General features: G+C 48.9%; 4 protein-coding genes and 1 non-coding gene across 7 annotated transcripts; 4 read left to right on the forward strand and 1 right to left on the reverse strand.

Moving 5' to 3' along the window:
* Nucleotides 1-31,551: 31,551 nt before the first annotated feature.
* On the forward strand, nt 31,552-35,796 carry SPINK4 (serine peptidase inhibitor Kazal type 4). Its single transcript, XM_075559489.1, has 4 exons — nt 31,552-31,988; nt 33,288-33,328; nt 34,491-34,603; nt 35,751-35,796. Exons 1-4 carry the CDS (start codon nt 31,928-31,930, stop codon nt 35,794-35,796), a joined length of 261 nt encoding a protein of 86 aa, XP_075415604.1. The 5' UTR covers nt 31,552-31,927.
* A 2,810-nt stretch (nt 35,797-38,606) lies between these two features.
* Nucleotides 38,607-48,943, reverse strand: BAG1 (BAG cochaperone 1). Of its 2 annotated transcripts, XM_075560025.1 has the most exons (7): nt 48,644-48,943; nt 46,956-47,084; nt 44,715-44,797; nt 42,225-42,338; nt 40,165-40,272; nt 39,322-39,384; nt 38,607-38,868 (listed from the first exon to the last, which is right to left on the reverse strand). In XM_075560025.1, exons 1-7 carry the CDS (start codon nt 48,801-48,803, stop codon nt 38,779-38,781), a joined length of 747 nt encoding a protein of 248 aa, XP_075416140.1. In that variant the 5' UTR covers nt 48,804-48,943; the 3' UTR covers nt 38,607-38,778. The 2 variants fall into 2 exon arrangements, with proteins under 2 accessions (XP_075416140.1, XP_075416141.1); XM_075560026.1 differs by lacking the exon at nt 42,225-42,338.
* Nucleotides 45,434-45,536, forward strand: LOC142460448 (U6 spliceosomal RNA). Its single transcript, XR_012786649.1, has one exon. It is a non-coding gene; the product is annotated as a U6 spliceosomal RNA (small nuclear RNA).
* Nucleotides 48,944-49,395: 452 nt separating the features above from the next.
* On the forward strand, nt 49,396-63,151 carry CHMP5 (charged multivesicular body protein 5). Its single transcript, XM_075560027.1, has 8 exons — nt 49,396-49,551; nt 50,282-50,386; nt 52,241-52,287; nt 53,679-53,772; nt 53,901-53,972; nt 58,140-58,248; nt 60,609-60,721; nt 62,484-63,151. Exons 1-8 carry the CDS (start codon nt 49,483-49,485, stop codon nt 62,532-62,534), a joined length of 660 nt encoding a protein of 219 aa, XP_075416142.1. The 5' UTR covers nt 49,396-49,482; the 3' UTR covers nt 62,535-63,151.
* A 3,820-nt stretch (nt 63,152-66,971) lies between these two features.
* Nucleotides 66,972-111,830, forward strand: NFX1 (nuclear transcription factor, X-box binding 1). Of its 2 annotated transcripts, none has more exons than XM_075560028.1 (24): nt 66,972-67,094; nt 71,264-72,268; nt 74,296-74,454; nt 77,479-77,556; nt 81,071-81,176; nt 84,531-84,602; nt 86,252-86,391; nt 88,143-88,242; nt 88,333-88,550; nt 91,349-91,446; nt 94,048-94,078; nt 97,084-97,166; nt 98,056-98,164; nt 99,879-99,998; nt 100,566-100,645; nt 101,275-101,505; nt 102,152-102,225; nt 103,849-103,950; nt 104,752-104,793; nt 107,247-107,345; nt 107,865-107,931; nt 108,822-108,967; nt 109,517-109,621; nt 110,658-111,830. In XM_075560028.1, the coding sequence occupies exons 1-24, from the start codon at nt 67,070-67,072 to the stop codon at nt 110,728-110,730; spliced, it is 3,363 nt and encodes a 1,120-aa protein (XP_075416143.1). In that variant the 5' UTR covers nt 66,972-67,069; the 3' UTR covers nt 110,731-111,830. The 2 variants fall into 2 exon arrangements, with proteins under 2 accessions (XP_075416143.1, XP_075416144.1); XM_075560029.1 differs by having other exon boundaries at nt 97,087-97,166; nt 110,658-111,828.
* The last annotated feature ends 6,766 nt before the right edge of the window (nt 111,831-118,596 follow it).

The following is a 118,596-nucleotide window of genomic DNA, read 5'->3' on the forward strand; positions in this document are numbered from 1 at the left end:
AGAAAGACGGGGCTTTCTACTCCCGTGAAGGGTTATGGTCTCAGAAACTCACCCCAGCAGTTCTACCCTGGCCTCTAGGGTCGCTCTGAATCGGCATCGACTCGTTGGCCGTGAGTTGCAGTCAATCTGCTCGAGATGCTGGGGGATTCAGAGTAGAAGGAAATAGCAAAGGTGGTGAGGAAGGCAGAATTATAAAAACACATTATAGGAGTAGAAAGCCACTTTAGAAAGTGTCTTAAGTGTTACGAGAGAGAAAAGCATACCAATAGGGGCCTACTAGATAGAGCGCGGGAAAGCAGCCCGTCACTCAGGCTACCAAGGAGATGGGAGTAAGAACACTGTCCCTGCCCTGCCTGCCAAGAATGAGCAATGATTCGTGTCAGATGAGGGAAAGGGAGGTGGGAGAAGGAGTGGCAGGTGAGGCGCAAGGGGAAAAGGAGGGGGAGCCAAGAATGGCACTCGGGTGGCTTGGGGGTGGGCCAGTGGGGCAGGCACTAACTTAGGGAAGAGCAGAAAGAGGAACAGGCTTAAGGGAAACAAGAGTGGTTCGATCTTGGACCTGCTGAGTCTGAGGTGCCTGAAGGCATTCTGGGAAAGTTGGCCGTGACAGCACTTCCAAAGTGTGTTCTCTAACGCTCAGTTCCAGGAGATAGCAACATTCCAAGAATCAAAAGGAGGTCTCTTGAAGGTTGTTCTAGACCAAATTCCCTCAAAAATAGAGCCTGGGGTCAAGATTATGTGCCAGTAGTTTGTTTTATTCTTTAATTATTATTAATCATTTTATTGGGGGGGTTCTTATAAATCCGATAACAATTCATCATTCAATTGTATTAAGCACACTTGTATATATTTTGTCATCGACATTTCCGAGACATTTTCTTTCTACTTGAGCCCTTGGTATCAGCCCCCCCCTCTTTTTTTTAAATCTTTTTATTGGGGGCTCATACAGCTCTTATCACAATACATACATGCATCCATTGTGCCAAGCACATTTGTACATTTGTTGCCATCATCATTCTCAAAATATTTTCAGTGCCTGTTTATTTCCCCTCCCTCCCCACTCTCCCACTCTTGTGAATCCTTGATCAATCATATATTATTGTTCTTATTTCATGTCTTACACTGTCATCTCCCTTCACTCACATTTCTTTTATTTGTCCCCACCCCCAAATGGGTTCCCCCTTTCTCTCCCTATCCCTCACCACCCCTGCCTCCCTGAATCCTCATGATATTGCTATTCCCACTACTGTTCCTAAGGATTTTATATGTCCTGAATTCCATGTGTCAAGAGCGCTTATCTGTACTAATGTGTGTACTCCAGTCTAACTGGATTTATAAGGTAGACTTGGGTCATGGTAGTGGGAGGGAGGGCAAGCATTTAGGAACTAGAGGAATGCTGTGTGTTTCATTGGTGCTATACTGCACCCTGGTTGAATCGTCCCTTCTTTGTAACCCTTTTGTTGGGTTGGGGGATGTCCAATTATCAACAGATGGGCTTTGGGTCTCCATTCCCACCCACCATCTTTCACATCCATGTAATTTTTTGTTTGGGATCTTTGGATATCTGATACCTGAGCCCATCGATACCTCATGATCACACAGACTGGTGTGCTTCTTCCAAGTGGGCTTATTTGCTTCCCTGCTAGATGGCTGCTTGTTTATCTTTAAACCTTTAAGACCCCAAACACTGTATCTTTTGATAGCCGCCACTATCAGCTTTCTTCACCACATTTGCTTATGCACGCGCTTTGTCTCCAGTGATCCTGTCGAGAAGGTGAGCATCATGGAATGACAGGTTATTATACCACAGTGCTCTTGCCTTGAGGGAGTACTTGATTAGAGGCCCAAAGTCCATCTGCTATCTTAATATTTAATATTTAACATATAAATATATGCACATTGGCCTCTATCCCTTTCATTACAAATGTTCATATCTACACGTCTACAGCCATACCTCTATAAGTAGCTTTTGCCTCCTCGTTCTCTCCTCTCTTTCTTTTCACCTTCCTCCTGTCCTGCTTTCATGCTCACCCTCCATTCACTCTCAGTAATTCTAGCAGACACATTGCACATGATCAAAACCCAGGCATTATACGTCCTGCTTTCATGCTCACCCTCCATTCACTCTCAGTAATTCTAGCAGACACATTGCACATGATCAAAACCCAGGCATTATACATCCTCCTCGCCATCAATTTATATCTCTTTTTTTTCCCTTATCCCTGAGTTTGTTGACTCACCACACTCCTCACTGTCCCCTCCTCTCCCATATCTCCACTCAAGACCATTGTTTTCCCTTCAGGATTGTTTGTCCTGCCTATCTTATATAGATAGACAAAAGGTGAAAGAAAAGGAAAAACCCTGATAGTTCCAGGTCTGTCTGTTGACCCTTATATGCCAGTAGTTTTAGTGTGCATACAACCCAGAGGCGCCCTCCTGAAAAATGATACAAACAGGAAGTAAGGCAAGAAGGGAATTGCGGCAAAATGCCTGGAAGAGCCAGCGGGTCCTGGCAGCAGCGAGTGGTCAGCCTAGATGACACAACTGGCTGTAGTGACAACAGCCAAGGCGAGGCAAATGCAGGGGCCGAGACGCAGGTAGAACGGTTAGAATCTAAAAATACACATGTTGTGGCTGCTGTTAGGTGCCGTTGAGTTGGTCTCACCCAGAGCGACCCTCTACGCCCCAGAGCGAAACGCTGCCTGGTCCCGTGCCACCCGCACAATTATTCCTGTGCCTGAGCCCACTGTTCCAGCAGCTGAAGCAATCCACCTTGTGGACAGCCTTTCTCTTTTTTGGTGTAACTGTTGTTAGTTACCATCTAATCAACTCCAGTTCCTGGTGACCTCACGTGGTGGCATTGCTGGAGTTGGGGGTCAACAATTCATAGACACTCATATGTGGATAAAAAAGAGCTTTTTCTCCCCCCAACTACCATGATCCGAATTCTACCTTGCAGGACTGGATAGGGCAGAGGTTGTACACTGGTACATATGGGGGCTGGAGGCACAGGGAATCCAGGGTGGATGATACCTTCAGGACCAGGGGTGTGAGGGGCGATGCTGGGAGAGTGGAGGGTGAGTGGGTTGGAAAGAGGAAACTGATTACAAGGATCCACATGTGACCTTCTCCCTGGGAGACTCCGGATAGGGCAAGATATGACAAAATAACAATGTATAAATTACCAAGGGCACATGAGGGAGCGGGGAACGGGGAGGGAGGGGGAAAAAAGAGGACCTGATGCAAAGGGCTTAAGTGGAGAGCAAATGCTTTGAGAATGATTGGGGCAGGGAATGTACAGATGTGCTTTATACAATTGATGTATGTATATGTATGGATTGTGATAAGAGTTGTATGAGCCCCTAATAAAATGTTTTTTAAAAATTTAAAAAGAGTTGTACAAGGCCCCAATAAAATGAAATTTAAAAAAGAAAAAAAAGAGCTTTGTATATAGAGTAATTGAGTATTGAGAAACATCCCAGCCCAGTTCAGATCAAGTCCATAAGTCCAATATTACCCCATATGTCTGATACCAATCTATAAGGCCCTCTTCAGACTCACGAAACACATGCAATGACACTGAATGCAGGAAGATCATAGGCCAGTGGGTGGAAAGTCAGGTGGATCCAGTGGCAGCAGAACCATCTCAGTACTGGCAAGGTGGCTCCTTCAGCTCCAGGGCTCTAGTGTAGCTCCATGTGTCTTGTCTACAGGAATGTCTCACAGGGAGTGTATGTGTGTGTGTGTGTCCTGCCTCCAGAGAGCTATTTATCTCCTTAGCGCCTCCAAATGAGGTCATCAAACTACAACCTGATTGACAGGCTAAACTCCACCCCTTCTGTCTTAAGTCTCAAATTGACAATGGATTATTTAACTCCCATGGTTACCGTCTAATCAATTCCAATTCCTGGCAACCTCACATGGTGAAATTGCTGGCGTTAACAACTCATGGTGTCACCAGCACCCCCATCCCCAGACTCCCTCTCTTTCCAGATCATACAAATCCTTCATAACATCTGTCCTACTAGCTAGACAATCAGAGGTATCTCACCAGAGTGTTTGAAAATTACTGTACAGCAAAGAAGCAGTTGTGACCAATAATGTAAGATCGTCACATGTTCTGTGCCACATCTGGGTTATGACATTTGTCTTAGTTCTTATCTGAAAACTTTATATAAGCCAGCTGGTGTGTGGTATTAGGAAACACTGATCGGCTAACGGTGGCCAAAAGACATTTTGGTGCCTCAAACGTTAGACATGTCCCTGGGTATTTTTAACGTGCTGGTTCCAAAAGTCGCCCTAGTTTCCCCCATCAGCTCTAGTTTTTGAGACACAGAACGTACACCACCAGTCTTCAATCTGCTCACCCATAAAACATGAGGACCCTTTCATGTAGTGTTAGCTAGCCTGAGATAGAGAAAGTGCATGCTGGTTTTAGTCTGTGTTGTACTAAAATTAGGTCAAGCTACAACTTCACATGGTGTCCTTTGATCCAAAGGTATATCTGAACAGTGGGAACTACGTGAACTTGGAATTTCCCCCAAGTATCCCTTCACCTTTATTAGGGACCGAAGAGCAGACCATTTCAGGTTGTTGGCTTAACTGGGGACCAGAACTATAAGCTGCTGTACAGTAAACAAGGAGCCCTGCTGGTGTGGGGGGGTCACGTGTTAGACTACTCAGCACAGGTCAGCTCTGAGCCCACCAGCTGCTCGGAGAGATGCCTGCTCTCACCGAGCGCTGCAGCTGGGAAACCCGCCCACAGGAGAAAGTGCACTCCGACCTTTAGGGTCGCAATGAGTTGTTGTCAACCGACTGATAGGGTGTTTGGAACAATAAACAGAGATTAAAATGTTCTGAAACCCAAAATGGGTCTGTCAGCGTTCAGACGCCTTTGTTAAAATTTAAATGTCTTGTCATAAAATGACATAACTCCTCCACCTGTGCACAGAAACTCTTAAGAGTGAGAATTTTTCTTATAAAGAAGCTTGGAGTCAACCTCCCCTCTGAAACATTTAACATGAATTATCCATTAACTTCTATGGTTTAAAATGTGTTCTGAAATGTTTACTGCATAATGTGAAGAGAATTGAGATCTTCAAAATCTTTGCGGAAATCGCTATGAGGCTTACATTTTAGACGTTCTTAAACCGCCCTCACACCTTCCATCTAGGGGCCTTTTCAAGTTTATTTCCCACTCTTCTCAAGCTGTGACATATCCAATTTGTCGTCTCTGCTTATCTTGCAGCTTCCCACCCCAAAAAGCAAAACCTGCTGCCATCCAGTTGAGTCTCGCTCATAGTGACCCTGAAGGACAGAGAAGACCTGCCCCTTTGGGTTTCCAAACCTTCACATCTTTGACCTCAAAGCATAACCAACTAGCCACCACTGGTCCATATCGTTTCTCTTGGAAGTTCCTTAATACTGAGTTCTTTTTCAAATATTGCTTACCTCTTTTGTCGTATCCTATAATTTGTGGGTTGGAATTCTTCTCATATTTAAAACTGGGATGATAAATTAATAAATTAATATAACTTAATAGCCCAAAATATCGTGAAACACCAAATCTAAGAACCTAGAGTTGATGTGGTCTCCCTAAGGTAACTTTCTGGGTCAGTGCCCCAAGTTACCCCAGGGACAGGCCTACAAAGCAAGACATCAAGAAAAAAAATGTCCCCCATTTAGTTAGCCTGTGTCCTTGGTAACTGAACCTTTACATTTTTTTCTTTTCCTTTCACTGTTACTTCATTCTCAGAAAGTTTTAATGTAGGTTTATAATACTAATCACCATAATATTGTAGCCAAAACACCATAAAATTTGACAAAATCAGTGGCTGAAAAACAAACAGCAATGAAAACAGCAGCAGGCACAGCGATAGCCACGCAGTTGGAAGAGTTGTTATAACTGAGTAAGAATGACAGTATTGACCACAGCGTTATTAGGAGATTCAAAATGCAAGTTAGCTTAGACCTTTAGCCTTGGGAGCATATCGATACATTGAAGCTGGACTCATGAAAATACGATTTGTTGTTATTACTAACAAGGATCTTTTAGGTTAAAAATAAAACCATAATGAAGTGCAGAAACCCTGCACAAAAGTTAGAAACAAACATCTTGGTGACACCCATCTTCAGCAGCGTCGCCTGGTGCAGCCCGGATGCCCGCTCCTACTGACATCACTGGCCTCACAAGCGTAGCACAGAACTGCTCCCGGGGCTGCTTCACGCCTGTGATCTTTCCAAGGAAGATGGCCAAACTCGTCTTCTGAATTGTCTCTGGATGGATTCAAACTGTCAACCTTTCAACTGTGACAAAGCACAATAGATGTGCCCCCAGACAATGTCAAATTAGTTTCAGCATGGGAGGGTGGGAACGGCACCTTAAGCTTAGCAGAACAGGGTGCTCGGAAGAACTTGAGTTCCTAAGGACTCTGTACAGCCAGCTGCTCCCTGGGAGACAGACTTGGCTTTCTACTCCAGTAAAGAGTGACAGTCTTGGAAACACACAGGAGCAGTTCTGCCCTGTCCTAAAGGGACACTCTGATGTGGAATTGACTCAAGGACAGCGAGTTAGGTTTTTGTAGTACAGTGGTGTATTCTTGCCCTAAGACTTACCAGATTATCTATCTGAACTTCATATACATGAAGAACAAACCAACCCACCCCCGCAAATTCATTGCCATGAAGTCAATTCCAACGTACAGTATTCCTATGGGCTGGAGTCGAACTCCCCCATAGGGTTTCCAAGTTCTCCATCTTTATGGAAGCGCTGCCACGTCCTTCTCCTGCAGAATGACTGCTGGGTCCACCAACCTTTCACTTAGTAGCCGAGTGTTTTCACCATGTGCCACGGGGCTCCTTACCAAAGACACATCACCCACTGCTACCTTGGCTTTCGCTTTGTTTAGACTTGGTTTTTTGTTTTGGGGTTTCTCCCACATGAATCTAGTCTTAGCCCATTCCGCTTTCAAAGGCACTGATTCTCGGCACTTTCCTAAGGGACAGCTCCGGGCCATTCTCTCTGGGAAAGCTCACGTCTGTGCAATGCCTTGACTCTCATTTGGGGACTGCATGGCTTTTTCCTTCCCGTCGGCCCTCAAGGAACTCAGGGGTCCCTGGTTAAGGACACCTCTCAAGTAGGGTATCAAGATTCTTTCAAGATAAACAGCAACAGGCATAGGGCTTATAGGAAAGGTAAGAGCTGAGAAGCGCCTCCTGGTTGTTGCCCCAGAATGCTGTTGACCTTGACAGGGCTGGTTCAGCCCGGTGGGCTGCCTGCGGAAGCTAGATGGCCCCGTGCTGAGAGACGGAGCCTCCAGACGGAGGAAACAGTGTGTGCTGTCCAGCCTGTTCAGCGATGTGGCCAAGAAGAGTATGAGGGCTGGGAGCCAAGGGGACGCTGGCTCCAGGGAGGAGTTTCCTGTTTCTGGGACCGGTGCCGCCAGGGAGAACCTGGTCCATGATGGCCAACATCATTCAGTACTGCAGACTTTGGGGGATTTTGTTCTTCCCTGGCCTGGGACCGCTGATGCTGTCGTGAAAGTGAGAGGAGAGGGGAGCCTGGGGATAGGAAAACTCTCTGGAGAAATGGGTGCCGGAGTATGATTTTCACTCCGCCAGTGTAAATGTTTCAAGTTCTTGTTCAGGTGCTTCTGCTGGGGTAGCCTTTAGGCGTCCTTCAGTGAGGAGGCTGCCCCCACTGCCCACCTACCTCCCCATCCGTTGGTGCTTCTGTAGCTGAAACCCAAAGCACCCAAGAGCTCCAGCTCCCCTGTGGAACGCAGAGCAGCAATGCAGACCACCCGGTGTCCTTTAGTGAGGGGACCACAACATGTGTCCTGATTTTGCTTCTAGCCTGGAAGCTCCTCCACCCTTTTGTGTGCCCCACCCACAGGCTGGCTTTCCGCTTGTGCTTCGATGATGTCCCTCACCCGGGCTCTGTGAGGCCAGGCTGGTCCGTCCCGACCACCTTGTGTTCCGCTAGACGACTGTCCTGGGTCTCATTTCTCTGGCTACACCCTCTGAACGCCTGAGTCACTTTCATGCCCGCCTCCCTTTCTTTACCACCGCCGTTTCCCGTGAGATAACCACTCTGCTAAGCAAAGATTTCTCATCCAGGAAGTCCCTTCCAGCTCCCTTTGATGATGAAATTAAACAATGGCTGTCACATGTGGCCGGAGAAAGATGGACTTTCTGCTCCCGGAAACTCATAGGAGCAGCTCTACGTGGTCCCATAACATTGCTGTGAGTCAGATTCGCCACGAGGGCAGTGAATCTGGTTTCCCAGTTTCGAGTCACATGTGGGAAATGATTCCCACCGGTGTTGCAGGAAGCAGGACCGGCCAGGGGAAGCTATCGCAGAGGACCTACCTGGAGACACAGGGGGCCACACTGAAGCCGGACCCTTGCCAGTTGGTCCTTTAGTGGGGGGAAGGGAAGTCAGGTTTGAGTCCTCCCAGGTCCTCCCAGGTCTCAGGCACTCAGGGAGAAATCAAGAGTCTCAGGTCGGAGTCTGAGCAGGGCTCCTTCTCACCCCCAAATCTCCCCCCTCCCAGGATGCATTTTTTAAAATCATTTTACTGGGGGCTCGTACAACTCTTATCACAATCCATCCATCCATCCATTGTATCAAGCACATGCGTACATTTGTTGCCATCATTCTCAAAACATTTGCTTTCTACTTGAGCCCTTGATATTAGCTCCTCATTTCCCCCCTCCTTCCCTGCCCCCCTCCCTCATGAACCGTGATAATTTATAAATTATTATTATTATTTTGTCATGTCTTACACTGTTTGATATCTCCCTTCACCCACACTTCTGTTATCAATCCCCCAAGGAGGGGGGTTATATGTAGATCCTTGTGATTGGTTCCCCTTTTCTACCCCACCTTCCCTCCACCCTCCCAGAATCACCACTCTCACCACTGGTCCTAAAGGGATCATCTGTCCTGAATTCCCTGTGTTTCCAGTTCCTATGTGTACCAATGTACATCCTCTGGTCTAGCGGATTTGTAAGGTAGAATTGGGATCATGATAGTGGGGGGAAGAAAACATTAAAGAACTAGGGGAAAGTTGTATTTTTATCATTGCTACCCTGGACCCTGACTGGCTCATCTCCCCACAACCCTTCAGTAAGGGGATGTCCAGTTGCGTACAGATAGGCTTTGGGTCCCCACTCTGCACTTCCCCCTCATTCACAGTGATATAATTTTTTGTTCTTTGATGCCTGATACCTGATCCCCTCGACATCTCGTGATCACATAGACTGGTGTGCTTCTTCCATGTGGGCTTTGTTGCTTCTGAGCTAGATGGCTGCTTGTTTACCTTCAAGCCTTTTAGACCCCAGATGCTATATCTTTTGATAGCCGGGCACCATTAGCTTTCTTCCACACATTTGCTTATGTACCCATTTCTCTTCAGCGATCATGTCAGAAAGGTGAGCCTCACAGAATGCCAGGTTATTAGAACAAAGTGTTCTTGCGTTGAGGGAGTACTTGAGTGGAGGCCCAATGTCCATCTGATACTTTAATACTAAATCTATAAATATATACACATAGATATATTTCCCCATAATCATCTATAAACACATTTATATATGTACATGCCTTTATTTAGACCTCTATAAATGTGCCCTTTGCCTCATAGTTCTTTCCTCTGTTTCCTTTTACTTTCCTCTTGTCCCACTATCATGCTCAGCCTTCATTGGGGTTTCAGTAATTCCTCTCGGTTACATTGCCCTTGATCAAGCCCTACTAGGCCTCCTACACTCTCCTCACCACCAATTTGGATCGCTTGTTGTTCCCTTGTCTCTGAGTTTGTTAGCACCCACTTCCTTTCCCCCACCTCCCCCTCTCGCATGTCCCCCAGGAATTGTCCGTCCCCCCCCCCCTTGTTTCCGTCTCCAGATTGTTCTTCCAGCCTATCTTATCTAGATAGACCTGCAGAGATAATAATATGCACAAAACAAGGCAGAGCAAAACAAAGAAACAAAAGTAAATAAAACAACAACAACAAAAACCAATGATAAAAAAATAAAAGCCTGTAAATAGTCCAAGGTCTGTTTATTCACCATTTAGGGGTATTTTCCGGTCGAGTCTGATGGGGTGCCATGCCCTGGTACCAAAGTCTATTTTTGGTATTCCCTTGGGACTTCCTTGCTCTGCTCCCCTTGCTGTTCTGTTGCACGCCCTTAGTGTTTTGCCTCAGTGGGGTGGGATCAGATTGAGCGTGATTCCCACACTGTGTTTCCAGTATTGTCCCTGTAGGGCTGTAAGTCATTGAGGGATGCTGTGTCTCACAGTGGGGCCAGTCATATGGTCTTCTCTGTAGATTGGCTGCTCTGAGCAGGGATATCATCCTCAAGGCTTGGTGGGCCAGGATGTGCTCCACTCTCTCTTCCTCCCCCTTCAGTTGCTCCTGTGCACTCTGATCAGACGTGTCCCTCTCCCTGAGCTGCAGCTTCAGTGCTGTCCTCTGAAGTGACTTCTTCTGGGGGAGGGGCAGGTGTCTGTGTAGTTGGGATGGGGCGGGATGCGTCCTCAAAAGAACTCTTACTGCCATCCAGTTGATTCTGATCCTAGTGACCTTAGAGGACAGGGAAGAACTGGCTCTTTGATTTCCAAAACTTTACATCTTGATGGGCGTATAAAGCCTCATCTTTTATCCTGAAAAGGAGCTGTTGGTTTTGAACTGGTGACTTTGCAGTGAGCGGCACAACTTGTAACCCACTATGTCACTTTACAGTTTTGGAGTCCAGCAGCCTCCAGCCTCCAGAAAGGAGGCAAGAGCACTTAAAAAGTAGAAAGTGTCTAACAAAATTAGTAAATGTCCTTGTCACCCCCTTTCCCTGTGCCTCCTCCCACCTCCAAGGTCCTAGCAAACAGTGGGTCTGGGTCGGAGTGGTCACCATCAAAGCCCTGAAGATCCCGGAGGAGCCCACCCACGTGCCCATGGGCTGTTTCCCCAGTGCAGCCTCTTCCTGTTCTCCTCGCTCACCTTTCTCGGTGAAGAGGAATGTAGCCGCAGGAGTGACTCCGCACATGTCAGCAAGGAGCCTGGGAAGAAATTCAGGCTCTCACTCACACACACACTTATTGCCATCAAGTCGATCCAACTCACAGTGACCCTACAGGAAGGACAGAGTTGAACTGTGCAGTTTGGGTGTCTGAGGCTGTAAATCTTTGCAGAAGCAGAAAACCTCACTGAAAAATCCAAATCCTAGCTGTGTGACTTTTGAGTACATCCTGCGACTTCTCTGAGCTGTCACTTACTTCCTGGACTTTAAAATATGTACTGTAGTTCCTCCTACAGAAGGTTGTACGAATTCGTTAAAATATTATATACACAGTTCCTAGCATCTATTGATTAAATTACTAACTTGTTTGGAGACACATGCACAATAACCCAACCCAACCCACTGCCAACTAGTCAATGCTGACTCACAGGGGCCCTCTCAGTAGGACAAGGTCGAACTGCTCCTATGAGATTCTGAGTTCTGAGCCTGTAACTCTTTACAAGCCTTCTCTTTCTTCGGAGGAGTGGCTGGTGGTTTTGAACTGCTGCCTTGGCAGTTAGAAACCCAACCCAAAACAACCACTTTATAGGCTTAACTACGCTTTTGGTGAAAGTTGAGGCATGGGAGTGAGTTCCGTTCTAGGCCTAAAGAGTGACCAGGGGCCATCCACAGTCTTGGGAGTTCCACTGGTTTCCAGGAGACCAGTAAGCCTGGTCTTTGTGTTATTCTGAGTCCTCTGTCAGTGGAGAGTCCTGGTAGCGGAATAGATTGTGGTAGTTACATAATTCCATGCCAACTTGATAAATAAGAATGGGGCTGGAGTCTAGCCTGTCAATCAGGTCACAGCCTGATGATGCCTCCTTGTGAGCACGGCCTTCTCATGAGGATTCTGGGAACTTCCTCTCTTTCTCCCTGGAGGGGGCTCACACTGTCTCTCTGCCTCACCTTCCTGTTGACAACCCACATAGAGCCACGCTAATGGCAGCCAGAGCCCTGACATTGGATCCACAAGACTTTGTACCCCCCAGCCTGTAGTCTTCCTGCATGAATCTGGAGTGATTTATAGGCTAGTATCAGATTTAGGGGCTAATATCGGACTTATGGACTTGATCTGGACTGTACTGGGATGTTTTCTTAACCACACTCTTTGATATAGAGCTCTCTTACACACATGCGTGTCTTCGGATTTGTTTCTCTAGTCAACAAGGACTAACACGTTGGACTGATAACTGAAAGAAAGGTCAACAGTTTGAAACCACCAGTAGCTCTGTGAGAGAATGATGAGGCTGTCTACTCCCCTAAAGAGAAACACTCAGGTGAAGCTCTACTCTGCCTTCTGGGGTCGCTCTGAGTCAGAACCAACTCAATGGCAGTGAGTTTGGTTTGATTTGATCCAAAAGTTTGTGGGAAAACGAAGAGATCATGAAAATTGTCCATGAACTTTTTGAAGCCTCCTCAGAGTGGTCAACAGTGATAGGTGGGCAACTTCTCATTCTTCTGGTCCCAGGGAATTGGGGCCTAGCACGGACTTAAAATAATTCACACCACAAACTGATTTCCTTTTGCAAACTGCATGATCCATAAGAAAAACTGGTGGGGAACTGATGACAAGAATCTACGTATAGCCTCCTCCCTGGGGGAGGGACAGCAGAGAAGAAGGCAGGGGGAGATGTCAGACAGTGTAATATATGACAAAATAATAATAGTATATGAATTGTGAAGGGTTCATGAGGTAGGGGGGAATGGGAAGGGAGGGGGAAAATGAGCAGCAGATATTAAAGGTTCAAGTAGAAGGCAAATGTTTTGAGAATGATGATGGCAACAAATGTACATATGTTCTTGACACAATGTATGTATGTATGGATTGTGATAAGAATTACATGAGCCCCCAATAAAATGATTTTTTTAAATAATAAGAAAAACTGGTAATAACCAATCATTATACTAATCAAACACAACCCAATGTGTGTTTAATTCTTTGGTGTTGGCAAGATCCTTTCGTGCCTACGCAATCCATGGGACAGCCCCTTCAGAAGGGAGTCTGGCGGTTTCTTACAAAGCTAGAGGCAATCTTAATATACGAATCCAGGACTCATGTTCCCAGGTCTTTACCCAAGTAAACCGCAAACTTACGTCCACCCACAAAATGCATCTATGTGTGAGTGTTCATAGCAGCTTTATTCATATTTGCTCACAGTGGGAGCTGCCATTGACCCTAACTCACTGTGACCTCACACATGACAGGAGTCATTGCTGTCCCCATGGCCTGGGAGGGCCACTGAAACCTGAACTTGTATTGTGTTGTGTTGTCCTGAGGTGTCATCGAGCTCGTGCTGACTCATGGTGACCCTTCATAGGCCAGGATGAGACACTGCTGGTGTAGTCCCGTGCCATCTTCCCCGCCTTTGTGATGCTTGAGCCCATTGCTGCAGCCACTAGGTCCGTGGACTTCACAGAGGAGCTTCTTTCTCTCTTCACTGCTCTTCCCCAGGGGCTGGTCCTTCCTGGAAGTGTTTCCAAAATACACACACGAAGTCTCATCCTCGCTTCTCAGGAGCATCCTGGCAGGATTTCCGAGACGGATTTGTCTGCTCTTCTCACAGTCCTTGGTATGTTTAATATCCTTAGGCAATGCAATAATTCAAAGACAACCCTTCTTTTTTCCATCTTCCTTACTCATTGTCCGCCTTTGTGGGCATATGAGGTGACTTGTCATTTGATTTCTTGACTGTGGCTTCCAGGAGCTTTGATTGTGGATCCAAGCAAAACTGAAATTCTTTAATAGTCTCTCTCTAAATTCATCATGACATTGCTTGTTGGTTCAGTTGGGAGGATTTCGGTTTTCTGCTGAACATGTAATCTTTCTTGGATTTTCGTCACAAAGTGATCCAAGTCCTCTTCCCTTTCGGCAAGCAAGCTCGTCTCATTATTCATGAGCCCCCAGGCCTGGCACCGAGTTCTTCTTCATAGAGCCCAGCCTCTCAGACTGTTTGCTCAGAGTTCAGATCCAATAAGGGTGGTGTGAGCCTGCAACCCTGGCCCTGCCTCTCCTGTGATAGCTTCCTTTCTTTGTTCCTTTTACATTATTTGGGGCATTTTATGGCTTAATTATGTCAAAGTATGTTGTAGATGCTATCTATGAAAGCTAAGGGTGATTTCTAAGACATTTCTAAGAAAGGGCTCTTGGGTTGTATAAGATTGAGATAAGGTTCAGGTGACTCAGTCTGGAACCACCCAGCTGCGAGGATTTCCTTTTCTTTAGAGTTGCCATCCACACCGAAGGCTAACACTCTTTGAAGTCAACAGCAAAGCTGCCACTTGGAGCACCAAGGTGTGCATGCCCCAAGTCAAGGCAGTTTCAACCCCCTCAGACACATGTGACAATTGGACCACGAGTAAGGGATTCTGGGAGAAGAATGGGTGTGTTTCGATTGCAATGTTGGCAAGGAATATTGACTACACCACATGCGGCCAGAACAGTGGTTCTCAACCTTCCTAATGCCGCAACCCTTTCACACAGTTGTGGTGACTCCGTGTAGGTGGGCCTATCTGCATGTGGGTGACCCACCTGGAGACGGATGGAGGAGCAGGTCTTGATTCTCAAGACCATCGGAAATATGGTCATATGACCCCCCTGAAAGGGTCGCTTGACCCACAGATTGAGAACCACTGGGCCAGTAGGAAGTACTGTCAGAAGACTCCTTAGAAGTGAGGTTCGGGAGACTTCCCCTCTCATACTTTGCACATGTTATCAGGGAAGACCAGTCCCTGGAAAGGACATCATGCTTGGTAGTCATTGCAAAAGAGGAAGTTCTTGAACGAGATGCACTGACTCTGGGGCTGCAACAATAGGAGACTGTGACACACACGCCCCACCCCTAACACCAACGCCCTCTTCCTTGAAGCAGGAAGGCCCGGGGACACATCTCCTTAGCAGGTGAGGCTGGGCTAGGGCAGGGCCCTCCGCAGCCTCCCTCACAGCAGGGTGGGGTCGTCCATCCATCTGGAGGGCCCAGCTGACCAGGGTGGGGAGGAGTGCATCTGCCCTGGGGGGAAAGCCCTGCCCCAGTGGTGGAAGGAGGAGCAAGGAGAAAGGGGAGGGCGCCCTGGGGGAGTGTGCACCCCAGTTCCCCAGCTGCAGGGAGGAGGGAGAGGACATAATGTTACTTCCCTACTTGGGACCTTTGGGCTGCTCTCCAGAAGCCTGCTTCAGCACACACCCCGGTCCCCTGCAAGTGCCTGCGACACACGCCACATACCCACAGAGCCACTTACAATTGCCAAGCCTTAGTGAGCCCACTACTCACCGTAACAGAACAGCTTCCAGCTCAGAGGGACCCTGTAGAGCTAACCAGTGGTGGGTGTGAACCTGTAACATCACAGGTAGCAGCCTGGTGCTTAACCTCCTGTGAGATTTCTCAAGTGAGTCCTACCTCGGTTCTTAGCTCCACCCAGTGAAAGAATTCACAGGAAGCCCGTTTTGTAATCCGAGTGGGTTTTTATGAAGGACAAGACAGTTGCAGGTTTTACAGTCTCAAAGGGGTTCACAACTAGACACATGCAACCTAGTGGAAAAGAGCACCCACACATTTGGAGCTGGGCCGTGGGAGCGGGGGAGTCCCAGGGATGGGGGCAGCAAGGGGCAGGAGGGCTCAGAGGCCAGAGAGTGAAGGGGCTGGTGCAGGGGGGGTGTCAAGAGAGCTGTTCAGGGGTGCTCCCTGCCTTTCTTCTTCCCACCCCCTAGCTGGGGGAAGGCATGGTTGAAGGTATCTGTTGACCCCATTGACTGGGTTAAGCTCACCTGCGTGATGCCATGAGCTTGGGCCTAGTTTGGTATACCTCCCACCTGGCTAACGGGATTGAGTATGAGCATGCTCAGTTGGGGTCTTCATAGGCATCTAATGGTTGCCTGATTTCTTCACAACCTCCTTTATAGGGTCCTCTGCAGGCACAGGAGGGACAACCCCCTGTCCCTAAATCTAGCAACCTAACAATCCCTGGATCTAGTTATGGTTGGTCGCCAGTGTCAGTGGCACCCTAGTGGCCCCATGTGTGCCGAGGAGAAGCATCCCAGGCTTTCAGAAGCCCACCAGCAGGCCTGACTTTTGAGTCTCCTTTGGGTGGACTTAAACCCCCCACATTGTGGGTTAGCACCCAAGCCAGAACCTCCAGAGGAGGGGCAGGTGCTGAGCTCTCAGAGGGGAAGGAGCAGGAGAGGAGAAAGCAGGCGTGTCTCCCGCCTGGGGCTACAGCAGGCCAGAGTTGGGTAAGTGGTGTACTCTGTTCTGCAGATTCATCATGTGACTCCTAAAAGCAGTTAATGGCATGATTCCCCAAATGCACATCTCTGCTCTGAAGAGAAACAGTTTATTTAGAAACTCAATCTGAATCACAATAAAGAGGTGGGTGGGGGGGGGGGAGTCCTGAGTCCCTGCGGGAGTATTTTTAAAAGGTGAGAGAAAACTACATCCAGACAGACCACCTTCTCCCATCCCTCCTCTCCTCTAAAAGACAATCTAGGGCCCAGGTTCCAAATGTATTTGATCTATCACCCCCTTTTCAGAGAAGAGTTACTCACCATGTCTCCCTCTACCCCCCTCATTCCTCTGGCAATGAAAAATGTTTGTACTGTAGCCCATAACCAGGAGAACATGTAATTATCTGTTTCTGCAAGCCCCCCTTGATCATTCCAGTACACCCTCCCACCCCCTGATTTCGGGTAAGCCTCAGTAGCCTTCCAACCTTCAGCTCCCTGAGGCTTATTTTCAGTCTCCTGGAACCCCTTTGCCACTCAAGCCTAGTCTTGTTGTGAGCTTTCTCAGGTGGGTAATACCTCGGGTCTTGGCTTCCCACAAGGAAGAATTCACTCCCAAGCCTGGTTTGTCATCCAAGTGAGTTTTTTTTTATGAAGGACGGGTGAAGTTTCAGGTTTCACAGGCTCAAAAGAGTACATGCTATGTCAGGGAGCAGGCCACACTGTGTGTGGACCGTAGGCCCATACGTGGTGACCTGAGGTCAGTGTCCTGCCACCAGGGTATTTTAAACCTCTGGCTGGCGAGGCGTGGTGAAGGTATTGATTGACCCCATTGCTGAATCAAGCCCACCTGGGCTTAGTTTGGGCCCCTCAGGTGTAACACCCACCTGGTTTGGGGGCTTGGATTATGTCCAGTGAAGGTCTTTCTGGGTGGCTAATGGTTGCCTGATTTTCCTTCCCAACCTCCTGTCAGGGGCCTGTGCAGGAATGGGAGGGACAACCCCGCTGCTTCTGTCTGGCGACCTAACACTCTCATGACAAAGGAACTTGATGTCAGAAGGAACCTTCCAACGGATTTGGTGATGGGAACAGCTCACCTACCCTATGAAAAAAAGAAAAAAAGGCAGAATGAAAAATCTGGGACACGGGATTCCCCAGAGATTGAAACAAAATGCTACGCAATTGTGAAGGACCTGAATAGACAATTCCCAAGAGAAGACGAGTGATGGGAAAAGACGGAGTAGTAACAAGAGAGATGCAAATAAAACAAACGTGTGTGTTTTAAAACCATAATCCTAAAAATAAATATATAAATAAATAAATAAAGCCATAATCCTCCATGTGAATCAGGCAGTGAAGTGATCTCTGGTGAGACTGTACTTGGTACAACATTTCTGAAAATCACTGGCAATAGGAATCCCATGTCTATAAAATATTCATGTTCTTTCCCTCCAAAGGGGTTTGGCAGGCCCTCCGAATCCCTTAGGTCCCACATGGGTAGTTCTTGAAAGAGCACAGTGCTCAAGACAGGGGATCTCTCTTCTTTTATGATTGAGACCATGTAAAGGTTTCCAGAGCTCATCCCACTGTTGCATTCAGCCAGGCTTGCACAGTTCACTTCATCTCCTTCCCTGTTCCACATGGAAGGTCGCTTATCCTGCTCCTCTCTGGCTTTCCTTCTTCCACCCCGCTTTCCTTCCCAACTCTTAGGAACTTTGTCCTTGGGTAAGTACCGCATTTTTGTTTTTATATTAAGTGGTTGGTTTTTCCAAGTGCATGTGGCCTGAGCACCTTGCTCCCTGAGGACACGCCTGCAAGCCCAACCTGGAGAGTCCCAGCCATTTCGAGGGCAGGTCAAGCAGAAGATTGAAGACCTCCATCAATCACAGCTGTGTCTTGCCTTCCCTTCCTAGGTTTAGTTCAGAGGCTCCTGGGAAGAACGGCTTCACACTCTACTACAGCAACGATTTGTTGTGGTAAAGGTGACCACGGATTTTGTTGTTTTTTAAGGACTCTAACAAGTATTGTCCCGGAACTACTGGGACCCTCAACCATGGCTCGTAGGAAGGTGAAGTGGTCCAATCTTAGTCAGCAGCACTGCGCTGGAAATGTAAACTACAGACCCCAAACAGCAGCTGCTTCACAAGGAGATGTGGAGATCAAAGAAATGGCAGCAAATATTTCCTGTGGGTAATTAAGCTGTTGTTTGGCTGTTTTAGCACCAAGAATTCAGGGACAATGGATGAAGTAGGAAGAGGTAAGAGGGCATAAAAAACATGATAGGCACCTATAATATAGGGATCCCTCTTGCGGCTCTGGAGCACTGGTGGTATAGGGTCTATGCGGTGAGCTGTTAACCGCAGGTCAGCAGTTTAAAGTCACACTGCTCTGTGGGAGAAAGATGAAGCATTCTGCTCCTACCAAGAAACGCACAGGGGCAGTTCTACCCTGTCCTGCAGGGTCGCCGTGAGTGGGAACGGATTCATTAGCAATGAGCTGAGGCCTTCAGCTCTATCATTTAGAGAAATTCTCCGACAGATGCATAAGAAGACCTGTCTGAGGATATGTCATCACCAAATTACTCGTGATTATTGGAGAAGTGGACACGGTGAGGGGAATGTTCATCAGAGAAAATGTCATGATGCGCACTCTGGAATATTCTACCAGATGAATACGCAATGAACGGAATAGATGTGCCACAGAGACATGAGTAGATCTTAAAAACAGTGCTGATTTGGGGAAAGGATAATAAGAAACAGAAGGAGACCTTCAGCACAGTAATACTGCTTAAAATTAAAAACACATGGCCACCAAACAATACAGTTTGTTTTCCCAAACACTCACATGACTCAGGAATCTTCGTCCTCGGACAGCTCGGCAGTTGAGCTCTTGACCATGAGGCACCACTGCCATCTGGTGGTTGTCAGTGTGAGATGCCTTCGGGTTGCTTCCAATTCAGGGAGTGAACGCCATCCTCAGGAGGGTTACCTCGGAGCCAGTTGTCGCTGCCACCTTGTCAGTCCATCTCATTGAGGGGCTTCCTCGTTTACCAAGCACTGGGCTCCTTTCCTGGTACCGTATCCGAAAAACACGGGACAGACCCTTCCAGCTCACTCCTAAGGCGCATCCTCTCTGGGTTTCCTCCAGGGCAGGCTCATTTGTCCTTCGGGAAGTCCAGGGCACCTTCAACGTCGGCAAAGAGAGCAATTTTCCCGAGGCCATCTTTATTCTTTGTCCAGCTCCCCTCTGCATGTGAGGCGGTTCACAACACTGTGGCTGCGTTCTCAAAGGGACATCTTTGCTCCTCGCTACTTGGAAGATGTCTCAGGCAGATTTGCCCAGTGCAATCATTGCTTGGTTTCTTGACTGCTGCGGCCATGAATCTTGATTGTGGACCCAAGTAAAATGAAATCCTGAGCAATTCCAATCTTCTCTCCATTTGTCATGATGTTATCTGTTGGTCCAATTGTGAGGATAGGGTTTGTTTGTTTGTTTGTTTGTTTTAAATACTTTTTTTTTATTGGGGACAGCTCTTATCACCATCCATACATTCATCCAGTGTGTCAAGCACATTTGCACATATGCCGCCATCATAATTTTCAAAGCATTCTCTCCCCACTTGAGCTTCTGATATCAGCTCCCCATTTCTCCCCCCTCCCTCCCTCATGAACCCTTGATAAGTTATAGATTTTTGTTTTCATGTGGGTTTTGGTTTTTAATGTTGAGTTGCCATCCATACCGAAGACTGTGGTCTTTGATTTTCACCAGAAAGAGCCTCAACTCCTCCTGAGGCATAATTTGTTTTTTAAAAGATATTCATTAAAAAATAATAGTAAAGTATATGAGGGGAAAAAGAAGCTAATTAAAAAGATATCATGAATATATTTTAAATGTGTAGACTTCAAAGGTTTTGCTTTATGAACTTGGACAATTGTATCTTTCCCTTGCCCCAGAAAGTTCCCTCCGTTTTCCCACTCTTGCTCTGATTCTGTTGCTCTGTAAATTAGCTTTGTCTTTTATAGAACGTCCAATGCCTGGAGCCACACACTGCGCACTCTCTTAGCTTGATCTTTTTTCAGGTTTTGAGATTTTTCTTGTTTGGTTGTTATTTTGTTATTCCTTAACTCTGCAGACTTAGTCATGGAGGGGATAGGAATTCAAAGCATCAGGGGGAACACACAGAGTTAGAGACCATTGCAACTGGAAGTGGAAGAGTGATTTCCTGAGCTACCCAAGGAATGCCCTAGAGCAGTGGGTCTCCACCTGCCTGATGCCACGACCCTTTCATACAGTTCCTTATGAGGTGGTGACCATCATTTTATTGGGAGTTCTTTTTTAAATCATTTTATTAGGGGCTCATAGAACTCTTATCACAATCTATACATACATCAATTGTGTAAAGCAATGGCTAATACAATAAGTTTGAAAACATTTGCTTTCTGGGGTGGAAAGGGGGAACCAATTACAAGGATTTACATATAACCTCCTCCCTGGGGGACAGACACCAGAAAAGTGGGTGAAGAGAGATGTCAGACAGTGTAAGACATGACAAAATAATAATTTATAAATTATAAAGGATTCATGAGGGAGGCGGGGCAGGGAGGGAGAGGAAAAAATGAGAAGCTGATACCAAGGGCTCAAGTAGAAAGCAAATGTTTTGAGAATGATGATGGCAACAAATGTTCAAATGTGCTTGACACAATGGATGGATGTGTGGATTGTGATAAGAGTTGTATGAGCCCCCAAGAAAATGATTTTTGTTTAAAAAGATTTAAAGCTTTATTTCTCTACAAGGGCATTGCTTGTCTGTCCTATAGGGTCTTTATGAGTCAAAATCGACTCAATGGCAGTGAGTTAGGATGGTTAACAATAAAATGTTAAAGATATGAAAACTGGCGGCATTTGGATCTCTCCCTCTTTCTCTCTCTCTCTCTCTCTCTCTCTCACGCACACACACACACACACACACACACAACACACCAACTTTCTGAAGTCACCAGCTTGATTTCTTTACAAAAGGACTCTGAGCAGGAGCTGCATACTGCGCTTGGTCAAGCCTAGGAAACCGAAAGCTGGAAGAGGAATGGGATGTTTCCATAGGTGGAGTGGGACACGGGGCGGACACAAAGGCATGGACAGGCTCAGGTCTCTGTACCTCCGGTTCTCGCTCCAGGAGCAAAGCTTTCAGATGGGATCTTAGAAGAGCATCTCCTGGTTGTTTTATGGAGAACAACAGTATCTTGAGGCCCACGTGAATTCAAGCCAAATGAAGAGTCCAGGGTCAACCTGGGCACCGAGGACCTCCGTGCCGCCCTGACTGCCCAGAAAACAGACCAGCTACAACCCTCCTTCCTCCGCTCGTCGTCCTGGTCTCCCTTTCCTGCCTCCCATACGTAATAGCACCATTTCTTAAGTTCTGTCCCACACTGGGCTTTTAATGTATGCTCTTTCTAAGGCAGCAAAGTCCCGACTAGCACTGTAAGCATAGGCATAGAAGTTAGGTTTACAGCACGTATTTTGGGGGGTGGGGAGGAGCCATTTCATGGCCAGACTGGAGAACTTCAGTGTGGTGATGGGGTCAGGGGTGGAGGCAATGCTAAGCCTCAGGTGTTAGCACACCAGAGCCTGGAGCCGTTGGCTGCAGAAGCTCCCTGACCTGACCTGTGGATGCAAGACCCCTCAGCTGCCTCGCCTGTACGTGTGTGTGTGTTAACTGTACTGACCACATAGGGTTTTCAAGACCCCTCAGCTGCCTCGCCTGTACAAGGGTGTGTGTGTGTGTGTGTGTGTGTGTGTGTGTGCGAGAGAGAGAGAGAGAGAGAGAGAGAGAGAGAGAGAGAGATAACTGTACTGACCGCATAGGGTTTTCATGAGTGTTCAAGAGGTTACTATTTTGAAAAGGCTTAGAAAGCACCTCACACCGGTATGAGGGGGAGAAGCCAAGCTGGGGTCACATTGTCAGGCTGAACCTATCAGCGCTGCTCTATAGGTGGCAGCTCCCGTGGCCTGCTGCCTGGACATCTGGGTTCATGGCCGTTAGGAGCAGGCCTGCTGGTGGGCACACAGGACCTTCTCCAGGGCTTGGCCAACAGGTGGAGTGGCAGCAGGGGATAGGAGTTGCATTTGTGGGGGGTGGGTGAGGGAACCTGGAAGGGAAGATTGCTTAAAATTAACCCTCCGGGAGGTAGGAGCATCCACAAAGGGCCCTTCACCAACAGTGCCATCCTGGGGCAAATGCTCTCTGGGTGCCCGGAGCTCGGTTCTAGCCCTTGACAAAAAGGGAGGCCTATTGATCCCATGCAGGAGTTGGTATCCCCACCTTCATAGGCCAGAAAACTAGGACTCTGAAAGATGCGGCAATTGGCCCCTGGTCACCTGGCTGGTCAGCGGCAGGGCCAGGGTCACACCCAGGGACGCCTACTTCAGAGCTTCGCTCTTTGCACCCCACATGGCGTCTTCACCCCATGGAGACCTTCCAGCAGTACTCACAAGGGCCAGGTGGGAGGGGACAGTCAAGACTGGACAGCATGAGCGGAAGGGCTCCGAGGGAGAGTTCCTTGGGGAGGGAAGGGTGGGCAGGAGAACCGTGCCAGACCACACCCTCCAGGGGACCATCATCAGGGAGGGGCAGGGAAGCGCTGAGGCCTCCCCGGTCAAGCGGAGGCACGGCAAATATGGCCCGAGTGAGAATGGAGACTCCTCTCCCGGCTGCTAACAGCTGCTAGCCTCTCAGTCCACCGGATGTGCGTGCCCTGCCTCAAGAGGGCGTGCGCCTCCACCAGGGGCGAACCTGAAACCCAAGAGGAAGGACGGGGCTCCCTACTCCCGTAAAGAGTTAAGGGAAACCCATAGGGCAGCCCAGCCTCTGCTCTAGGGACCCTATGACTCAATGGCAGGGAGTTTTGAAGTGTTTTTTGGTCTGGGTCGCTGCAATAAGGACTTCAGCCTTCTGAACTTTTAGGTCAACTTTGGGGCTTGGTCTGATAGTCTCTAATTGCTTTGTCCTGCTCCTTTCGCCAACCACAGGGGCACGTAACCCCAGCCTGGCCAATATGTAGTTCAGCGCCACCGGTCACGGTGATTGGTTCAAGAACTGAGCACTTGGTTTATCTGGTCCAACCAGACTCTCGTGTTTTTTATATACCAAGGAGGCTGAAGGGAGAGGCAAGAAAGCTCTTCTTTTTTTAATTTTAATCATTTTATTGGAGGCTCCTACAGTTCTTATCACAATCCACCCATCCATTGTGTCAAGCACATTTGTATATCTGTTGCCATCATCCTTTTCAAAACATCTTCTCTCTACTTGAGCCTTTGGTATCAGCTCCTCTTTTTTCCCTCCCTCCCTCCCTAAGCCGCTCCTCCACCCTCCCACCCACACTCCTTTTCATATCTTACACTGTCTGCTCTCTCCCTTCACCCACGTTTCTGTTGTCCAGCCCCTCTAGGTGGGACAGCTCTTTGGGTTTTACGTGACACCACGTTGAGGTGCTATACGCTTACTGTAGTCTACAGCACCCCTGCCCGCGGCCCTGGCAGGGTGGAGTAAGTCTGTCTACAGCAGGAGGGCGTGGCTACAGTCTGAGTATCAGGGGAGTAGGAGATGGAGAACAAAATGGATGCCTCCCCCCCCCCCCCAGCAATTCCCAGCATCCTTTGGACATGTTGCATGTTACTCCTAAGCATACCGGATACCTTACTTGCCGTCACTCTTGATTCAGTACATAGTATAGATCTGTGATACGGACAGCGCCCCTGGAGATGAACAGAGCACTTACCACACAACCATGCGTAGCGGGTACAGTTATAAACGAGGAAATGAGGCTCAGCAGTGGAATGACTTGTTCAAGGTCAAACGGCAAAGGGCTCCAGGCTCCAACATGCAGGCTCTGCAGCCACTGCTGCCTCCTGATTGCCCCCTGGGGTGCTGCACGCCCAGGAAGAGGCAGATGCCCCCGCTTCCTCACCCCACAGTCAAGATAACCGAAGTGTGGGCTGTTCCATGTAGGCTCCCAGCAGTCCTTGGTAAGACTGACAGCCAGTTTTCCCAAAGGCCACTTCCCGGTAATGCATGCTTGACTGGCTCCTTCCACTTCTCCGCTGCACTTCCCTGGCTTCCTGACCAGTGCTTCCTGGAATCACCTCCCCCCAAAATGACTTAGAATCTATTATCATTTTATCTGGGTCTACACGCTTCCAGAAGTTTTGTCTTCTGCTTTGGCCCGCAGCAGTCTTGCTGTTGCTGTTGCTTGCAGCCCCAGGCCCCTATCAGAACAAATCGTGATCTAGAGGTGTGCCTGGTCACAACTTCCAGTCTTCTTCACAACCCCATCAGAGCCATGGAAGCGTAGGAAAAGGGTCTCGTGACACTTGGCTCTGAGCCCTTTCTTGTCTGTGCTTGGAGGACTTGTACCTGGGCCTGCTTTGATGCTAGCAAAGAATCCTGAAAGTACCATGGGCTGCCAAAAGAACAAACAGCTCTGTCTTGGAGGAAGGAGATCCAGAATGTACTTAAACGTGATGAAGGCAAGACTTTTACTGTGGGCGTATTATCAGGAGAGATCAGTTCCTGGAAAAGCATCACGCTTGGTCAAGTAGAAGGGCAGCAAAATGGGCTCTCCATGCGATGGACGGGTCCCGTGGCTGCAGGAAGGGGCTCCCACACACATGTGAAGAGGGTGCAGGGCTGGGGGGTGTTTCAATCTGCTGTCGAGAGGTCGCTAGGAGCTGGAACTGACTCGAGGGCACCAAGCAACCACAATAATGTGCAGATAGTGAAGGACCAGGGAAGCAGCAAGAGAAGCTAGAAGGAATAAACAAAAGTCAACCTTTAACCATTTACGGAGAGAGCAGAGGGTCAAGAACCTGTGATACTAAAAGAAGAACAGCCTATGACACTGAGAAGTCGAAGCCTCATTGAAGGCAACGTTGGGAAAAATAAGACACCTGGAAGTGACGCAAAGCAACGGGGATGTTTCAACAAACTGTTACAATGCTGCCAGCGTTCACTCATCTATGCCAAGAAATCTAGAGGTCTGCTCCGCCAGCTGCGAGAGAGTCATATGTGTGCACATTCATAAGGAAAAATGATCCAACAGAGTGCAGGAAGCATCAAACCATCTCATTCCTATCACACGCCAGTAAAATTCTCCTGAAGACAATTCCAAAGCAGCACGTCAACAGGGAGCTACCAACAATTCACATCCAATTCAGAGGAGGATGTGGGACAAGGGATATCGTCGCTGATGTCCAGATGGATCTTGGGGAAAGCAGAGAGTACCAGAAAGATGCTTATCTGTGTTTTGTTGACCGTGCCACGGCACTTGGCCATGTGGCTCATAACAATTTCTGGATGAGAATTCCAGGACTTAACTGTGCTCATGTGGAACCTATACACAGACCAAGGGCTGATCATTTGACCGGAACAAAGAGATAGGGCACAGTTTTAAACAGAAAAGGGTGTATTGGGGGTGTATCCCTTCACCATATTTATTCAATGGAGGCTGAGCACACCGTCCGAGAAGCTGAGTCAAACAGAGAAGAACATGGCATCTGGATGAGAGCAAGAGTTATTAACTAACCTTCGGTGGTGTGACAAGGATGCAGCCTTGCTTTGTGAAAGCAAAGAGGATTGAAGAGCCCTTTACTGACGAAGATGAGAGACGGCAGCCTTCAGTATGGATCGCACCTCGATGTAAAGAAAACAAAGCTCCTCACCGCTGACCAACAAGCAACGTCGTGCTAAACAGGACACACTGAACTTACCAAGGTTCTCCTTTTGCTTGGATCCACAATCAACATCCACGGGAGCAGCCGCCAAGACATCAAATGATGGACCCAACTGGGAAATTCTGCTGCGCAAGACCTCCCCACAGCGGGAGCAGGCAAATAATTGACTTTGAGGACCATGTCCTAAGTCCTTCCTGCTATGATGAGCAGTGACTGGGATCCTGAAAGCTTCAGAGTGGTTGTCTAAGACATGACCACCGGTGTCTCCCTAGCTTGAGCAAAAGAAAGGGGCGGGGGAAATGTAGAAAGAAAAAATCTTAAGAAAAAAAATGGAAAGAAAAAGAAGTCCAAAGGGCAAATGGACCACACAAACAACTAGCTGAGACCAGAACCAGAAGATGCCCTATGACCACCGCCCACTGCCTGGATCAGGGTCACAGTAGAAGGTCCGAAAGAGAGTGGAAGGAATATGTAGACCAGTATTCAAAGTCATGGGAAAGACCAGACTCACTTTCTACTAGACTGGTGGGACCCCGAGACTGCTGCCCTCAGACACGCTTCAAACCTGGAACTAAACCCACCCCCGGGTACCACCTGGCAGCCAAACAATACCCAGGCCCAGAAAGTGAATTATAACACCTGTGAGGAATGTGCTTCTCAGAACTAGTGAGCACATGAGCCTAAAAGGACATTAGGTGCCAAAAAACAAGAAGGCAAGAAGGGATAGGAGCGAGAGATGCAAGAGGCAGGGGAGCCAGAGAGGACACGCAGCGTGAGTGTTGTTACATCGAGGAAATGGTCACTCACTTAAGCCAAGAAACAACCTGAGTATGAGTTGGTGGATTTGTTCCAGAAACTTTCACCCAAGTCACAATAAACTATTAATGAAAGAGGGGTGGGATGTAGAAGGGGTGCCCTTTCCTCTAAATACCCCCCCCCCCCATGTAGCTCAGGTCTAGTTAAAGTGGGAAATGACCGACAGACATTCTGTGGAGGTAACTATGTCCACAGCAGGCCTCCTGGAGTAGGGGCCAAGCTGGGTGTTACCGCAGGTAGACGGGCAGATGGGGCCCCAGAGCTATAGGAAGGGTGGAGCAGGATGTGGGCTGGGAGCCAGGGAAGATGGTCCAGGGCAAGTGTCAACCCAGCACACCATCTGGTAGACCCAAGGCCTGCTTGAGCTCAGCTCAGCTACCTTAAGCCAAACAAGGGGCTGTCCCTCCACCCATCAGCAGGACTTGTGACTCAAACCCAATGAATCCAGCATTGTCGTCAAGGAGTGGTTGAATTTCTGGCTCCAGTTCAAGTCTCAAGGGGTGGTCTGAAGTCTTCTGGGTGTGGTAGCCAGTGGGGCCCAGTCGGGGATCATGTCCCTTTCCCAGGCCTTCTCTCTGACTTGGGGCAGGAGAGGGAGAGGGGGGAATTGCCTCGCTCCCTGCCTAGGTCTCTAATTGTCTTGACCCAGCACTGGCCCAGGTGCCTGGGCTCTACATGTGTTCCCACATCAGCAGCTCCCGGGACAGGTGCAGGCCCCAAATGGGGAAGAGACATGTGCGAGGCTCCCAGAACCTGAGCAGGGCGTGGACCTCACCTCCTGCCTCTCACTGCCTTGCTCGCTCCATGTGAGCCATGCTCGATGCCTTGCTGTGAGTCTCTTGAGCACACTCAGCTGGCAGCCACCTGAGGTCTCTTCACTGACCCTCCCTCTGCCTGGCAGCCTCTCCCCTAGCTCTCTGCCCACGTGCCATTAGCTAAAGGAATAGCCAGCACCCCCCCCCCCCACCGGTTACTCTCTCCCTTTATGCTGCTTGATTCCTCTTCTGTGGAGCATGTTTCATATGTGTCTTTGTAGTCAGTCACCCGGCTAGAAGAGAAACTGTACCAGGGCAGGAATAGCTCCATCTTATTCACAGCTGACTCTCTGCTGATGGGAAAAGTGCAGAGAAGAGCAGGTGGCTAGTAACTAGAGATATCTCCTCACTCCTGGTCTAGCCTCCCACAGCCCCCCTCTACCTTCCAGGGAGGGAAGAGGAGGGCAGAGTGGAGGAGGAGGTGGCTCAGACTGGATAGAGGCAGCCGTCCCTTGTGTCAGGGACACTCTGACCTCTGACATGCCATCTGAGGTCGGCTGTGTTATGGGAGTGCCGCACCAGGGGCATACAAGGGTCAGCTGCCTCCCATTCACAGCCCTTTCCCCAACGCTGTCAGCAATTCTGTCCTTGGACCCACTGTTCTCTGCCCCTTCGGCATCTGTCCTTCAGCACTGACTGAGCACTTGCTGTAGGCCAGGCTCAGGGCTGGGCCCTGGGGAGACAGAGATAAACGAAGCCTTGTCCCCATCCGCATGGAGCCTCCAGCATAGTCACCACAGCAGACAAGCAAATGCCACCCAGTAAGCGTCCTAGTAGGTAGCAGACTCTGCCCGGGAAGCAGATGTGCAGCAGGAGCGGGGCCCGGGGGCAGTGGGCACTGGTGAGGGCGGTGAGGGAAGGTTCCGAAAAGCGGGAGGTTTGACTTGTTCTTCCAGGAGAGCGGGATGGAGATGGAGAAGGGAGACCAGCATTGCAAGCAGAGCAAATGAACTGGGCACACTGTGGGTTCGGCAGGGCAAAGGGGAAGTGGTGAAGAGAAGTGGGGATCAGGTGCGGAAGGGTCTTGGGCCCTTCTCGGTTGTCACTGGGCACTACTTCAGCCTTTGGTGCAGGGGTGACGGCCCATTTTGCATGTTAGGATGCTCACCTGGCCACTGGGTGCAGAGTGGTTTGGAATGCCACACTGGGGGCAGAAGGCAGGAGACTCTTGGCGTTGTCAGGCCAGAAGGAATGGCGTCAGGTCCAGGGGCAGGTGGAGATACAGTGATGGATTCATAAGCAGACTCCCTCCACTCTGTGGAGAGGCAGCCAGACCCAGTACTCAGCTCCCAGGAGCCCACTGCTGGAAGGTGCAGGGACATGGAGCCAAGGAGCAGAGCTCAAGGGCTGGCTCCCGCTGACCGTGACAGCCCCAGCTCACGGTCACTGACTTCACCAGAGCCCAAGCTGTCCTGTTTCTCCAGTACGCTAAGCTCTTCCGGCTTCAGGACCCTCACACGCCGTTACTCACTCTACAATGCTGTTCCACTCTGTTACGACCCCCTCCCACACCCTCATCCCTTGGTCTTCTCAGATCTTCCATACTGATAAGTCAGAGGTCAGGCTGGGGTCTTCTCCTAGCACTGTGTGGGTTTCGTTTGTGGGACTTAGCCCAATAGTAAGGATCCAGTTCTGCCACTTGTTTAGGCCCATTCACCCCACTTAGGCACAAGCTCCTTGAAGGCAGACCACTCACTGCCTGGCTCACTTCCTGCCTGGCTCACTTCCTGCCTGGCTCACTTCCTGCCTGGCTCACTTCCTGCCTGGCTCACTTCCTGCCATGGCCAAGCACTTGGCCTTTCGCTCCTCCTCAGACACTTGTACAATGGCTGACTTGGGTGCATTTTGACATTCACAGTGTGGTGTCTACGAGTAGTTGAGTGGAGTCAGGCTCACCCTTCGGTGGGACAACTGTTAGGAAGCAGAGCAGGACAGCAGGTCTCAGCAGCGCAGCTGACCCGGTGACCTCACTCTGGACTGCAACGGACCCAGAGTTCCGCTTTCCTGTAGCAGCCACTCCTGCCACATTGACAGAGATCTAAGAGGTCCCACATATGGGAGGTGACAAGTCCCTTTTCTCCCATTTGCCCTCTCTCATTATAGCCCAGGATTCTGATGGGCAGTCCTGGCATGTCACCATCTACAAGACAGGTACAGGGCCCCAACTATCATGATCCGAATTCTACCTTGCAAGTCTGGATAGAGCAGAGGATGTACACTGGTGCAGATAGGAGCTGGAGGCACAGAGAATCCAGGGCAGATGATTCCTTCAGGACCAGGGGTGTGAGGGGCAATACTGGGAGGGTAGAGGGAGAGTGGGTTGGAAAGAGGGAACCGATTACAAGGGTATACATGTGACCTCCTCCCGGGGGACGGACAACAGAAAAGGGGGTAAAAGGAGACGTTGGATAGAGCAAGATATGACAAAATAATTTATAAATTATCAAGGGCTCATGAGGGAGGGGGGAACGGGGAGGGAAGGGAAAAAAGATGACCTGATGCAAAGGGCTTAAGTGGAGAGCAAATGCTTTGAAAATGATGAGGGCAAAGAATGTACAGATGTACTTTACACAATGGATGGATGTATGGATTGTGATAAGAGTTGTATAAGTCCCTAATAAAATGTTAAAAAAAAAAAAAAAAAGACAGGGACAGGGTCTGCTCATCCTGAAGGAGCCCACCAGGGGCTCGTGTGGGTGTAAGAGGCCAGCGACAGATATGGCACCCCCCGGAGGCGCCTCAGGAAAGCAAGCCACTTGTGTACGGGTCTCTGTGTTCAATGACCCCCCAGCAATGAAGTTAGTTTAAGTGGTGAGCTTCGTCACTGAGGAGTGGCTTCAGAAGGGTGGGGAGAGGGACTGGCACCCAGATGTCCTAGAAGTTCCCTCCCTTCTTAAAGTGACCATCTTCCGGGAGGATAGGTCACCATTGTCAAATATTTGCTCTGCCTGGTAAAGCAACAAAAGGTCAGATGCCATCTTCCTGAGAATCACCCACGGGCAGTACAGGATCCTGGGGAGATTAGGGCCCTCGGGCCAGGTTAGGTTGTAGATTTGGCCCATGGAGATGACCATGTCTACCTGCCTGGTGTGCCTCAAGAGGCTCTTCTTGAAGCAGAAGTCCCTCTCTTCAACTCCTTGTACTAGTCTAGCAATTTTTCCATGGGATTGAACTCGCCCACAATTAAAAGTGAAGCAGCACTGAGATCTTGATGCAAATGTGTGGTAATGAGGCCAAAACTGAGTAAAACTGGTAATGAGAGTCCTTTTCCGACTCTCTTCAGGGATATTAAATCTGCAGAGTGCGCTGAACTTGCCCATCGAAAGGACAAGAGGTGTACAGATAGGGGAGCCCTGGTGGCGGAGGTGAGGGTTGTGGACCCAAAGGTTAATGGTTCAAACCATCCAGCAACTGGGTGGCCACTCCTGTAGAGTACAGCCTAGAGAGCCCAAGGGGCAGTTCTGCTCTGACACACAGGGTCCCTCTGCGCTGGATGCAAACTCAATAGCACCGAAAAGCAGCCAGCCCCGATCAACTCATCTCTTTTCTTTTCTTGGTAATAATGCACATAAGAAATTATTTGAAAGTAGATAACTGAAAAAAAAAAAGTAGGTAACTGAATCACTCATTGATATATTCCGATTGTCTAAGGGACACGGCTGCAGGAATTGAGGGGACACAAGTTGAGATGTTTCAACAGATTGATGCGGGGCTGACAGCGCTGTCTCATCTACGCCAAGAAACCTAGGAGACAGCTCCCTGGCCGGCCGACTGGAAGACATTCATAGCATGCCCCTTTCAAAGTCCGCAGAAATGATTGGACGCAATCATAACATCACACACCGGAACAGTTCTGCCCACGATCATTCACAAATGGCTGGAGCTGCACATCAGGAGGGAGCGGCCCCAACCGTAAGCCTGATTCAGAAGAGGAAGCAGGAAGAGGGCTATTCTTGCCCACCACCATCAGCTGGATCTTTTGAGAGGTCACAGTTGGCCAGCCTCTTTTCTCCGCCCGTGTTTCAGTTGCTGCCTTTTTTCTTTCTGCTCTGCCTCTGTGATCTCTTCCTATTTCAACTTCCCTCTCCCTGTCCCAGTCCTTCCCCTGGAGCCAGCTTTGACTCACAGGCAGCCAGCAGGCCCCTCCCCCACCTCACCCCGCACAAGCCCTTTCCAGCTGCTGGGGTGATGCTCCCCGCCTTTCCATCTGGCCCCAGATAAGATAAGGTGGGGAATCGCACTATAAACAGGGCCTTCTCCTGCTCTCCGCCCAGTCTCCGGCTAGCACAGGCCCAGAGACAGCATGGCAGTCCGCCTGTGGCTCCTCACCCTGGCTGTGATTGCCCTCCTCGCAGTGGACAAAGGTGAGTGGGTGGCTGGGAAAAGGGTGCACACCAGGTGGGAAAGTTTTGGGCTGGGACTTTGGGGTCAGCTCCTGCATGCCAGTGGTTCTCAACCTAAGGGTTGCAACCCCTTTGGGGAGGGGGGGGGGGCGTCAAACGGCCCTTTCACAGGGGTCACCTAAGACCTTATTTCCAATGGTCTTAGGAACTGAGACACCACTCCTCTGTCTCCAGGTGGGTCTGCCCACCTACGGGGTCACCACATAAGGAACTGAATGAAAGGGTATTAGAAAGGTTGAGGACCATTGTCCTGAGTTACATGTTATGATGCACAAAGACTGAGTGGGTCCTTTGGTGAATTTTGGAAAATGCACACACACATACACGTAACCCAAACCCTATCCAGATACAGAACATTCCCACCACCCGGAAAGTCCCTCACCACCACATGCCCACCCAGAGGCCAACCCCCACCGCTGCTCCGTTTCCATCAGCTTGGCAGAAACAGACCCAACTGGTCTGTAGTCTGGCTTTTGCTGTCGTCGGAGGTATCCGCTGTTTGCGCTTTGTATTGCCGAGTCAGCGGCATGGAGCCATCCGTTTACAAGTCCCCTTTCCTGTTGAATGATGTCTGGACTATTTCCATTAACCAGATCATGCCAACTGCCTACTCAATGCCCATCACCCTCTCGGCAGTGCACCTGGGGCTGCAGGATGCCAGCTGCCTATTCAATGCCCGTCACTCTCTTGGCAGTGCACTTGGGGCTGCAGGACAGCCGGGCGACCCCTCGGCACTGTTCGGAATGAAGCCAAGGGGGCGGGGAGGCTTCATAACAGTCATTGGATGTGGACTGTCAGTGAGGCAGCTGGTCTGAGGGCAATGCCTAGGCGGACTCGGCTGTGAGGCACTAACACGCCCAGACGCGGGGAAACGCCTGCAGGCGGCACGTGGACAGCATCCACTACAGCCACCCTTCCACTCTGTTGCCCAGTGGGGAGAGGGTGGGACTAGCAGCCAGGATGGTACATCCTCACTGCCTGGCGCCTCGTTGTCACGGAGTCAATTGGCATTTTAAATGGATCTGGAAGGCAACGCTGTCATCGGGATCTGATCCATGAGGAAAAGGCTGGATTGGAGTGACCTCCCTCATGCTAGACCTTCTGTCCCTGTTCTCCCAGAGGCCATCATCTGGTGCCCCAGTCTGGTCTCCTGACCTGGAAGTGGCTGAGGCAGGTCCCCGGACAGGGAGCAGTAGGCCCCAGGCCCCGGCCCTGGGACCCAGGGCTAACATAGCCCGTGCTTGCTTCTTTATCTTTCAGATGTGCCAGTGTCGGCAGAAAAGCTTGTTTTCTCGAGGATGGTAAGGCGGGTCCAGCTCTGCCCTCTGCTGCAAAGGTGCTCCCATCAATGCTGGGGAGCGAGCGTTCTCTCTCCACACCTGCCATGCTGCACCGAATGACCTGTGGAACGCCCCAACTGCCCCGCATAGCCCACTTCACCCCCTCACTCTGCACACAAACACCAAGCCGATTCCTCCTGGATCCTGGGTCTGATGGCCCCAGTGATCCCAAGACAGTGGAGCTAGCCTATGTGAGCCTCTCGGCCCCCCAGCAGCCATCTTCCCACCCAGCAGCTTACTCTGTTCCACACGGGTCAAACTCTTCATATGTGCTAGTTCAATTACTAACCCCACATGAGACGAACTCTGTGAACAGCTCTAATTTTCACAGAAGAGGAAACTGAGGCCTACAAAGCAGAAAGAGCTCATCCAAAGTTACACAGCTAGTCAGTGGCACAATGCAGGTGTCTCGCGCACTGCCTCCCCACCCACACCCGTCCCGGCCGAAGCTCCAATCCCAGGCCTGACCTAGCCTGAGACCCATCCAGACTCACTCAGTTCATTCCCAAGCCCCACCCTGTGTCTCCAGCCCTCCCCACACAGAGCAAACAGTCTGCCAGGTCAAGCAGGTCAAAATGAGGCCGGGACCCCTGGGGACCGAGGAGGTGGGTCCTGTCACCCTCGATGGCCCTAGCATACCGGTTCCAGTTAGTCCTAAGGAGTGTGGGAATCTGTTCCCAGGAGCTTGAGGTCACAGACTCGTCACAGGCCCACTTAGACATCTGCACATTCAGGTTCAGCAGACAGGCACACGCTCATATGCTCACCCAGAGACACAGGCACCCGCATGGCCACACACACACAAGCAAACACACCAAGGGGCTGAGTGATCGGGAGCCCTGGTGGAGCAGTGGTTAAATGTTGTCCAGTAGCCACAGATCAGAGGGTCGAACCCCCCAGCTACTCCAAGGGAGTAAGAGGAGGCCATCTGCTGCTGTACAGATTTCGTCTCAGGCACCCTAAGGAGCAGTTCTACTCTGTCCTGTGGGTCCTTAGGAACAGGAAGTGACTTGCTGGCAATGGGTGGGTAAGGCCTGCTTGAATATCCAAGCAGAGTCCCTGGGCTCCTGTCTGGCCTCTCTAAAACCCGGCTGCTCCTGCCTCCCCGCCTTCTCCCCCACAGCCCATCTGTGAGCACATGGCAGAGTCTCCAGCCTGTTCCAAGACATTCAACCCAGTCTGTGGCACCAACGGGGTCACGTATGACAGTGAATGCCAGCTCTGCTTGGCCCGGATGTAAGTCGCCCTCCTCTTCCTCCCCAGCCTGCTTGGGCGGGCCCCACAGGTCTAGAGGGAGTGAGATTCCAGCTGCTTCTCCCCTGAGGAGAGCTCACCAACATTCTGCCCCTGACAAAATGAGCCCAAATGTAATTCCAAGAAGGCCATGGTTCCAAGCAGAGAGCCATGCTGGAGGGCAGCTTGGGGTCAGGGCAGAAACCCCAGGTTCTGTTCCTGGTTCTTGCACCTCTCCAGGCAGCAAGGTTGAGAACTTACTATGTGCTAGGCAGTGAGGGTAACTGAGCCACACAGCATCACTGGCCTCCCGGAGTTGAGTCAGTCAACAGGAAAGCCAGGATGATGGTCAGGCCATGGCAGCAAAGAGAAGTCCGTGCTCAGAAGCAGGTGAGCCGCCTGCTATATAGGAGCAGGGAAGACAAGATTCCCGGAGGAAGAGACACCCGAGTTCAATCTGGAGGAATGAAAAGGAATTAGTCAGGAAAAAAGAAGGCATGAGGAAAGACAATCCAAGTAGAGGCAAGAAGGGTTTGGAAAGGCCTGGAAGAGAAAGTTTGCATTTGAGGATCCATCCCGTGACTCCACTGGAGTAGTTTGGGGGAGATTAGGGAGAGGTGGGAAATGAGTGTAAAAAGGTGAGCAGGGCCAAGACATGATGCCGGTCCATCTAATCATGTTTGGTCTCAGTTTCTTCACCAATAAAACCCTTGCTCACAAAAGAGAAAGAAACCCTTGGAAACTGCACAGTTCTAGCCAGACGGGCAGGAGAACAGAGGGATGCGGTCTTTGGAAAAAGACCATCCTCTTCGTAGTTAGGAGACAGAGTCCCGGGAGAACTGACCGGCTTGTGTGGGGCTGGCTGTGAGCAGGGAGGAGGGAAGGGCAACAGGCTGGTTTCTAGCTGGGCGGCCTGGACAGCTGGTGGTGCCACATGCGGAGCTGGGGGGAAGTAAGGGGTGGAGCCAGTGTGCGGGGTGAAGATGAGTTTGTGAACTGCTGAGCCTCGGGGACAGCCCGGTAGAGATGTGCAATGGCCAACAGCAGGAACAGGCCAGGAGTCCGGGACCAAGGTCCAGGCTAGAGACGGAGAACGAGGGAGTCACAGGTCCCGCGGTGAGTTCTCACCACCGTCTCCCTGTGATCCCAGGAAAACCAAGCAGGACATTCAGATCACGAAGGACGGCAAATGCTGACGTCCACAAAGCCCCGCCCAGCATGAAGAGGCAGGCTGGAGAGACGACATAAAATAAACAAATAAAATATAAAGATGTAAAGCCCAAACCAGCTAAGTGGGCAGTGTCTTTGGAAATTTGGGGAGACATGTGGGGGAGGGATTCCTGCACTACATTCAGTTCCCTGTTCCCCGAGTGCTCCTCAAACTGGTCACATGCCCACACTTAGAGATCCCAAGGGGGTTCTGTCTGTTGGAGAAGCCAGGATTCTAAGAGGTCAGCTTTTGACTTCAAAATGCTGCGCAGTGCCCGTCACCCCACACCTGACCCGTCACCCTGCCAATAGTCTAGGTTTCCTGGTCTGGCTGCAGGCCGAGGGAATGATGGCAACATGCCGAGTTATGGAGGGGTGAGTGCCTGAGGCCCAGCTGCCCGACATTCCCCAAAGTATGTGGGACAACCAGTACCCTGTCAATAAAGGTGCGTCTTCGGCCCATCTCTTTGTTCTGCCACTTTCAACCGGATGTCCCGAGCACATTTAAAGCTGTGACCAGAAAGCCACCTAGAAAGCATTGCCTTAGCAGACAATGTGGGAGACCAGTGTCTCCAGCTCTGTGAAGCTGAAGGAAGTTTGTGGAATTCAGACTCCCTCATTCTCTAGTGGAAGAACTGACCGTGCCCCCGGAAAACGAGTGGCTGAGAAGGTGTTCTCTCCCTGCTCCCCAGCAGAGGCCTGGGATGAACCATTCTGTGCGGTAGGTCCTTGAGCCAGGCCCCAGCACTAGCCTGCCCATCTGCCCAGCAGCCCCGGCCCCAGGCTCTCTTCTTCCCACCCTTACATAAGACAATAGCTGTCACGCTGTACATTCCAGCACTGACCAGGTGCATCCACGGCAAGTCCACTACCGATCTGTGGTCAACCCGCGTTCACTCTCCAAATATCTACAGAGCCCCCCTCCCAGAATCTGCCTACCTCCGAGGTTATAATCTGATTAAAGAACTGATACAGATAAAGAATTTACAATGGTTGTCCGGCACACAGCAGCTTCTCCTTAAATGTGGCCCAAGGCGACACAGCTACCACAGTGGAACCTGTAAAAGCTGGAACTCGTGTCAGGTGGAAACTGGTCCGAAAAGGAAAACTCCACTGTTTCCCTTGGGAGACCCGGAAGAACAAGGCCATTCCGTTGAATTCCAGCTCTCTCAGATTTCACAGGATATAAGAACAGAGGGGTTCTGAGCCACTGATTAAAGTTGGGCTGGGCTGCACCCTGAGCCTTACCTACCTGCCCATCCCTGCCACACGCATTAGTCCCTCTGGGCTAGAGTCCTGGGGCATCGTGGAAGCCTCATTGCAGCACAAGGGGGGGCCTCAGGGGCCTGTAAGGGGCCCTCCTGGCCCCAGGCTGCAGGACGGCTGGCACTCCAGGCTTTATTAAACACCACCTAGGTTCCAACTAGGGCCACAGGCAGCTTTTCTCTTATACCTCATCAAAAGAGGAGAAGAGAGTTTATACACTCTTCTCCTGGTGGATGGATATGCCAGTGAGTTATGTTGTTTTTAAATAACACCAGGGACAAAGGCCACCAAGTGGACAGGAACAGCCTTGAAGGAAATCCTCAGGGCCTCCTCTTCTCAGAAGGGCACAAAGGTCAACAGAAATGTCTTTGAAGACCAAAAAAAAAAATCATAGCATTGTGAATGAGGGGGAGTGCAGAGTGGGGACCCAGGGCCCATCTGGGGCAAATTGGGGGGAGGTGATGAATCAGTCAGGGTGCAGTGTAGCAACGATGAAATACACCATTTTCCTCTAGTTCTTAAATGCTTCCTCCCCCCACTATCATGATCCCAATTCTACCTTACATATCCGGCTGGATCAGAGGATGTTCACTGGCACACATAGGAACTGAAAATATAGGGAATCCAGGACAGATGAACCCCTCAGGACCAGTGGTGAGAGTGGTGATATTGGGAGGATAGAGGGAAGGTGAGGGAGAAAGGGGGAACAGATGACAAGGTCTACATATAACCTCCTCCCTGGAGGATGGACAGCGGAGAAGTGGGTGAGGGAGATGTCGGACAGTGTAAGATATGACAAAATAATAAAATATGAAGGGTTCAGGGGGGAGGGAGGAGGGATGGGAAAATGAGGAGCTGATACCAAGGGCTCAAGTAGAAAGCAGGTGTTTTGAGAATGATGATGGCAACATGTATGAATGTGCTGGATACAAATGATGTATGTACAGAATGTGAAAAGAATTATAAGCCCCTAATAAAATGATTTATAAATAAATATCCAGAAAAGGGGGTGGGGGGAATGTCTTTGAAGGAAGTACATTCACCCGAGTTTACAGAGAGCTTCCCCTTCTAATTGCCTCCCCTCTCTACACTTCCTCTCCCACAGTTCTGGCCTGACTTGAAGCAGAGACTAAATCAACACGGGGTTCTAAGGTTCTGGAGCTGTGCTAGGGGACCAGAAGTCCACGCATCACGCAGGGTCACTGAGGGACGAGGGCATGGGGTGGGAACTAACCACTCAGCCAGTGTCTGGGAAGCAGGTCATAATGAGGGATATTTGATCTACACCTGTTCCGGGCCATTCCCGACGACACAATCTCCTGGGATGTGCCTCTCTGTGCCGAGAGGGTCACAGGGGCAAAGCACCCAGATGTCTCTGAAGACCAGGTGGCCTTCAAGCATGAGCTATCTCAGGTAGGACAAATGAGAGAGGCTCAGCCCGAAGTAAGCACCCAGAGGTGGAAAGCTGGGCAGGAGACCTTGCTTCCAGAGAGCCCATGGGAACAGAATGGGCAGAGACAGGGACTCTACATGAGTTTGCAAAGACAAGACTTCTTCATTGAGAACAGGTCTAGGAGTAAGAAAACTGGCAGTTGGTCAATTATTCCCAGCAGCCCAGGAGGAAGCCAGTGACTTCCATTCTGGAGATGGCAGAGCAGGTGGCATGCTGTTTTTCGGGGCAGCGCAGCCCCCGCCGCCCCACCTCACTCCGCCAGGGCCAAGTTTGTGGACTGCAGCTGCTCCATCTCTTGGCCGATGTTCTGTTCCACCGTGTCACACTCGGCCAGGAACTCCTAAAACAGGAAATGCTGGGCAGTGAGGGCCAGCCAACCTCTGCCCCCGTGAAGCCATTCTGGGAAGCCCAAGGGTGACTGACTTCACAGGCAGTGAGTGCAGAGACAGAGATGGGCGCCTGGCCTGAGCTTCAGAAGCAGAGGGTGATGGAGGGGAACTTGGGCCCAGGGCTCTGACTACAACTGCCCAACCTCGGAGGGCACGCATACCTGGTAATCCACATGGGGGGCCTCCAGGAATGGGGTAGCGTGGCTGCCCTACCTACCCATCAGCCATCTTCCTCCCTACTTCGTTTAAGTGCCAATGTAACTATAGGGCCACAGGTGAGGCTCTTCTCTGATGTTTTGGGCTCGAGCTGAGAAATAAGCCACCGCCGACAGAAAAGCCCTGCCTTCATGCACTGCCACCCCCACTGCCCATCACACGTTGTCACACTCTGCCACACGACTCACCTGAACCTTTGTCACCAAGCCTTTCCTTTTCAGTCGACTCTCTTTGAAATTTTCTGGCAGAATCTACGGAGGAAGCAAGTCAACATGTAGACTCCACAGTGACAGGGGCGTGTGGGTGCTCAGGAAGCTTCGTCTGCTTCTGGACCCTGCAACCGCGCTGCTTCTGGCTCTCATCTCTATACAGGCTCCCTTTATTCCCAGTCTCTGGCACATACACACTGGCCTTGTGACCTGGGACTTAGCGGTTTCCCTGTTTTCTGAGTAGGAAGACCCTGCTCTGGCCAGACCATGAGCTCACCAGGGCAGGATAAGTGCCTTCTGCTGCTTCCTTAACCCACTCCATGCCGCCTGGAATCCTGAGCACAGAGTTCACCATCATGAATGGGGCATCAGGCTAGAGCTGTCACTGCCATAGCATGGGGCCGGGGTCACACAACATGCATACACGGTTGAGTCTGTCTGACTGCAGTCTGTGCAGGTGAGAAAAAACTGAGTCTGTCTGACTGCAGTCTGTGCAGGTGAGAAGCTTAGCTAGAAGACCAGTCACCTGGATATCAGGAAAAGGGAAGCCTAGGGTTTCTCTGATCCCAAGATCAGCCTGTACCCCGTGGGTCCCAGCTTCGTGATGGTTACCGATACTTTAACACATCAATGTAAACGGGCAAAGCCCCATGGTGGTAGAATTGTGAGTGTCCTGGTGTTACCACATATCCACCCAGGACCTAGCTCAGTGTCCAGCACACAAGTGGATGCTCAGGTTGATAATGTCTCTCAGGCCAGAGGAGTACGTGCCTGACAGAGCGAGACCAGCGGAGAGAGAACACTAGATTCTTCTTGACTTACCAACGTGTCAATCTCCTCTAAGATCTTCATAAAATGCTCGATGGTTGCCTTCACTCTCCTATCAAGTTTGCAAAGTGCTTCAGCCTGCAAATCCTTGGCCAGAAAACCCTAGGGAGGAAGAAGGCATCATCCAATGTGCTCCCTGGGGCTGATGGGAATCCGGCCCCCAAGGCAGGGAAGCTGACGAAGCTGCCACATCAGGGGACAAGGTCAGACTTCAGAACTTATCTCTTGGAAAAACGGGATGGACAGGCCTGGGCCGCACCGTGAGCTCACGGCCTCGCTGCACCCCCGTGGCCCACAGGACGACGCCCTCAGTCCCAGGTGGTGACCCACACCTAAGCAGCTGGGATGGGAGCACAGGTGTGGGAGTCTGCTCGGTCTGTCTGCAGCCGGGCTGTGCCTCATGGAGATTCTGAGGGTCACACCGCTGGGAGGTCACTGTGAGAACAAGAGGGCAGACGACCACAACGCCCGATGCAGTAGTTAGCAGGAGTCACACTAACCAAAGGCAGCCCTCATGACAGTGGCCATCCACAGCACAACTGGCGTCTCGCTGCCTGGAGCAACAGAGGGAGGGAATAGGGGACGGGAGGAGAAAGGGAAGGTGTGGCTAGTTGCCTCCTTTGCTCTGAGATGCTGCCTCGCTACGATTCCTGAACATTTTAACCAAAGAGTCTATGGAAGAATTCTGGTCAAAAGGGAGAGAAAATGCAGAACAGAGTTTCAAATTCTCACAGACTAGAGACTTTCTGGAGCCATGGACATTAGGTGATGAAGAACGATGAAATGATCAGGTAAAACATGGTACGGTCCTATCTGAGTAAATACTACTCTGCAAGCTTTTTTTTTGGGGGGGGGGAGGGGGGGCTTTTTTTTGGACCTAGGAAATTATCATCCAATGATATCCAATCCAAATCCAATTGCTATCCAATAAAAGAATGATTCACAATGTGTACACATGATCAATGTAATTTTCTTTCTTTTTAAAATTTTTTATTTATTTTTTCTTTCTTTTTTTAAAGATGGAAAATGTGCTCTAGGCTTTAACAGTAGCTCTTTGAGTTGAGGCCCTACAGGTCATTTTTATTTTCCACATTTGTGCCTATCTCTAAAACGTGTGTGTGATCAATACATACCACCTTTGTAATTAAAACACATCCACAGAATGAGAAAGAGAAAACACAGATGGTCTTAAACAGCTCCCAGTCCTCACAAGGCTTCAGCATTTTGTCTCTAATACAAGGGATTGGAAAAGGGTGATCAGCTCTCTGACTAAGCTCACCCTCACTTCGGACAGTCTACGAATTTACAAATGTGCCACACACACACACACACACACCACCAAACTCACTGTCATCCAGTCGACGCTGACTCACAGTGACCCTGTAGGACAAGGTAGAACTGCCCCTGTGACTTCCCAAGACGGGAACATTTTTTTAATTAATCATTTAATTGATGCTCTTACCGATAGCCTATCATTCCACAGTTCAATCATATCAAGCACTGTTGTACAATTGCTGCCACTGTCACTTTCAAAATGTTTTCTTTCTTCTTGAACCCCTGATATCAGCTCCCGTTTCTTCCCTTCCTCCCCTAAGACTGTGATCTCTATATGGACAGCAAGCCCTGCTGATGGTTTCAAAATGTGGACCTTATGGCTAGCAGTCCAAGGAGAACCACTAGGCCACCAGAACCAGGCCTTGCTAAATGCACTCAGTGGGACTGAGGGAAGTCATGCCCCAGCACAGCAGGCGCTCTCCTGTGAGCACCATGGGCACCACCTGGGCAGCAGCAACACATACAGACCAGGTTCGGGCTACATCAGTAAGTCTCACAAGCAAGCCTAAGAGCAAGAAGGTGCCACCTGTCTTTCTTTCACAAATGAGGAACTTGCCCAAAGCAATATTTGAGAGGGTGGCGCCAGGAACTGAGGCCACAAGGTCTGGGTGTACACCTTTGAACACAAAGCCTGCCTTCGTACATGTCACACGGCACAGACCCAAAGTCCTTAAGGTACTCAGAGCAGATGGAAGGTCAAAGGCCACGAGCAGAGTTACCTGCTGGATTCCAGCAAAATCTTTACTCAACTCTTCCAGGTGGCCAGCTATCTTCTCTACAGCTTTCTCCAAAGCTTTCAACTTCTTTAATTCAGCTTCTTCCTCTGGGCTGTTCTGAAATGTTTAAGTGTAAAATGAAGTCAGTAATCACCGAGACCAGCGGATGTTTTCAGGGGTTGGGGGGTAAAATCTGATCGCACTTGAGCCCACCCGCTCTCCGACAAAGAAGAGTCTCAAACCCGCTGCTCTTTGGAAAGGCAAGCCTGAGGCAACACAGCAAGGCGTTCCACCCAGAAAGCTCCAGACGAGAGAAGGTCCAGGTAAACACGCTGGTGAGCGCCTGAGAGTGCGCTCTAGCATGGAGCCAGCCCAAGGACCAGATTCGGCCTCCACCCGGGGCTGACCACCAATGGCCAGACTGACGCTTGGAGGGTGAACAAATTGCAGTGAACCCCTTTGAGGAGTCCAGTCGACTGAGATGGTAGAAGTCTACGCTGCCTTTAAATAGAATCCTGGCATGTCACCCTCCAACAGAGCTCTCCAATTTAACCTGCCAACAAGGACAGGCCCTCATATCAAGCTCTCCCTACAAGCCAGGCTGCTATTCACGCTCACCGTCCGTGGACCATGAGGCTGTTTGTTGCGCACACAGAATCAGGGCGCATTCCATGGTGTAAAATCAGGAACGGTGTGCAACAGGGTTGGGTCCTGTTACCACTTGTTCAATCTGCATGCTGAGCAAATAATCTGAAAAGCTGGGCTACGTGAAGACCAGCAGGGCACCAGGATGGGGGGAAGGCCTAGTAACAGCCTGCCGTATGCAAATGCGCAACCTGGCGCGCCCAAAGGGAGCCCTTGAAGCTCGTGCTGATGAAGATCGAGGATGGCAGCGTTCAGTACGGATCCCGACTCGATGTGAAGAAAACCAAAGTCCCGACAACTGCACCAACAGCCAGCACCATAATAAACAGAGACGAGATGGGTGTTCTCAAACGGTTTCATTTTACTTGGATCCACCATCAACATTCACGGGCGTAGCAGTCAAGAAATCAAACGTCTTGCAGAGGACAAATCTGCTGCACACAAGCTCTGTAAAGTGTTTGAAGACTAAAGCGCTGGTATTTTCAGTTACCTTAAATCCCTGTGTAAGCTGGATAATTAATAAGAATAGATGCACCTGAAGGAGGGTGCTCGCGAAGAAAACACTCTGCCAACAGAACAAGCCACGTGTCCTGGAAGAATACAGCCAAGTTGTTCCTTAGAACCAGACTTCATTCTGGGCACTCTGGGCATGTTGCCAGGCGAGACCAGTCCCTGGAGAGGCCAAGAAGCTCCTCAGTGAGATGGACTGACACAGTGGCTGCAAGAATGGGCTCGAACAGAACCACCGTGAGGACAGAGCAGGTCCGGCAGGGTTTTGTTCTGTGGTACACAGGCTCGGAACTGATTGACTGACTCAACAGCACCTAGCACGATGCCAGGCACTCTCCTAAACACTTTGCCTGTATTTTTAAAAGCCCGGCCACATGTTCTGAGGGACTATGTTATAGATAATGTAGTAAAGTTACATAAGGGACAGACTTTTGAGAGTTGAATTCAACTGGCATCCACATACCCAAAGAGGGCTCCAACTGAGAGACTTACAGCTTCCTCAAACTCAATCCTTGAGCTCTGCCCATTGTCCATTAGCATCCTGTGACCTTTAAGCAAAAATAGTTCCCCTTCTCGCCCCTAGATAGACCGCAGCCAGGGCCACGCGCTGCTGCTTTATCACACTATGTCACGCTGTTCACTCCTCGCCAGGGCCGAGGCCCGTCTCACTCCCCTGGTGATTCCAAACCTGAACTCAATTTTCTTTGCTCTCCCGCGGCTGATCTCGGCCCTTTCTCCACGGAGCACCAACCAGTGCCCTCAAAATAGGGCCCCCCTCATATGACCAACAATCTCGGCGTGTCACAATGCAGGGCTGACCCCCCACCCCCACCCTGCCCTTTCCACCACCTCAGGGGCCTTCAGCTGTCACCAAAGGCCCTCGTTCAATGTTGGCTTTGCTCATCTTCAATTCTTTAGTCTAACTCTTTCCTTCTAGCCACAGAGGGTCCCCCCCCTCACCAGATGAGGCAGAAAGGGGGAGCAAGGTTCTTGAAAGATACCCAGGGCACTTCTTTGGAACATCTCTAGGTTTGCTTTAATAAAAGCTCCTTCGCCAGTCCCACTGTAAATGAGCAAGCCCTGGCTCCAGCACCGGTTTTGCTTTTACCAGATTGAGTTTCCACCACCAAGCCAACAGACCCTTTAGAGCGCGCGCCTCCGCGCCTCCTCCTCAGGGCGATGGCCTCGCCAACAGGACTGGAAGCATGGGCCAGCAGGTAGAAGAAAAAGAAAACCAGGCTCGACACATGCATCTCACCAGAGCTTCATCGACGCAGAATGCGGATTCCCAGCTGGGTCTTTTGAAGAGAACCGTGTAGGAGACCATGGCCATTTTACCTTTTTTCCAATTAGCATGACCCGGCAACCATTGTGTATCCCAAGTGCTGACAAAGGTTGTTCCATTTCCTTCAGGGATTTTCCTGCAGGAAGAAGCAAGGTGCGCTGAGCTGGGACCGGTGTCCAGTCAACACTGAGATCAACCTCAGACAAATGCGTTCACTACTAACTAAGGGGATGATACATTGATAACGCTGTCTTGACCCTGGGATGTCACGTGTACGTATTTCTCCCAAACCAGTGGTTCTCAACGTTCCTAAGGCCGCGACCCTTTAATGCCGTTCCTCATGTGGTGGTGACCCCCCAACAATAAAATTATTTTCGTTGCTACTTCATCACTGTCATTTTGCTACTTTAATGCTTCAGGCAACCCCTGTGAAAGGGTCGTTTGACCCCCAAAGGGTCGCAACCCACAGGTTGAGAACCGCCGTTCTAAGCAGATCACCAGATGTGAGCCTACACAAGAACTATTTAAGCACATTTCAGGCAATCTTTCTTATTATTGTGAGAAATGGAATGTATTACTGGCTCAATAAACTGACTCACGGAAACAAGCCAATATTCAGGAGCAGGGGACTACCATTCACTAAGATGCAAGTACACAGCAAGGCACTTTGCACTCAGTAAAGCTCATTTCCCCCTGGCAACCGCAATGCCCTGGTTAACAGAGAAGCACCAGTTTTACTTTTAAAACGCTACAAAAACTCTATAATCCACGCTTGCTTTGACAGCACGTAAGCTAGTCTCAGAACAATATAGAGAAGTTTCAAACGGCTCATGAGCAAGGATGACACGGAAACTTGTGAAATACTCCAAATTTCTAAATTACACACAAGAAACATGTTAAGTGGGCAAACGGTTCATTACCTATGTTTACAATAAAAACATGACATATAAGACATGGAAAAATAATAATAATTTATAAATTATCAAGGGATCATGGGGGGCAGCGGCGAGGGAGAGGGAAAATGAGGAGCTGATACCAAGGACTTAAGTGGAGAGCAAATATTTTGAGAAAGATGAGGGCAACGAATGTACAAATGTGCTTGACCTAATTGATGTATGTATGGATTGTCATAAGAGTTGTATGAGCCCCCAATAAAATGACTAAAAACAACAACAACAACAACATATGACACAGATGTCACCACCCCCACCCCCAACAAAAACCTTTTAAGTACCCATGTGAACAAAATCCACCTTGCAGAGCTAAGTCACACACACCCCAGCGGAGAAATATGCTGACCTTGTGGAACACCCATTTTAAACGGAAGAGACAGAGAAAAGCAAAAATTTACTGGTCCCTCCAAAATAAGGGGGAACCAGTTTGGCCAATAATTTATGGGCATAAAATCTGAAAGTGGGCGGGGCAACAACACTCAGTGGCTAAGAAGATGAGTGACTCATTAAGGCATCGAAGAATAAAGTTCTACAAAGAACAGAAACTTCTATAGTCCACCTGGTCCCAATTCTGTCAAGAAAACAGACTAAAGAGAAGTATGAGTAGAGAGAGACACACCATATCTAAGAGATTTAATCTAGGGGAACTGTCTCTACTGTGTGCTTTCCTCTTTCGAAACAGGGCCTTATAATCAGGTAAGGATGATTCTCGCCAGCAGGTGGGCCCTAAAGCTTACTCTGAAGTATAAAGAACACTTCCTAACACCAATCCTTTCTAATGACTGGCACCAAACAGAACTAATCTGTCCCTTCCAAAGAGGGGAACCCCCAAAGGAGTGAGAAGGCAGCCAAGGTAGGACTCGGGGTCTGGCAGTGATTAGCACCTTGACTGGGCCTGCCACCTCCAGGCCTCTCTGGTGCACCGCCTTCTCTGGGCTGGGCACTGGGAAACATCCAGGTATCTTGGCCCATGAAGTTTATTATTCTAGCAGCTGTTAAGCACCTAAGACAAAAAAAATTATTTAATCGCTATCTCAATACATCTTATACAAATGTGGTTGAGGGTGTCATGCAACCATCTAATGGGAACAGGACAAAAGCCTAGTTAGGGAGGGCTGCCTGTGGACTTGACCAAAAATAGTGAGAGGTCGGCCAAAATCGTGTGGCTTCCGTGCTTACCAAGTCCCTGGTAAGTAGTCGTTGAAAGAATTAATAAATGAGTGAGTGTGAATAATGTGTCCCCACTGGAAAAGTGGTAGAGTTACCATTGAGTGAGGCTGAGAGGTTTTTAGAACTGCCCTTGAGCCACAAAGGCTCAAAGCTAGAAGAAGACATGCCTACCCTTGAATATGAGTTTCTGACAAGGCCGCAGGACCCCTGTAGCCTCTTCAACAACCTGGGCCAGATCTTGCACGATGGGCTCTTGGGCACCCTGCTGTGGGGTTACATGAATGTCGTACTTCTCATTGCCTGGGGAGAAAGAAAAGCATTGGGTGATGAGAGTGAGTTCACTTAAACCAATATAAAGAACAAACTCACTGCCCACAAGTCAATTTCAACTCAGTGATCCTCTGGGACAGGGTGGCACTGACCTGTGGGCTCCTGAGGCTGTCAATCTTGCCAGAAGTAGACAGCCTCGTCTTTCTCCCACTGAGAGGCTGGTGGTTTTAAACTGCTGACCTCAAGAACAGCACCCCAACTCGCACCCCACTGTGCCACCAGGGCTCCGAAACCAGCAAAGGCAGATCTGTTAGGCCTCTTAGGCCCCCTACTATGACGAGCCTGTTTCTATCTGCCCAGTGCTCCTTTGGGAGCCTGCACAAGGATTTTGGTTTCCTTGATAAAGTTCTGACGAGTCCAACTCATGGAGACCCCCCTGAGGTGTAGAGTAGAACTGTGTCCCGTAGAGTTTTCAATGGTTGATGTCCCGCCCCCACCCCCTACCCCAGTAATTGCCAGACCTTTTTTCTGAGGCACTTCTGGGTAGACTCAAACCTTCAACCTTTCAAATAGCGGAGTGCATTACCACCATCCACAGGCTTACTATTATTATTGCTGCAACTAACAATAACAATATTAATAACAAACATTGAGCACTTAACAAATACATCAAAAACAAAACTCAAAAATGCCTCGTAGGGTTTCCATGCCCATCAGCAAAGTGCCCTATCCCAAGAAGCTGCTGGTGGGTTTGACTGCCAACAGTCCAGTTAGCAGCCCAGCACTCGATCCCTGCGGTACTAGGGCTCCTTATGGAATGCAGAAAGGGTTTTAAGAAGATCATTTCAGGAATTGCCTTCTTTTATCTACTTTCGGGTCAGTTAAGGACTTGCCTGGGGAGAGAGACCTGCATAGCACCGGGAAGAGTCAGAACTGTGACTGCAGGGCCCATTCCACAGCCCAAGCGTTTGATCACGAGCCATCCTGCCAAAAGATTGCCCTGTCCCTGGGCTCAACTGCTCTCACCTTCTTCGAAGCACTGGCTCTCCCACTGGGCACACCTGGTGCACGGTTAGTGCTCAGAAAATACGTGCAGGAAGAACCCCCGACAGCATGCTCTTTGGAATGCAAGTATCATCACTTTCCCAGGCACTGGCCTGGGTCCGGTGCATTGCGCCGGCCTCGAGCCCAGGAGAGGATGGGTAGCATCCTAGTTCACAAGAAGACAGACACCGCTCAGTCACTGTGCTAGAACCCTGGCCTCGTGATTCGGACCCTGGGTGGCCCCGATGAAAAGGAACCGCCTGGGCTCAGAGCGAAGTGACACCTGGCAGTCATGCACAACATTATCAAATACAAGCCGGGCAAGGCACACATCAACACACAGCTAAGCCCCCAAGGGGCGGCAAAGCCACACTCCAACACGCGGCCGGAGGCAGGCTACAAACAGCCACATGCAGACCCAAGACATGGGCAAAAGCCAGCCACGCCGGCACGGCCAAGAGCCCACACTTCCGGAAGCCAGGGCAAACCAAGGGCACATGCTCCCACGGGCTCAGGGCCCGGCCCGGCGCCCACCCGGCACTTACTGTGGGTGACAGTCAGGCTGAGCCCGGTCGCCGCCATTTCCTCGCTGGGGGCCACGTCCTCGCTCTCGGTCACCTCGCTCCCGGCGGCCTCCTCTTTCTGGGCCGTCTCTTCGTTCTTGGCGATCTCCTCGCTCGGGGCCACCTCCTTGCTCTGGGCCATGTCCTCGCTCCTGGCCTTGCGGGGATGTGATTTCTTCTTCACCCGCGGCTTGCGAGCGCCGGCGGCGGAGCCCCTGGTGGACCGGTCATGTCCGCTGGTCTTGCTGCGCACGGATCGACGCTGAGACCGGGGAGACTTGCGACCGGCCGGAGTCTCGACCTGGCACGGCTCCCGGGCTGGCCGAAGGGCGCGCCGCCGGGGCCCCGGCCGCTCCCCGTGGCCTCGCGGTCTCCGCGCGCTGCCGCGCTCCGCCAGGCCCGCGTTTCTCCACCGCCGAGCGGCGGGAGCTGAGCGCCGCGACTTTGTGCGCTGCCGGGTGGCTTCCCGGCCCCGCCCCGGCCTGCTGGCCACGCCCCTCGGGGCCAGCCCCCTCCGGCCCCGCCCAATTCAGCTAAGGCAACACCCAGGCCCCACCCACTCAGACTGAAGCCCCTCCTCGCTCGTATGAAGCCCCGCCCCTTCCGGGCCCCGTGGCCCCGCCTCCCGCTGACTCCCTTGCTCCCTCCAGAACTCCATCCCCGGAAGGCGGAGCTGAAAACCCGGAAAAAAGGATCGGGAAACGCCAGTGTGCATATTGCGCTTGCGCATGGGAGGCCGGAAGTCAAGGCGGAGACAGGAATGACTTTATTTCCGTTTCTGGTTTTGCTACAGTGTTTGGGATTCTTCGCGGCCGCTCAAGATGAACCGATTCTTCGGAAAAGCCAAGCCGAAGGCTCCGCCTCCCAGCCTGACCGACTGCATTGGCACGGTGGGTTCTCGACCACTGTAACTGGGGTCTGGGCTTCTGACCCCTGACCCCGCCCACCCCTGCTCCCCGCTCCTACTTCTCCACCCCTACACCGGATCGCGGGTCCCGGGCCTCGGGCCCCTTACACCTTGGCTCTCTCCGCCCCACTATTAACTGTTATCCCTGTTACCCAGGTCACTGCCGAAGCCACAGACCAGGGGCCCCTTACTCGCTCATTACCTCGCTCTGCCCACACCCCACCCGTTCTGATGCCCACTGCCTTGACTACTCTCTGGGCCCATACACCCTTCCCACCTCGTCCAGCCTCACCTCTTCCACTCTTCACCTTGCCAACCTCCACCACCCCACCTCAGGACTTTCACCTTGGTAGTCTCTGCCCACGGCGGAACCCTGGCTGCTCGCTTTAAACTACTCACCGACCTAGGAAATGTCATTAGACCCACAACTCCAGGGCGGTCCACTGGGCATTAACTATTACAACTCAACTCAGCCTAGTGATTCTCGGATCATTTTGCTGCCCCGACGTGCCTTGTCTGGGAGTGACATTTAGTTTTTAAAAAGCCAGTGTTTCAGATTGGAAATGCCCCCCACCCCTTCCCTGACTCTTAAGAATCACTGTTTTCCACTTTTTTCACGTGCGTGTCTTTTTTCATCTTCCATATTCTTTCACTTCTCTCGTCTTATGTAGGTGCACTGCAATTGCTTACACTGCCTTTTTTACCCCCTCAAGGTGGATAGCCGCGCAGAATCTATTGACAAAAAGATTTCTCGACTGGATGCAGAACTAGTGAAATACAAGGATCAGATCAAGAAGATGCGGGAGGGTCCTGCAAAGGTAAGGCAGATGGCAGCTGCTTCCGTAGGTGCTGTGACAGCTCAACTTGTAGAAATAAGGCCTGGTGGTCAGAGCTGGTAAGGGTTGCAGAAGAGATGCCTACAATCTGGAAAGGAGCAAACATCTGTAAGGGATGCATCCTTAAGGAGCCAGTTCAAGCAAACAAACAAACAAACAAAAAACCCCAAGTTTAACTGCCATTGAGTCAGTGCTGACTCATGATGACCCTACAAGACAGGGTAGAACTGCCCTGTGAGTTTCTGAGACTGTAACTATTAACAAAGTAGAAAGCCCTGCCTTTCTCTGACCGAGTGGCTAATGGTTTTGAACTGCTAACCTTATAGTTAGCAAGCCAATGCATATCCACTACGCCACCAGGGTTCCTTAAGAAACTAGCTAGGGAAGGGAAACAAGTTTGGCCTGGTAGAGGAAAAGATTCTGATCACATATCCAAAAGCATGTACCGGGAATTAACTTCTACTTCTGAGGAGATGGCAATAAGAAAAACAGGGCCAGGTTCAGAGTAGTGAGTTGTCAGGCTGGTCAGGACAGGTAAGGTAAGTGTGCTGAACTTGTTAGAGAGGTCCAGTGACATGCTGAAAAAGATCAGTGTTGTAGTCCCTGTTACCTAGGTGCTGTGACCTTGATAAAACCACCCGCCTATTTTCTTCTTCCTCTGTTAGGGAGGGAATTAGAGCCCTGTAGTTAATAGTTAAATGTCTGGGCTGTACGCAGAGAACTACCTTTTATCCCCCTACCCCAATTGCTCAGGGACCGACCATGTGACCTGGGGCAAATTAACCTCCCTGAGCTTCAGTGTCTCATCTGGAAAAGGATACTATCTGCTTTGAAGAGTGAGGATTAAACAAGGAAATTCACGTGACCTGCCTCACATTTAAAGAAACAAAAGACCCCCAAACTGCCATCGAGTTGATTTTGACTCTTAGTGACCCCATTTAGGGTTTCCAAGGCTGTAAATCTTTACCAGAGAAAACAGCCTCATCTTTCCTCCTTGGAGTGGCTGATGGGTTTGAACTGCCAACCTTCTGGTTAGCAGACCAATGCTTATCCCCAAGTGCTACTAGGGTGCACCTATAATACTCATTAAATGTTAGATATTATCATCTGAAAAAACGAACTATCCTTCACTCCTCTTTGGAGGAGACAAAATGATGTATGGAACAATATTGAAAGGTGGGTGGCAAGGGGCTTTTCCAGCCATTTTAGTTGGGTGACATGAATTAAAGGGTGGGTGACCAGAGGCAGGAAAGCCCATGCAGACATGTGATGAAAGCCCAAACTGTGAGAATAAGGTGACAGGATTCATTTGTAAGTAAGTCTTTTTTTTTTTCATCGTTTTATTAGGGGCTCATACAATGTGAGTTCTAAAGATCGTTTATGATATGGGTGTGCATGGGAGATGACAGGTGATGTTATGTAAAGATACTCAGCTCGGTGGTGTGGAGATTTCAGGGAAAGTGTGGGGGGGCATTATTTGTAATATTCAAAGTGAGAAAATTGAGGACTTTGAGTTGATAACTGAATGTCCAAGTGGGGAATCTCCCTAAAGTAACTGGATAAACAGAATGGGCACTGCGGGGCAGGCTGGAGAGGATATTCTTTGGGAACCGGGAAAGCCGCTCAGGGTTCTGAAATATAGGATGCAAAGACAGAGACTCGAGACTACACCTGAGGATATCTACGCTTGGGAGGACGGGCCTGCACCCAGGAGCCACTGTGTCCATTGTTTTGAAGGAGACAGTCAGTAGGTATGGGAGTTTGAGGGTATGGGAGATTTTCTTTTACCGTGCGTGGATCTTCCACTTTTTATTAAAATCTGTTTCCCCCCTCTAGAATATGGTCAAGCAGAAAGCCTTGCGGGTCTTAAAGCAAAAGCGAATGTAAGTTATACGTATATTCTTTTTTCCCCTCCAGCAGGTTTATCCAAAAAGGAGATGATCTTCTCTTCCTTCATATCACTGTATAAGCATTCTCAATTTAATTTCCAGCGTGCCTTTGCAGATTCCATTAGCTGGAACAGTTTCGTTTTTCCCTTTGCCTGTGACAGCAGCCACTAATAGAAAGTTTGCTGCTATGATAGAGATAGTCAGATAGTCTATGCCCGTGCTGCCCAATGCAGGACTTACTAACCACAAGTGGCTATTGAGCACTTGAAATATGGCCACTGTCATTAAAGAAATGAATTTTGAATTTTATTCTATTTGTAACATTAAACTTGAGTTATATGTGTCATTAGTAACTCCCTGATTAGCTTGCTCAGATCTCTAGGTTTAATCTCCCATTAAACTTGTACTTTTTGTTCGTTTGGGGTTTTTTTTGTTTTAGAGTTAGTAATCCTGAATATTTGCTTCTACCCCCCATAACGAAAGAGAGGTCCTTTCCTTTAGGTTTCTGTGACCAAATGTTTGAATAGAAGCAACATAGTATCTTTGGTGCTTATCCTGTGGCTTACCCCTGTTGGCTGACCAGCTGAGCCTCCGCAGAGTTGTAGAGATGGAGTCTTCTCAGAGGATTGTGTACCTTGAGCAGGGTAGCTCAATGTATTAAGAGCCTTAAAAATCATCTTACTCACCTAGTGTGGACACTGTTACCAATTGGCAGTAGATAGTATATGTAGAAATTGTTAAACACAAACTTAATTTTTGTTAGCTATCCTCTTTTTGGTTCACTTTCACCAATTCTACATTAAAAGGATTTGTGTGTGTGTGTGTGTGTGTGTGTGTGTGTGTGTGTGAATAGTTTCACCGTCAGCTTCTCTAATTGTATGATAAGGAAAGCATGTCAGCATTATGAAGCCCTCTTTTTAGTAAGACTGTTGCAACATAAGAACAAGCAAGTGTTATAATGTTATGTGGAGGACAATGTTACAACCAAAATACACACATAGGAAAAAGATGAGAGAACACACAGTGATACTGGTGTTTAGAAAACAAACCAAAACTCACTGCCATTGAGTCAGTGCGACTCAGCAACCCCATTGGACAGACTAGAAATGCCTCTGGGCTTCCCAGGCTGCAGCCACTGCTGGAGGTAGAAAGCTCCCTTTTCTCCCACCACGGAGCAGCTGCTCTCCAACTGCTGACCTTGCGGTTAGCCCACCTCATAACCAGGACTCACCAGAGCTCCTCCATCCTTGTTTTAGAGTGGTTGAATTCTTTTTAGTCAAAGTTTTCATGTTTTTTCCTCTTTCTTTGTTTGCCTTATGCTCCCCTTTGGGGTTCAGGATTCTTTCTCTGGCTCCCCCTTACCCTCTTCAATTTTCTTCCCAAAGGTACGAGCAGCAGCGGGACAACCTTGCCCAACAGTCGTTTAACATGGAACAAGCCAATTACACCATCCAGTCCCTGAAGGACACCAAGACCACGGTACTCCCAACGCACCTTCCCTGACCCTTGAATGTTCCAGACCCTCACACTCTTGTGTGGTTTTCAAGAGACAGTTGACCAACGTGGCTTTTTATAACTGTGCTTTCATGTATCCTATTTTATTTTAGGTTGATGCTATGAAACTAGGAGTAAAAGAAATGAAGAAAGCATACAAGCAAGTAAAAATCGATCAGATTGAGGTAAGGTAGTTTCTGAAAGAATCTGACTGTGTGTGCCTGGGATGGGAAGAGCACAGCTAGAGGGTTGACTCTCTGGCCCGCCCTTGACTATAGAGTAGCTTTGGGAATGGGCGCCAGGGCCTGTTTCCCTGGGTACCAGGATCATCGCCCATTCGGCTGTGAGAATCAGCGCCCTCATCAGTGTCTATGAGTTCTCGTCTGTCTCCTCAGTTATCAAAAAGTGACATTACTGCTTTCATGACTGTCATGAATTGGTAAATGCCAGTGGGTTCTCACAGTACTCGATGTAGTTTCTGGAGTAGAGTTGGTTATTTTTAATGTCACTCAGACTCACTGTCACTGAGTCCATGCCAGCTCAAAGTGACCCTTTAGAACAGGGGTGGAATTGCTCCCCGCCCCCCGTGAATGTCCAAGACTGTAACTCTTTACAGGAGTAGAAAGCCCCATCTTTCTCCCAAGGATGTCACTAGGTCTTTAATATTAGCATTTCTCAAGGGGAACAGATTTTGGTTGAAGAACCCAAAACAAGGATCTTAGCTGGTCTCAACTCCATCCAGTGAGCATGCCAATGACAGTGATAACACGGGGAGCGAGTGGTGCCTAGCTGGGGGAGAGGTTTCCTTTCTGCACAGATGATATGAAAGGAATATGGGATACGGCTCTTTACGCCTACTCCCTTGAGTAGGACGTGTCCTTCCATGAGCGCAGGGAATCAGGGTGTTCACTGCAGTTTCCCTGGTGCCTCGCTCAGAAAGGACTGGATTTTTATGCAAAGAACCGTACCAATTCTATGCTTTTTGACAAACAGCACCGCCTCGCACATTAGTTTCCTACGTTATGTGCACAGGCACACTTTAAACCAGAATACAATTGTTGCTTGGTGATGAATGAAAGGATGAGAGGCTGTTTAAGGAAATCAATCAGTACAGCTCGATTCAAGTTGTGTTGTCGGGTGAGCGCTTACTATGGACTGGGCCTTGTTCTGTCCCCGCAGAGGTCCCTCTGGCCAGGCTGGCCTGGGCCTTGTTCTGTCCCCGCAGAGGTCCCTCTGGCCAGGCTGGCCTGGGCCTTGTTCTGTCCCCGCAGAGGTACCTCTGGCCAGGCTGGTCTGGGCCTTGTTCTGTCCCCGCAGAGGTCCCTCTGGCCAGGCTGGCCTGGGCCTTGTTCTGTCCCCGCAGAGGTCCCTCTGGCCAGGCTGGCCTGGGCCTTGTTCTGTCCCCGCCGAGGTCCCTCTGGCCAGGCTGGCCTGGGCCTTGTTCTGTCCCCGCAGAGGTCCCTCTGGCCAGGCTGGACTGGAACCTTGTTCTGTCCCTGCAGAGGTACCTCTGGCCAGGCTGGCCTGGGCCTTGTTCTGTCCCCGCAGAGGTACCTCTGGCCAGGCTGGCCTGGGCCTTGTTCTGTCCCCGCAGAGGTCCCTCTGGCCAGGCTGGCCTGGGCCTTGTTCTGTCCCCGCAGAGGTACCTCTGGCCAGGCTGGCCTGGAATAGGAGAGAAAACCAAAACGCAGAAACTCACTACCACTGATTTGATTCTGACTTGTAGTGACTTACAAGACTTACAGGGAGAGCTGCCCCTGTGGGCTTCTGAGACGAAAACTTCACAAGAATCGAAAGCCTGGGCTTTCTTCCAGGAATAGGAGGGAAGGCGTTTTCTGTTTTACCCTGCCATAGACTGCCTGTTCACCTTCCTAATCACCCACCAGTCTGTGCCAGTTAGTGATGCCTTCCGGGAAACTCATGAAGAAGAGCGAGCTCTGGTGGCGCTGTAAGCGAGGCCTTGGGCTGCTAGCTGCTACAGTGGCAGTTCAAACCCACCGCCTGCTCCCTGGGAAAAAAACAAGGCGTGCTGTGCTCAGTAAAGATTTGTAGTCTCAGAAACCCGAAAGCAGTTCTATGCCTGGAGCGTCGTTTTGAGTGGGGTTTTTTGATACTGTTTGAGTTTATACTTTATTTTATTTTTGTCCCCAAACCATTTGGGAATATGAAATGGAATTTTGCGGGGAGGGAGGAGAAAGAAAAAAAAAAGAGGACCTGATGCAAAGGGCTTAAGTGGAGAGCGAATGCTTTGAGAATGATTGGGGTGGGGAATGTATGGATGTGCCTTATACAATTGATGTATGTATATGTATGGATTGTGATAAGAGTTGTGTGAGTCCCTAATAAAATGTAAAAAAAAAAGAATGACAAGGGCAACAAATGTATAAGGGTGCTTTGCTCAATTGATGTATGTATAGATTGTGATAAGAGTTGTATGAGCCCCAATAAAAATATTTATTAATTTTTTAAAAATTTTTAAAAAAGAAATGGAATTTTGTTTTCTTCATAAGAGTTCTCTATTTTGTTTTAAATCATTTTATTGGGGGCTCATACAGCTCTTATCACATGCCATCCATCCATTGTGTGAAGCACATTTGTACATTTGTTGCATCATTATTCTCAAACTATTTATAAATTATTTTTTCATGTCTTATACTGTCCGATGTCCCCCTTCACCCACTTTTCTGTTGTCCGTCCCCCTGACAGGGGGTTATATGTAGATCATTGTGATTGCTTCCCCCTTTCGCCCTCCACCTTCTCCTTACCCTCCTGGTCTCGGTACTCTCATTATTGGTCATGAGGGGTTTATCTGTCCTGGATTCCCTGTGTTTCCATCTCTTATCTGTACCAGTGTACATCCTCTGGCCTAGCCGGATTTGTAAGGTAGAATTGGGATCATGATAGTGGGGGGAGGGGGAGCATTCAAGAACTAGAGGACAGTTGTGTATTTCATCGGTGCTATACTGCACCCTGACTGGCTCGTCTCCTCCCCATGACCCTTCTGTGAGGGGATGTCCAGTTGCCTACAGATGGGCTCTGGGTCTCCACCCCATACTCCCCCTCTCTTCATTCACAATGATAAGATTGTTTGTTCTTTGATGCCTAATACCTGATCCTATTGACACCTCGTGATCACACAGGCTGGTGTGCTTCTTCCATGTGGGCTTTGTTGCTTCTCAGAGTTATCTGTGTTTTAATTAGAGCTGTTTAATATCAACGAAATGGAAATAGTGCTCTTGCTAAGTTGTGTTGTCTCTTCGTTGTCCACCTGTAGTTGTCTGCCTTTCTGTCTCCTGGCTTGATCCTTACATGTACCCCCGATAGTTTGCCAGAATGACAGGTTGAGAACTTCTCAACTCATGGTGTGTGTGATTGCCTATCTGTGTTTCATCTGTAGGTGGAGTTGTATAATTTGAATTTTATTTATTAAATTTATTTTCCTAAAATACTTGTAAGCCAGTCTCATTGTTTCATAGCTCTCATTTTTTAATTTTGCCTTTGTGTGTGTAGTTTTATTTTTTAGTTACTGCACACCAGTGTTGCTTTTAGTGTTGTTATTGTATTCGTTTTCCATTGCTTTGCTTATTCACTATTGAACTGGCTAAATTTGTGTCTGTGCTTTCCCCCCACCCCACGTCTTAGAGTCTATTGCTAGGAATCTTGTTTATGGGTGATTTGGGGTATCTGTCTTGCTAGGTAATAATATGTTTGAATTTCTTAGCTGTTTCCACTCCTTTGCATTATTTCAGTCACTGCTTTTTGGATAGCAGAATGGCAAGTGTATATTGAGGTAGATTAGCACTTGGAAACAAGAAAAGGAAAGTTCCTCCCCCTCCCCCCGCAAAAAAAAGTCTCCATCTGCCTTTCTTTTAATAACATTTTTATTAGCATTTCATCCATATCCATCTTACTTCCCACCCTTCTCCCTTTATATTGAAAAGAAGCATACTCTGATTTGGGGGCCAAGAATGAGTTTTGAAATGCTTTATATTGCTCCAGAAATTCCAAAGGAGAAAGGCCCCTGTGTGTTATCATCACTAGTCTGTCCCCTTCCGTGTGGGATTTCAGTACAGGAAGAACTTATAGCTCTTCTATTCATTCTTAGCGCAGTGGAAATAGGAGTGGCCATAACTAACGTGTATTATTGAGGGGTTAGAGATTTACATACATTATTGTAATAAATGTTGCAATAACCATATTAAGTGTGGCTATTAATGATCTCAATCATGTGCTAGGCATTTTACTTGTTTTTAAATTTTAAAAATTCCATACTGACTCCAAAGACAGAGGAGAGGAGGGGGCCAGTCAGAAGTAAGAAATCAATGAAAACCCTGCTCTGTGTATTCTCATAGGATCTGCAAGACCAGCTAGAGGATATGATGGAAGATGCCAATGAAATCCAAGAAGCACTGAGTCGTAGTTATGGCACCCCAGAGTTAGACGAAGATGACCTGGAAGCAGGTAACTTAGGGGAAAAGCCATGGACACCTGGGTGTGGTCTGAAACTTGTAACTGCTGGGCCCCCTTTCCTAAATGCCAATGAACGTGTTCCCCAAGCGTGAGCTCCTAGTGTAGTATTTAGGCCAAGGGACTATGAAACAGCCATATCCGGTAGGCATTTTGCACCAGCGACTCTGGGAGGTCATTGTAGACCAGCGGTTCTCAACCTGGGGGTCACAACCCCTTTGGGGGTCGAATGACCCTTTCAAAGGGGTCGCCTGATTCATAACAGTAGTAAAATGACAGTGATGAAGTAGCAATAAAAATAATTGTATGGTAGTTCACATAGGAGATGAGGGTGGCTGAGACGAAGGTGGTGGTAGCAGACACAGAGAACTGAGCAGATTTCAGAATGTTTGGCCGGTTCATTGGATAAAACGAAATGATTGATTAGATGTGGTGGGAAGGGAAGAGTCAGGGTGGCTGTCAATTTCCAGTATAGGTGACACTGGATTTCCTGCTGTGTGATCCTCTCATGGTACTGCTCTTTTCTTTCTCCATCTCCTGTTTCAGCCTAGACTCCTTTGTCTCCTTCCGCCCTCTCCCTCCTTTCATTTCCCACTTTCAGTTTTCACCGATGAGCCTCTACCTGCTATTAGCATTCCTCCAGGCTGCTTGCAATTCAATTTTAGATTTCTTTGTAGAGCCCGATTTCAGGCAGCGCTAATAGCCATTCTGCACAAAAGCTCCTTCCTCCTTGCACACCCCTCTTTCAAGTGCACCAAGCAGTGAGCAAGGGTTTTCTTCTGTTTGTTCGGGTTGGAATTTCTTAGTTGGAACTGGCCAGTTGACCCTACATGCTTCTCATGAAGCATCTGCCTGGGGTTGACAGTCTTGTTACATTTCAATCTTTGTCATTTGTCATTTGTTTTTCTTTTTCCTTTTCCTTTTTATAATCATTTTATTGGGGGCTTGTACAGCTCTTATCACAATCCTTACATCCGTCCATTGTCCCAAGCACATTTGTACATTTGTTGCCATTCATTCATTCTTGAAACATTTTCTTTCTACTTGAGCCCTTGGTATCAGCTCATTTTTCCTCCTCCCTTCCCCACCCTCCCTCTCATAAACCCTTGATAATTTATAAATTCTTATTATTTTGTCATGTTTTACACTGTCCAATGTCTCCCTTCACCCACTTTTCTGTTGTCTGTCCCAAGGGTGGGGTTATACATAGATCATTGTGATCAGTTCCCCCTTATCCTCCAGCTTCCCCTTACCCTCCTGGTATCGCTAATCTCATTATTGGTCCTGAGGGGTTTATCTGTCCTGGGTTCCCTGTTTCCAGTTCCTATCTGTACCAGTGTACATCCTCTGGTCTAGCCGGATTTGTAAGGTAGAATTGAGATAATGATAGTGGGGGGAGGAAGCTTTAAAGAACTAGAGGAAAGTTGTATGTTTCATCGGTGCACCGACTGGCTCATCTCCTCCCCATGACCCTTCTGTGAGGGGATGTCCAGTTGCCTACAGATGGACTTTGGGTCCCCACTCTGCACTCCCCCTCATTCACACTGATATGATTTTTTGTTCTTTGATGCCTGATACCTGATCCTATCGACACCTCGTGATCACACAAGCTGGTGTACTTCATCCATGTGGGCTTTGTTGCTTCTCAACTACCTGGTTGCTTGTTTATAGTCAAGCCTTTAAGACCCAAGATGCTATATCTTTTGATAGCCAGGCACCATAAGCTTTCTTCACATTTGCTTATGCACCTGCTTTGTCTTCAGCGATTGTGTAGGGAAAGTGAGCATCGTGGAATGCCAGTTTAATAGAACAAAGTGTTCTTGTGTTGAGGGAGTACTTGAGTGGAGGCCCAATGTCCATCTGCTACCATAGTACTCAACCTCAAAATAAATATGCACATAGTTCTATTTCCCCATCGTCATATATATTTTTTCTTATGTACATGCCTGTATTTAGACCTCTATAAATGCGCTTTGCCTCCTAGTTCTTTCCTCTATTTCCTTTTACTTTCCTCTTGTCCCACCATCATGCTCAGCCTTCATTTGGGTTTCAGTAATTCCTCTTGGTTACATTTCCCTTGCTCGAGCCATACCAGGTCTCCTATACCCTCCTTGCCATTGATTTGAATCACTTGTTGTTCCCTTGTTCCTGGGTGTTGCTTGTTTTTCATAGATTTCTCCATACCAGTTCTCTCTCGATTTTCAGAGGATGGTCATCTTTGATTTGGAATAGAAATGGTTAAGTTCTTTCTTTTTGTGCTTAAATGTTGACTACAAATAATCTGTCCAACTTTCTTAACATTAGCTGCCAATGTTTTTCCATTGATATAAAAATGTTGACCCTTTCGATCGCAGAATTGGACGCACTGGGTGATGAGCTTCTGGCTGATGAAGACAGCTCATATTTGGACGAAGCAGCATCTGCACCTGCCATTCCTGAAGGCGTGCCCACTGACACAAAGAACAAGGTGAGCGCTCTTCCTGAACATAACGTTTCATGAACCTGTAAGATTCTGTATGTGATCACCAGTCGGGGAACACAAAAGTCTTGCATTAGAACGTGGAAGGCTGGCTCAGCCATTATTCTGGGAACCCTTTGGAGGAAACGTTTCTGCCGTATTGGATTAGGAACAAGTTGTGAAATTAGTGACCCTGAGGCCCAGGAATGTTTGTAGACAATGACAATTTGCGTAGTATACAAAATCACCCTTGTGACTGTGCACGAAGGGCCATCTATACGTGTGCTTGTTTGTTTGTATGGCTTTACCCTGGGACGCACACACAGCACATGAATGAGCCAGGGAGCAGGGAGAAAGTCCAGACACATGTTACAGGACCAGGTGGAATTTTTTAAAGCTAAGGATTAGTAATTTAGGTATAAAACTTAATGTAGAAAGGTTCTGAACCAACCTGAGTTTCATGCCTGCTACTAAGTAGCTGTGAGACATTGGGCAAATCACCGTGCTTCTCGGTAAAATGCAGAGGATTATTTCACATAATTGTTGTGATCCAATTAGATCTTGTATGTGAGGGGGCTTTTCAGGCTTTAAGCCCCATCCACATCTCTGTTGTTATTATTATGAGTGTACTGTATTGCTAGAGAGATCTTATTTACTCCATCCTACTTCCCGGTGTCCTGTATCTGTTTGTCATATTGCCACTGGACATATATCGCCTGGTTTTTGCCTTATCTCCCAGTATGCATATGGAGTGTGCACAATGTAGTCCCAAGAAGCCTTGAATGGAAGCCATTTCCTTTCTATCCCTCCCCCCCCCTCTCAGTTTTTCACTGTGACTGAGCAAATTAAAAATTCCTGTTTTATCTCTGAGCCTCTTTAGCTTTCCCCTGTAAAATAAATGGAGGGGCAAAAGGTATAAAGTAGGTCATTTCTCGGGTCCTTTATAGATAATCTCCATGAACCTGGGTCTTCCTCCAGCATCCTTTCTCCCTTAAACTTAGGATCCTGTTACCTTTCTCTGTGGCTCTCCCCCTCACCCTCTCTGCCCACTGTAAGCTTTCAAGTGCATATGTTGTTTTTCTCAGCATACCTGAAGTTTTATTAAAACTATCGAGTGCGTATCTTCAAGTGCCTAGTAAAAAGTCCCTGAGGCATCTGTGTGATTTCCACTTTCAAAATTTCACAAGATGCTTACGTTTAATATAGTGGGCTATATTTAACAGCTAGAATTCCCTTCATGATGGGTTTGTAGTAAAGGATGGTGTGGAAATGAGGACCTGTTCTTGGGTGCTGCTCCTTCAGTGATTTGAGAGGCTACAGAAGGAAGAGTAAATCCTTTCCTCTTGACCTTCCAGGCCTCCGTTTCCTCTTTCTGGAGTGGCTCTTAGGATTTCTGTTGTTTCTCTCCCTTTCACCGGTTTGACTTTTCCCTCCTTCAGTCTGCCACAGTTCACCCTTGTGGTCCTTCCAGCTCTTTTCTGGATCGTTACTTTCCCCTTTACCTTTTATTACAAAGCTTTCATCTTCTGAATGGGGTTTGGTTTTAATTGATAACCACTTGAAAATTGTGCTAGATTTGCTGACCCAGAAAGCTTGAGCCGAGCACCTTGTGCCTGAGGCTTAGGGCAGAGTGGCGTGCCCTTTGGGAATTTATTGGCAGCGCTAAAGGAACCTTGTAACACTTGGGCAGAGTCAACAGTTTTTACTACTGTAGTAATCGTTTTATATCAGTTGAAAATTAGTGGCATTAAACATCTTTTCCTTTTCACAGGATGGAGTGTTGGTGGATGAATTTGGATTGCCACAGATCCCTGCTTCATAGACGCCCACCATTCAAATGCATCATGTAAAATAAACATGTTTTCTGGGGACTGGGAAATAGCTTTCCAAATTTACCATAACAGATTTCAGTTTCTTTCTTTGAGGGAAAGTTCATTACATTGCTTTTCCCTGTAAGACACGCATTGTCTTACTTTCTTTGTACTAAATTTGTATTCCTTTTCTCTTATGAAAGATTAACCTCAAAAAAAAAAATCAGTGGCTGTGTCAGGACTTGTTTTCACTCGTTAATAATTTGAAATAAAATGAAGGAAATGGGAATCTTTACATTTTCTGAACATGATAACTGCACAAGCTCAGAATGTTGCGGAGACAAGCGACGAGCGTCGGAGCTCTGCATGTTGGGATTCAAAACCATTTTCTCTCTTAGCCTTGGAGGCGGGTGAGCAGGGTGACCTTTTTTGATGGATATTGTTGTGTCTTGTGTCATTACTGTGTCTGGTGTTGGAATGCAATTCTTACCGCTGTTTCATGAGTGGGTACTTTGATTCTATGGTTCCTTCAGTATTACAGCCTGACTTGTAATCAATAATGAGTATTTCTTGATATTTAATGTGTATAGGACATTTATTTATACTTAATAAATATTTTTCAAAAGGATATCATTTTAATCATATCACTTCAGCCTAAAACCCCCGCTACAGATACCCAGTTTAGCCAGTAGCAGTTTGATATAATGGAAAGAACAAAGAACCGTCTAGGCCCGTGGGTCTCCTCCCCACCCCGGCAGGCTCCTCCAGTGTAAGCACTGTCCCAGGGCTGGCTCCTGCAACACGTGCGGCTGCTCCCAGGCCCAGCATGTGCAGTTTATGACAGCCAGCAGCCAAAGGCTTTCCCTGGTGGAACACTTCCCTGTGGATGGCCTTTCCCAGCACTTGGGAGAGTGGATCTCTGCTAAGTCCTACCATGAGACCACGGGGACTTCTCTCCAGTCCAGTGTGCTATGGCGAAGCCTTCTCCAACCAGGTCTGTGTCTCAGCTCTGGTGGCTCTTCCCAGGCCTTAGGGGTAGTAGCTGCTCCTTGCATGTCCTACTTCACCATTTTGTAGAGGTCTCCTTATTTCTTACCAGCCAATCCCTTGTTATAGCTGCTAGTTGCTAAAGTAAAACCTTCCCTGATGAAAATACTCTCTTGATTAGACCCCGACCCATACACCTGGTAGTTTGGAAAGATGACAATAAGGTTTGTCTGGTGAAATAATAAGTCAAAGTTAACAATTTATGTTCAACAAAGGGCAAAGTGAATAAACTTAATGGAATGGAAGAGGGCAATTGAAATGAAATGTCGGAAATTGACTAGGAATTGTTATCTAGTATAAGAAATTTACAAATCATGACAAAACACACCAACCCCCAGAGAAACATGTTCATTGGTTATGCTTAATGCAGCGAATCGCTTGCTATGGCTCTTGTAGCCATAGTCTTTGTAACCAAATAACTGGGTGGAATCATGCAACAGGATGCATGGAACTCTGGAGGATTGGTTGATCTTGCCATCCCATTGAGTTTTTGGCATTCCTGCACAGGGTTTCTCACTACCATCAAGAAAACAAGCCAGCAGTGGAGCATGTCCTTTGAAGATCCCTGCCACTGAGCTGCCAGATCCTTAAGTTAGCTGTAACACAGAAGTGGAGGCAACAGAACCAAGAGCTAAAGCACAAGACGGCAGTGGGATGCCTCTAGGCACTTAATTGGTGGGGGTTGGGGGAGTCTAGGTTTGCTGACCAAGGGGGCTAGAACTTAACTGCCTTTTAGGCTTATAGTGGGTGGAGTGCCTTTTGGCATTAATTGGTTTATCAGCAGTATTAAAGGAGCATTGTAAGACTTGCCCTAGCAGGACAGAGGCCAGGGGTACTTTGACAAGAGAGGCTAAAGACCAGAGAGGTATGCTGATGGGCATAACTGAACAGAGGCACGCCTGACTAGAACTGTATCCTAAGCATTTCTGATCCTGAATTTTAACCTGTTAGCTTCCCTAATAAACCCCATACTCATAAGTATTGTCTTTGAGTTCTGTGTGGTTATTGCAATGAATTATCAAACCAAGCAGAGATATAGAGAATGACATGGATAACACTGTGGCTGTCAAATTGGTTTTAAAAAGGCTGGAGGATGGAGGCATGTCTGAGCACTGTCTCATTGGAACTGGCCCTGAGCTGATGTTGAATTTGATTCTCTTTCCTCCATGTGAAGAGCAGTCCTGGTGGTGGTGTGGTTATGCATTGGGCTTTAATATACACGGTCTGCAGCCTGTTCCACGGGAGAAAGACAAAGCTTTCTACTCTTTTAAAGTTACAGACTCCAAAACTCACAGGGGCAGTTCTACTCTGACTTATGGAGTCACTATGAGTCAGCATCCACTCGATGGCATTGAGTTTGGGTTTTTTGGTTTTCCTCGGCTGTGAAGCCATAAAAGGTCAGTTGTACTGTGTGTGACCGACCCATCTATTATCTAAATCTTGTATCTTATGAATCCTGGCCATCAATATTTCATCCCAAGATCCTCAGCAAAGATTGGACTGGGTCTGAGAGCATACACAGTCTATATATTACGGTCCTTCAACTCAAGCCTGACCCAAGCGTCACTGGAAGGGACCACATCATCTGACTCACTGTTCTCCTAGCTTAGTTCTCAAGAGCTCTGTCTAGAAACATCTGGGAGAACATGACTCATCAACTGGACCTCCATTTACAGAAAGAGGCAGGTTAGGGGACAGGAAGGGTCAGGGAGGAGTCAGGATCCCAGAAGCTTAAGGGGATAAAGAGATGCAGTGTGCCAATTTGGGAAGCATGTGGTATTGTGGTAATGCGCCCTCGTGCTCATTAACTCATTAATTAAGAAAGCTACCTCATTAATCAACAGAAAGATCTATCTCTTGTGTCTTTTAAAGAAAGTAATTAACAGTGCGGAAATTCTCAAATATTTTTTTTCTCAAATATCATTAACATCATACACAAATAACATCTTGGTAATTTTAAAGTGGCTGCAGCAATATTTTGACAGAACTGCCAGAAATTCATGTTAGATTCAGAAGACATGCAACAAGGGATCTCATTGCTGATGTCAGATGGATCTTGGCTGAAAACAGCGAATACCAAAAAAAAAAAAAAATTATCTGTGTTAGTGGCTGTAGTGGTAGTGTGTTGGGCTTTAATATGCAAGATCGAAGTTCTCAACCACCAGTGGCTCCACTAGAGTAAGATGGGTTTTCTCCTCCCGTAATTAATTGCAGTTCTGCCTGGTTCTATATGATCAATATGAGTCAGTATTGACGCAATAGCAATGAGGGTTTTTTTGTTTTGTTTTAAGGTTTTTTTTGTTTTTGACTATGTGGATCATAACAAATTATGGATAACATCACAAAGAATGAAAATTCCCTAACAATTCTGCTCATGTGGAAATTTTACACCATCTAGGAGGCAGTCAGTTATTGAAGCAGAACAAGAGGATACTGTATAGTTTAAAACCAGAAAAAGCAAACGTCAGGGTTGTATCCCTTTGCCATATTTATTCTATTTGTATTCTGAGCAAATAGGGAAGCTGGACTTATGAAAGGTGTGCAATCAGGATTGGAGGAAGACTCATCACCAATTGTCCAGGATTGGAGGAAGACTCATCACCAATTGTCCATAAGCAGCACAGCCTAGTTTTCAGGAAAACGATGTGATGCACTCGCTGATAAAGATCAGACTACAACCTTCAGTATGATTATGCTTCAACTGTTCCAAGAAACATCATGATAAACAGAGAAAATACTGAAGGGGTTAAGGATTTCGTTTTAGTTGTATCCACAATCAATGCCCATGGAAGCAGAGTCAAGAAGTCAAATGACTTACCACATAGGGCAAATCTGCTGCAAAAGACCTCTTAAAGTCTTTTTTTTTTTTAAGATGTCACTTAAGAGGACTAAGGTGTGCCTGACACAGCTATGATATTTTCAATTACCTCATATACATGTGAAAGCTGGAGACTGGACAGAGTGGCGGCAACAACGGCGGAAACATGACAACGGCGGTGAGAACTGGGCAGTGCCAGGCACTGTTCCGTCCTGGTGTACAAAAGGAGCCCTGGACAACAGCCCACTTCTACTCCGGTTCCCTCCGCCTCTGTTCATTTCATTCTTCCCAAAGACGCAAGAGAATCAGATCAGGAAGGGCGGTGGTACGTGGGGTGGCTCTAGAATCTGCAGGCTGGCTTCAGTTAGGTGGGCAGAGAAATGCTATGAACCAAATAAAGCAGTGAGTCCCAACAAACAAACGATGCCTACGCACATGCCCCCGCCACAAGCCCCCGGCCGGCCCGCTCGGGCCTCCTCCAGCCCCAGCCCTCGGCAGCAGGGATCCCGGCGCGTCTGGCTGACGTCACGGACGCACCGCGCAGCGGGCCCCGCCGTGCAGCCTCAGGATTGGTCTTCCGGCGCGTCATGACGAGCAGGCTCGCGCGCCGGAAGTCCGGGGCACGTGACCGGTGACAGCGCTCGCGGGCTGCAGGGCTCCTTCTCGGTGCTGCGGCCCGGCATGGCGGAGGCGCCTCCTGTCTCAGGTACGACTGTGGACCCGGTGGGACGGGGCCCCTCTCGGGGAGCGGAAACCGGGTTAGTGACGGAGTCTGAGAGCCTCGGCCAGGAATGTCGCGAGAGCGGCTCTTGCTCGGGTTGGGACGAGTGGCTCAGAAGGGCCAAGGCACGCGCAGCGCGAGTACCTAGCACCCCGCCCCGCGCGCCCGCCCCGGATCCACCTGGATTGGGTCGGAAAGCCCCGCCGCTGGCCCCCGGGCTGCCTGAGTGCCCGTCTCAGCGAGTCCGCGTGTGAGGTCTGCCGTCAGATGGAGCTCATCTCGGCGATCGCGGGCAGCGGCCGAGCTAGTTCCCGATGGCGGGCTGGCGTGGGCCCAGTCACCGCCCTTGCTGGCTGGCTGGCTCTTAACGCAAGCTACGTGTCTAGGGTGGGCTTTTGCCTTTTGGGCGTGGTAAGGACACTGGCGCAGGCTTGTTAACAGCCATGGTTTTAGTCGCAGCCTGCCAAGATCTTGTTGCATGACCACGACTCCGTTTCCCCATCGATCATTTTGGGAATAAATAAATGTATGTCTGTGAAAGCTTCGCCCCTATACTCTTCCTATTCCATAATCGTTCACTCGCTTCCTCTCCTTGAGTTCCCTCTGGGTGTAAAATACCCCCCAGTTGGTTGTTATTGAACATCCATTTATGCTTTCTTCAAGCCGTCCCTTAGATCGATGGTTTACAAACCTTTTGTTTTGTTTTCTTTTCTTTCTTTTTTTTTTTTTTTTGGCGCTCCAATGTTTATTGCCGGTTTACAAACTTTTTGGACTACATTCTCACTACCGTCGAGTCGGTCCCCACTGCCGGCGACCTTGCAGAACACAGTAGAACTGCCCCCGTGGCTTTCCGGGGGATTGTAAATCCTTATATGGTAGGAGAAAGCTCTGTCTTTCACCCACAGAGTGGCTGATGGTTTCACATTGCTGACCGTGGGGTTAGCAGCCCAGCCGGAGCTCAATTATTTTAGACGTTGACCAAGAGTAAGCATTATACATGGCGACTTTAGTGCACACATATATACTTACAGAAGTGAGCCAAAAGTTTCACGAAGCAGTGGCTCCCCTTACTATCTGCAATACACCCTATTTTTTATTTTGTCACAGCCCACTAACTTGATTTCAGGACCCACCCTTTCTGAGAAACATGGTAGCCACTTGCTCCGTGGCCTTTGGAAACAGGTTTGAGTCCAGATACTGCTGCCTTTCAGCCGCTGGGACTCCAAGAAGACTGCATCTGTACTTGTGTCCTGGGTGGCAGGTAAAATGTAGATTGCATTAAAAAGAAAAGGGAAAAAAAGGAAAACTCACAAGTAAGTTTGCCTCTTCTTTGCCATCCTGCCTGAATGAACCTTTTGTGGCCATAACCTGGGTGGAATGAGAGGATGCCCTCTGACTTTCATGATCTCGGTGGCACACTCAGGATGACATCATCGTCTTGATTCATATATTCAGTTATCTTGCGGGTGGGAACCTTTATTAGGCTGTTTTTGCCTTGCTTTCCTTTTCCCCACTCCTCTCCAGATCTATCCCCATTTGGATACCCTCTAATGCTACAGCAGACCTAAGTAGGGGTTCTGAGTCATGGTGTTGGCCACCAATGTGTGCCCCAAGTCACCCCCTCCACCCTGTAATGCATTTACTGAGATGAAGTTTTTGAGTCCAAAGGTCTCCCCACTCCCTTTCATGTGCCATAGGTTGCTTTGGCTGTCGTTGCTATTCTGTTCTTACGTCAGCATACCCCACCTTTACTCAAGCGGCAGTGCTTTTGTCAGCCCCTATCCTTGAACAAAAGGTGTCCTAGTGGTGTGTAGCAGGTCATGCTTTTGGCTGCTAACTGCAAGGTCAGTGGTTCAAACCTATCAGTAGCTCCGAGGAAGAAAGGAAACTTTATGCTCTGTAAAGTTGTACAACTATAGTCCAGGGAGCATTTCTACTCTGCCCTACAGGGTCGCTCTGAGTTAGAATCCACTCAATGGCAGTGGGTTTGACCCTTGAACAAGAAGCCCAGTCCAGGAGTTACCTCTTGCATGGATAAGATTCTCCAGCGCCACCTGTGTCTCTGAACTTTAACTCATCAGTTCCATTTCACCTTACATGTGCTCCATGACTGGTCAGACACCTGTCTTTTTTTTCCTCCCTCAACAATAATAGTTTTTAAAATGTGATATATGGATGCCTGCTGTTTTACCTGGGGTGTCGAATACCCCTTGTAGTTGGTGATGAGATAGCATATTTATTGGGTACCTTCCAGCTGCTTAGAACAGTGAAAAAAGAAACTCTCACACCTTTGCCATGGTCTGGATTTCTGTGCCCCTTTCCCCTTACATTTCTTGAGGGCTTTGCTTGTGGCCTCGTGTCCGGTGAAGCATATGTGGAAACTTACCGTCCTCTCCGGGACTCTGACCTGACTGCTTTAATTGTAGTAATTCCTTTCTGCTCAATCCAAGCCTTCTTCCCACCCTTTACTAGACAACCTTACCGACTCCATCATCCTACTACGTTTCTGGATGGAGCACCCCTGCCACCTTCTGCATTTGTCAAATGCCCTGGAGTTCTGCCTGTGCAAAAGCTTTCTGGATAAATTCAGGTTTGAGTAAGAGGCCACTCAGTGACCTTTGGGATCTAGTTCAGCACACACACACACACACACACACACACACACACACACAAAACCTTCCCCAGCTGCTCTTTCTCACTGTTATAATGTAAGAGCTTTCTCTAGGGCCACACTGCCTGGATTGGAATTCTGACTCTGCCTTGAAGTACTCTTAGTACTTTGGACAAGTAACTTAAGGACTCTGCCTCAGTTTTCTTAGCAGAAATGAAAGAATTAAATCAATACTTGGAAATACTTGCTCCGAAGCAAGGCCAGCCCATGCACAGTAAATGGCTGGCCTTGTTATGAAACCTGAAACCCACAGGCCTCTGCACTGCACCCAACTGCCCTCTAGTTTGTGTTTGGGACCTCTAGTAGTGGTCCCAGCAGCGAGGGCAAAGCCCTGTTGTTATTACTTGACACCTGTCCTTAACTTACTTTTAACCCTCCTTAGCAGCTCTTTGGTGTGGGGGCTGGTGACTGTGCTATTTATAGATGAGAAAATTGATGTAAACAACTTGTTTAAAGTCACACTTAGTGATTAGCACCAACTTAAGCCCATGACTTCTGGGCCCTAGGGGTTCATAGTGTGTTCGGTGTACCACACAGAGAGCCACTTTTCCTATGAATTGGCTTTGTGTCTTTAGGCAAACCACTTCCTTTGTAGGCCTCACTAGACCAAGAATTCACTTGGGGACATGGGGAGTTAGTTGAAGGAGAGTATGAATGATTTTTTTATTATGTATGAGACGCTGAGCCTTCTAGGCCAGTGATTCTCAACCTGTGGGTCGCAACACCTTTGGGGGTTGAACGACCCTTTCACAGGGGTCGCCCAATTCATAACAGTAGCAACAAAAATAATTTTATGGTTGGGGGTCACCACAACATGAGGAACTGTATTAAAGGGTCGCGGCATCAGGAAGGTTGAAAACCACTGTTCTAGACTGTATTGTAGAGGTTATGTATGGAAAATCCAAAGTCTCTTCTTGGGGGAAAGAATTGGAAACTAATCTCTATGTTAAGTATGATCTATATGAAATCTTATTTAAATTGTACAATAACCCTTGGAAATAAGCATTACTACCCTATAACACGGATGAGAAAACTGGCTAAAAGCAGTAAGGGATTTCCCTCAGCTGATTCCAGTTGGAGGGCAGACTTTAAGCCCTTTTTGTTTGACTCCAAACCCCGTGTCCTTGATATGACACAATGCCACTGTAGAGTTTTGAAAGACCATATGGAACCTGCTAGTTGTCTCATCCTGAACTGTTTGCTGACCAAATGATTCTTTGATAAATGGGATAAGATGTCTAAATAGATCCTGGTGAGCATTTCCACTGAGCACCGCTCAGTAGTCAGTGGCTGTTGGTGTGGCTCTGAAAGCCAGCTGGATGATCGGTCCCCTAAAGCACTTGGAACCCATCACAGGAGCCTTAGGCCTCACCAAAGAGCCTGTTACACCCACAGTCCTCAGAAAATGGTGCTAGGCGAGACTTACAAGCATCATGGTAATGGAACCATTTCTTTACTTGATTGTCTGTTTCTTATGTCCCAGGTACTTTAAAATTCAATACAGATGCTGCTGAGTTCATTCCTCAGGAGAGAAAAAATTCTGGTCTAAATTGTGGGGCTCAGAGGCGACTGGACTCTAACAGGATTGGTAGGAGAAATTACAGTTCGCCACCTCCCTTTCACGTTTCCAGGCAAGCCCCTTATAGTGACACCTCTGCTCTTCGTCAGCACGGTCACCATCCTTCGGGAAGCAAACCTAAGAGCCAACAGACTTCTCTTCAGTTCCCTGGTTCGCATAAACTGCCCAAGAGCCAGGGCCTTCAGAGCCAACCCTGGCAGAAATTGAGGAGTGAAAAACACCAGACCAGAATCAAGAAGGGGCAAGGTCTCAGTGAGCAGAGCCCAGATACAGCCACCTTAGAAAGTGCAGCCAAGGTCGAGAGCGGGACACACCCCAGAGAGCACAGTCCTTCGGAGAGTGAAAAGGATGCTGCTGGTGCAGATCCCAGGGGAGCAAAACCCAAAAAGACATCCCCATTTGTCTGCAGCTATGGTAGAGGACCGAAAGTCAAGGGGAAGCCCAAAGGTGAGTGGGGGAACAGGGCAGCTTTGAAGCCTGAGGATGCCAGACCTGAAAATGCCAAACCAGTGGTTCTTATCCAGCCTGACTCTCCAGATGCAACGTGCAGGAAAGGCGCGGTGGATGGGTTTGGGGCCAGGCGCAACGAGCAGAGGAGGTACCCACAGAAAAGGCCTCCTTGGGAAGTGGAGGGTGCTAGACCTCGGCCAGGCAGGAATCCACCAAAACAGGAGGGCCAACGACCAACAAATGCCAGGCCCCAAAGCAACCTGGCTTCCATTCCAAAGGATAATCCCAGTGAAAGACCAAGCCAAGCTACCTGTGGCAATGGGAACGTGGCAGTCATCAGCAAGTCTTCCAGAAGGATGGACCCAGAGAAAGGCTCTGGAAGGAGGCAAGATCCTCAAGGAACATCTTTCCCCCGAGGCAAGCAGAACTACGTGCTGAAAGATGTGGAAACGCACACAGGTAAGTTCACCTAGGTGACTGGAGATTTGGGGTTTCATTATAAAATTTTAAGTTGTGAGCAGGGAAGCCAAGTACTATGCACCTTAGAAATGAGGAAGCATGAGCAGGTACAGAGTAAAAGTCTCCGCCTGTCCTCGGTCACCATCTGCCTAGGCCCCACCCATCCACTTTTCCAGTAGGTGGCCACTTAGCCCGTTTCTTACATAAGTAAAATCAAATAAAGACTTATGAGGTGCTTGGCAGATGTAGTGATGGGGTGGGATGACTGTCTGTCTATTTCTGAGCCATGAAAGCACAGCTAGGGCATGGGGCCATCTCCCCTGCCATGGCTGCTTCCAGCCTACCTTATCCCCCGTCTGCCCAGAAAGCACCACCCCCACTCTTCCTCTCTTCTCTCTCACACCAGTCAGATCTCAGAAGTACCCACTGAACTGTGGCCCGCCCCTGTTTCATTCCATTCACTGGCTGCCCAACACTGACAGACCCTGGCACCGGCCTTACTGAGCAGTCTCAGTCTCTGCTGCGTCCATCCCCAGCACATGCCATTCCCAGGACCATGCACACTGCATTCTTAGGTTTCAAAAGCTGGCCTCGCCACGGGTCCAGGGAGTCCTTTGCCCTCAGCATTAACGCCTTTCTTGTGATGTGTCCCCATTACAGCCCCTATCACTGGGAGCCATAACTTGTGTGCATGTCGATGGCTTCCACAGCCTGGAAGTTCCTGGAACACTGGGCTCTGTTGCCCTTTCATTTTGGTATCCCGACCACCTAGCAGAGCTCTGTGAGCACAGCAGGTCCTTAGCTCTGGCAGCTGGAAAACTTCTAGGCATTGAATGGAAAACTTCGTTCCTATCAGTAATTTCTATGCCCTGGTTGAAGTTCTATATGCTGGAGCAATATAGCAGTGCTCTCATCCCTCCCGGCTCCCCGGCGGCATTACCCAGCAATGCTTGGAAGTGTTTAAAGAGATCCCGCCTGTGTGTGTATCCTTCATCCAGGCTAGATTGCATGACTCTCCCAGCATTCCTTGAGGAGCCTGACCATCCTGGTCTTCCTCCGAATTAAGCTGAGGTGCAGCCTAACACCTGAAGCCACCACTTGCCCAGGCCCTGATTTCACACTGGCCTGCGATGCATGGCCCTGTGGGATGAGCACTGGATTGCTAACCCAGTCCAGACCCTCCAGCTGCTCTGGAGGACCGAGAGGAGGCTGGTTCCTGTAAAGACTTAACAATCTCAGAAACCTTCTAGAGCAGTGGTTCTCAGCCTTCCTAATGCTGCAACCCTTTCATACAGTTCCTCACGTGGTGGTGACACGCCCCCCCCAACCATACAATTATTTTCATTGCTACTTCATCACTGTCATTTTACTACTGCTATGAATCGGGTGACCCCTGTGAAAGGGTGGGGTGACCCCCAGGCTGAGAACCGCTGTTCTATGGGTCAGAATTGACTGGAGGGCAGTGGGTTGGGTTTGGGCAATGGTTCTAGTCCCCTGCTCCCTTTGTCATTCTCCTCTTAGGGATCTCTTGTGTATAAACTAATTTTATTTCACAGTTACATTTTTAAATTTCAAAACATCCATAACCCACTGCCATCTGTTCTGGCTTATGTTAGGTGGTGAAAGACTTTGAGAGCCACTGCTAGGACCATCTTGTGGAATCTGCCTGATTCTCTGCTTCTTGGGACTGGCTGGGACTTCACAAGCCCCTCCCTAGCCTGAGTCCATCAATCCAGGGGGTTTGGAACCTCCTGGATCCAGAGAAGGGAAGGCCCTGTTGCGCCGAGCCTGTGGATCCTCTATCTGTGTGGGAGGGCGGCTCTGGTCGGTGCCCGGGCAGGATCTTGGACAGGTGTCCTTGTCACGGAGATGTCCATCTGTGCGTCTGCTTCCTGAGGGTGTGCTTCAGCCGCCATCCTCAGAAGCAGACCTCCCTGGAAACCTGTTTGCGCTGTTAGGTGGCTTGCTGACCTTCCGTGGACTGAAGTGACAAATGACTTCCCGTGTTTATCTGTTTCCTTTAACAGGTTCTCTAATTGAGCAACTGACGGCAGAGAAGTACGAGTGCATGGTGTGCTGTGAGTTGGTCCGTGTCACGGCCCCGGTGTGGAGCTGTCAGGGATGTTACCACGTGTTTCATTTGAGCTGCGTCAAGAAATGGGCAAGGTCGCCGGCCTCCCAAGCAGGTCCAGCTTTGCTCTCTCCTGTTTTTCCCACTCGGGTCAGGCTTAGGTTTTTTTTTTGTTTGTTTGTTTGTTTTTTGTTTTTTTATTATTTTTTTTATTTTAACAATTTATTGGGGCTGATACAATTCTTTTCACAGTTCATACATATACATACATCAATTGTATAAAGCACATCTGTACAGTCTTTGCCCTAATCATTTTTTTCTCTTTTCTTCTTTTACATTTTATTAGGGACTCAAACAACTCTTACCACAATCCATACATATACATACATCAATTGTATAAAGCACATCCATACATTCCCTGCCCCAATCATTCTCAAGGCATTTGCTCTCCACTTAAGCCCCTTGCATCAGGTCCTCTTTTTTTTTTCCCCCCTGCCTCCCCATTCCCCCCTCCCTCATATGCCCTTGGTAATTTATACCTCGTTATTTTGTCATATCTTGCCCTATCCGGAGTCTCCCTTCCCCCCTTCTCTGCTGTCCCTCTCCCAAGGAAGAGGTCACATGTGGATCCTTGTAATCAGTTCCCCCTTTCCAACCCACTCACCCTCCACTCTCCCAGCATCGTCCCTCACACCCTTGGTCCTGAAGGTATCATCCACCCTGGATTCCCTGTACCTCCAACCCTCATATGTACCAGTGTACAGCCTCTGTCCTATCCAGCCCTGCAAGGTAGAATTCGGATCATGGTAGTTGGGGGGAGGAAGCATCCAGGATCTGGGGGAAAGCTGTGTTCTTCATCGATACTACCTCACACCCTAATTAACCCATCTCCTCTCCTAAACCCCTCTATGAGGGGATCTCCATTGGCCGACACTTGGGCCTTGGGTCTCCACTCTGCACTTCCCCCTTTATTTAATATGATATATATACACATACATACACACACTTATATCTTTTTTTTTTTTGCATGATGCCTTATATCTGGTCCCTTGGGCACCTCGTGATCGCACTGGCCGGTGTGCTTCTTCCATGTGGGCTTATTTGCTTCTGAGCTAGATGGCCGCTTGTTCACCTTCAAGCCTTTAAGACCCCAGACACTATCTCTTTTGATAGCCGGGCACCATCAGCTTTCTTCGCCACATTTGCTTATGCACCCATTTGTCTTCAGCGATCCTATCATGGAGGTGTGCAGTCAATGATATGATTTTTTGATCTTTGATGCCTGGTAACTGATCCCTTTGGGACCACTCGATCACACAGGCTGGTGTGTTCTTCCATGTGGACTTTGTTGCTTCTGAGCTAGATGGCCGCTTGTTTATCTGCAAGCCTTTAAGACCCCAGTCACTATCTCTTTTGATAGCCGGGCACCATCAGCTTTCTTCACCACATTTACTTGTTCACCCACTTTGGCTCCAGCTGTTGTGTCGGGAGAGTGAGCATCATAGAGTTCCAATTTAATAAAAGAAGGTATTCATGCATTGAGGGAGTGTTTGAGTAGAGGCCCAAGGTCCTTCCGTCACCTTAATACTTGACCTATAAATATAGACACATAGATCTATTTCCCCATCCTCCTATATATATTTGCATGTACATGTCTTTGTCTAGACCTCCATGAATGCCCTTTGACTCCTAGCTCTTTCCTCCATCTCCCTTGACCTTCCTCCTGCCCTACTACCATGCTTCATCGCCACCTGGGCTAGAGTATACCTCTTCTCTAAGCAACCTTACCCTTGATCATTTCCCACCAGGCCTGCCACTCCCCCTTCTCTACCATTTGGGGTCCCATGTTTTTCTCTTGTCCCTGGGTTTGTTAACACCACTTCCTTACCCCCACTACCCCCCACCCCAAGTCCCCCCGGAACTGTCGGTCCTGTTGTTTTTCATCCAGATAGTTCATCCAGCCTGTCCTATTCAGACAGACCTGTGGAGTCACTAACATGCACCAGGCTTAGGTTTTAAACGTAGCTTTAAAAATACTAATTTATTCCTCTTGAATGTTTTCTCTGCAGGGAGACTATGTAGTCTTGATCACATGTTTCAGATGTGGTCAACAGCTAAACACAGTAGTATTGAAATGTAGTATGCACATGATAACATCAGCCACATTTATCGAAATTGGTAGCTTTTGTGCAAAGTAGCAACTATAGAAAACAGTTTTTGTATATAAGTGCTTTAAACATTTAAAAAACCGAACCAGATTGGGGGCTCCTACAACTCTTATCACAATCCATCCATCCATCCATCCATGTGTCAAGCACATCTATACATTCGTTACCCTCATCTTTCCTGCTGTATTTTTTTCTAAGACCAATTCATTAGTTATTTTGGAAAACCATGGTATCTTCAAAATTCTTTGCTATAACCATAATCCAAGTGCATGAAATCTTTGGTCTTTCTTTGCTGTCCAACTTTCACACATACCTGAAGGATAGAAAACACCAAGGTTTGGGCCGGGTCCACCTTAGTCCTCAAAGTGATACTTCTGCTCTTCAATCCTGTAAAGAGTTCTTGTGGATTGGATTTGCCCAACAGGATGTGTGTTTGTGAATTCTTGACTGCTGCTCCCACAGCGTTGATTATAGATCCAAATAAACGAAACCCTTAACAATGAAAAAAAAAAACAGAACCAGAGAGATGCATTATTTAATTTGCCCTTAGACATTGTTTGTCTCTCACAGATCTTCATAATATTTTATGGACTTTTCCCAAAGCAAATAATGCAAATGTTATTAGTAATATGCTTTCTGAATGGTGGCTCGCTAAGGAATAAGCTCTTTCTTTGTGTACTCAAATATTTTATCCTATGTATACATATTTTAAGCCAAAATTCAGATGGTTGCCTTAAAGTACAAACGCAGTACCTGCTTTATTTACTAAATATATCTGAACTTTTAAAAAAATATAGCCCTGAACAAAGCACTCAGTATTGTGAACTTTTGTTACTGATGTGTCTGATATACTCAACACTGAAAATACTACCACCCCTTCAGTTTTATAGCTTTCCATGGTTTTGCATTTTTTTTAAATCACATGTGCTTCTGAGAGAAAATTAATTTTGTGTTCTTATTTTTCACGACAGATGGCCAAAGCGGTTGGAGGTGCCCTGCCTGTCAGAATGTGTCTGCACACGTTCCTAATACCTACACTTGCTTCTGTGGTGAGTTTGTTTTCAGACACTCAGGTACCTGCTGCTGCTTACGTTGTACCCAGTCCCGGTCCAGGAGAGAGAGTTGCAGAGCATCTTTTTGAAATGACTGTTAAGTCTTCAAAGCGATAGGACAGCACACCACGTGGCCCATCTTCCTGATAGCCCAGCCGTGGAGCTTTTGTCAGGCTGGTCCCAGGTGACTTGCATCGGCTGCTTTGGAGTCTTGGTGCTGGTCTCTTGGTAACTTAGACCAGGGCTCACATGAAGCAGAGGCCAGCATCTCAGCCTTAGCGGTAGAAGCTTCAACATTCCAGACTTGAACTTCCTAAGAGTAGTGTTGAAGTGTATTTTTATTTTAATCCGAGAAATCAGTCATTGCTCTTCCGAATAGAGGTTGGGATTTTTCCCCTACAAACCAGCTTTACAAATTTTATTCTTTGGCCTGCCCTGTAATAGAACAGCTCTCCCTGGTTTTGAACAGTTGCGTTTCCCTGAGTTCAGAAAAATCTTGCTGGGATCCAGATGCTCATTCTGCTGCGAGCTTGTCTCCGGTGCTTCTTTGTTCTTTCTCTCTCTCACTCCCACCCCCTGGCTTTCCCCCCTGGCTTTTAATGGCTCACCTCCATTCAATTGCCGATTTTCCAGATTTTGCTTCATAATCCTCTGCCTTCTTCCTTGAACCATTGCACTGTTGCTTCTGCCCTCATTGCCTCACTGAAACTTTGTTCCAAAATCGCCACCGTCCCACCCTCTCCTGACTGAATCCAGTGCTGGTTTGTAAGTTCTTAGCATGTGTGGCAGCACAGGCGTCCTTCGTCCCTGTGACCACTCCCCCTTGCAGTGATTCCACCCCTGCTCTTTGTGCAGGCCCTCCTTGTCCTTCTAATTTGCTCATTTAATTCAGACTTTTACCAACAGTTGATAGTTGACCATCAACTCATCTATCTTCTAGATTCAACCCCTTGGTAAACTCCCTACTATCTAGAAACTTCTTTTCTCTTTCCTTTGGATATTCCAGATATCCGTCTCCAGGAACGTTCCCTCTGTTGCCCTCGCTTCTAGCTGGCTCCTCTTTTATACAGAATCTACTGGTTTTGAGTATTGTATTGCCAAAACCTAAGCATTAGTGTTAGCTGAAGAAGCCAGTCCTCCTGCATGTACTGCTGGAAAGGCTGCCTGAAACTCAAGGCAGAGATCAATGGGAAATTGGACAACCAGGACCAATAGGTTATTTTAAAGTCTATTTCAACATAAAGAGCCACCGTGGAGTTTAAAATCTTGTTAAAACCTTCACTGGCGAGTTAGATAACTGTAGGCCTTTAAGAGGGCCAACCGTGTGGAATGAAGGCGAAGTAACCTGAAAGTGGGCGCACTTTTCACTTGAGGACTTCCTTACCTCTGCTCTTTCAGGGCTCCCTTAGGTGAATAGCCGTATGAACATTCTGCATTACAGACTATTCACAGCCTGCACAGCGTGTGCCAAGTAAGCGTTAAAGCCGTTCACTAGGAGTACAGAGTGCTGTGGGACTGGAAGGCGGTTCTGCTCTGAAATGCCTGGGGTCACCATGAGTCAGAATTGATTCGATGACGACAGATTTGTTTGGGTTTAGAATTGAATTGGATTTGCAAATGTGGTCAACTCTGGCTGGGAGGAAATATTTGCTGAACAGCATAAACGGAAGTTTAACGCCAAGAAGCCTTCAGTTTAGTGGAAGAAGAGGGAGTCGTCCGTGTCAGGTGTCTCGGGCCCATGAGAAGAGAGGAGTCAAAGGTTTCTGGACAGGGAGTTTACACCTCGATGTTAGACTTACAAGTTGGGCTTCATTTGACAGGCTGTCTGCCAGTGTGGTTCTTAATGGAAATTAGTCTGGCAGCAGTGCATAGAGTATGTTGGGGCCTGAACAGTTGGGACTTTCATAAAGAGTAATAAAAGTCTAGAATGCGTGTCGTGCTGTGAGTGGGGGAGAGCGGGTGCGTAGAAATGAAGAGGCACGATACTTTTATAGGTGAATAGAAGTGGACAGCAGTGGGAAGGGAAGAAGTCATGGGATCCCAAAGGTTCATGCTTTTAGAAATAGTGACACCAAGGACAGAAATGGGAGGTCAGGAGGATCAGGTTTGGCGGGGACAAGAAGTTCTGTTTAGAAATGTTGGGCTGGAAGAATAAGGAAGACATCTAGTTAAACGTGCCTAACAGGCCGTTAGAAGTTCTTGGCGAGAGACCAGGACTTCGGGCATGTGTTGCAGTGCAGAGGCCGAGGTGAACCCTGTGGACTTAAGGGTGAGCAGTGAGAAAGGGGCCTGATACGGAACCCTGGTGAGCAAGGGGAGAGTGGAAGCAAACCTTACTTAGGGACAGGCAAAAGTGAAGTCATTCAAGCATGTTAGGAAAAACCAGAGCAATTTATTCCAAGACAAGAAATCTTGTGTAGGAGTTAGGTTCTAAATAAATAAATAGACAAATAAATAATAAAGTTTTTGAAGAGTTAGGTTCTGGCCAATAGAGAGTCAAGTGCAGGAGTGAAGGGAATATTTGCGGAGAGACACACCAGGCAAAATCTGTTTGGGGCGATGAAGTAGAGTGTGGAAAGTAAAAGCCAAGTCAGGGATAACTCGTTTTTGAGTTTGTATGACTGACGACGGTGTCACTGACAAAACGGGGAATGTGTCAGAGGAAGGGGGTTTAAGAGGGAAGATGCTAATGTTGGCCATAAATGTAGTCAGCTTGGGTAGCTCAGAAACCCCCAAGCATGGTTGGACATGTGGACTGAAATTGAGAACTCAGAGCAAGGCAGAGAAGGAAGAGTTGGGGATCATTAGCTGTAAGGCATCTTGAGCCTCACGGTGGAATGCCATTTCCAAAAGAGGCGGCCTGGAGAGAAAAGCAGAGTCCAGGACTGGAGCCAGCTGTCATTTAAAGTGTGTGAACTGCCCGAGCGCAGGTGAATCCTGGAGGACAAAGAAGACTCCAGAGCTTCGGTTAGACTCCTCGCTGCCCAGCCCAGAGGGGAAGTGCAGTAAAGAGTTACCAACCGAAATGGATGATAATCGGTGGCGACATGCCAACATTCGTGCTATGTCCTAATCAGGAGACCCCAACCATTCGGAGAGTGTCCCTCCTTTCCGTCTCCCACTGCTTCTGTTTCTTTCCCCAGTGCCCGCTCCTACTCACTCTTTCTGACCCTCTGAGCAGATATTCTCATTTCAATGCAGGGCACCAGTACCAACGGCCTCGTCTATAGATTTTTTTTTTTTTACTTTACACTAAAGGTGGCATTTTTATGAGTAAACGTGATTTTGGAAGAAGACTGGTGAGGAGCCAGAAATTGAAGTTAGTGATACTCAGTGAAACTTGATGGGTAGTGTTCCAGCTCCTTTCATCTTAGGCTGTGGGAGAATGTGTTAACTCGTGAGAACCAGCCTGAGGTTTCATGCTGTCTAGCTACACTGTACTGTTGTTGCATTAAAGCCAAGGTTGCAGTTGAAGGGTATGCCATTGACTTTCGGGCCTGATGTGTTTTAGGCAAGGTAAAGAATCCTGAATGGAGCAGAAATGAAATTCCACATAGTTGCGGTGAGGTTTGTCGGAAGAAACAGCCTGGCCAGGACTGCCCACATTCCTGCAACCTGTAAGTTGGAACACTAATCCCGGGGTATTGCTGGTGGCTAGGTTTTGTTGATGGCTCTAGGTATACATATCTAGTGAGCATATAACAGGAGGGGTACAGGGCAATGTGGTGCCATTTACAGGGCACTTACTCTGGGCCTGGCACTCTGCACTCACTGAGTCCTTATCACAGTGAGGTACAGGCATTTGCCACTCTACGGATGAGGTTCAGAAAGGCCAGACATCTGGCCCAAGGTCACAGTGCTCGTGCGTGTGGGAGCTGGGACTTCCAAAGCCGCTGCTCCTCCTGCTCTTACCAGTGGCTTCTAAGAAATGAGACTCAGATCTTTGCACCTAGTGAGGTCTGGGCTCGAGAGAGTCGGTCAGACCGGCTCCTGTCTGGGGAGAGGCAGTTGTGCAGGGTCCAGGGTCTTGATCGACTTTGTTTTTTTAAAAATCATTTTATTGTGGGCTTGGACAACTCTTATCACAATCCATACATCCATCCATTGTGTCTTGCACTTTTGTACATTTGTTTCCCTCATCATTCTCAAAACATTTGCTTTCTACTTGAGCCCTTGGTATCAGCTCATTTTCCCCCTCCCTCCCCATTTACCGCCCTCCCCCCATGAACCCTTGATAATTTATAAATTATTATTATTTTGTCAGGTCACTTTGCTTTTAGGCTGTGAAATCCTTTCCCCACTGGAAATGATGAACTCTAGATGGATTCAGGCAGCTTCCAGGTCATAAATGTGCAGTTACAGAAAAGCGGTTGATCAATTACAAATCACAGATTTTCTACTGCCTTCCACCACAAAGTGTACTTTCTCCATTTGGGTCACTTAATAGTTGACTGACTTTAGACTGGTGGCTTAGCATTTCTAGGCCTCAGTTTCTGCATCTGTAAAATAATCGTAAGTGTAATGGCCTATATAGGGGCCTCTGAAGGTTCAGTGGATTAATGCGCCCAAGAGGTTTGTACAGGGCCTGGCACACAGTGGATGGTCAGAAAAATAAATGGTTAACTCCTGTTTTTATTACCCAAATATAAGAGTAAATCAGACAGACACAAGTGTCGTCTTGATGTTCCTTAGCTAACAGGTGAGAGACAAGGGTCTGGTGGTAGAGGCCTGGGAGGTGTTCGGAGGGTAGAAAGGCTTCAGAAAGCGTTGCAGAGCGTGACCTGTGATACACTGGGCAGCCAAGCCCAAACCTCCTCTGGACTGTTTTACATAGGTTCTTCTGCGGCACCCACAGCGGTTTGCTCTATGATCCCCTCTTTTAGTTGGTGTTTACAGACCATTCAGTAATGAGAAGTTCCTCTGCATGACCTGACTTTCCAAAGCAAAATGGAAATGGGCCCCTGACTGCCAGAGAATATCAAACCCTTCATGATGCATAGAAGGAAAGAAATTCCACATCATAGTGAGTCATACGGATGGTTAGCACCATGTCTGAAGGGAAAAGAGGCCCTACAATCTATTCTTCTGTGACTCTGGAAATCCTACCCTCAGCTTAAAGTCTGTCTGTTCGTTCCTGTCAGAACTGTGGAGCTTTGTGAGGCCCAGTCCCTGATCGCATCGCTGTGCTCTCCAGCACGTGTGACGGTTTGGTTTATCTCATAGCCTTAGCAGCACTCCGAAGCCAGAGTTGTGCCTCTCACTCTATTTTTAGTTGTGCCCATAGTTTAGAAAGTTCTACAGAGCAGTCGTTATCAACCTGATGCACGTTAAATCCACATAGTCTCCAAAGTCCATTCTCTACCTCAGACCAGTGGAGTCAGAGTCTGGGGGGTGGAGTCTGAACAGTTATGGTTTAAAAGCTCTCCCAGTGGCCAGGGGTGGGGCGAGAACCAGTACTCTGAAGGTTAAGAAAACCTAAGACTTTGTCCAGGACTCAGGAAGGTTGGGACAACCAGGAGGTAGCCACACCTGACCAGAAGTTTATTTGTTCACCAGAAGTTATTTAAATATGCAACCATGAAAATTATTCTACCTGAAAGGATTGAGGCATACCGTGTAAACTATGACTTAGCCCTTTTATGGCCCATGGTCCCCTTACGTAGAGAGCCCACCTACATTTTCCTCATCGGGGCTTCAGTTGGAAGCGACTGCATAAGTCTAAAGAAGCTGGCTACATCCCATCAACCCTGCACCAGACAGCCCTCTGGCACATGTATCCCACTAATTGTATCAAAATCCATATTACCTTAAGAAAAAAATATTTTTTTTACATTTCATTCAAAATACAATTTAAAGAGACGCATTAAACAAGTCTCCTATGGGTACCATCCATCAAAAGGAACTAGACACTTGTTCCTGTGGTTGTTTTCGATGTTTAAAATGCTATTTAAGAATGCTTCTTTGAAATGCTTGCTTAAGAATTAGCTCAGATGGTTTAGGAGTCACATAAAGAAAACAAACAGGCCACCTAGTAGGTACAACCTGAGTTTTATTCCAAATTCTGTTACACACTTGGTTAATTCGACTTGGCTTTGATTGGCCCTCAGTTTCCAAAGGACTTTTGATTTACCATCTCTTAAAATGACCCCCCACCACCACCCAAAACAAACAAAAACACTTGTCCTAGAAGTTCCCAAACTGTCTTAAGTAATGATGTTTCTGAGCTAGTAGCATGTTACCCGGGTATCTGCATCGAAGACGCCAAGACTTATTTGTATATATAAATTCCATATGGGGCCTTTTTCCCCCCATCAGTTCTCATTAATGTAGTGTCACTTACCTCCTATAATAGGCTTTCTATTTAGAGGTCAAGCGCCATTATTATAGCATTCCTAAGCCCAGTTCGTCCCATGAGCCCCATCTTCCTTTGTTCTTCCCCGTGTTCCTTGCCAGCATGCCTGCCCTCGTGTCAACCTTCTTGTCACTGTTTCCGTTGTTAACACATCACCTGGTTGTGGCTTAGGTAGCTGATGAGGAAAGGGCTGTACTTTCCATGAATCTGGTGTATTTGAGCTCTTGATTTGCTCGGGTTCTGGTCTTCTGAAGGATTTCACGGGCCATCCTGCTGTTCACTTGAGTGGCAAGCTATTTTTGTCTCCACTCTGCTCTAAAAGGGCTGAGACCATTTTTGGACATGTCATCTTTGTTCGACCCAAATGAAACTATCATTTTGGGAGCGGGGGGAGATATTTTTTACTTGTTCCTGGTTAAAAATTTAAGATGATAATGTTGTCAGTTATTTCTATAGAAAAACACCATTGGCGTCTTTATTCAGATTATTCAATCAACTTTAGACAAACCTTGAAACATTTCGCCACAGATTTCCTTGTTGTCAAGTCCACTGCAGCACCCGGTTTGGGCAGTTCTGAGTTTGTGGGTATGCTTTACTTACTGAAACCTTTATTTTTCAGTCTCTGCCATCCTGGACCTTGTCCACCCTGCCCTGCCTTTATGAATAAAGCATGTGAATGTGGACGGACCAGGTAAAGTTAGCATCGTACCCTAGAGAAGACTGGTTTCCACACAGGCACCTTGGGATTTTAGATATTGTGGTAGCTGTGGAGAAGGAGGAGGAGGAGGTAGTGGTGGAGGTGGTGGTAATGGCAGTGATGGAGGGGAGGGTGGTAATCGTGGCGGTGGTGGTGATGGTGAGCTGTCAAGTCAACTCCAGCTCGGAGCAGCCCTCTAGTTCAGATTAGAACTCCTGTCATCTTCACAGAACAGATCACCAGGCCTTTTCTCCTGTGGAGCCTCCGGTGGGGTCAAAGCCCCAACCTTTGAGTTAGCTGCTATGTACCACCCACCTGTCCTGTAGCAACCAAGTGCTTGTCCATGCCACCAGGGCTCCTTAGAGAATTCACTGGGAGCTGTAAACAAACGGTAGTAGAATTAGTTCTTTTCTGGGACTCCTGTGCTGCCCCAGTCTTCTTGTCATCTTTTGAGTGCTGAGAAACTGCATGCACCATGAAGACTGCCACTTTCAGGTGAAATGTCTGGGTGACAGGCTTGCTGTCGTGGATGATAGAATCAGGAATTGGACCCAGGTCTGTTAAGGTCGTCCTATAGGCAAGGGACCATTTACCTGTTCCTCGCACAGCACCTGGCACCTAGGATGTTAGTAGTGAATATTGTGGGAGGAAAGAAAAGGTGTTGGCCATCTTTCCGTTGTGATCTGAGCTCTCCCACACCACTGGTGCTGGGATTGCTGGTGGTGCCACTGACCTTAGAGTGATGTATGAGGCACCAGATGGGCTAGGACTGTGCCGGCTTCAGCGATAAAAACACTTCACTGTGTTCACTTTAGCATGGACTGCACTTGGGAGAGTAGCGATGTGGCCTGAGGGTCACAGGTCGGGGCTCTGGGTCAGAAAAAAACAGGTTTTGAACTGGGTTCTGCCACTTACTGGTTGTTGAAAACTCATCATCTATGCATGTGATGATGACTGGTAAATCCAAAACATGTAGTTGGGGTATGGGTAGGGGCTAGAAACCTGGCTTCTGCAGGAGAGTGCACACCAGGTCTAAGTTGTGACCCTGAAAAGTGACCCGAGACCTGCATTGTCTGAAAGCACCAGCCTTGTGTCCTTCTCCAGCCCATAAAGAGATCAACCCCAGAATGATGCCCCCATCCTGGAGCCAAAGGCACATAGAGTTTGTTCTTAGTCTTGTAGCTGCCACTGTGCTGCGTCCCAGGAAAATGCTGCCTGCTTTCATCCTGAATGTGTACATATAGCCACCACCTCCTCTGCCCACTCGACCTCAGGTTTCTTGGCACTGTGGGGCTCAATGAACATCTAGGACTCTCCCACATCTTCTGACTCCCCCAGCCCAGGGATTTTCCTCACCTGTCTGTTTTGTGATCAGTCCAGTGAAGTCCAGTGAAACTACAGAGGTGCAGGAATAGGCTGGCCAGTAAATAGAGGAGAGAGAGAAAGGCAGGATGGGAAACAGGAAAGCAGAAGGGAGGAAAAGAAATGGGACAGTGCAAACGTGAGGGTGAGGTCGAGAAAGGTTTCATAGGCTAGAGGGCGGTAGTTGTGTTTTATAGGCTAGCAAGGGAGCCTTTGAGCTTCAGTGTTAGTTTGTCAGACAGGAACTTTGAAACTAACGTGCCCCGCTCTTGGCTCCACAGGCATACAGTTCGCTGCGGGCAAGCCGTTGCAGTCCACTGCTCCAACCCATGTGGCAGTGTTTTGAATTGTGGTCAGCACCACTGCACCGAGCTGTGCCATGGGGGTCAGTGCCAGCCTTGCCGGGTCATATTAAGTCAGGGTAAGCATTGCTTGTAGACCTTTCTGGGACCTCATTTATAGTTACCTTGATGCACTTGGATTGATCTCAAAGACACAGGGTACCCCCAAAAGAGAATATCCCCCACCCCCCAAAGCTATATACTTCAACTGTTTCATAAAACAACTTGCTCACCTCCAAAATATTCTCCATTACATGTAACACATTTGTCAAATCTGTAATTCCATTTTTGGAAATATTTTTCATTCTCATCTGTGTGGGTGGCTGACAGCACCTCCCTCATTTTTTTTTTCCTTCACCTCTTCTGCATCTTCAAATTCCTGTCCTTTCATGTCCCTCTTCATTTTTGGAAACAAAAATAAGTTGCACAGAGCAAGGTTAGGTAAGTAAGGTGCGTGGGGCAAAAGAGGCATGCTGTTTTTTGCCAAAACCTGGTGCAGTGAGAGGGCTGCATGAGCAGGTGCATTGTCATGGTGGCAGAACCAGTCCCCCGTCTGCCACAAATGAGGCCTTTTTTGTCGCACACTGTTACACAATCTTTTCAGAACCTCTAAATAGAAAGCTTGATTAACAGTCTGACCTGGAGGAATGAACTCCCAAAGCACTACAAATCAACATTTTTGTCCATTCAGGGACGGACATCCAGAAGGAGGTTTGTCATCAATTGACATTTTGCCGTTTTTTGAAATGAGAAACCCACTCAATACACTTGAGTTTTTCCCATAGTGCTGTCCTTGTAAGCTGTGTTCAACACCACAACAGCTTCTGTGGCATTTTTCCAAAGCAGGAAACAAAATTTCACAACTGCACGCTGTTTTCTTAAATCAGCCATTGCAGAAAAACGAGGTTTGAGAGAAACTGCTTTTACAAAAAAATTCACTGTGACCAGAGAGAGCCTTTCCAGGCGACGCCACTGGGTGCGCCGACTCAGACTGAGGTACTTGATAACTTGCTTAGTGAGCAAAATGCGTGCTATGAAAGCACTGCTCTGCCCAGTGTAGTTCTGGGGTTTTTTGGTACCCTATGTTAATCTGGGTAAACTCGGGGAAAATCCACAGAAACTCATATGTATAAGAGAGAGTTTTATATAAAGGGTAAGTGTACATTAAGAAAACACCCCAACCCAGTACGGCCCAAGCCCACAAATCCAACATTAACCCATATGTCTGACACCAACCCACAAAGTCCTCCTCTATCTCACAAAATACACGCAATGATGTTGACTGCAGGAGGAAAGTCGAATCGGTGAATGTGTAAGCATCTCAGCGCTGGCAGGGGTCTGCACACGGCTGCTCCAGCACCCAGGGCTGCATCGGATAGGTCCATGTAGCTTCTATGCAGGGATGTCGCACAGGAAGTGAGCCTTGCCAGCTATCTCATACCCTCTTTGTGTGTGGGGGTTGGGTGAGGGTGGAGGGTAACCCAGGCATCAACCCCTCCATCCTCGGAAGACCCCCAGGGAACTTTAAATTCCAGGTTGAAACAATGGTCATATGGACCAGATGATGTTCTCTAAATTTAAGGGACTAATTAACTCTAAAGCTGTTCTTTGGATGTCCCACAGAGGTCTGGGAGGGATTGACAGTCTTACACAGCTTCTTTTGCATCTTCCTATGATAAAGCTTTTAGGTGGGTCTTAGACATCAGTGACACATAAACCGTATTCGTTTCTGAATGAATCACATTTTGTGTTTCCTTGAAGGTGAGTTGTTCTAACGATGTGAAGAACACACACAGGTTACTAATGTTTTGTTTTAAAATTGCCTCTCCAGTATGCTACTGTGGCAGCACCTCTCGAGATGTGCTATGTGGAGGGGATGTCGGGAAGTCTGACGGATTTGGGGACTTCAGCTGCCTAAAGACATGTGGCAAGTAAGGCTTTGCCTTTCTTTCTCAGAGGAACACTGCATTGTATGCAGCAGGTCTGTGAGTCTGTTGTTTGTTTCGTTTTTTCCTTCTCAGGGATTTGAAATGCGGGAACCATATGTGTTCTCAAGTGTGCCATCCTCAGCCCTGCCAGCTGTGCCCACGGCTTCCCCAGCTGGTGCGCTGCTGCCCTTGTGGCCAAACTCCTCTCAGCCAGTTGCTCGAACTTGGAAGTAGTAGTCGGAAAACATGCATGGATCCTGTCCCTTCATGTGGAAAAGTGTGTGGCAAACCACTGCCCTGTGGCTCCTCAGGTAGCTATTCACCTGAAGTCGGCTGTATGTCCATCTGTGGCGTCATGACTACTGAGAGTGTTAAATAGTAGTGCAATACCAGAAGCATATCTAAATATTATGGCCAGGCTGATTGGGGCTTTTTCCCTCTACTTTTCTTTCCTCTTCAACATGTGTTTGTGAAAATGCACATTGGCCCGGGTGACCTCTCTTATTGGTGTATTTGATGGCCAACTCCAGGCTGCAGGTGTGATTGTTGCCGGTGTGCGTAACTGAAGACCACTACAAGGTCCACTTCAAATTACATGCAGTCTTTATCATATCAGGGTAGGCCGGACTGCAGAGGGGACGTTAAAGGAGAGGTCCACCATACTGCAGCTGGAGTGTTCCATTGGTCAAATATTTTTCTGTCATTTAGGGAGTGAGCAGGCTACAGAAAGGAAAAAAGTTAAAAATTCATATATCACTCAGCAGTACTGACAGCAGTAAAATAAAAATATAGTTAGGTAAAGTCTCAGGTGCCTTGTTTAGATGGTATACCTGGACTTAGTCTTCAGCTAGCTTCCCTGGTGAGGGGAAAATAAACGCCTGTGGGGAGAGAGACTTAACTGCTCATCTTTGAGATAGGTCTTTGATGAGGAGAAAGGGTAATTTAAACAAGAATTGCCCAAAGGGCATTTACAGGCCTGCAATTCAGTTGTAATGATAAAACACAGAATACCTTGGGTAGAACAAAGGCCTGGAGGGTGGGTCCCTTCAGGAGTAAAAGCTTTTGTGACAGTTTTGCTTAGCCTTGGGTCAATTAAAATGGAGTGACATGAGCTTCTCTATGTCATTGATAAGGTACAAGTCCATGGGGTTCTGTGATTTCTCTACACTAGAATAAAAACCACATATCCTTCTATTAATCCGGGGTTCAGCAAGTACCATACTTCAAATCATTTCCATAGACTAGGAGCCTGCTATGATAACTAGGACTGGCTTAAAATTCTGTGTATGCTCAAACCCTAGCCATTGGGAATAGTCAAGGAATGTCTTTTGGCTACATGCACCATCTGTCTGAGAATGATAACCTCTCAGGCATCATTTAAAGTGGTCAGTTTTCCAAAATGTATGTTTTCTTATTTCCTGAAACACAGATGACTGAGTATAATTTCCTGACTCTGAGTGACTCAGTCATCATTTTCAGTGACCCTCAGTTACTGTACTAGACTGAATGCAGTGAAACGTTGGGGCCGACTGAGGTATCTTGCGCTGTGTGCCCCTAGTAGTGTGCTCTTTGAATTGCCTCTTTTTCTCAATTTTTCTCTTATTTCTTTTCTTGTCAGTGTTTTTAGTATGCCCACCTATAGTGACCACTCTCCTCACCACTTCTAATTTGTGGCTTCTGATTACTTGGATATGAACCCAGAGGCAGTTTGTGGGAATTAGCACCCCTCCATGTGTGCATGTGTGTTAAGGAATGGTGGACATGTTTCATTAGCTTTTAGTTCCATGTTTCCACAGACTTCTTGGAACCCCTCCTCCCACTCATCGATGCAAGATTTGGTCTGAGTGTCTCTGTGGACCTTTCTCAGACGGTCCTTGGGGAATGTGTTTGCAGTGCCTTCTCTTGAGTGTTCAAAGACCTTGTGTTCAGAAAGATGAGATTGTTGAACGACTGAGTCAGAGTAGGAGCTGTACCTAGAACCACACATGCCCTTGGATGAAGCTAGCATTTTAGTTTGGCTTTCAATTTTTTCTGAAAGATATAGGTGCCAACAGGAACCAGTGGAAGCAACCCTCCCGAATCCTTTTTCTCCGTTTCACTATAAAATTAACCTACAGAGGAAAAAGCCTTTCCCTCATTATATGGTCTAGTTAGTATGTGTTCCAGTTGCATCAGGGAAACCATTGGCCTTCCATGGCACCCTGTGAAATGGGATCAGGTTCTTCCAAATCAAAGCGGACAGTGAAGGGCTTTGCTTTTCGGGAAGCACACAGTCAGTTTTCTAAGAATTTGATACACCTTGGACTAGAAATCCTGCTTTCATGCTTAGCTGTATCTTGCTGGCAAGAGAGAAAGAAGACATGCAATGCGTTGTGCTAGGGGGTTAAGTAAGAGGAAGGTAGGGGTGAGTATCAACAGGTCGTGGGTGGAACCAGCCCAGATCAAAGGATTAAAGAGTCACCTTTTCTGCCCCAGCAGATTTTCCAACATGGAAAACTGAGGAGCTAAGCTGGCTTGCCTTGAGGAACTCTCAAGCCCATGACTAATGAATGCTAGCAGTGACTCAGCTTTGTTCAGCCCAGGTTTATCTGTGGGCTTCAGTTGTTTTCTTAGTACCTCCCACAGTAGGAAATTTCCATCCTAGAGTTATAGCTTCAGTACAGGAGATGGCAAGTGAAATTTTCCTTGTGGAATGAATGATAGCATGAGATGCTATTTTTGAATCATGGCATGTCTATCATTCCTGCTAATCCCAGGTGGTCTTCCGAGGCGAGCACTTCAGTAAAGTCACCTGCAGCTATAATTGTCGGAGACCCAGCTTTAACCTGGAGGCATAGGGACTAAGTCACATGGTCCAGAAAGGTCAAAGACTCTGTTCTTTGACTGAAGCAAAGAATCTGGCTTGCTAGAGCATGTCCCAGTGACGTATGGGGTGCCCTGCCCTTGTCAGAAAAGGATGGTAGTAGAAGAGTTGTTGACTACACCCTTCTTGCTCCAGCTGGCTCTGGAGTTGCAGGGAGTGGAGGTGAAAGGCTGGCAGGGCACGGTGAATGTGAGAGTCAGAAGTCTTGGCAGTTTTCGTTCACAACTCTTGTCACTTTGATTAAAGATTTCATTCACACCTGTGAAAAGCTCTGCCACGAAGGAGACTGCGGACCGTGCTCCCGGACATCAGTTATTTCCTGCAGATGCTCGTTCAGAACAAAGGTAAATCCAGAACGATGCCAGCACAACCCCACCTCTGCCTTCGGGAGGCATGATCACAAGAGGAGAAAGCATGCACTTGTGAGGCAATATAGACAGCTTGTTCTTTGAAAAGGTGCCGCGGTTTTATTGCTGTCACACCGTGTATGACACATTCAGTCCAGCTAGCGCACACTGACACCTGCTGTGGGCCAGTCGTAGGACAGGTTTTGGGGGAGGGGCGTTCTGGAGCCCTAGAGGCCAGTAGTGGGGAGAAGACGGGTGCTGCTCTGTCCTGTGTGCGCAGCCAGAGAGGAGCAGGGGCTGATTGTTGATCTGTCCATTTCAGTCCCTACCAGCACCTGGCCCAGCAGAGAACAGGCTAAGGTGGAGATGGAATTCTGAGCAATTGGTTCTATTTGAAAAAACCTCAGTGGGGAAGGAGACAGAAGACAAAAGCTAGCAAGTATTAGGGTGTGCTGAAGCTTACTTCAGCTTTTCCCTCACTACTTTAGAGGGTTTTCTTTGATATGGGGGAAAATGAAACTGAGATAAACAGATGAGAGGCCACAGGAGGACCCTCGAAGCCTAGACAGGGCTGGGAACAGCTGGGTCCCTGAGAGATGTGCTTCTGAGACTTGAATGCAATTTGACGTGGAAAACCTCTGTGTCGATTGAATTTTGGCAAATAGAAGTCTTCTTCTCAAATAAGTGGATGGTCTTACTGTTTCTAATGAAGTTTTCCTATGAAGGACGACCTCCAGCCTTTTTTAGGGTCTCTGATAGTTTGACAGAGTGAAAGAGTGCTTCTGAAAGCTCATCTTCGTCACTCCATTGTTTAGCCAGGTTTTTACAGAGTGGACTTTTCCACAAAAGTGAGTTTCCTAGAAAGAACTTATTTCTTAGAATTTCAAAGGTGATATTAACTTAATCACTTTGGTGGTAGGCTTTGAGAGATGTACCTTACATTGTACTACCTCTTCAACAAAGGATATTGTACTAGGGTAAGGCAAGAAGTTTTGCTACAAATGTGTTGAATTCAATTATTAAACAAAAATATCCCCAAAATGAAGCTCTTACTTTGGACACCTCCTCTACCCCGGTCTCTACGCTTCTCATGGTGTCTCGACCTCACGAGCCCTTTGCTGGAGAATCCAGCAGGCTGCGTCTACACCATGTCGAATGCAGTCTGGGCATCCTTGGGGACCCGACTCATGTTCCTTTAGATGTCTATGAGCTGGGGGAACAAAATGAAGTCGGAAGGGGCAAGATGAGGACTGGGGGGTGAGTGGGGTCAGGTTACCCAATGAAATTCCCATAGGACAGTTCTCTCTCCCCCCCGGATGAGCGGGGCATTGTGGTGAGAACACGTAAGTGCAGCCATGCTCTACCTGCAGAGACGAGTCTAAGCATGTCTTGCTGGGAGGGGCCTGTGCCTGTGGGAGCTGGAACCGCTCGTCGTAGCACTTTCTGACTCACCCTCAGACTGAAGTTACGGGAAAGTCCTGTTTCTGAGGGGACTCCTGGGAGCCTTGTCACTCCTCATTCGCAGACACCACTCTGGCATGACCCTTCTACTGAAGCCAGTGCTAGTGGTGACAGGCCTCGTCACGCACACTGTCAGGAGTGCCTTTCACTCGGCGGGTCGCGGATGTGTGGGCCAGCACTCCTCCCCGCCAACTCATTCATTTGTTTACCGGCCAAGAAGCTTTGCTTTTTTTAACTTCTTCATTTTTCTGATCAACTCTGCTCCGTGGACATTAGCCCTCCCTCCCCAGGGCATTTCCATGGAGAAGAAATGTCTTTTTCATGTTGCCAGTGTCTGCATCCAGATCAGACACTGGGCAGGCAGCGAGACCCCCTTTATCCCAGGGGTCCGACTCCTCTCCCCCAGACAAGCCCGCACTTTGGAATCACGCCTCAGCAAAATTCTGTGGCATGGAGCTTCGGGGCAGTCTGCACTGTTAAAACTGTGTGTGGTTGTCTTCCACTTTTTTGCAGTTCCTCTGTGTTGTGAGAGGCTCTTGAGAGCACTCAGTTGTTTGCTCCTCCATTGGCTGCTGCCAGATTATCGCCTAATGTGCAGTCTTAGATCTGCTCCTGAGGGCTTTTCCTGTCAGCCTTCGTCACCCCATGACTGCTTTCTGCTTTCAGAGCCCTGCATCCCTCTAGCCACCCCACTTGACCTCCCGATGTTAGAATTCTGAGTCTGTGCTGAGGAGCCCTGGGCGCCTAGTAGAGTAAAGGTTGGGCTGCTAACCTCCAGGTCAGCAGTTGGAAACCACGGGCCACTCTGCAGGAGAAACATGAGGCTTTCTGCTCCCATAGAGGTGAACCCACAAGGGCAGGGCTTGTTGGCAGTGAGTGTGGTATTAAGGGTAATATGCTGTGAGTTTAGGACCAGACCACAAAGGTCGTTAGAATCACATTTGCACACCAAATCAGGAAGCCTGGGACCTGCTGTCAAGCCCGTGAACGTAAGGACTGGGCCGGCTTTAGCTCCAGTTCCCTGGGTAAGTGACTGCCAGGGAAGGCAAGTGTATGGGAGGTGGGCATGTTACACTTCACACTGCCCCGCAGCTGCACGGGCTGGTTCCTGACGTGCTTGTTGTGTTCTTTCCACAGGAGCTTCCGTGCACCAGTCTCAAAAGGGAAGGTATGATCGGGAAAAGGCGGGAGGGCGCTGTCTGGGGTGATGGGGATGTTTCTTTCTGGAGAGGGCTTGGCGGATGCACACACCAGCCTTCAGCAACTTCTTAAGATGCATGGATTCATCGTATATAAGTTTTACCTCAGAAGAAAGATAAAAGACCCATAAGCTAAGTTGTAGTTGACGGTGCACATGAGGAAATATTTTAGAGAGACACAATGATGCCTTCAAGTTAGTGTGAAGTGTATACAATAAGTAAGCTGACAGGTGGGCAGGAGAATGGATGGATGAGTTAAAAAGTAAGTATAGTGAGTACGCATGGTAGATCGGAGCTAGGGGCTGGGCATAGGAGCATTACTATATTCCGAGAGTTTGACATAATAACTTGGGAAAGGTGAAGGTAAATACGATCTAGTGAAGCGGACTGCTTATACACTGGCTTTGCATTCAGTTCCCATACATGGACCAGGGACTTAGTCATGAAGCCTCAACTATTGTTCCCTCATTTCCCCCTCATTGTAGTCCTGTCCTCTTCCCGTTCCTCTGGTTGGCGCCCCTGAAAGCCTCGTTGACGAGGCATAAGAGGAGTGGATGGTAGAACAAGAGCTCCGATTCTGGTCAGGAAGAAGGCTGTCAGGGTGCTTGCAGCTGTAGCTGAGGAAACCCCGAGGAATGAGCTCGGGGTGCGTGAACTCCAAGAGCAGTGGTTCCACGACTCAGCCAGCTTCTCTGTGAATTTGGCTTTTCCTTCGTGGCCTCAATTGGCCACAGCACCTTTCCAGCCTCCCATGTCGTTACCCTAACTCAGCAACATGTACAGGAAAGAAGAGGGGTCTGAATTCTGGGTCTTTTTAAGGCCCGCAGTACACTTGGTATCACGTCTTCTCGCTTAAACCAGTTACTAATAAGGGAAATGGAATCAGTCATGAGATAAACTGGTCAACATTGCTCCCCAGCCCGAGGAGCTCATGAACATAGAATTTATGAATAAAATTAAGGTCTGTTAGCCTGAAAAAGCTAGGAAGTGGCTGTTGAGATGACTAGCAGTTTTGTCTCAAAACCTCGTTCAAAATTTTGGTTAATTAAAAAATTAGAAAAGATTATAGAAGTATTATACTTTTAAAATGAAAACAGGCTCACCCCATTTTTCCCCCTTCCTAAATCAATAGTTTCTCGGGTATGGCTAATCGTTTCCTTTCCTAAGAGTTTCTCGGGTGTGGCGCGAGATCTTTTTCTGCATTCATGTTCACACGTCCGTGTTCGGGTAGTTTTTCCCTTGAAAGTTAGGCTTCTACTAAACCTACTGTTGCAGCTTGGTCTTTTCTTTGACGAGTGTGTCAAGTGTTGAGCATTTTTAGGATAACCGTTTCATCCTGCAGTGTGTGTCCCGTCGTGTGGCTGCACAGTTCACCGTGGCCGTGATGGGGGCAAGTTTCAGGTTGTTTCCCAGTTTGCCCGTTACAAATACTGCAGTCACCTTCCTATCCACGTTTTACAATGTTTTCCGGATAGAAAGGTTCATTCCTGTGTGAAAGTGCAGAGCCTTGTGTGAGGATGCCCACGTGGCCATCCCTCATCATCAGTAATAGCAGCATTTCTCTCTCTACTGTTTGATCTCGCTCTCCCCGCCTTTGTGTTTTTGCTGAAGGCTTAAAAGCAAACCCTCAATTTCAATGAACTTCATTCTAGCTCTTTTCCTTTTTTGGAAGTTGAGGTCAAATTCACAGGTAATAGACTTCATCCTGTGTTCTGGTCAGTGTCACGTGGAGCACCGATAGCACGGTGCTGAGGGCATTGTGGCATTCTCGGTGCAGCCACCAGCTGCTGTCTCCTTCCCAGCGGGATGATGACTCCACCCGGAGACACGCCCCTCCCGGACCACACTCAGCGACTGCACGGGAGACTCTGGATTGCTTATTCTGGGTTTTCCCTTTAAGTGGAATCGTACAAGATGTGGTCTCTTGTTTCACTCAGCACGATGCCTTCAAGGTTCACCCATACCGTAGCATGTACCTTCCCTTTGATCTCTTACAGTAACTACCTTGTATGTACCGCATTTTCTCTGTTCCTCAGTTGATGGGGCGTTCTGGTGGTTTCCATGTTTTAGCGGTTGTAAATAACACTGCTTTGAACATTTGTGTTTTAAGGGGTTTTTTTGCATACCAGTTTTCAATTATTTGGGGCATATACAAAGGGACTTCAAAAAGTTTGTGGAAAAATAGGTAATGGGGTTTTTCTAGGAACTTTTGAAGCTCTGTTGTTTACCTTAAAGTGAAATTGCTAGACCACGTGGTAAGTCTGTGTTTACCCTTTTGAGGAACTTCCAAACGTTGGTAAACTGCCGCACCGGCTCACATTCCTGCTAGCAATGTACACATGTTCCAGATTCTCCCCTTCGTCACCAACACTTGCTATGCTCCGTTCTTAAAAACTATAGACATCCTAGTAGGTGTCGAAGTGATACCTCACTGTAGTTCTGATTTGTATTTCGATAGTAACTGACAATGTTGAGCATCTTTTCATGTGCTAATTGGCCATCTGTGTATCTTCTTAAAGAAATGTGTATTCAAGCACTGTTCCCATTTTCTAATGTGATTGAGTTGTCAGACAGATTAAAATAGATGTTGGATAAAAGATCATTATCAGATGTATGGTTTGCAAATATTTTCTCCCATTCTATGGGCTGTCATTACACGATCTTGATAGTATCCACAGATAAAAGCAAGGTCTTCGTTTTAATGAAATCTAACTTAGCCTTTGTTGCTGCTGCTTTGATGTCTTTGCTGTTTGTGATTAGGTAGCTAGCTGTGGGAAGGGTCACTTTGATAAATATGTGCTATATTCTAAAGGTTCATGTGTCTCTTTTAGTTCCTGTTTTAATACACATTTCGCCATCACGCATTCGTTCACATGTCACCTTTGTGTTGCTAGAGCATGTAGTCCTTCAGATATCCCTGGGCTGAATGAACGTATCCTTTGCCTGTTTTGTTTTGTTTCTTCATTGGCCACAGCAGATGCTACATTTATATGTGACAAGCGGTGTAACAAGAAGCGGTTGTGTGGACGGCATAAATGTAACGAGATATGCTGTGTGGTAAGTGGGCCTGTCCTCAGGCACAAGCAGAGCCCAAGCATTGAGGGCTGGCCTTCTGAAAGCCTCGGCCATCAGGAACGCAGCCCAGGCTGCCAGGCATTGGGGCCCTGAGCGGGAGTCAGCTAACAGGGGCCTCGCCCACCCTCGGCAGAGAGGGACTGGGCCTCTGAGGCCCGAGCCACCGAGAGGTCAGCCCGTGTTGCTCAGTGACAGCATGGGGAAGGAGACAGGAGGAAGAGAGGCTTGCCCCTCTGAGCCCATGCCCACAGGTCCTCTGCAGGGGCTTTGGGGCTGTCCCCACACTCTTGAAAGAAGCGAGCTTCAGTTATCTGAAAGATTTCACGTCTGTGGCACTAAACCAAGAAAGCATTTTTTATTGTTATTGCTTCTGTGTTTATCACATACACACAGAGATTGCTATTATTTAAAAGTTTATATATTGAGAAATTTAGTCTTGGAGTGGTAAAACTGGGCTATATCTGAAGACTTGCAAACCAGTGTTTTAAAACTTGAAATAAAAAACCTTCAAATGATCTCCCTCACTTTGGCTTCATTCAGAGAAAGATCTGAAATGGACCTCATTTCTTATCTTTCCTTTTAATAAATTAGGAAGTGTGGCTTAGGAGTATTCCTTTTTAATGCCTCATCAAGCATTCTAAGTAGATGCGAAAGCAGAGAGTACCGACTGATGCGGGTCCATATGCGCAGTACCCAGTGGGTGGTGCTCAACTCTTCTGCCCCAGCCAGTGCCCCTGCCCAGATGCCTGCGACTACAATCCCCGGCTTCCTGTCTGCCAGAAGTGTGGAGAATTGCCTTTTTAGTCATCTTCCTGTTTATGGAAAATGTAAAACAGAGCCCATTTTACAGTAAATGTAAATCTCTTCCCAGGACAAGGAGCACAAGTGCCCTTTGATTTGTGGGCGGAAGCTCCGCTGCGGCCTTCACCGGTGTGAGGAGCCTTGCCACCGTGGGAACTGCCAGGCATGCTGGCAAACCAGTGAGTGTCTCCCTGTGCAGTGCATTGTCAGAGTGCGTGAGTCTGAGGCATAATGTCGTTCAAGAGATCGGTTTGCTTTGATAGGTAAGGGTTTCTTGAACCCTCGTTGTTAGATCCCATCAAAATCATTTTGACTCTCAGCAACGTCGCCCCCTCCCCCTGTGACAGAGTCAAACTGTGCCCACCGTTTTCTCACTGCACCCTTTACGGGAGCAGACCTCCAGGTCTCTCCCCCTGCAGAACCACGGGGTGGATTTGAACCACTGACCTGTCGCTTAACAGCTGAGCACTTACTTAACTGATGTGCCACTTTAAGAAAAAACAATAACAGAAGTTACAACTTCGTGCCATCTTGTCTCTGTACAGAACTTGGCGCAGAAGCAGCGATCTTGACTGAGGTCCCCCTTGCCTGCTATTGCCTCGGGAATACTATCGACCCAGCTTTGGACCTCAGCAATCTTTTGGCTTCCATTAAGTCAGCAAACTTTTTGTCTTAGAACTCCTTGACAGTCTCAAAATTATGAGAACCCTAAGTAACTCTTTTGAAATATCTTGCTGTGTTTACCGTATTGAAAATTTAAACCAAGCTAACTTTGAATTATCTGTTGGATTTTTAAAGTGACATATATGCCTGTTACATGTGAACTGTATCTTCCAAATAAAAAGCAATTAGTGAGAAGAATCAATGTCTGGTTTAATAGAAGATAACTGGATTCCTATTCCTGCCTCGGCATTTAAGCTTCCGGGTGTGCTTGGTGTATGGAAAAAGAGTCACTTCCCACGCCATAGCTGGTTGGATAAAGTAGGGCTACCTTCAAAACCTCCTCAAGTGAATTTGGATGGACTTCTTTGATACGGCACCCAAACTCAACCGCCTACCAGAAAGGAATTGAGTCACTGTTTTCTGCTATATTAAAATCCATTGAGGTTTTTATTCCCATGCATGATTTTACAGCAGCATATGTTGCTCATTTGCAAAATACTATTTGGGTTATACAGATCTTTCAAATGTTGACATGTTTCATGTTATATTAAAAACACACATCCATTACTACAACCAGTAGTCCAAAATGCACACGAGTAGAAAGAAATTTTCCAGAATTCCGTCTCCCTGTAAAAGTGTAAGTTTTATCATTGGTAACCCATTGAGTCTTCTAGAAGTGGCGGGCTCGCTTTGTTAATTTAGAGAAAATGACAGCTGCCAAATACCCAAGTCGTAGTTCATCTGCCACTGTCTAATGGAAACGCTATTTCATGAAGAAGAAACGAGACTAGTTCAGGTCACAGTTCAGTGGTCGCTGAGGTTTATATTTGATTACCTACTCTCCACAAAGTCTCTACGCATTCATCTAACCAAAGGAGTTCCAAAGAAGAGCTGCGCTTTTAGTGGAAGTGCCCTTGGCCCCTCGGAACAAGGTGTCAGCCAGCGTGCTATTCATAAATACTAGTGAATCGGTGTTGGGCTCCTCGTGAACCTAGAATTTGCTACAAGTGAAAATGGCTCCGTTCTTACCAGTCTACTGCTTTGTCATCAGCTCGACTTTAATAAAATAACGTTTGTTTAATTAATACAAGCACTCCACAGCACATTCTCCTCTAGAAGTAAGCATTAGGATATGTATGTGAATGTCTGCAGAGACAGCAAAGCAAACATAGGTGCTCGCACACCCCACGCTCACCAAGGATGGTTTTGCTCCACCTGCCACTTCCCCAGGCTTTGATGAACTAACCTGCCACTGTGGTGCGTCCGTGATCTTCCCGCCAGTGCCCTGCGGTACCAGGCCCCCCGAGTGTACCCAGACCTGTGCCAGAGTCCACGACTGCGAACACCCAGGTGAGTGCCACGCCCCCGGCCCCATGGTCCCTGCAGCTGTGGCTGTGTCCGGAAGGTGGCTCTGACACCAGAGCTGCTGCTGCTGCTGCTGCTGCTGCTCTCTGCCCTTCGCCGCTGTGTACTCTGAGCCGTAACAAACCAAAAGGTCAGAAGAAGCCCTTGCAAGTCACTTGCTTTTTTGTTGTTAGAAAAGCAATCTGTGTCTGTGAAGAATGGAAGAAAATGGAGATACATCCAAAGAATTTGAAGTGAATCATTCATTATCCCTCCTGTTATGGAGTACAGGGTACCCGTTCCAGGACCTATTTCCACATACAGATCAATGTGTGCATCCGTGTGGACACGCGGTGGTTCCTCAGGCAAAAGTGTTATCCTATCGAAAGTGCCGACTAGTTAACCAGCCTTTTCTTCTCTCTCAGTGCTGTGTTTTTGACAGAAAGCCAGCTCCTTTTCACTCTCCCATGACCATTTTTCACAAGTAGCCCTTGCGCCTGTTACAAAGCCCCTTGCCTGTGTCCTATGTAACCTACGTGAAAGACAGTGATTGCTGGCTCTCTCTCTCTGCAGTGTATCACTCTTGTCACAGTGAGGACAAGTGCCCCCCGTGTACTTTCCTGACTCAGAAATGGTGCATGGGCAAGCACGAGGTAAGGCTTCTCCCGCCCGTGTTCACGGGGACTGCACGTTGACGTGCATTGAGGTCTGTTAGTGCAAGTCAATTTACTTCCAAAAGCCGAGTCTTACACTGCCCCTTCTCTCCCAGCAAAACAAATAAGTTAGAACAGGCACACAATAAAAGATGCCCTCTGTAGTGGACAGAGATTCGAGTTTGACAAAGGTATGCCACGGCCATGGACCACTAGCATCAAGATGTAGAATGATAATCACCCCTACATTTCTTTGTGCCCCTTTCAATCATTCTCTCCCTGCACCTCCAGCCCCTGGGAAATGGTGTATTCTCTGCCCTCCACACCATCGTTTTGTTCTGGAATGTCCTGGAAACGGAATCTTACTGGTGTTAGCATTTCAAGCCTGTTTGGCCGTCATTTTTTGTTTTTGTTAAATGAAGGTCAGATTAGGGTTCTTTGCTTTTTCAAGCTAACTTTCTAAAGCGTAAAGTCTAATTTATTAGTATTGTTGTTGTTATTTTGATGAGGAATTCCCTCTCTTTTTTATAACAAAATAATCCTTATAGTTTAAAAGTGTTTCAAGAGAACGGTCAGCCTCCCCCCAACTTGGCCAGAGAGGAGACTCCAACCGCTTCTGTTCTCCCTAGTTACGGAGCAACATCCCCTGCCACCTGGCTGACATCTCGTGCGGATTACCCTGCAGCATGGTGCTGCCGTGTGGGGCACACAAGTGTCAGAGACTGTGTCACAAAGGAGACTGCATTGTGGACGAGGCTTGCAAGCAGCCCTGCACCACCCCCAGAGCTGACTGTGGCCACCCATGTCTGGCTCCCTGCCACCCGAGCTCCCCGTGCCCCCCCACAGCTTGTAAATCCAAGGTCAGTATTCCTGACCCCAGGCAGGGCCTCGCCTGTGACTCCAAGCCTGCAGAGGTCCCCAGCCACGTGTCTGAATCAGGTTGTAAGGGACACCGTGCAAAGCTCCTGTGGGAAAGGTGGCATCTATTCCAGTGTTCCACCTGCTCAGTATGGCCTGTCCCAGTGACGAGACTCTGCCCCTTCAATTTCATGGGACATGTGCCTACTGGGTAATTCATGATGCCTGGGGTGAGTGTCCTGGCAGAGTTGTTGAAGATGATAGGAGACGGTGTTGGGAGGGGGGCTACCTGCTCTCAGGGATCAAGGCCACACCCCCGAAGGATGTGAACGAGAGGGAGGAGAAAGACCTTGCCCCAGCTCCTGATTCAGGCCGGTGTGGGCTGGGCGAGGGGTGCCGTCCCGCACTATATGGGAAAAGCTCGCCCTAGACCTTCCTCCTCAGTAGGCAGTGAGCATGGAGGTTGCACCTAGAGAGGGGCACTGGGCTGGGACGTCCCCCTGGGCCTGGGAATACCTTCCGCTGTCTGTAGGCACCTGCGAGAGTGCGTGCTCTTTGGTCTCTCTTGAGTGGACTGATTTGCGAGGTCCTGTCTTGTGCCCATAGTTCCCCTGTCTTCAGCGTCGTTCCGCATCCATCCTCTTTCAGGTAGAGCTGCAGTGTGAGTGCGGACGAAGAAAGGAGAGCATGGTTTGCTCTGAGGCATCCAGTACTTACCAAAGGTCAGTGCTCACAATCGGAGATGCCAAGATTGAGGCGATGCAGGCGTTCACTGTGCCCTCTTGCACTTTCTCTACAGGTTTGGGATTAAAAAAGCAATTTAAAAAAAAATAATAAAGACCGGGCTTACTGGTCTAATAGAGACGCATGAAACCCCCCAGAGAGAGTGGCCCTTTAGGATTGAACATGAACTCACTCCATGGCTCAGTTTCAGCCAAATACTAGTCAGGTCTGCAATGGAAACAGTGGCACTTGTGAGGTCCTCATACCTTCGATTCCTCACCTGTTTGCCAAAAGGGCCACCTACTTACCTGAGGGCAAAGTTCAAAAGCATTAGGAAAGATAGGAGGAATGGAAACAGAAAACACAGGAGGAGATGGAGTACCATATATAGTTGAATATAAGCTGACCAGAATATCAGCCACGTCACCTAATTTTACCATAAAAACTGCATTAAAAATGTGCTGGAAAACTCAGCTGATGCACGAGTATATATGGTAAGTGATATTACATTGTGAGGACTGCAGTCAGTGATGTGAAACAATGTGTAGGCATTGCTGAACGGAAAACCCTTCACTCAATCCACAATAAAAAGTTTTACAAAATAAGTATTTGTTACAGTTGGAAGGAAAGGTGCTGCTTCATGATCCTTTTCTTTCTTGACTTTAATTTGTAAAATAGCTCTTTAATCTCCCCCTCCTCTCTCCACCCTCTTGCAGCACCATGAACTAGGAAGGTAGCAGCTTGGAGTTAGTCCATTGCTTGAGCATAACAAGCTGCCCAGGGGCTCTGCTGGGACTCAGTCCTGTGCTCCTCCCCCAGTGGGCGGGGGATTCTCACTGTCCTCCGAGGTAGAGTGGCTTTGAAGCCGCCTGAAATCTTGGGGCCTGCATGGCCATACTTAGCTCAGGGAACGGGGGGGGGGTGTGAAATGTATATTCAAGGGGGCTTCCAAAAGTTTATGGAAAATGTATTTTTTAATTCTATTTTCCCACAAACTTTCTCTAGCCCCTGATCATCATCTCCACATTTTACATGTAGAATTCATGGCCAGTAATCACATTCATCGTGTTTTATTACCATCACCACTGCCCGTTTCCAGCGCTCTCCAACACCCTGAATAGAATGGGCAGTACTGCCTCTGTCCCCTTCTCCTTCTCCCTGAAACTTGGGCCTCTGTACATTAACTGTTCTAGACCTTCATGTCGTAGGTTCACACAGCATTCGCCTTTTGTGACTGACATATTGCACTCAGCCTGACGCCAAGGCTCCTCCCTCAGGACATCATGTCTCCCTGGCCTGGTCCAATCTAGGCGTGAGTGTTCACATTTTCTGTATCCCTCACCTGTTGGTGGGCAGTTAGGCTGTGTCCATCGTTTAGTTCCTGTGAATGGTGCCGCAGTGAACGCAGACTTGCAGGCATCTGTGTGTGTGCCTGCTTTCTGTTCCTTTGCGTGCACGTACCTAGGAGTGGGCTTGCTGGGTTGTGTGGTTATTCTTTGTTTTAAGCTGTGTGGGAACTCACCAAACTGTCTCCCACAAGGACTGTCCACTTTACAGCCCACCAGCTTTAGCTGCGGGCTCTAGCTTCTCCACACCAATGCCCTTTACTTTTTATATTTCAGAATAGCTGCCATTTCCATGGCCTCTAAAATCACAGACATGCAGCCTGGAGATTCCGTCGAAATCAGCAAGTTAATCACCAAGAAGGAAATTCACCAAGCCAGGTAGTTTTTAAATGTATTTCTCTAGCTTCTCTCTTGGGAGAATTACCCTCTAGAAGGCAGGGACCATGCATTTGTCTCAGTTCACCATGGTTGAGCCTTCTGCACACAGTAGGTGTTCCACACACTTGACAGGAGGCCACATCCTCTCCAACCCCAGTAAGCACCACACACAGGGACAATGAGAGCAGGGGCTGTGCGGTACAGAGGGGCTCCCTGCCTAGGGGCACTGGGCTTTTGGTAACAGGGATTGGAAAATGAGGAACCAGGTAGTGATGATCATGACACCGCATGATGAATGTCACTAATGTCCCCACAGTATGCATGTGAAACATATTTAAATAGCCAGTGCTTTGTTATTTGTGTACACACTTGCACATGCATACAACCACACATAAAAATAAAAGGCTTCCTACACACAAAAGGAAAGGAAGGCTAGAGGAGACCTCTCCAGCCTCACTTCAGACAGTAGCCAGAGGAAGCAGAGCGGAGACCCAGGCCTGCTTGCAGGAGAGCAGAGAGCCCCAGGGGCTGGGTCAGAGAGCACCAGGAGAACATTTGGGGACTGAGCAGGCAGGAACACTCCGGGCCTGTCTGAGGACTCCCAGACTCCTGTAACCCAAAGACCTGCCCACCTTTCCTGGGAGGATGAAGGTTCAGGTGGCTGTGTCTTGATGTTAGGCTAGACCCTTTGTCTGGAGTCCACCATGTCTCCCCGGATGCCCTCCACTTGTGAAGCAGGTGCTCTGACCTTTTTTCCTTTCTTTTTCTAACCCATCCCCCCACCCACCCATGGCCTATCAGGCTGGAATGTGACGAGGAATGTTCAGCCTTGGAAAGGAAAAAGTAAGTCATTTCCGCAGGTGCTTGTCTGAAACGAATGGGAGGGAGCAGCTTTCAGGCAGTCGCTCAGTGCCTCCTGAGGCGCTCGTTGCTATTGGTGAGCAGCGAGGAGTGATGACCAAGAATTGACGTGACTCGGGGTAAATCACTTGAACAATTCGCAGTGCAGAGATAGGAGCTTGTGTGCTTTGGGGCTTGGTGTGACTGTCATCTGCCACAACATACTTACTGATCCCCAAAGATAGGCTTTCTGATCCCCAAAGATAGAGGTTAAAAACCATACTTTTTTAATGAACTGTTGTACTGAAGTGTAGCATGCATATAAGAAGGGTAGAAGTGTACAAGTCAGTGGGATTATCGAGCGAGTGCAAGGTCAAGAACATTTTTTTTAAAATGAGTGTTACCCCAGGGTCCTCCTTCCTCCCCAGACAGAACATGACTTCTGCCCTGAGCCTGTCCTGACTTCTAACACGTTTGACTAGTTGTGTCTGAGCTTTATGTGAATGGTGGGCTCGGGTCGCACAGTGTGTATTCTGTTCTCTATCCCTCACTGCATGTGACACTCGCTCCTGTTCTGGCAGGCAGCAGGAGTGTGCTCATTTGCATTGCTGTACGATTGTTAACCTCCGTGACTTACCATGATGTAGCCTTCTTGCTGTAATAGCGCTCTGTGTTGCTATGGACACTGGGTTATTGTACTTGTTTTGCTGTATACATGTACTTATTTCTCTGGGAGAAAAACTTTGGAGTGGAAATGCAGATGAATAGGGTACATTCAGCTGTAGTGGGTTCTGCCAACACTTTCCAAAGTGGTTTTCTACAGGTTCACACCCCCACGGGCAGTGCTAGTGCCAGCTGCTGTACATCATACTAACAACCGAATAATTGGTCTTCTCGCTTCTTAGCCATGACTGTGGATGTGTCACTTATCCCCAGTGAGTAGAGGGATGGAGCACCTTTTCTTAGGTTGACATTGGCCATTTGGGAGCTCCTCTTTTGTGAAGTGCCTGTGCAGGTTTTCTGCTTACTTTTGAGAAAATAGATTGTAGGATCTCAGTGCTTCCGAACATGTTGAGCTGGCATGTTTGTGAGCTAGCATGTGAGCTAGGGCATGACAGCGTGCGCTGGGGAAGAAGGCATAATAGGAGATTGAGCTTGCTGGACATGTTGCTTAGCTCTTCCGTCTCTTCCCTTGAGGGGGAAATGTTAAAGTCTCTCACTGTCATTGCAAGCTATTTATTTCTGTTTTCAATTCTGTGAGCATTTGATTGATGTTTTCAAGGGCCTTTCTTTGGGTGTGTATTTGGTTAAGTTTATATGTTCCTGGGGTATTGTTCCTTTAATCGTTGTGTAGTGTATTTTGGTCTCATTGTGTTATTCTCCTTGAAGTCTATTCACCAGAGATTACTGTTGCCACCCCTGCCTTTTTATGATTGCCATTGACTTGGCACATCTTCGCCATCCTTTGAATTTTTAGCCAATTTTTGTCTTGGAGTTTAAGGTGTGTCTCTTGTAGGCAGCTAATCGGTAGGCCTTGTTTTCTAATCCTGTCAGGTACTCTCTGTCTTTTGATTGTGTATTTAATCCATTGACATGGAGTGTCATATTGATGTATGTGAATTTATTGCTGCCATCTTGCTGTGTGCATATGTGGTTTCTTTACTTACGGTTTTATTGGTGTCCTTGTTCCTGCTCTATGTCTGTGTTGAGTTGAGTGCTGCTTTCCTTGTGTTGGTTTCTGGGGCGGGATCCTGTCTGGTGGCCTCAGTTTCTCTGCTATTGTTGGCTTTCTGCCCATAGGCGTCTATGGTGAATATTGTTTGTAAAACTGATCCTCCTTCTATGAATTCCTTTAGTTATTCCTTGTCTGAAAATAACTATCTCTTCCTCATATTTGAGGAGTAAGTTTGCTGGATTTAGGATACTTGGTCAGCAGTTTCGTCTTTCAGAGTTTTTTATGTCACTCCATTGTCTTCTTGCCTTCATGTGCATTCTCTCCGACCTCACCCCCACCCCCACCTTCTTGCCCCCAGATCATCCAAGTCACCAGTGTTCAGCCTATGGCTTGCTCAGACCCGAATAGAGCTGTTGATTTATTCTGTGAAAATAAAAAAGCCCATTGTCATTGAGATGATTCCAACTCATGAGAACACGTGTACGTCGGAGTACACTGCATTCCACGGGGTTTTCGATAACTACTAACCTATGGAAATAAATTGCCAGGCGCCACTGGGTGGATTTGGAATGCCAACCTTTCCATTAGTAGCAGAGAATATATGGTTTGTGTCACCACCTCTATTTTGTCCTAAGCTGTTATTCTTCCTTTAATTATCTGGCTTATTGATATACGGTCATTATTATACCAACTACTCAGAACCAGGCTAGCCAGCCGCTCTCTGTTACTCTGAAGCCTCCCCCTCTTCCCTCTTGTTCACAGACTTCCCTCTCACTTCCAGGCGCTTAGCTGAGGCATTTCACATCAGTGACGATTCTGACCCGTTCAATGTACGCTCCTCGGAGTCGAAATTCAGCGACAGTTTGAAAGAAGATGCCAGGTAAGTCTTTTGAGATGTAGAAACTGATATGTTCCCCCTTCTGTGGTTAAGCCAAATAAAGTATGTTCATATGTTAGCATAAGAGATTATATGGTACATGTTAAGAAGTTCTTGGTTTCTTTAAACTGTACCCTTGAAGAACTGAACATGGGATGGGGGCAGGGCTCAGCCCCTGTGGTAGGTCTTTAAGCTCCTTAGGGCCGACGTGAAGGCTCTGCGGGCCTCCCTCCACCTCTGTCCCTCCATCTCTCAGTCACACGAGCCCTCACTTGGGAACAGTGACAACTCAGTCTCAGCAGCCGCTTGCCGTCCTGAACCTGCTCCTCCGTGTTTTCTCTTGTCTCTGGCCTGTCTTCTCTCCTCTCCTCCCTCCTTGCATCACACTCCACCTTCTGCTCCATGACACTGCCCCTACGGCTTTGTCCCCTGTCTGCCCGTTACAGCAGAGGGTGGTGAGTAGAGGAGATGCCCAGGAGAGCAGGCACAACTGAAAGTAACCGTGATGATTTCTCGTTTCAGGAAGGACTTAAAGTTTGTCGGCGACGTTGAGAAGGAAATGGGAGCGCTGGTGGAGGCCGTGGACAAGGTTGAAGCCAAAACATCCCACTGGACATGTCTCTCAGGCCGACTTGATGGGATCTCAGGCCTCTGAAGCACAGTCAGTCCAGAGTAGCTGTAGGGAAAAGTCACAGCATCCTTGAGGACCTTCCTCTCTCCCCAAGGCCCAGCACGGGACACTCCCGTGTGGGTCTGTCCTGCCTCAGTCACTGCAGGAGAGAGACCTACGGTCAGAAGAAATGTAAAGTAGCCCCTCGCTCGTGCCTGGGAACCAGGGGAGAAGCTCCGGATGAGTGGGCTCAGCAGTAGTAGTTGGGTGACTGGCAGACAGGTTGCAGGAGTGCCGGCGTGTCAGGGCAGCACCCTGGCCCGCTACTGTCCCCGGGAGAGACCCAGGTAGAGAGAGGGGCCGTGCGACTGGGGCTGGAGAGCCGCGGAGCAGCAGCCTTCGTTCCGCCCTCCTCTGACCTGCAGGCCTGCCGCGCCGGGGCTCCACGACAGGCTCCCCAGCCACCCCCCTTTCCTCGCTTCCCCGAGTAAGACTGACATGAAGGAGGAAATGGAAACCGTCATTTCTCACCTGATCAGGAAGCCTGGGGCAATGGTCTCTGTGTATCTGTACCCATGCATTCATATATATATATATATTTTTGTTGTTGTTTTGTTTTGTTTTGTTTTTTAACTTGAGGATGTACTTTTATAGGAAGTAAGGTTCAATTTGTTTCGGGAGAAGGGGTTCTTTTACTTTTTGCTAGATTAGGCTTCCACTATTTTCTCATTTCTTAGGGCTCTCACTCACACCCCAGCTATGGCCAAAGTCATGGGAAGCCACTGCCCCATGGGCTTCATTTCAGTCACTTACCCTTTGTCTCCTGCCGGGTGGATAGTGTTAATCGCCCATCTCTTCCCTCCACACAGGGAAAGAGTGTTAAGAAAAGCCACTGCTTCCCTCCCATGAACAGAGACCACCGCCGCATCATCCACGACCTGGCCCAAGTGTACGGCCTGGAGAGCGTGAGCTATGACAATGAGCCCAAGCGCAACGTCGTCGTCACCGCAGTCAGGTGGGCTGACCCTGCACCACAGGAGGGCACGGGGCACAGGGCAGCCCTTCCTGAGGCGCACACGCCCCTTAACATCAGCCCAGAATCCACGTCACCCTGTGGAGCTGCATCTCCACTGACAGGCGAAACTGCCCTGGGGTTGGGTGGGGGCCTCCCTGTCGCGGCTGTCCCCTCTGCCCACCACTGCTTCCATCTCCTCTCCTCCCTCTGCTCCTCGACGCTGCCCTCCCCGCAGGAGGAAATGGCACGAATGCTGGACTCTGCCCTGAGGCATGGGCTGTGGACAGTGTTTTGCCATCAGGGGAAATGGGCGCATTGTGAGCCGGGCCCGGGCAGGGATGACCTAAGGTCACCTCCCCCCTTCCGAGTAAGACCTTCCCCTCAAGGGAGAGGTACAGGCAAGAGGCACAGCAGAAGTGGGTGGGAAGGCCAGTGCTGAAGGAAGGTGGGGCGTCAGCGAGCCACAGCTGAGGACTGGGAGTGTAGCTGTGTGCCCGTCTGCACCCGTGGCTCTCTCTGTTTAGTACTTGTTTGTTTTGCTTTTATCAGGGGAAAGTCCATTTGTCCTCCTACTACCCTGACAGTCGTCCTTGAACGGGAAACGCAGGCACGGCCTCCACCACCGATTGCTCATCACAGACACCAGGCAGACAAGTAAGGAGTCTCGGTGCTTTTCAGACCCGTCTGCTCAGAGAAGCCAGCGGGGCACCGCTGTCCTAGGCAGCAGCGCGATACAGCCAGCCCTGTCAGCTTCATCAGGGGTATTGGCCACAGTGGTCCTAAGTTTGACGTTTCTCAGGCCCACGCGCCTCTGCGGGGAGCACTCAGGATGGCGCTCACAAGTGGGTTCAGTCGGTCCCCCAGCTTGCTGTCCCTTGTTTAGCGGAATGGGGTTGGGGTTACTATTGTGTGGCTTGATTCATTGGCAACACAAACGAATTCCTGATTGGAAGAGAAAGCAAAGCCAAGCTGGCAAGGCTCCGTGTTTCCTCCAACAGGAGCGGGAAGAGCACCATTCTCTCCCTCCTCCCACCCTGCAGGAAGTGGGCTGGGCTGCGCTAGTGTCTGAGTGCCAGACGTCCCTCCAGACCCGGCCCTCCGCACTAAAGCCCAGGCAGCACCGACTGTGCCTCCAGCACAAAGCTTCTGGAAGGGCGATAGGGCTCTTTCCAGCTTCACCGTGACGGTTGTCACATTCCGTGTTCCTGTGGGACAGTGGCAGCGGGCACTGCTCATGACCAGCCTCAGCTGAGGGAGTCGGGCGTGCAGCTGCCCAGGCCTAGCCCCTCTCCACCTGGTGAGCCAAGTGTCTGGGCTCCTGGCCAGTGCGCACGGGTTAACCATGTGGATGGTGGTTTGGAAAATGTGAGCACTGTCCCAGGACACCAGCGGTCACAGCAAGATCCAGTACCACTCAGACATGACCGTCACGGGGTCCTCGGCTTACTGATGCCATGACACACACACACACCACCCCCACTGGCTTTCTCTCTGTAGAAAGCTACTATGGAAGTGTGTAAAGAATATAGTGTTAATGTAGCAAACCTCTGGGTACCCACTACCAAATTGCAACAATTCATGCTTGCCCAGGAGCAGATCCAGCTCACAGCCAGCTGATCTGTAACTTTCTGAAGACCCAGTGTCTGTTCCCCCAAGAAGGAAAGACTGATCTCCTTTGCTTGCTTCGCAGGGGCTCTGCGAGCAATCATCTACAGAAAATCGCCAAAGAGCCAGTGATTGACTACTTTGATGTCCAGGACTAAGGAGCTGATCGAGTGATGGAATGTAGTGCAGATAAATCATGCCTGCCCCCGCCCCTGCCCAGTGGCCTCACAGCCTCAGTACTATCGTCTTGTGTGAATACATCCAAAGCATCGGGGGTCGGCAGCTGCCATGCCCTCTAGACCTGTCTGCCGGGAGGGTTTCACCAACCAGCTCTCCAGGCGTGTACTTGAAGAGGCTCCCCACAGTCACTGTGATTGCTTGAGGCCTCATTCGGACAAACCAGAATAAGCGCCTGAGATTGGCTTGCTGACACACAGCCACCGCCTGAGCTGAATCTGTCCTGAAAATGCTTGTGCTCTGAGGGGCACCGCGCTTGCTTAGCCCAAATGAGCCCAGCCCTTGGAAAGATGCTTGCGGACGCTTTCTCACTCAGCACCTGAGAAAACACTGCATTTGTGCCCCTACCTGGAATCACACGCGTTGTCTTAAACCCAGCAAACTCATTTAAGCCTTCTGCCAAAACCCTCAGTCTGTCTAGCTGAGCTTGAATGATTCTCAATACAATCAATTAGGAAAGGAGAGGTATCGGGTTGATTTACAGAATTCCATTCTTTGGGCCCCTTGGCAGGTCACAGGCTGCCTGGTGACAATCATGTTAACCTTCCACCATAATGGTAGAGGACGCAGAGCAAGTTCTTTCCTCTGCCAGGTGGACCCCGTGGCTCTGAACTGACGTGCCACCCCTCATTCCCCTTCTCTGGTGGAGAGAGCGTCTTGGAGAGTGTCTTCTGTGTTGGTTTTTTTAGCCCTTCCGCAGGGAAATTGACGCTCTGTCTGTCAACTCTGGGCTTTGCTAGAATGCTCAGTCGGGGTGTATGCAGTCTAGGATGGAAGCCCAGCGCTCCATTCCGGCATTCTTCACGCTGTTTTAGGGCCGGCCCACCAGCCATAGACTTGTCCTCTACACTGGTCTCCCTTCAGCAGAGGCCCAGCTGGCAGCAGCTTCCTCTCAAACAAGCTGCTGGAGTACCCAGAGGGGCTTCATTGGTTTAGAGCGAGACCCCCTGTGGTCCTCACCAGACAATCCTCCGAAAAGCCTCTGTCAAGCAGCAGCAGCAATGGGCAGCCTGGGGCAAGAGACCACTCCACCACCACCGCTTAGCTGGGCCCATTTCGGGAAGGGTCGGGCGGCTTTTGACCCAACAGGAAGTCCGTGAGCTTCCGTCTTCTCAAACAGTGGATCCAATGAGTGCACTGTGTGGGAGAGTGTTTGGGAATCAGTAGGAGGCCTGGTCTCCCAGCCCAGCCCTCGCCCCCTGGGGGAGGGGAGGTATCACCCACCTCCCCATGGTGGCTTTGAGGGTTAAATGAGGTTGCACGTGTAGAGGCCTGACCATAGGTGCTGAAAGTTCATAAAAGAAAAAAAAAAACAGTAGTGGAAAATATGGAAGCGTCTTTCTCCATATTTGTAGCCAAGTGAAGATCATGTGTGACACACAGCCTCCTCTGCCAGGCGCTTGCATGGCTGCCCCGCAGCCTTGTTCTCTCACACTTAGGCACCTCCTGACACAGGCACTCACCCTGGGCTGTGACCGAGGGTCTGGCACATCCAGCAGAGCTGGGAAAACCCATCATCCTGGTTTCCACAGACCTGTCCAGTGGGTTTTCAATGTTACCGTTAACAGCTGAGGAGACCCAGGGGGACACGGGTATGAGTGTCGGGGGAAATGGGTTCATTATTTTGGTTGAAGGGCACCCATTTGAGCCAAGTTTGGGGAGTGGTAGGACTGCCATTTGGTAAAGGAGAGAGGCGTGCTTAGCCTCAGCTCCAGAGGGAATCAGCAAGGGACAGTCCCTATGGCGGTTGTGAGGCAGGGCTGTCCAGCAGCAGGGGATGAGGCTGAAGAAGTGGGCCAGGTCCGGTTTAGGGATAGCCCTGGAAGCCGCAGGACTTCACAGTTTGTTGCCACTGCTCCAAGTCTGCCAGCACAGCACAAATACACAGTGCAAGAACACTAGAAGAAACATCACATGTCACAAAGTATTATTTTGATGTATTCTGACCATTTAAAAAGTAAAATCTAGCTCGTGGGTCATACAGAAACATGGCAGACGGAGCTGCACCTGCGGGCCAGTTTGCCAGCCCCTTCCCTAGAGCAGCCCCTCAGGCAGAAGTAGGAGGAGGGACTGGCCACAGGAACCTGAGGCAGCAGGCTGCTGAGCTCCGCTGCAATGGTACAGAGATGTAGATTGTTGGGGTGAGGTAGGCAGGGGGCTGCAAGGGGACCCCATCTGCCTATCATTGGTTTGGCGGGTTCTCCACTGAGATTGTTTTACATGAGTTTGAACTCGAGGGGAAGAATAAACCAGCCAGATACGGTGCGCCTGAGAATGCGGTGGGAGCGCCCACCCGCTTGTCCAACTGGACAGCCAGCGCTGTCCAGAGACCAAGCCCCTGTCTGGTGCGTCCTCTGACAGGGCTGACCCATCAGCAAGGGGGCCAGTCCTGGGTGCACGGTCACTGTGGGCATGAGCATGGGAGGAAAGCAGCCCCAGTAAAGTCATCGGACCTGACACAAGGGTGCCTGAGTCACTGTAGGTCACACGTTGCCACACTTTGGGACAGTGGACGCCAGGCTCTGCTGATCTAAGTGTCCAGGAAGCATCACGTTTGCTTTTTACTACTACCGGTGGGGACATGAACTCCCTCAGTGGGTAACTGGGGAGCTAACTCCTCTGCTAGACCTGAGTCTGAAGCTTGTGCCCTCTCCACCACACGGGCTCAGCCTGGCGCACCCCCCGAAACGAGGTAGCCCATCGAGTCAGGACAATGGAAGGGGACTGCTATTCCAGCCCAAAGCCAGTCAACACCAACAGCCTCCAGGAAGGTGGGCTTTTCCTATCATGGCCACCGGGGGCGGTGTGGTCTCTAAAGCAGGTCTTGGTGAGCTCCTGTCTGGGGGAAAAGCAGGTTTGGGACCAGAAAAGTTCTGTTCTCTTGAAACTTTGAAAATTTGAGTTTCTACTTTTCAAATCCCTCGCCTCTTCAGTTTTTAAAGAATACCACTTTCTCCCTATTTATATCTAACCACCAGTCCCTGGAGAAAAGTGGAAGGGCAGCAAAAAAGCAGAAGGCCCTCCAGGAGATGGATGGGCAGTGGCTGCAACCCTGGACTTGGGCACAGGAACCATGGCGAGGCTGGTGCAGGAGCGGGCACGGTTTCACTGCATGGGGCGTGATGGGTCGGAGCAGACTCAATGGCACCTCATGATTCCTCAGCTGCTGTCGAGTTCATGAGAGCTCGCAGTGGCCTTCCCTGGCGCTGCCGAGACTTCAAATCTATGTTTCCCCTTTTCTGAGACTGCAACTCCACAGTTGCAGAGAGCCGCCTCTTTCTCCCTAGGAGGTGCTGGTGGGTCTGAGCGTCTTTCCTCGCAGTCAGCTTTGATCCTACAGGCCACCGGGGCTCCATCTACCACTGGCCTGGGGGAAACCAGCCGCTGGAGGGGAGAGTGAGCTGCAGAGTAGATCCCAGTAAGCTCCTTGTCAGGTCACACTGGTCCTTCCGTTTCCTCCCGCTGGGCCTGCGGGGCAGCCAGCAGTGGCTATCCGGACGACTGGGGCCGAGGAGGGCTCCGGAACCCCAGCCTTGCAGTCTCTGGGTGAACGTGCACAGTAAGCTCCTGCCTGGTGCCCACTGGGCTCAGAGAGAAGCAGTAGGCAAAGCACAGCCCTGCCCCCTTGGAGTTTGTGTGCTAGCCTTGGGAGGCTGGGCCGTCAACACCCGCAACAGTCAGCTGTGGGGCAGGCAAGGGAGAAAAGGGGGCATGTGTGAAGGGCAGGTCCTCAAGGTGACCGTCAAGCAAAGCCTTAAAGACAGCTTCCCACGTGGACAAAGCACGTGGGGGAGCACTCCAGGCCGAGGGAACAGTGGCATGTGCACCAAAGGTGCAGCAAGGCAGGGGGGGTAAGGGGTCAGAAAGCTTAGGGTAGAGGGGCTGCAGGTAAGAAAGAGCTGACTCAGTTTGTAAAAGGCTCCTTGCTGCTGCCTTGGAGCTAGACTGCAGGGCTGAGAGGGGCAAGAGGAGACACTGGAATCCTCGGGACCTGGGTCTTGATCTGAGCGAGACGAGACGGCAGCAAGGTCTGGAATCAGATGCGTGGGGGTGGGGGATAGTTGGAGCTGGGGCACATTTTGCAGACACAAAAACTTAGGGAAAGCTGGGACGTGGGGTGCGAGAGAAGAGTTAGGGTGACGTCAGTGTTTGGGAGACTGGCTTTGCCGCTTACATCCAAGCAGGAGTGCAGAGAGCAGGCTTGGGGGCAGAAAGTCTGTCCAGTGGGTGGCTTTACATCAGAGTCTGGAGTCGGGAAAGGCGGCCCGGTGGGGGTGGGATCTAATTCAGGAGCTGTTGGCATGGCCTGGTGCTTGAAGCCTGCCGAGACTATGGAGGGAGGGAAGACCAAATTATCACATGGACTCTATCCCATAGAGTTTCCAAGGCTTTTGTATTAGTCTGAGTATTTTAGAGAAACAAATCCGCAGAAACTCGTTTGCATAAGAGAGAGTTTTATATAAAGGTTAAGTGCACATCAAGAAAACATCCAAACCCAGTGTTGCCCAAACCCACAAGTCCAATATTAACCCATATGTCTGACACCAATCCGCAATGTCCTCCATCGCACAAAACACATGCAATGATGCCGACTGCAGGAGGAAGGCTGAGTCAGTGAACGTGTAAGCATCTCAGCGCTGGCAGGGATCTCCACACTGCTGCTTCAGCACCCAGGGCTGCATCGGGGTAGGTCCATGTGGCTTCTCCTCGGGGATGTCTTGCAGGAAGTGAGTCTTGCCAGCTGAAGCAGGGAACTGGCTAAGACAGCTGCACCCTGGTCCGACCATCACAAAGCAAGAGACCTGAGAACTAGAAAGGCGAGGTTATCCCTCCGTCCTTCAATTAACCCCACATGTGTTTATCGGCCAAGTGGGCATAATAAACTAACTACCTCAGCTTTCATCTTCAAGGACAAGGAGCCCTGGTTATTAAACATTGGGCTGCAATTGACGTGGGCAGTTCCAAACCACCAGCAGCTCAGGGGAGAAAAACTTGGGCTTTCCACTCCTGTCAACAGTTACAGTCCTGGGAAACCCACAGGGGGTCGCTGGGAGTGAGCATTGACTTGGCGTTGAGTTTGGTTTGGTTACCAAGGGAGCACCCTGTGGGTTCAAATTGCCGGCCTTTGGGCCAGCAGCCGAGCTCTTTAATCCCTGCACCACCAGGCCCCCAGAGGGTCAGGAGAGGAGGACTGAGCCCTGGACACTCCCTGGGGTCTCAAGGGCCAGGAGCTGAGGGCAGGCCACAGCAGGAGTCAGACTTCTGAGCCCAGAAGAGGGGTGGGAGACTCGGGGGTCCAGGGGGAGCCTGGGAGTGCGGACTTACCCGTCATGTGTCCTACAGGATCCATCTGAACCTCCCAGAGAAAGGACAGGCCCCGAGCCAGGAGAGCATGGACCGCAGCTAACTTGTCCCTTTTTCTCATCCATGAAACGTGGGTGCCCTGGGTCACCTCGTCCATCTGCAAGCCTTCCCCCCTGCCACCGTGGGGCTTAGCAGCTCCATCTCCTGCAGGCCCCGGCTTTCCCCCTGGCAGCCTGCAAGCACCGCAGTGTCTGCCTAACCCAACATCAGACCCAGCAACTTTCCCCAAAAGGTCTCCCAGGGGCTCCACCATCCACCCAGTGCCGTGGCTACGCCCTGCTCAACCCTGCTTGCAGACAAACCCAGGTCCATAGGCTCTCCATTTCTGAATCTCTTTCCTGGGCCTTCCCTTCTCTCCCTCCACTGCCTCGCCAACTGGACCAGCGTGGCTCCCTCCTCCCTGCTCGCCCGGCCCGGCCAGCCCAGCTCCAGCAGGCTGCAGAGTTCTTGCTCAAGCACCTCTCTGGCTGCCATTACTCAGTTCAACACCCCTCCCAGATTCCCAGAGGAGGCCCCAGTTGCTCAGCCAGCCTCTCCCCTTCAGCCACCCTGAGCAGCTTGTGGGACACCCCTTTGCTGTGCCTTCTTTTTGGGACCCCTGCCTCATTTCTCCAGGGTCCAGGAGACTCAGGCCCGTGTGTGTGAGGCCCGAAGGGTTGAGCAGCCGCTGAGTACAACACGCTCTGAACTGTGTGGTCCTCCCCAGCCCCTGTGCTGGCCGTGTGTCCCCAGGATGCTGAAAGCTAGCCCCCCACTGTGTCACGTACCGGCAGTGTTCCCCCTGGTGGACAGGTTTCAGCGGTGTCTGCCATGTTGGAATTAGACAGGGAGATCACAACAGAACATGATCTGTGTTGAAGACGGCCCCCCTAGGTGGGGAGGCGCTCCAGAGGTCCAGTGGCCATAGCAGGACCCAAGAATGCCAAGGACCATGAAGCCGGTACGTGCCCAGGCAGTGTCCTCTCCTGCTGCCCGAAGGATAGCACCTACCACCTCATGTACATCCCAATTTAAGCCACGCCCAAACTAGCCACGGGCACATGCTTGGGTTCCAGGAAACACACAGGCTTTGAAGGCTGTCTGCCTCAGGGGGTCTTTTTCTCGCCCGTGGCCCCACTTGTCCTGTTCATGCAGTGGGAGGGTCGCACGGAAGGGTGACAGCAAGGGCAGCAGACACTTTCACTTTCCACGGGCCAGGCAGGGCCCTTCTCATGCTCACTGTAACCGTGTGGGGTGGGTGGTGCTGTCACCCATCTCGGGTGAGGTCCCACAGCTAACGTGGCAGAGCGGGTGTTTGGAGGCAGAGGCCACGCTCTGAGACCTGCCGCGGACAGACAAGGCCAGGATGGGCCCTGCTCAAGAGCCAAGGCCGAGCTGGGGGACTCTGAGCAGCCTCCACCACCCCACCCAAGGCCCAGTTTCAAATGGCTGCCCCGCCTGCTTGTGAGCCAACGCCCTTGGAGGGAGGAGACCCATGTGCTGCCTGTGGGGCACAGCCCTTGGGCCCTGAGAGAGAGTGAAGGAGCGGAGGTTGGCCCAAACCTGGGGCCACCGCGTAGAGGATCAAGCCTGGCCTGGGGCTGGAGGTCCGTCCTGCCTTTCTCTCATCTTAACTACAGTCTCAGCGCTGGCGATGGGTTCTGACTTGGGAGGTGGGTCTGTGGGGTGGCTGCAGAGCCTGGGGACAAAGTCAGCACTGGAGAGCTCCCCAGATGTCAGTGGATCTTAGCCCAGTGTACTGGTAGGGAAACAAGCTTACCAAGGGAAGGCGGACCCTGATGAGGTCACACAGCAGCCCCGGCCCAGGGCTGTCACCTGGACCCCCAGAGTGGTGAGATGTGCCCTAAGTCCAGCCGAGGGATGGAGGGGGAGTGGAGGCGTGGCTGCAGGGTGGGGTGGGGTGGGGTGTGTATGTGTGTGTGACACAACAGAGTCAAGAGCAGGGACCCCAGGCGCCATGATGTCCGCCCCACCCCATCCTGGCCCCTCCCGCCCTTCCTCTCCACCTCCTCTAGAGACCGATCTCTCCTCTGGCTCAGCCCTTGGCCTCCCCTCTCCCCTGGGCCACCCTCCACCCCAAACCCCCACTTACTTCCCTGACCTCATCTTTTCCACTCTCCCAGCACAATAGCCCTTCATACTTCTTTCCCTGGGCCTTTGTGCGGGCCCTTCCCTCGGCTCCACACTCTTCCCCCAGGGATCCCCACCACGCAGGCCCTTGGCACCAGAACAGCACCTGGCACGTTGTAGGCTCTCAGTCAGCGTCTGCCAAGAGGAGGAAAGGGCAGGCTCTGTGAGCAGGGCGAGCACATCTCTGATTCTGGCCCAGGGTCAGACGCTGCAGGTGCTGTGGGCTCTGGGCCTCGAGCAAGGCCGAGGGCAAGCGGTGGCCAACGGAGCAGAGGTTCTAGACGGAGCCCCAG

This window comes from Tenrec ecaudatus, chromosome 10, assembly GCF_050624435.1.
Source record: "Tenrec ecaudatus isolate mTenEca1 chromosome 10, mTenEca1.hap1, whole genome shotgun sequence".
NCBI lineage: Eukaryota > Metazoa > Chordata > Mammalia > Afrosoricida > Tenrecidae > Tenrec > Tenrec ecaudatus.

Excerpts from the sequence above, each read along its gene's own strand:
- CHMP5 (XM_075560027.1), top strand. The coding sequence starts at position 49,483 with ATGAACCGATTCTTCGGAAAAGCCAAGCCGAAGGCTCCGCCTCCCAGC. Across the intron at positions 52,288-53,678 it reads GTCTTAAAGCAAAAGCGAAT|GTACGAGCAGCAGCGGGACA; the intron begins GTAAGTTATACG and ends TTCTTCCCAAAG. Across the intron at positions 58,249-60,608 it reads CGAAGATGACCTGGAAGCAG|AATTGGACGCACTGGGTGAT; the intron begins GTAACTTAGGGG and ends TTTCGATCGCAG.
- SPINK4 (XM_075559489.1), top strand. The coding sequence starts at position 31,928 with ATGGCAGTCCGCCTGTGGCTCCTCACCCTGGCTGTGATTGCCCTCCTC. Across the intron at positions 33,329-34,490 it reads AGCTTGTTTTCTCGAGGATG|CCCATCTGTGAGCACATGGC; the intron begins GTAAGGCGGGTC and ends TCTCCCCCACAG. Across the intron at positions 34,604-35,750 it reads CAGCTCTGCTTGGCCCGGAT|GAAAACCAAGCAGGACATTC; the intron begins GTAAGTCGCCCT and ends CTGTGATCCCAG.
- BAG1 (XM_075560025.1), bottom strand. The coding sequence starts at position 48,803 with ATGGCCCAGAGCAAGGAGGTGGCCCCGAGCGAGGAGATCGCCAAGAAC. Across the intron at positions 42,339-44,714 it reads TCATGCTAATTGGAAAAAAG|AACAGCCCAGAGGAAGAAGC; the intron begins GTAAAATGGCCA and ends TAAACATTTCAG. Across the intron at positions 38,869-39,321 it reads GCTTGGTGACAAAGGTTCAG|GAGTTCCTGGCCGAGTGTGA; the intron begins GTGAGTCGTGTG and ends TTCCTGTTTTAG.
- NFX1 (XM_075560028.1), top strand. The coding sequence starts at position 67,070 with ATGGCGGAGGCGCCTCCTGTCTCAG. Across the intron at positions 67,095-71,263 it reads GGAGGCGCCTCCTGTCTCAG|GTACTTTAAAATTCAATACA; the intron begins GTACGACTGTGG and ends CTTATGTCCCAG. Across the intron at positions 84,603-86,251 it reads TGTGAATGTGGACGGACCAG|GCATACAGTTCGCTGCGGGC; the intron begins GTAAAGTTAGCA and ends TTGGCTCCACAG.